Consider the following 124,415-nt stretch of genomic DNA (forward strand, 5'->3'; position numbering starts at 1 on the left):
ACCATAGTGTCTTTATACCTGTATCACTGTACATATTAATACTACAACTCTGTACATACATCAGATTAGTACTATTACTCAGTAGTACTCATTTATATAGTTTATACCCAGTTTAATCACCTGTACATTGTATATTACTATTGCACTTTACTGTTACATTTGCACTCTGGTTAGATGCCAAACTTCCTTTCGTTGTACTGTACTTGTGCTGTGATGACAATACATTTTAATCTAATCTAGCCTTAACACTTTCAGAGCCCAAGCTTAACCTTGATTTACCGGTTGAATGTCCACCATCCACTTCAATGTTAGCGTTAAAAACGCCTAATCTATGTTTTAAATTATGGCTATGTGTCTAATCTGCCCGTCGCTTATCAATGACTCGTTTTCCAGTCAACATTGTCGAAGCGGATTGTTTTTTTATCGGTTCATTTTCGTTTTATAGCATTTTGAAAAGCCCTCGTTTTCAAGGAAATATATAAAGATTCCATGATAAAAGACGTTTACTGGAATATTCTAGAATACACAAAAACGTTGTCCGGTCTATTTATGAATCGTTTTCAAATAAACACTAGATTATAGATAGTATATGTGTACGTATGCACGCTAGAGACGCGATCTGAAAAATCTATTCTCTTAGTTCCTCATCAGCGATCGCGCACACAGAGACACATCACACATAGGGCAAACGCTGAGATCTCAGCGAATACAACTCTGATTATCCCAAGACTGGTAAAATAGATTCCTTACCTCAGATCAGATGTTCTCCAAAAAGATCATTCCAATTCCTGATCGCCATTCCAAAAATCGATCACGCTTATTTTTTTTTTAACAAATGTTTTTATTTTTCCTTTTTTAACACAAAACTAGACAAACAATACATTAATAGTAGAAATCTATGATAAATCACAGGACAATGACCGACATAATAATAACAATAATGACAGTCCAGTAATTAAATCAAAATAAATGTAGATTGAAAGACATAAAAATAATAAATACAATACATGTGCTCTTGCTCGCTCTTCATCACTTTCCTTCCCCTTCCCTCCCCCTCCACCCCCCCCCTTTTGGACTATACATCCACTATTCCGATTAATATCAGGGATTACAAGTTCATATGCTACCCTTCATCTTCTCCACCACATCTAACCAGATTGCTATGCTGGCTTCATTAACACCTAAAATTCGTGCGGTAGATATCTCTAGATAAATCACATCGAGATAGGTAAGAACCCATACCTTCTGGCACATTTTATCCGGTTGAATCCAGCGTGATGCCATCAACTTTTTGGCAGCCGTAAGACCGGACAAAATTAGTCTCTTTACATGTACAGAGGTTGATAACTGAGAAACATCATTCAACAACAATACAGAAGGCAGTACAGGTATGGTCAGAGATACAAATTCTGATAATTGAGTGGTTACTTCTTCCCAGAATATCTTAACAGGAGGGCATTCCCAATACATATGCATAAATGTACCAATATGACCGATCACGCTTATTGATTGAGTATTGGCTACTGTGAATATATATTCCAGGCTGATTCCCGTCCCGCGATGACTTCCATGTTGAGCAGACAGCTTGCCAGCTCAAGGAGCTAGATTATCGATAGTATACGTGTACGTATGCACGCTATAGAGGCGATCTGAAAAATCGATTATCTTATTTCCTCATCAGCGATCACAGCCAAACAGCCACATTACACATAGGGCAAACGCTGAGATCTCAGCAAATACAACTCTGATTATCCCAAGACTGGTAAAATAGATTCCTTACCTCAGATCAGATGTTCTCCAAAAAGATCATTCCAATTCCTGATCGCCATTCCAAATATCGATCACGCTTATTGATTGAGTATTGGCTGCTGTAAATATATATTCCAGGCTGATTCCCGTCCCGCGATGACTTCCATGTTGATCAGACTGCTCGCCAGCACAAGGAACCAGCTGGCTCCGCCCCTACATATATACAGATTCCAAGTCAGTCTAAGCGACTGACCTGCAGTTACACAGGGATAGACGATAGGGGGCGCTTTTTTCCATTCTGAGCTGCTGGAGGAGCTGCTGTACCCAACGGGAGACTCGGTTGATGAAATATGAAATCAGATTGCTAATAAAAAAAATAAAACGCTAATAAACGTCGTGGGCATTCAGGCATTGGGCTGATTAAAAACGAGATATGACGTCATGGGCACTGTTAAGGGGGCGACAGCGGCTCGGGAGATAGAGCAGCCATCTGGTAATCTGGAGATTCCCGGTTTACATGAATGGGTAAAATGTGAGGAACAAATTGTAAAGCGCCTTGGATAAAAACGCTATTATAAATGCACCATTTACCATTCATATTGAACTTTAGAAATAGTCTCTTATACTTTGATTATTGTACTTTGACAGCAATCAAATATTCCTTTTTTAATATCAATTAATAAGTCGGGATATCAAATATTCATCATTACAGTCTACATACCAGAATAAGGTGCGCTAGAAAAAATAACTTTATAGAAAAAGAAAAAGATAATTTAATGAAACAAGCCACAAAACATTGCTACAGTAGTTACAGCATACAACTTAAAACAGCAAAGTCGATATCTAAAATCATACAAGATCATACTCGTTGTATAAACACGCACCAGTGTAAGAAATATAAATAACAAAAAAATCCTAACATATAAAATCGCTACAATGAAATCTTTTTTTCTCTAAGAACCAATACAGAACATTGACGTCCAGGTGCTGGAACAGAGGGCTTGTGCCCAAGACTAGGCTTGCTGTGGTAGTCAGTGATACCGGTGTTACTCTGTGTTCAGGCTCCACCGAGTACATAACGTGCCCACCGCCCCCACCAGTTAAAAAAAATTAAAAATAAAACCCATTTAGTAAATCTTCGTATATCAGTGCCCATGTTCAAATAAAGAAAACCTGTTATCAAGCATGTAAGTCAGACAACAATATAAACCGAATCTGTCAGCGCGACAGCAGCTATTTTCAGGTTCTACTTTCACTTACAGAGTAGTTTTAACAACGCGTGAAGGAAGCGCCCGGGTGGCGCAGCGGAGATTGCGCTCGTCACCAATGCAAGAGACTCCGGTCTCGAATCCGGGTGTCAGCATTGCCTCCGGCTTGGGCCGGCCGTCATACTGGCTCAATTGGCAGAGTCAGCGGGTGGAAGTCGATGGATGGTAATCTGGACGTTGTGGACAGCGACTCCTACAGGTCGGTTGGGGGACGCCTGCACAGCAGACAGGAAATGGCGGGGGTAGTGTGAGCCTCCCACACGTTACACCTCGCCAATGAGAGTCCATGCTGGCAGGTGAAAAGATGTGACAGGCTGCCTCCTCGTGTACCGGAGGGAACACGTGATGCAAGGCTTCTATCCTCCCTACAACCGGCCAGTGGGGGGCATATGCGAGCAACGTTCAAGACAGGGGAGGGGAGAATTGGAAACACGAAATTGGGATGGGAGAAAAAAAAATACAAATAAGGAGAAAAAGTGGATAAAAAAAAAAAAAAAACACGTGAAGGAGAGAAAGAAGAATCTAGAGATGCGACGTGTTACACAGTGAAAGCAGAGGTTTCAGAAATATTTTGGATTCAATCCTGCAGCAGCGAAAGCTCGACTCGACCAGTCCAGACCAGCAACATTATGTAATGCGCTACATTCATCCGTCCGTCAATAAACAAAAAAGTGACAGAAGGTATTACTGTCCTTTGGTTTATTTTTTACTTAGTACCTAACGTCAAGTCTGTCTGTCCAACAAATGGATACTAGTCATTAAAAATGTATTAAAGTCAGACGCAGACGGACAGACACAGTGGATCAATGTAGCCGCATGATGTTTAAAGATCAAAGTGAGTGTCATTCTTTAAAATGTCAGGTGTCACCGGTAATGTCATGAGTTTATTAATCATGGGAAATTCCACATCACCGCGGCAACCCTACCGAGGACCAGGTTACATCTTAGAATCATAGTGCATCTCTGCATGTATGCTATGATGCTATCACAAACCCTTCCAGCTATCCAAATCTGTCTAAACAGCAAACAAAAGGTCCCAAAACGAAGGCTACCTGAGGTTGTCTGGAGCAGGGGTTCCAAAATGTCATTAGACCACGACCCACAATTTGATAGGATTTTGTCCCCCAACTGAAAATCATGGTTAGATATGATTTAGTAAAGAATCCCACATCTATCTATACTGCAAGTGGTGAGACCACAGCGAATGGAGTGGAAACTTTTATCCAAATGCACTTTTAGTGAATGAAATACGAGTGGAATTAAACTATTCCTAATTTTTACCAGTCCTTTAGACACCAGGGGGTCACGGATCAGTCCTTTAGATGCCAGGGGGTCAGGGGGGGCACGGATCGGTCCTTTAGATGCCAGGGGGTCAGGGGGGGCACGGATCGGTCCTTTAGATGCCAGGGGGTCACGGGGGGGGGGGGGGGGTCACGGATCTGTCCTTTAGATGCCAGGGGGTCACGGGGGGGGGGGGGGGGGGGCACGGATCGGTCCTGGTCACCGGGGGGGGTTCACGGATTGATCCTTTAGATGCCAGGGGGTCAAGGGGGGGGGGTCACAGATCTGTCCTTTAGATGCCAGGGGGTCACGGGGGGGGTCACGGATCTGTCCTTTAGATGTCAGGGGGTCAAAGGGGGGGTGGGTTTCGGATCTGTCCTTTAGATGCTGGGGGGTCACGGATCTGTCCTTTAGATGCCAGGGGGTCACGAGGGGGGGGGGTCAGGAACAGCCGCTCTAGAGTCCCTTCACCTCCCACAGCAGGATCTCGTTGTAGGCCAGGGTGAAGAGCAGCTTCCCGGAGGGGGAGAAGCGCGCGGCGTGCAGGGAGTCTCCGTGATGCAGGAGGTCCTGGAACCTGCCGCTGGAGGCCTGGATCAGCTTCAGTACGCGCCCTGGCGGGAGAACAGAACCGGGTCAGACGGCCCGTCTAGACCCCAGAGAGGACGGTACTGGAGGCGCATCTTTGGAAACACATTTAATAGGCTGCAAAATAATATTCAATAATGTTCCGAAGGAGACACCTTTCTGAAGAGGACATGTTTGTGGTGAAACGTTGGTGATTTTCTTTGCACCATATTAATTAAATAGTTTTCTAAAGATGATCCGCGTCTCCAGTACCTTCCTTTCTGACGACTATATGGTCCAACTTTGAGCTTGTTTAGACCAATTCAAGTGAACCCAAGGTATGGGTATAGTATATATAGTAGAGGTGGGCGAAATAAATCTATACAGCAATATATTGCATGTCGATATTATAAAACACTTTCAGTGCCACGGATGACATATCTCGTTTTATTAGCCCCCCCACTGAGTGCAGACGATGACAAATATAGTTTTATTGTTTTATTAGCGATCTGAAATCATATTTCATCAACCAAGTCTCCCGTTGGTACAGCAGCCCCTACAGGAGCTCAGAATGGAAAAAAGCGCCCCCTATCGTCTATCCCTGTGTAACTGCAGGTCAGTCACTTAGACTGACTTGGGATCTGTAGATATGTAGGGCGGAGCCAGCTGGTTCCTTGTGCTGGCGAGCAGTCTGATTAACATGGAAGTCATCGCGGGACGGGAATCAGCCTGGAATATATATTTACAGCAGCCAATACTCAATCAATAAGCGTGATCGATATTTGGAATGGCGATCAGGAATTGGAATGATCTTTTTGGAGAACATCTGATCTGAGGTAAGGAATCTATTTTACCAGTCTTGGGATAATCAGAGTTGTATTCGCTGAGATCTCAGCGTTTGCCCTATGTGTGATGTGGCTGTTTGGCTGTGATCGCTGATGAGGAAATAAGATAATCGATTTTTCAGATCGCCTCTATAGCGTGCATACGTACACATATACTATCGATAATCTAGCGTTTATTTGAAAACTATTCATAAATAGGCAGAAAAATGACCGTTTGTGTATTCTAGAATATTCCAGTAAATGTCTTTTATCATGGAATCTTTATATTTTCCTTAAACGAGGGCTTTTCAAAATGCTATAAAACGAAAATGAACCAATAAAAAAACAATTAGCTTAGACAATGTTGACTGGAAAACTAGTCATTGATAAGCGACGGGCAGATTAGACCCATAATTTAAAACATAGATTAGGCGTTTTTAATGTTAACATTGAAGTGGGTCGCGGCATTCAAGGAGGTTCCGGGGCACCGAGCTCCGGCACGGAAAGTGTTAATACAGTGACGCAAAGTATCAATATATTTAAAAAAGTGGTTGGTTTTTGCTTGACAATCACATTTTACTGCAATGAAACTGATTGGAATGTGGTGAACAGACTTATCTTATTAGATGAAACATGATGTAAATATATTTTATCTTATTAGATGAAACATGATGTAAATATATTTTACCTTATTAGATGAAACATGTAAATATATTTTATTGCAGATGTTGACTCAGTTTTCCACTTGGGACATAATTAGCAGTTGAAAAAAGGGAAATAAATAGCAATATATCCTAATATTGTGATATTACAATATCATGACTAGTATCAGGATAATATCATAATCCCACCCCTAGTATATAGAGTATAGTCCTCAGCATAAGGTTACAGCTGACAGTAAACTACCTGTAGATCCCACTGCTATGAGATGCCCCCTGGTGGAGATGCTCAGGCATGTCGCCCAGTGGGAGAGAGAGATCTTCTTTATCACCTGCAGTCATAGGAGGGTAATAATAATCAATAACAGCACTGTATAATAATCAATAATAACAATATTATTATTATTAATAACAACAATAGCAATAATACTAATAATAAATAATAACAGCAATAATACATTTTACTTGTATAATGCTTTCTAAGGTACTCAAAGACACTTTACATGATATAATTTTTTTGTGATCAAATTTTTTATTTTCAAACATGAAACAACACAACTCACAACATAATAATAATAATAATAATAATAATAATAATAATAATAATAATAATAATAATAATACATAAAAAGACAACCAAAAACATCAACTCAACACAACAATGACTAGACAATAAATTAGACAGATTGTACATTTAACACCCCAAGCCCCCTCCCTCACCACCCATCGCAGCCATGATCCCCAACCCTCGAGAGCCCCGAGTCCGGCACCCCAGCGAGTCAGAGCATCATACCTCTTTAACACCCCGACCCGCCGAGGGCCCGAACCAAGGGCCCCCCCCACCCCGAGCCTGTGACCCTCCGACACAATCAAAGGGGGCCCAGAACACATACATAATGGGCTTCCTGAGCCCCCTCCATCTACAGGCCCGGCAGCCGCGAACCCCAACCCCGGAGGACCCCCGCGAGCCAAAGCATCACGCCTCTTTAATGCCTCGACCCGCAGAGACCCCGAACCCACCCCAGTCCGAGCCCACAACCACCACAGCTAAAGGGGGCCCAGAATATATACATAATTAAAATGACAAGAAAAAACAAAAAGAAAAAACAAGTGGACAATGGCACTCGCTCGCTCCCCCCCCACACTCACCCCAGGACCTCAACGTGAGTTAAATACATAATATATAATAGATTATCTAGCAATTGAACGTTATATGCGCTCTTAAAATTTTGCAACTGCTGCCAACCAGATAGCAATATTCGCTTCGTTAACCCCTAAAACTCGTGCAGTGGATATCTCCAGGTAAGAATCCATACCTTTGGGCATAGCTTGTCTGGGTGTATCCATCGTGAGGCAATCAATTTCTTGGCGGCTGTGAGGCCGGCTAGAATGAGTCTCTTCACATGTGTAGAGGTCGGTAATTGAGAAACCTCATTCAATAATAATACAGAAGGCAGGACAGGTATAGTCAGAGAGAAAATATCTGATAGCTGGGTGGTAATCTCTTCCCAGAAAAGCTCAACAGGAGGACATTCCCATACATATGCATAAATGTTCCGATGGCCCCGTTTGGACATAAGGTACATCGAGAGTCAGGTCTGAGACCCATTCGATTCAATCGTCTAGGGGTCAAATAAGTCCTATGAATAACATTTAGATGAATCTGTTGGTGATCTGGGTTGCGTGAGGACAGCCGGACATTTTCCCAGACAAAATCTACATCCAACTCCGGGACATCCTTTCTCCAAATCGTATCCAGGGGGAGGTCCTTATACAAGGACGTAAGTAAATGGCGATAAAAGTCAGAAACTAAGCCTCTCGATGTCTCTTTGTCATACAATTATTTGTGAAAGCGGTGACGCTCTAGTGGAGCATCCCATGGAACGCCATGAGCCCTCAGGGCTGCTCTTATTTGTAAATAAAAGAAAAAGGAGGTTCCAGGGAGATCATATCCATTGGATAGATCTTGGAAAGATCGGAGACCAGAGTTCTCGAAGATGTCCCCCAGCGTATGGATGCCTTTCTTTTCCCATCTAGGGTACCTAATAGGTTGTTGTCCAATAAGGAGTAAATTGTTATTAAATAGAGGGGAATGTGTGTGCCATTTATGGCGGTTAGTACATGCTTTCTGGGTATCACGCCAGGTCTGGATCACATGTGTGATAAGCGGGCCAAATCGTAATTTGCATTGCTTAATTGAAATGTTGGTATACACAATATCTTGCAGTCTATGTGGGGACACCATCTTCTCCTCCAATGGTCGCCAGGACACAGCTGCTTGAGCGTCAAACCAAGTGATCAGAGGTCTCAGAGAGAAAGCTTGAAAATAATGGAAATGCTAAGCCTCCATCGAGTTTACTTCTTTGGGCAGTTGATCTCTTCAAGCGCGGGCGTTTATTATTCCAAACGAATTTATATGAGGCAGAATGCAACTTCTGCCAATAACCAACAGGAGGAGGCAACGGGAGCATTGAGCTGATAAAATGTATTCTGGGTAAAATATTCATTTTAATCATTGACGCACGGGCCTGTAATGATTTTTTTTATTTGGACCATCTGTTTTTTTTTTTTTTATTATTATCTTTCCCCCCCCTCCTTTTTCCGATTTTTCTCCCATCCCACTGTTAGTTGTTATGCCAATTCCCAACTCCCTTCCTGGTTGTTGCGCACTCCCCTCCACTGTTGGTCCGGGAGGCCGGAGACTGTCACATGCTTTCCTCCGACGCATGTGCAGCCAGCCGGAAGCCAGCCTGGCAGTGCAGATTCTCACCGGGAGAGTGTAACATGTGGAAGGTCACACTACCTCCCTCCAGATCTTACCCTCGCTGTGCAGGCGCCCCGACCGAACTGTAGGGGTCGCTGTCCACAACGTCCAGGACCCACCCATCAGCTTTCCCACCCCTAACACTACCAATTGTGTTAGTATGAACGACCAGCCAAGCTGATAGCAACGCCGAGAGCTGGATTCGAACCCAGCGTCTCCAGCGTTGATGGCGAGCGCCTTGCCCACTACACCACCTAGCCGCGGACCATCTGTTGAAGTAATTTGTAATCCTGTCACCCAAGCTGGAGTAGTTATACCGTATCGTCTGGCTAATAGTAGGGAATATTTCAATTCCGAGACATTTAAAGTGCTCCACCATAAGTATGTTTGCAGGCAGGATGGTAGCCTTTGCAGGCTCATTAAGTGGAAGAAAAGCTGATTTTAGCCAGTTGATCTTAAAGCCGGATAGGCTGCCAAACTCATCTATCACATTGAGAAGATGAGGTAGAGCGACGGAGGGATTCTGCATAAACAGGAGTACATCATCTGCGTATAAGCTGATATGGTGCAGTGTGCCCTGAATTGAAACAGGAGATATAATTTGGGATTGTCTTATGTATTGAGCTAAAGGTTCGAGAGATGAAGCAAAAAGACCGGGACTAAGAGGGCAACCACTTTACATGATATATGTAAGAAATTACAGAGATCAGTATAACATCATTAAATTCCAAGAATACAAAGGAGGGGCGGCTAAGTGGCGCAGTGGGCAAGGCGCTCGCCACTAACGCAGGAAATGCTGGGTTCGAGCCCAGCTCTCGGCGTTGCTTCCGGCTTGGCTGGTCGTTCATACTAATACAATTAGCAGTATTAGGGGGTGGGAAAGCCGGTGGGTGGGGATCGGACGTTGTGGACAGCGACTCCTACAGGTCGGTTGGTGCGCCTGTACAGCAGAATCAGGAAGCAACGGGGGCAGCGTGAGCCTCCCACGCATTACTCCTCGCCGCTGAGAGATCGCGCTGTACAGGTCAAAAGATGCGACAGCTGCCTCCTCGTGTACCGGAGGGGACACGTGATGCAAGGCTTGGTCCACATTGCAGCCGACCAGTGGGAGGCATGGTCTAACAACGTTCGAGACAGGGGTGGGTAGAATTGGATAATACGAAATTGGGATGGGAGAAAAATAGAAAATGGGGAGAAAAAGTAGATAAAAAAAATAATACAAAGGAGGATAAGGCAGCTGGGTGGCGCAGCGGACATTGCGCTCGTCACCAACGTAAGAAACACCGGGTTTGAATCCGGCTGTCGGCGTTGCCTCCGGCTTGGGCCGGCCGTCATACTAACTCAATTGGCAGAGTTAGCGGGTGGAAGTCGATGGGTGGTGATCTGGACGTTGTGGACAGCGACTCCTACAGGTCGGTTGGGGGGCGCCTGCACAGCAGAGACAGGAAATGGCGGGGGTAGTGTGAGCCTCCCACACGTTACACCTCGCCAATGAGAGTCCGCGCTGGCAGGTGAAAAGATGTGACAAGCTGCCTCATCGTGTATCGGAGGGGACACGTGATGCAAGGCTTCTATCCTCCCTACAACCGGCCAGTGGGTTCAAGACAACGTTCAAGACAGGGGAGGGGAGAATTGGCACAGCGAAATTGGGATGGGAGAAAAAGAAAAGTGGATAAAAAAAAAATAATAATACAAAGGAGGTTCAAGTTGTTTTATTTGTCACATAAGGTACATTACAGTGAAATGCCTGGTTCTGCTGCACAATCTAAGGAGGCTCATACAGAACCAAGCATTTCACTGTAATGAAACATGTACCTTATACGTGACAAATAAAACAAAACTTGAACTTGAACCATGGGATAAAATCAGAAGGTAAAGGTCTTCAAATGAAGTGATGCAACAACAAGAGAGAGAGTAGAAAGTCAGAAGGAAAGGAGAAGACATGCTACTAAACTAGCTTAACAATGCAGATCAATGTATGGCTGCTTTATGTAACACTGTTCTGCTACTAAACTAGCTTAACAATGCAGATCAATGTATGGCTGCTTTATGTAACACTGTTCTGCTACTAAACTAACTTAACAATGCAGATCAATGTATGGCTGCTTTATGTAACACTCTTCTACTAAACTAGCTTAACAATGCAGATCAATGTATAGCTGCTTTATGTATGTAACGCTTTATATCCACATCTGTATACATACCTGCATATAATCCTTTTTACATATCTATAGATACTATATCTATATATACCCACTCTTACTAGTTACTCTGCTGGCCAGTATGACTTACTTATCATACCTGTATCACAGTACATATTAATACTACAACTCTGTTAATAAATAATAATAAATACATAAAAATGCAAAAAATAGTTTTTCTTTTATAAATATCCTCAAACTAAATCCTCAATTTGAATAAAGTGATTAATCTGATTAAATGAGTCTTTATTTATTAAATCAACTTGAATATAACTCATCAGTTTTTTTAATACTATAATATTAGTGTAGCCTAATCTTTATCTGCAACTGTGAAGAAAAACCCCATTGGTTTAAACAGAATAAATAGACACAAAAAAAAGATATAAAAAAGATATATATATATATTTTCTTTTTTATAAATTTTTTTTAATTCAAAAGTTGATTTAGAATTTGAATGCCCTAACACACACACCCGTTTCTTGTCCAGGCTGTAGAAGGACAGCTCTTTCTCGACTCCGTAGCCAGTGTACACCACCAGACCTGGGTCTGCAGGACTGAAGGCAGCCAGACTGGGCGGTGGGTCGTCTCCGTCCTAGCAGGGCGACAGAGACAAGCGGCACACATGTGAGACGTGATTCTGGGATGCAAGCGCTCGATAAAGGTGTGATAAAAAACAAGACTAAAAACACACGTCTTCAATCAATATCTGGAAAAAAAACGGGAAAAAAAACGTATCGTCTTCTACTATCATGCACTCTTCCGCTAAATAATCTTCCTTGTCTATATTACTACCTACTATACTAATATGTCTCTACCACTATGCACTCAACACTGCAGCGCCCAAGTTTCAACACTGTTTGATGAACATTACACTACTCAGCTGAAAGAGTGGGACCCTTCGTGCTGACCTGTCGTACAGAACTCGTGAGTCACTTTGGATAAAAGCGTTCAGCTAAATGACTAACTGTAAAATGTAAGTGTAAACTTTGCACAGGGTGCAAAAAAATAAAGAAGCATAACGTCTTATCGGCGTTGGAAGTCTGGTCATTACTGAGAGGTGGACGGGGGCAGGAAAGGTCAGCCAGTCCAGCAGGTCACACTTGTCCTTGATCCAGTCGGCGGCCCAGACACTGACCCGCCTGTCGGCGCTGCAGGCCAGCCACAGCTCGCTCCCTTCCAGCCCGAACGCCTTGTACTGGTGGGGAGAGGAACACACTTCAGCCACAGCCATGGTAAATGGTGCATTTATATAGCAGCTTTTATTCAAAGTGCTTTACAATTTTGTTCCTCACATTCTTGATTTTTTTTTATAGAGCAGAATTTTTTTTTTTTATCCACTTTTTCTCCCATTTTCTATTTTTCTCCCATCCCAATTTCGTATCATCCAATTCAACTCTCCCCTGTCTCGAACGCTGTTTCTTGCCTCCCACAAGCCGGCTGCAATGTGGACTAAGTCATACATAGCACGAGTCCCCTCCGATACTCGAGGTAACAGCAGTCGCATCTTTTCACCTGCGCAGCATTTTATTTTTACATTTCTATAACCTTTATTTACCCAGGCAAGCAAGTAAGAACAAATTCTGATTTTATTAATAAGTCTCCTGAAATTGTCCACTGTATGTTTATGTGTAGTAACGTCTGTGTCTGCCTACATGTATTCTTGTCATACGTCTGTGTGGTTTTGGTTTATGTTCCTCCAGTTCAGTCCACTTATTAACATGGCAAATAAAGTCAACCTGAAACTTGTGTATTTGATGATTTATTTGTGCTATTTATGTTCCATCGCCATCCTCCAAACACACAAAACATGCCTCTCACTGTTTATCACTCATCAATGCGTCCTGTATGAAAAAGACATCTTCTCCATCTGAGAGACACGATAGACACATGTATTTGTTCATCTACGAGGCTCTTTTATTGAAAAGCTGCCGTCTTACATCACATCCCTGCTGGAGTGATCCTCTGGACTGTTTATTTATTTATCTTTAATATTGTTCAACGTCTGGGCGGCTAGGTGGTGTAGTGGGCAAGGCACTCGCCACCAGTGTGGAGACGCTAGGATTTGCGTGTTCGAATCCAGCTCTCCACATTGTTTTCAGTTTAGCTGGTCGTCCGCAGTAATACACATTGGCCGTATTACGGGGAGGGAAAACTGAAGGGTGGGGATCGAACGTTGTGAACAAGCGACTCCTACAAGTCGGTTGGTGCGCCTGCGCAGTAGAATCAGGAAGTGTCGGGGGCAGCGTGAGCCTCCCACGCGTTACTCCTCGACACTGAGAGATCGAGCTGCGCAGGTGAAAAGATGCGACTGCTGTTACCTCAAGTACCGGAGGGGACTTGTGCTATGTATGACTTAGTCCACATTGCAGCCGGCTTGTGGGAGGCAAGAAACAGCGTTCGTGACAGGGGAGGGTTGAATTGGATGATACAAAAATTGGGATGGGAGAAAATATAGAAAAAATGGGAGAAAAAGTGGATCAAAAAAATATTGTTCAACGTCTCACCCAATTGACCCATCTCAAACCAGACCTCTTTTCTCGATCCTCCAATCACAACTGTTGCTTCGCCTCGGACAAGGGCGGGGCTTGAGATGGGTCAATTGGGTGAGACGTTCAACAATATGAAAAAATTCATTTGTATATTTAATTTGTGTTTTGTTTTATATACTTGTTTTTATAGAATTTTATTGATAATAATTTTTTCATTTTACGTCTCGGCATAGTAAACGAGGTCTTGCTCTCTAAAATAAAGACCGTATATAATGTGAGATCCGCTCCGACGTCGCCGCCTGACCCCATGTGCTGCTGACCTGTTTCCTGGCACACTGGATGGCGGTGACGGGGGCTCCTCTGTGGTCGCTGATGACCCGGATGGTCAGTCCGTTCATGGGGCTACTGACCGCTATCACGCCGTCCTTCCCCGCTGAAAGGAGCACGTGACCTGATGGGATCCAAAGAAAAACAACCTCCACTTATTATGGTGACTTTATGCAGACAGTGTGAAGACTGAGAGGGGAGACTGTAAGTGGTATTTTTTTTTATTTGTTCAAATAACTGGTCTACATGTTAAAATAATAGCTCTGTATTCTGACAGCTGTCACTGATAGTGATATAGAGTGTCTGGTCAGTAACATGGGTCTCCCAGTCCCTCCGCTTTGCAGTAAACACAAAATACATTTCCTGGTATCCCTTCCCACTTTATCCAATATTGGTGTGAAATGAAATTGGAAACCCTCTCTAATCTGGTTTATATTGTTTCTTCTGTCTCGCATAATACCCTGCATCCTCGCTGCCTCCTCAGAAATCACTCTGCAGTAAACAGATTTATTTTTCTCGTATCCCAAAAATGGTCTGACAAAAATAAGAAATAAAAACTAGTTTTAAGCAAATGTGTCCTTGAAACAAGTCTACCAGTACAGTAAGAACATTTGGCTTGGAAAGATTTCTTGAAATAAGTACAAATATCTAGGGTTCTCTCTCCTGATTGGATAAAGTGGGAGCGGGATACCAGGTATTTTGTGTTTACTGCAGAGCAGGAGGGACTGGGAGACCCATGTTACTGACCAGACACTCTATATCAGTGATGGCAGTTGCCCGTCTGGGTATTCTGCTTCTTGGGTATTCAGCTTCTTGGGTTAGGGTTACAGGTACACAGAGAGAGGATCCACAGAAAGGACCTGAGAGCAACCTGATCTATTTGACTTTAATTCAACATCAAACAACACAACGCATATCCTGAAGGAATACAGGATAAGTAACATCACTTAAAAGTCAACGAAATCTAACACAATAACCCGACCCTCATCTGCACATTTGTTTACACTATTTACTTTCTCATATTTAATTATATTGTTTACACTGTTAGTTTTTCTCTCATATTCAGATCTAATTCTATTGCCTATATTCATGTATTTCTACTATTACCCTGCCCATGCCTGCACCTCACCTCCAGCCTCCCCCATGCTGCTATGATGCCAGAATTTCCCCCAAGGGCGTACTGGATGAAAGATGTGTTTTGTTGTTGAGTGAACCATAATCCCCTCTCTCACCACTAGAGGCGTACTGGATGAAAGATGTGTTTTCTGTTGTTGAGTGGACCGTAATCCCCCTCTCTCACCACTAGAGGCGTACTGGATGAAATATATGTGTTTTGCTGTTGAGTGGACCGTAACCCCCTCTCTCACCACTAGAGGCGTACTGGATGAAATATGTGTTTTGTTGTTGAGTGGACCGTAATCCCCCTCTCTCACCACTAGAGGCGTACTGGATGAAAGATATGTTTTCTGTTGTTGAGTGGACCGTAATCCCCCTCTCTCACCACTAGAGGCGTACTGGATGAAATATATGTGTTTTGCTGTTGAGTGGACCGTAACCCCCTCTCTCACCACTAGAGGCGTACTGGATGGCGGAGACGGCCACCAGGTGGGGCTGCAGCTTCAGCTCCATCTCCTTGGTGGAGAGACGGAAGATCCTCAGGGTGCCGTCGCTGTAGCCCGCCGCCACGCTGGCGCCCCCCGCTGGCGAGCCGAGGACGGGACTCCAGCACGCGCAGCCACAGCCCTGACCGCCAGAGGGAACAATAATAAGACAATAATTTAAGAACTAGGCTGTTATAAATCGTATAGCTTTACGCTCTGCTCTATTGGAACTATCCCTTTAATCATTCATCAATGAAAAAACTTTCTCCACATGTACACCCTCACTCACCTCTGCCTGGCCACACCCACATCCGCTCCTATATAAGCGGGGTCGTGGCCACACAATCAGCTCCTTCCCTACTTTCACCACCGTGAAGTTCGTGTATATCACCACTTTAGTTTAGTGCTAAAAGTAGTTAGTTGGTAAAGGAGCTGCGTTGACATTGTATCTTTGTTTTTTCTCTCACAAATTTTCGAGAAAATAAAGCGATAATGTCTTCACCACCGGAGAGTCTAGAAGATGATGATCATTCTGACCTCCACCGGCGCTTCGCATTGGGGCGCGCGTCGCTGAGCAATCCCCGCCGGCATTGTCCCCGGCTCTGCAGCTGGATACTATGCCTCGAGAGGCGGTCGGCTGTGTGAGAGCTGACTGTCTCTCTGGGCGGGTGGTGTTTTGCGACGCGGGCCTCAGGTGTGCAGTTGTGAGGGGGCAGCTGCACAGCTTGCGTAAGGTCGGCTCCAGGCTAGAATCCCTTCGTTGCCTCTCCATAGCGGCATGGAGGGGGTTCTAGTTTGATGCCCCGCGATAAAACAGTGCTCCTCCTCAGAGAGGTCGTAGCTTTGTTTTCCTGGGGCCATGATTCCGAGTCTGCGGTTCAAGTCCCTGGGTCTCTGAAAAACGGATACCCTCTGCCGCCGCGCTGGCCCGGCTTTCAAGACGAAAACACCCGGCACGGAGGATGCGAGCTCGGTGTTTCATTATGAGAATATCTCCGAGCTCAGGACGGCTGCAGCCCGCGTACAACGGGGCTTACTGCCGATGCCGCTGTGTCTGGTAAACACTGTTCTGTGAGAGGGACGTGTGTTGCCTTTCCCTTTTTCTTTAGGATAAAAGAAAGGGAGAGACAGCGGCTGTCTGAAGTGTTTGGCCTGTATCGCTATTCCTCACGTTACACAGCTTCAGTAGTAGCCGCTTTAGCTTGCTACTGCGTTAGCTGGTGGCTATCGATAGCCGGTAAAAGCTAACTGTTAGCCAGTTAGCTGTTAGGCTAAGTCGTTAGCTGGCTACTACGTTAGGCTAGAAACGTTAGCTTGATGCTATCAGTCAGCCTGGAGTTAGCTGTTAGGAAGTAGCGATGACTACGGCGTCATCTCTGGCAGAAGATGTCGTCGGGCCTGCACCATAACCGGCCGCAGGATGGGGGCGTCGCGCCAGAGCGAGGCTCCAGCCGTCGCCGCTTCTGGCCCCACCAGCGAGAGGCCTTGTCAATGTGGTAGACCAACCTATTGTTGCGGCCATTTCAGGTAGGTGTCCGGGGTTCAGGTAGGTGTCCGTAGGACATTATACTATGCCCCACTGTGATGTTTGTCTTGTGTTATGAAATAACTTGACAGGACGACCAGATTTAGTCTAACATCGACTCCCTCATTTAATGTCTCTTCTCCAGCTTCATGCATATACAGAATGCCGTCTCTCGTCCCACATCCGGGTTACTCCCAGTACGGGTACCCGCATAGCTCAATACATTACATCTCCCTTCTTAAGTTCCACATTCTTCAGACATTTTTTTATTTTTTTTTAACAAGTTGTCAACAACTGAATAATCACAGAACATAGTGAGAAATAGTTCTTGGAAAGAAAATAATAAACTAAGAACTGTGGGCCTATACGGCACATAAACAACCAAAGGTGCCTCCTGCATTTAAAACAAAACAAACTGTAGTTTTTGTAACCACAAAGTCATCCAGTGAACATTAAATGAATCAGTTACAGTGCAACATAAATGAGCAGAGTCCACTTTTTGTTTCCCTACTCTCTAAACCTCGTTGGAGTTTTGACCAGTCTCCCTGATCTAGTGCGAAAAGGTTGTGCGACAGAGTCAGTAGTGTCACTGCTTCCCTGTGGAGTGTGCGCTGGGGTCTGTGCGTGTGAACTGTCCTGATCAACAAACCTTGGGTTGTCACAGTTCATATCCCCATTCCCATCTTGCTCCTTAGCAGCAGATGGAAACTCTCTCTCAGCAGTCTCCCTGAGATGTCTCCTGTTCCTTCTGAACATCCTTCCTTCAGGTGTACGCACCACATAGGAACGTTGTTGTTCGTGCTCCCTCAGAACTACAGCTGGCCTCCAAGTGTCTCCAGACTGCATCCTCACATTCTCTCCAGCACGCAGCACAGGTAGGTGTTTAGCGTGGCGATCATAGTAGCTTTTTTGTTTAGCTTGCTTTTCTTTCAACTTGTTGTGAACATTAAGTACACCTTCAGGGGTGAGCAGTGAGGTGGACGCTGGCAGTTTTGACTTCAACCGACGCCCCATCAGCATCTGGGCAGGTGACAGGCCCACACCTTCCAGTGGTGTATTTCTGTATTCCAGAAGCGCTATGTAAGGGTCACCAGACTTTTTGAGCATCCTTTTAACAGTTTGCACAGCTTTTTCTGCCTGTCCATTTGACTGAGCATAGTGTGGACTTGAGGTGACATGACTGAACTCCCAGCTCTCTGCAAAGCTCTTGAATTCTGCACTGGCGTACTGAGGGGCATTGTCACTGACCAGAATATCTGGAATCCCGTGCCTGGCAAATATGGACTTCATGGCAGTTATAACACCCTTACTGGTGGTGTCGGTCAGCCTCATTATCTCTGTGTACTTTGAGAAGTAGTCGACACATAGCAGATATTCTGAGCCCTTGCTATAAAACATGTCGGTGCCAACCTTCTCCCATGGTCTATTTGGCAGTGGATGTGAGATCAGTGGCTCTTTTTGATTGCTGCTCCTGTGCTCATTGCAGACAGCACACTGTGCTACAACTAGTTCAATTTGTGCAGACATGCCTGGCCAATAAAGCACATCTCTGGCCCTTTCTTTACATTTGACCACTCCCAAGTGTGACTCGTGTATCTTGTCCAGCATCTGTGGTCTCAGTTGCTGTGGTACAATGAGTTTCTCTGATTTGAACAGTAGACCTGAGGCAAAACTGATCTCCTCTCTGAATGTCCAAAACGGCTGCACCTTATCTGACACAGCAGACCTGTCCTTAGGCCATCCGTGCATTGTCATGTTCTTTAGTTCCTGCAGTACTGGGTCTTGTGCAGTTGCATTCCTGAACATCTCCTGCTTTTCCTCTGATATGGGCAACTGTGGTGTGATCCAGTTCACATGCAGTTCCTCTTCCAGAAGATCCTCTTTCTGCTCACGTAGATAAGCACGGCTCAATGCATCTGCAATGTGAAGCTCCTTTCCTGGCTTGTATGATACTGCAATGTTGTACTTTTGAAGCCGCAGCAGCATTCTTTGCAGTCTCAGGGGAGCCTGATGCAGTGGCTTCTTGAAAATGCTTTCTAGAGGCTTGTGATCGCTTTCGACCTTGACCTCTCTGCCATATAGATATTGATGGAACTTCTCACATCCATACACTATGGCTAGCAGCTCCTTCTCGATCTGCGCGTACCTGCATTGACAATCTGTGAGCGCCCTTGAGCCGTATGCCACAGGTCGTTCATCCTGCAGTATCACACCCCCGATGCCCTCCGAGCTGGCATCCACAGACAGCGTCACAGCCTTGTTTACATCATAGTATTTCAGAGTGGGAGCTCCTGTGATCAGCTGCTTCAGCTTTTCAAAGCTCTGACGTTGAGGTTCCTCCCAGTGCCATTCTGTTTCTCCCTGCAACAGCGTCCTTAGAGGTGCAGAGATTTCAGACAGATTAGGAATGAATTTAGCTAGATATTGAATCATTCCCATGAACCTCATTAATGCTGGCTTGTCAGCAGGTGGAGGTATTTGTACAATGGCTCTTATCTTCTCATCATCAGGCTTTAGTCCATCTGCGCTGAGTGTATGGCCAATGTACTTGACCTCTGTCATCCTGAACTTGCACTTGCTTCTATTGAATCTCAGGCCGTTCTCATCTGCTCTCTGCAGCAGCTTCACCAGCCTCTGATCGTGTTGCTCTAAGGTGTCCCCCCACACCAGCAGATCATCAATGATGTTGACCACACCATCTAACCCCTCAATCATCTGGGCTACAGCTCTCTGGAACACCTCGCTCGCTGACGAGATGCCAAAGGGAAGCCTCTTGAAACGGTACCTCCCAATGGGTGTGTTAAACGTGCACAGTTTGGAGCTCTCTTCATCCAGTTTTATTTGATAAAATCCTTGGTTTGCATCTAACACAGAAAAATATTTTGCATTTGGCATGCGTGACACCACTTCCTCCACTGTGAGGAGTGGATAGTGTTCTCTTCGTATTGCTGTGTTCAGATCTTTAGGATCCATACAAATCCTTATCTTCTTGGGCGTGACTACTGTCACCATACTGTTGACCCACTGTGTTGGCTCAGATTGCCTTATGATTACATCTGACTGCTCCATTTTGTGAAGCTGTTCAATCACTCTGTCCCTCAGAGCAACTGGTATCCTCCTAGGTGCGTGTATCACTGGCTTTATGTCAGGGTCTATCTTGATGCTGTGTTCACCTGGTAAGCAGCCAAGTCCAGAGAAGAGATGCTCATAGTCTTTCTGCATTTTGTCTTCTTTCTCTCCTTTCTCCATGCTATATAGCCTTTTGACCATTTTCAGCTTTGTGCTGGTCTCTCTTCCTAGAATCGCTGGAGCATCTTTCTCTATAATTTCAAAGTCAATCCTGTGTGTTTTACCTTTATACAGACATGTGACTGATGTTTTGCCCAAGGGCTCCATCTTGTGGCCTGAATAAGTCACTAACTTGCACTTGGATGCATGCAACTTGTCGTGAACATGTAACGTGTGAAACGTTTTGGCTGACATGACGTTACAGTCAGCTCCTGTGTCAATTCGAAATGTGACTATTTTCTTGTTTATTAGCAGCTCTTCAGACCATCTGTCTTGGTCCCTTTTTTCCTTTTCAATTTCTTTAATGCTTCTCATTTCTACTGTTCCAACGAACATTTCCTCTGTCTCACTGTCACTGTCCTCATGATTCTGTTCCACAATATGCATTTTCTTATTTCTGAGTTGACTGTTTGCACGACACGTTTTTGCAAAGTGATTTTTCTTATCACATTTCCTGCATGTCTGTCCATAGGCTGGGCACTTCCCTTGTTCATGTTTGTATCCACATCGGTCACAGTCCACTTTCCTTTCACTACTCATTGGGCTTTCTTTTGTGAAGTTTCCTCCTTTTCTGTATGGCCTTGCTGTGCTAACTTTGTGCACTTCAACTTCCTCATGTAATGCTTTCATCTGGGTGAATGTTATTTCACTGGCACGGCACACATCAAGAGCTTTTTCTAACGTGAGATCCGCCTCTCTGAGCAATCTGGCTCTTACTTGATCGTCACGTATCCCACAGACAATTCTGTCACGTATCAATGAGTTGTATAGGTTGCCAAATTCACAGTCTCTTGCTTTATTTTTCAGGTCTGTGACATATGCATCTATAGTTTCTGACAGACTTTGTACACGGGTGAAAAACATATGCCTTATGTATGGCATATTCTTCCGAGGCTCACAGTATTCTTTGAACTTCCGTTTCAATATGGCAATCTGGTTCCTCTGCCCGTCCGCGAACACAAACGTGTTACTCACTTTTATGGCTTCGTCTCCCGCCACATGTAGGAATGTCGCGCACTGCACTGTTTCTGACTTCTCTGCTACTCCCGTAGCGACACAGAAAAGCTCATAACGCTGCAGCCACGTTCGCCAATTCTCCGCGAGATTCCCCGCCAGACTCAAATTCGGCGGTGGCTTAAAGTGTGCCATTCTTGCCGAGTTTCCCGAGTTTCTTCTGACACCATGTGATGTTTGTCTTGTGTTATGAAATAACTTGACAGGACGACCAGATTTAGTCTAACATCGACTCCCTCATTTAATGTCTCTTCTCCAGCTTCATGCATATACAGAATGCCGTCTCTCGTCCCACATCCGGGTTACTCCCAGTACGGGTACCCGCATAGCTCAATACATTACACCCACTCTTCCTTCCAGGTAGGGGAGGGGGGGAATTGGCATAACGACTAAATTGGGTGGAGAAGCACAGAAAATCAGGCGGAGAACAAGAGGATAAAAAAAATAAAAAATAAAAATAAAAATAATTACAAATAAATAAAGTGTGTATTGGGCCGTTGGTCACTTGGGTCCAATTATATATGTTTTTCAATTGTTTACTCATATAGAGGTCTCTCTGGGGGAACCTCTGTCTTCCCCTCTTACATAAAGAGCAGAATTGACGGTTGTTTACCCCCAGGCTCGTCATATGAGACCCGTATCTGTGTCTTATAGGCCGGCTTCCTGCTGCTCATCCCAGACAGCATGGAGGAAACGTTGTGTGGTGTTTCTTGTTAGAAATTCACCGTCGCTGTTTTCGGGTTCTCGACGAGCATATACGCTGGTTTATGAAATCAGCGTAGGGTCTTTCGAGACCGATTGCCGCTGGCCCTGGGTGCTTTCTATGTTGAAACCACCTTGTAGGCCGGCGCGCCTTGGTTGACCAAACATAAAAACTGCGTTTTTTATGCGGTTGGCTGGGAGGGAGACTTGTCTCTACCGAGCGCCAGTGCACTAGGTTACTCGATGGCTCACGTACATCTCCGGGGGGAGATGACGGAGTAGATCAAAACGTTGGCGGAGGGGTCTCACACCCTTTAGGTGGGCAGTGCGTTCACGTACTGACCGTCTTGGTGGCGCCCTCTGATGTTTTGGATCGACACGCGTACCTACCCCCCTCTTAGGACTGGGGATGGCGGTGTGACTAGGACACAGGACTAGTTCTGGTTGCGCCGGACCAGATCAGTTAACCCGTTGCCCACCGGGGCGCAGATCTGCAGTTCTGGTACCCCGAAGGACTTTGTGCTTTTCCGGGGGGAAAATGCCGGGTCGGGCCGGACGTCGCAGGGATTGATGTCATGAATGTGTGTGTCATATGGATGCCACCACGAGTTGCCCTTAACAGTGACGTGCTTGGTCCTTACTGTGTTGTACCTTGCATTATGTTAAGGGACTCGGTCCTTTCTCCATTTGTTTCACCCCTCCCTCCCTGCTAAGCCGGGGATGGGAGGGGGCTGTCGGGGAGGTTGCCTGTCAACTCTTCTATGCATCCCTGTGTAGGTCCCGGTCCGCCAGGCCCAGGTCGGGCCTCGTCCTCGATAACCTGTTGGCCTGGGTTAACCCTTTTGAAACCTGAAACGCTTGAACTGCTTGTATAGCCTGTGTATACGCGCAGTTATGTTTCTGGGGTTTCTTAGTGGGTTAAGGGAGCAACCGCCTCCTGTTAAACTAAACATAGGGGGGTGGTTGGCTCCCCGGTGTGTTGGTAGAGTCGACTCTCGGGTTGAGGCCGGGCCTGACCCCGTCTGCCCGAGAGTATGCCCCTGCATCTTTCATGACGTCTGCCAATTGTGTCGGCCTCTTCTCTGAACCTCGACCCCGCTGGATTAATAAATTGGTGGGGTCAGGTTTCGTGGAGATTGTGACATGGTGCACAGCATACCGAACACCCCTTCCGCCGGGGTACTGTTTTTACAGTAGACCCCTTAGGCGCCTGTCTAGTCCGCAGTGCTCCGGGCACAGGTCGAGTTCTGCTCTTGGGACCTGTTGCCTGGATTGAGGGATCAACCTCCTTGGAGGGTTGTCTCCCCGGCACGCCGGCTGGCCCCAGAGTATTGTGTGGGGGGGTAGCCTCTTTGAAAAAGAGCGCTTCAGAGCGGCGTGCCAAGGGGGGAAGGGCCTTCACTTGATTTAGGCCCTGTCCGATACGCTAGCGATGTGGGGGGGGGGTGGTGTCACCAGTGACCGTCTGGTGGGGTCTCGATGCCGCAGCCTCGTTGGCCTCACCAGGCCCCTTTTTCAGGGGGTCCTAGTCCTCGGGTTGTCCTAGGGCTGGGACCTCCTCCGCGCTCCGCTGCTACGGCCTTGCCACAGGGTTTGGTTTCTTGAACCCCAACCCAGTGATGTTGGGGGCTGTGACGTTTTTTTTTTGCTTCACGTCCGTTCCCTGGTGGCATGTGGGATGCGCGCTCGGGTGGTCGCGGGCCCTTTTTTTTTTTTTTTTTTTCCTCCATTTTTCCTCCGATTTTCTCCCATCCCAATGTTAGTCGTATGCCAATTCCCAGTCCCTTCCTGGTCGCTGCGCACTTACCCCCCACAGTCAGATCATCTGGGAGAGTGGAGGCTACCACGTGCTTCCTCCGACACACGTCCAGCCAATCACCGCTTCTTTTCACCTGGCAGCGCGGATTCTCATTGAGAGGGCGTAGCGTGTGGGAGGATCACACTATCCCCCTCAAGTCCTATCCGCGCTTAGCAGGCGCCCCGACCGAACTGTAGGAGTCGCTGTTTACAACGACCCGGACCCACCCCGCCAGCTTCTCCCACCCTCTAATACAGCCAATTGTATTAGTGCAGACGGCCAGCCAAGCTGGTGACAACCCCGGAGCTGTGAGCTGGATTCGAACAGGCGAATCCAGCTCACAGCTCCGGGGTTGGTGACGAACGCAATCTCCGCTCGGCCACCTACCCGCGGTCGCGGGCCCTTCTAAACAAAGGTAAGTCCCACGGTCTGCTCACCCTGTGCGTTTGAGGTGCTAAACCCTCTTCGCACAGTCGCGTCTGATCTCCCTCCCGTCCCCCGCTAGGGGGACGAGCAGAGCGTAAAGCTATACGATTTATAACAAAGATTATTCTATGACCCTAGTTATATGAGTATAGCGAGAGCTCTGCTCTGACTCACTGAGGACCCCACGGTCTTCACTTTTTGGTGGTGAAAGACTTGGGAAGGAGCTGATTGTGTGGCCACGACCCCGCTTATATAGGAGCGGATGTGGGTGTGGCCAGGCAGAGGTGAGTGGGGGTGTTTTGGAGAAAGTTTTTTCATTGATAGAATGATTAAAGGGATAGTTCCAATAGAGCAGAGCGCTCGCTATACTCATAACTAGGGTTATAGAATAACCTTTGTTATATATATATATAACGTTATATCTAACTAGGCTGCATATAACCAGACAAGACAAAAATATAAGAACTAGGCTGTTATATATATATATATAATATATATCTAACTAGGCTGCATACAACCAGACAAGACAATAATATAAGAACTAGGCTGTTATATATATCTAACTAGGCTGCATATAACCAGACAAGACAATAATATAAGAACTAGGCTGTTAGATATATAACTAGGCTGCATATAGGCTGTTAGATATATATATAATATATATATATAACTACAGTAGGCTGCATATAACAAGAAAATAATATAAGAACTAGGCTGTCTGTACATAGTTACCTGCACATAATCCTTATATATCTGTAGACTAGATACTATATCTGTACATATCCCTTACCTACTCTTACTAGTTAGCTGCTGGCCAGTATGACTTACTACCATAGTGTCTTTATACCTGTATCACTGTACATATTAATACAACAACTCTGTACATACATCTGATTAGTACTATTACTCAGTAGTACTAATTTATATATTTTATACCCAGTTTAATCACCTGTACATTGTATATTACTATTGCACTTTACTCTTACATTTGCACTCTGGTTGGATGTCAAACTTCTTTTCGTTGTACTGTACTTGTGCTGCATGATGACAATAAATATCCCTCTGAAATATGTAAGCATTTTACCAGGAGGGTCAGAGGGGTCAGCCAGTGGACCTATCTCAAGCTCTCTTAGTTTGTCCGAGGGAAGCGACAGTCGTGATTGGAGGATCAAGAAAAGAGGGCGGGATTTGAGAGCGGTCAGTCGAGGTGCCCTTTGAGCAGCTGACGTCGTGATCAAAGACACCTTAATGCGGATGGACACGCTGTGCTGTCAGGAGGAGGTTTGACCTATGACCATTCGAGGTCCCCCACCTGGTTGAGGACCTGGAACTGCACCACCAGCTCGTTGCCGGGCGCCGACCACACCCTCACACTGCCGTCCCCACCGCAGGTGGCCAGGTGGCGCTCGTCCGGACTGAACACCACGTCATTCACCTGGACCAGAGGACACACACACACACACAGGCACACGCACACACACAGACCAAATAGGGCTGGGGTTATTTCTGTTGTAAATAAACGTTCCCTAAACAATGGTATCGGGCCGCAGCGCCATTATGACAACGCACCAGCGCCACCATGTGGTTAAAAAATTAAGAAATTAATAAAAAACTACTTTTACAACTTTCACTATTACTCAGTAGTACTAATTCATATATTTTTTACCCAGTTTAATCACCTGTACATTGTATATCACTGTTGCACTTTACTGTTACATTTGCACTCTGGTTGGATGCCAAACTTCTTTACGTTGTACTGTACTTGTGCTGGTTAAACTGAGTACCTTGGTCCTGTAGCCGTCTGGTTAAACTGAGTACCTTGGTCCTGTAGCCGTCTGGTTAAACTGAGTACCGTGGTCCTGTAGCCGTCTGGTTAAACTGAGTACCTTGGTCCTGTAGCCGTCTGGTTAAACTGAGTACCGTGGTCCTGTAGTCGTCTGGTTAAACTGAGTACCTTAGTTCTGTAGCCGTCTGGTTAAACTGAGCACCTTGGTCCTGTAGCCGTCTGGTTAAACGGAGTACCTTGGTCCTGTAGCCGTCTGGTTAAACCGAGTACCTTGGTCCTGTAGCCGTCTGGTTAAACCGAGTACCTTGGTCCTGTAGCCGTCTGGTTAAACCGAGTACCTTGGTCCTGTAGCCGTCTGGTTAAACAGAGTACCTTGGTCCTGTAGCCGTCTGGTTAAACTGAGCAGCTTGGTCCTGTAGTCGTCTGGTTAAACTGAGTACCTTAGTTCTGTAGCCGTCTGGTTAAACTGAGTACCTTGGTCCTGTAGCCGTCTGGTTAAACTGAGCACCTTGTAGGGCTGCACGATTCTTGCTAAAATGTGAATCACGATTTCTCTAAAAAAATTTAGATCACAATTCTCTCACATGATTCTTATTTTTTCAATAAAATCATTTATTGCACTCTTTCTTAAACAGACAACATAACATATATATAAAAGTGCTTGACTTAAACTTAAAAGTCTCTTGTAACATACAAAATAACTCAAGTCAGAATCGTCATCATTTAAAAAAGTTAAGTAAAAAGTTAAAGAAAAAGAAAAAAATTGTCGTCTATGAATCAAGATTGCGATTTTTTTTCCGATTAATCGTGCAGCCCTAGTAACGTGGTCCTGTAGCTGTCTGGTTAAACCGAGTACCTTGGTCCTGTACCCGCTGATGAGGCGGATGCTGCTGTTGTCCAGCCAGTTGATGTACCAGAGGGTGCCGGCTGTCGTGCCCACGATGCCCATGTCCATGGCCTCGTCGAACGCCGCGCTCACCACCGTCCCGTCCAGGAGGATCTCCTGCTCCAGTAGGACCCGGGCTCCACTGACGGACAGACACGGGCGACCAATGAGAATGAGGCCACACGTTAAATGGAGAAAGAATGAGGATATCTTTTTTGCCTTTCTCTCTCTTTCCTCCCATCCCCAAATTTTGTCGTTATGCCAATTCCCTTCCTGGTCGCACATTGCCCTACTGTCGGTCTGGGGAGGGTGTAGACTACCACATCCTGCCCTACTGTCGGTCTGGGGAGGGTGTAGACTACCACATCCTGCCCTACTGTCTGTCTGGGGAGGGTGTAGACTACCACATGCTGCCCTACTGTCAGTCTGGGAAGGGTGTAGACTATCACATGCTGCCCCACTGTCGGTCTGGGGAGGGTGTAGACTACCACATCCTGCCCTACTGTCAGTCTGGGGAGGGTGTAGACTACCACATCCTGCCCTACTGTCAGTCTGGGGAGGGTGTAGACTACTACATGCTGCCCTACTGTCAGTCTGGGGAGGGTGTAGACTACCACATGCTGCCCTACTGTCGGTCTGGGGAGGGTGTAGACTACCACATCCTGCCCTACTGTCAGTCTGGGGAGGGTGTAGACTACTACATGCTGCCCTACTGTCAGTCTGGGGAGGGTGTAGACTACCACATGCTGCCCTACTGTCGGTCTGGGGAGGGTGTAGACTACCACATCCTGCCCTACTGTCAGTCTGGGGAGGGTGTAGACTACCACATCCTGCCCTGTCGGTCTGGGGAGGGTGTAGACTACCACATCCTGCCCTACTGTCGGTCTGGGGAGGGTGTAGACTACCACATCCTGCCCTACTGTCAGTCTGGGGAGGGTGTAGACTACCACATCCTGCCCTACTGTCGGTCTGGGGAGGGTGTAGACTAGGGCTGGGCGATATAACGATAACGATAAATATCGCGATCAGGCCATGTGAGCGGCGCGGGGCGCGGAGCGGGCGGTTTTGACGTGAGCGAGGAGTGGGTTTTAAAATGAGTCGGTGCGACGTCCGGAGCGTTCTCCTCCGCTCCAATCCACTCCAGGCCGCTCACAGTGGTTTAACACTGTTGATGTAATATATACATGCAGTACAATGCCAAAGCAACAGATGGCGATGTACAAACATGAAGGCCATTTTCAACCAATGAGAAGGGTGAACCTGTGATATCCTGTTCAGGCTTTGTCACTCACTCCTGTTAGAAAAAGTATCGACGCCATTGTTGTTGTCGTTAGCTTACATGCTAACGTTAATGGCAGCGACCATAGCATTGTGGCTCGGCTAGCCTATCATCGCTTAATAGAGCTAGTGAATGGATAAACAACGTTATTTAACATTGCAGAATGGGTACAATTACAATGCGGCTCAATACAAACAATTGTTAAGGGGCCCAGGGGGTGTAGACTGTTGTAGTTTGAGCTAATTTACACCATGCTCAAAAAAAAGAAAAAATCTGCCGAGCGATCTGGCGCGGGGAGCACTCGATTCAAGGTGAGCGGGGAGCGAGCGGAGAGAGACTTGGGGGCGGGGTCAACATGAGCGATTAGCGGAGCGGACCAAGCTTTAAGAGCGAAGAGCGGATTTCTCGGCCGCGCCGATCCGCTCACGTGGCCTGATCGCGATATATTTTAATCGATATCGAATATCGAAATTAAAAAATAATCTAAAAATAGTTTTTTTTTTTTTTTTTTATATATATAATTTTTTTTTGTGACCTGCAACAGGGCAGTTTTAAAACCAGAGACAGTGGACAGACTTGTCTTTCTTGCCTGCAACTTAAAGTAATGGCTTTGCTTGTCCAAATGACAATACTGACCAAATTGAGATTTATTTTTCTCTTGTCCATTTATTTTGTTTGCTTTCTAATTTAAAATACAGTTTGAAACCGTCTGTACACAGTAGGCTATGTGTGCTAGCAGAGCTAGACTCCAGTCACGATGCACATGTGCGGTGGTTTGTCCACCAAAAAAGCGCCAAAAGATCGAAAATAAACTAGCAGAGCCAGAACTGTTCAACTCCCCTGGAGCCACAGCCAGCAGAGAAGCCGGTTTACTTTCGCTTTTAAACCAGCTGCAGCCTGAGAACTGGAGTGTGAGGGGATGTAACACTAAAGATGGCGGCAACGACAAAGAATTGCTGCAAAATAAACATACATCTGTTGTTAAAAAAATAATTATCGATATCGAGAAATATGATAACATTATCATATCGTTATCGCAATATGATTTTTTTCCATATCGCCCAGCCCTAGTGTAGACTACCACATCCTGCCCTACTGTCAGTCTGGGGAGGGTGTGTAGACTACCACATCCTGCCCTACTGTCGGTCTGGGGAGGGTGTAGACCAGCGGTTCTCAATAGGGGTGCCAGGGGTGCCTTGAGATACAGCTTTTCTTTTTTGGATTACAGAAAATTATCACTGTTGCAGCTGCACTGTTTTCCATGAAAATACCATATTTGGTTTGACCATTTCTCAAAATCTGAAAATCATTATTTAATAAAACACAGAAGGATCACCAAGTTACTCATCGGATACCACCTGGAGAGCTAGTTTCAGAGTGTGGTGCTCAGTACCAAGTATCTCATGATGCAGCAGTTAAGGTGTTGATACCATTCAGCACCACATATCTGTGTGAAGCTGGCTTTTCATCCATGACAGCTCTGAAAACTAAATATAGGGCAAAGTTGAGCCTTGAGGATGACATGCGTGTTGCCTTGTCAAAGATCTCCCCACATATTGACCGTATTATTAGCCAGCAGCAGCAGACCTCGCATTGAGCTAGAAATGTCCACTGAGTGAACGAGTGCTTATTTTCTGTATTTATTTATATTTTTTGAGAAATGGTAACTTGGTGATCCTTTTCTGTATTTAAAAAAAATCCATGATTTTCTGTTTTTGAGAAATGGTCAAACTTATCCAAATATGCTATTTTTATGGAAAAGTGTGCAGCTGCAACAGATAGCACTTTAGTGATAATTTTCTGTAATTTTATTTAAAGAAATATGCTATTTGATTTACTACTACAAGCAGTGTAATGTCAACAGTACTAAGCAATTTAGACCTGAAACACCTGTTAATAATGCATTATATAGCCTATATATAGCATATACACACAAATGTGTTTCCCGTTTTTTTTTATCTACCTTTTCTCCCCATTTTCTATTTTTCTCCCTTCCCCAATTTCGTATTGTCCAATTCTACCCTCCCCTGTCTCGAATGTTGTTAGGCCATGCCTCCCACAAGCCGGCTGCAATGTGGACGAAGCCTTGCATCACGTGTCCCCTCCGGTACACGAGGAGGCAGCCGTCGCATCTTTTCACCTGCACAGCGCAATCTCTCGGCGAGACTATGACATGCTGCCCTACTGTCAGTCTGGGGAGGGTGTGTAGACTACCACATGCTGCCCTACTGTCAGTCTGGGGAGGGTGTGTAGACTACCACATGCTGCCCTACTGTCAGTCTGGGGAGGGTGTGTAGACTGACATGCTACCCTACTGTCGGTCTGGGGAGGGTGTAGACTACCACATGCTGCCCTACTGTCAGTCTGGGGAGGGTGTGTAGACTGACATGCTACCCTACTGTCGGTCTGGGGAGGGTGTAGACTACCACTACCCTACTGAACAGGTGCCCCGACCGACCAGTAGGAGTCGCTGTTTGCAACGACCAGGACTCATACCGGCTTCCCACCCAGGAACAATGAAAATTGTGTTCGTAGGGACGACTGACCAAGCCGGAGGTACCACTGACAGCTGGATTCAAACCCTTTTTTCTCTCTCGTTGCATGATGACAAATACATTTGAATCCATTTGAATTTAATTTGAGTCCCTTTTCATCTGAAGCTTAGATGCTGTGATGCTTTGAAGATGATGTATAATTGCTTTGTGGAGCCATGGTATAATTTCCAAACGGACACTATGGGATGATTGGTTATATCTGCACATGAAAAGAGGAGCTTGTGGGGTGCTCCAGTAGCACACCATGTTACCGCGCTGCGTCGCGGGACTCCGTGCTGCGTCACGGATCTGGTTGACTCCGAGTTCGATTCCCGGACTCGGCGTCATTTGCCGAATGTCTCCCCCTGCTCTCTCTCCCGTTTCACCCTACAACTGTCGGTCATGCTTGACCAGAAAAGCGATAAACGCTAAAAAATAAAGTAAAAAAAAAAAGAAAAGAGGAGCTTGGCTGTGAGAAGAGAGCGTCTAGCCGTCAGACAGCGGCTCGGTCTTCTGCAGACGAGAAGAAAACACGGAATACAGCCTTGTCTCTGCAGTGTCATGTTCTGCTGCTCTGGGCCTCCTTCTTGGTTCTCGAGGTTCAGACACAACTTTAACACTATGGGGACCAGCCACGAGTTAATACGTGTTTCGAATCCATGCGTTGTGGACCAGAGCCACGAGTTAACTCGTGGCAAGTTGTCATTGTTTTATTCCATATTAATCACCGTATCAACGTCCCCGATCGACTCTGCAGATCTACCCGCATATATGATTTCCGCAACATGCAATACCGGCCAGATCCTCTTAGGGGCGCCATCGCTCCACTGCAGTATCATTGAGAGCGAATGGGGGAAAAATTTATTTTACTGTCTAGGGGCGTTTCATATGAGCCTGGATCCCAAGTGAACATCCTCCACCGTTGATCACGGTTCGAAGCGCAGATCTCAGCCTGGAATAATGGGATTTATGATCAGCCAATGGACATATCGATCTACCAGATGCAGATGAATAATGGGGAAAGGCTGCCGGCGATCACATGGGCTGACGGTAGGACACTCTTCACCCAAATTACAGCCGGATCAGACATTGTTGTAAAACGCAAGCGATCGATCAGTGAATGTGGCTACTTGCACGGACACTGTATTGCTAATCAATAATACTAATCGGCGTCCCCCGCCACCCCCATTTCATCCATAGATGCTCTGTAATAGTCCAGATGATAAGCAGTTTGTTTTATTTCATTCGTATATATACAACAGAAATGCCGTTCAATATAACGTTACTAGCCTTTAGCCCTATAAATAGCTTTCCAGAAAAAATACGAGACGAAAACTGCGATAAAACTTATATTCACGGCGCTATAAAATGACAACCGATGGATTTTTATTTTCTTTAAGCCATTATGAAGGCACGGTTTATGCACTCAAGTGACAATGAGAATGGACAGATAGCAATACTATAAAGTATATATATAGCTATCCAAAAGTACATCGGTTTGTTTACAAAGCGGTGTCCTCCAGCCACATATTAGATGGCGAGGGCCGGTCGTCAAAGTGTTAAAGAGACGCAGGCAGAGGTCACGCATTCTCACTCCCCGCTGGCATCCTCTGTGTTCTGAGTGACAACGAGCGTCACAGTGAGAATGTACGACCGGCACGCATGGAGTTATGGGTCATCGGAGGCACATTAATGAGCAGCAACACAGTCTCATCAGCACAAAGCACTAAATCAACCACAGGGGAAAAGATTTACACGATTTACGTTGCGTTATAGCCATAAGTAATATATTTACGTTTCGTATCGGCAAAAGTCCAAAACAAACACAGCGACCGGAAGACGAAGTGATTGTGGTCGTGAGTGTTTTCAATAAGAAAACATACATATACTACGTACTGTTATGTATACAGTTTACTTTTACTCCTACTCATAGTATACATTGAGATTCAAATTCTTTATTACCTATATTTATTACAACGTATAATACAAACGATAGGGCATACAGAACCTCATCTGCACCTTTTTGTAAAAATTTTATATTCAGAGCTAATTTTATAGTTTACAGTATATTTCTTTCTCATATTTTTTATATTCAGATAAAATTGTATTGCCTATATATTTATTTAATAGTCTTTCTACTATTACCCTGCCCATACCTGTACTTCCCCTTCCCCCTCCTCCATGCTGCTATGATGCCCAACATGGCACTTTATTTGCACATTTGAAGGGAGATGGGTCTACAGTATGAACGACAGACAGAGAGACAACAGATGAGTAGGAGGGTAAAAGACCTGCTGTCCACGTTGGAGACGTCTCCCCCGGGCCGGGCGCCCTGGACAGCTGCCACGCCCCAGAGCCGCAGCCTGCGCGTGTTGCTGCCCGTCAGGAGTCTGTTCCCTCGACACAGCAGCACTCCTGCACAGAGAATGTCTGTTAGCCTGGTCTGCTAGCATTAGCCTGGTCCGCTAGCGAATGTCTGTTAGCCTGGTCCGCTAGCGAATGTCTGTTAGCCTGGTCGGCTAGCGTTAGCCTGGTTCGCTAGCGAATGTCTGTTAGCCTGGTCCGCTAGCGAATGTCTGTTAGCCTGGTCCGCTAGCGTTAGCCTGGTTCGCTAGCGAATGTCTGTTAGCCTGGTCCGCTAGCGAACGTCTGTTAGCCTGGTCCGCTAGCGTTAGCCTGGTCCGCTAGTGTTAGCTGTTAGCAATGACAGCAGCCAGCCTGCTCGCTTGTTTGATTATCTCACATTCGCTATCAAGTAAAAACAGAACCATACGTTAATGTGGAAGCTCAGACATTTCAAGCATCAACAAACTTTCGGAATGCATGCTTTTGTTCCTGGAAAAAACTTTAGCCTGCTACGACTAAATATCTAGTAGTTAGCAATGACAGCAGCCAGCTAGCTCGCTCGTTTGATTATGTCACATTTGCTATAGAGTAAAAAAAACAAAACAAAAAAAAACAGAACCATACGTTAACGTGGAAGCTCGGACATTTCAAGCATCAACGATGTAACTTTCGGGAATGAATGCTTTTGTTCCTGGAAAAAAAACTTTAGCCTGCTACGACAAAATATCTAGCAGTTAGCAATGACAGCAGCCAGCTAGCTCGCTCGTTTGATTATGTCACGTTCGCTGTTAAGTCAAAACAAAATCACATGTTTTCGATTAGTATTCAAATAGTTCCCAGTGACTATTGAATAGTAACGTCGTGAGTTTTGCCCGTCCCTAATGAGAAGGGACCGAGACCACTAGGTCGACTAAAGATATTGTTAGCGCGAAGCCGCCTGTACCGATCTCGCCCTGGTCGGCCTCCCAGGTCATGAAGCAGCCCTGCGTGTTGCAGTCCCAGACGCACACGTGTCCCCGGCTGGTGGCCGTGAACAGGAGGGAGTTGGTGTTGTAGCACAGAGCCGTCATCTCCGCGTCGCCCACCTCCTCCGGGGCACTCATCCTCTGGACCTGATGTAGAATAGAAGAAAAACAAACGACTAACCTTCGTCCATAACAAAATATGTAAACAAATTGCAGTACCAAGCGGACTATGCACTCGGAGTGTAACACTCAAGTTCAACACTGTTTGACAAACAATCTTACTGACCCTCAGCTGCCAGAGTTGTGCCCTTCCTGCTGACTTGTTGTACACAACTTGTCAGTTGCTTTGGATAAAAGCGTTCAGCTAAATGGCTAAATGTAAATGTACAAAAGAAATGTCTAACCACTGCTCCCCAGACCTGGAGTTTATCACGATAAAATGTCGACCCTTCTTCCTCCCAAGAGAGTTAACGTCCATCATCCTCATCGGAGTGTACATTCCACCACACGCGAACACTGAGGTCGCACTTTCAAAACTTCACGACGAGGTAAACAAACTCCAGGCAGCTAACGTTGACGCGGCCATTTTGGTCTTGGGGGATTTCAACAGCGCGCGTCTTAAAAAGGTGCTGCCGAATTTCTATCAGCATGTGACCTGTCCCACCAGAGGCGAGAACATATTAGACCATGTATACTCGCAATTTAAGAATGGGTACAAGTCACAGGCTCTTAGTCCATTCGGTAAAAGCGATCACGCAGCAATTTTTCTTTTGCCTAAGTACAAACAGTGTCTCAAGCGAACGCCGGTGGTCTCGCGAGAGGTTAAGCGTTGGACCGTGACGTCAGTAGAGTCACTCCAAGCAGTGCTGGGAAGCACAGAATGGAGTGTACTCCGTGATAACACAGCCAATATTAACGAATACACCGAAACGGTGATTGACTATGTCTGTACTCAGGTAGAAGTAATAATCCCCACCACCAAAATTAATATCTACCCAAACCAAAAGCCCTGGGTAGACAAATCCGTCCGTGAGGCTCTGAAAGTGCGCACATCAGCATACAACACCGGGCTGGTGACAGGCAACATGGAAGAACACAAGATGGCAAGATACAACGTCAGGAGAGCAGTAATAGAGGCAAAACGGCGTTACAAGGATAAAGTTGAACTTCAGTTTGAACAGGCTGACTCTAGAGGCATGTGGCAGGGCCTCAGAACAATGACAGACTACAAAGGAACCCCCCTCAAACTGAACAGTGACATCTCCTTAGCAAATGATCTCAACTCCTTCTATGCGAGGTTTGAGGCTGTGAATAACAACACCAGCCTACAAACCACGGCAATGGGGGGGGGGGGTCTGCTGATGGAGACTCAGTGTTCAGGGTAACAGAGCATGAGGTGAGACGGATCTTTAAAAAAGTGGATATCAGGAAGGCAGCAGGACCGGACGGCATCCCCGGCCGCGTCCTAAAAGTCTGTGCCGACCAACTGGCCCCGGTATTCACTGACATCTTCAACCTGTCCTTGGAACAGGCCGTCATCCCCACCTGTCTGAAGAAGTCCACCATCATCCCTGTACCCAAAAAATCTACGCCCGCTTGCCTCAACGACTACCGCCCTGTAGCCCTCACCTCCATAGCCATGAAGTGCTTTGAGAAGCTAGTGAAGGGCTACATCTGTTCCTCCCTCCCAATCAACCTGGACCCTCTGCAATTTGCATATCGCCCCAACAGGTCCACGGAGGACGCCATAGCCCATGTGCTGCACACAGCAGCATCACATCTGGACAAGAGGAAGGGGAACTATGTGAGAATGCTGTTCATCGACTACAGCTCAGCATTCAATACCATAGTCCCCTCCAAACTCATAGCCAAGCTCAGGGACCTGGGCTTGAACTATGACCTGTGCCAGTGGGTCCTGGACTTCCTGACGGGCAGACCCCAGGTGGTAAGAGCCGGCAACTGCACCTCCTCATCCATCACGCTCAACATAGGGGCCCCCCAGGGCTGTGTTCTGAGCCCCCTCCTCTACTCCCTGTACACACATGACTGCGTAGCACAGCGGAACAACAACACCATCATCAAATTTGCTGATGACACAGTAGTGGTGGGCCTGATCTCTGCCAACGACGAAAGGGCCTACCTGGAAGAGGTAGAGAACCTGTCACAGTGGTGTCAGGAGAACTGCCTCTCCCTGAACGTCAGCAAAACAAAAGAGATGATTGTGGACTTCAGGAGGTCGGGGGTCAAGGACTACAGCCCCCTCAGCATCGACGGGGCACCAGTTGAGAGAGTGAACAGTTTCAAGTACCTCGGAGCCCACATATCCGAGGACTTGACATGGACCACACACATTGACAGTGTTGTGAAGAAGGCACGACAACGCCTCTACTTCCTCAGGCGCCTAAGGAAGTTCCAAGTCAGTCAGAAGATCCTTAGGAACTTCTACTCATGTACAATAGAGAGCATCCTGACCGGCAACATCACCTCCTGGTTTGGGAATAGCACTGCACAAGACCGTAGCAGACTACAAAGAGTGACACGTTCAGCCGAACGCACAATTAGAGGGGGGCTTCCCACCCTCCAGAACATTTACAACAAGCGGTGCAAGGGGAAGGCTAAGAGAATTATTAAGGACTCGAGCCACCCGAACAACTGCCTCTTTGAACTGCTGCCGTCAGGCAAGCGATACCGGAGTCTTATGGCGAGCACAGAAAGACTCAGAAGGAGCTTCTATCCCCAGGCCATCAGGCTGCTAAACGAACAATAATCGCTAAACGAACAATAATCACTATGCAACAACCATCAAATGCACACAGCACACACACCCACACGCACACACACACTCACTCAAACAAACAACACACTGCAGCACCCACTCTCCACACTTTAGATCACACAAACACACTTACACTTTATATTTATTGATAAAGGATTTGCACTACAACTCGTACACCTACTGTGAATTGTACCTAAACTGCACCTCGTCCATTTATGCCTTGCACTATACACTATATAGTATTGTATATTAGTACACTGCACAGTATTGTATATTGTATGGTAACTACGTCTACGAACATTGTACATATGTCTAAACTGAACACTGTGACCTCTTTTTTTTCTTCTAATTTTTACTATGTTTTTATTTCATACTTATCTTGTCATGCACAGTCTCTGGAGCGCAACAGTAAGAAGCATTTTGTACAAAAGTATTCTGTACTTCTGTATGACAACTATTAAAGAAACTTGAAACTACTAGTGCTGTACCATGTATCCAATAAGACTAGGGAATATTGACCGACAATACAGCTACTGGGGATGGGTATTCACTAAGGCTGTCAAAGTTAACGCCATATTAACGCACAATTCTTTTAACACACGATTAACGTTTTTATAAAATTAAATAAAAAATCTTATGGGGGGGGGGGTGAGTCTTCAGCCCTTGTGTGGGTGAATGTAACAAGTTCCTAACGTTTTCTTTCCCCCATTATTTCATGCACACTTTATTCATCGTTTTAAATTATAATTTTCTTATAAGTTATTTTTGATGCAAGGGTATTAGGGAATTAATTATTAGGGAATTTAAAGCAAATTTGCAATGCATGAGGGTCATCCTTTCGTGTTAAATGGCTGCATAAAGCAAGCATTTGTTGACTCATGTTGATAAGAAGAGTATTAAAACTTGAAAAAGATCTGTTTAAAGTAGATTTAGAACAGATACAAAATATGCGATTAATCGCGAGTTAACTATGGACAATCGTGCGATTAATCAGATTAAATATTTTAATCGATTGACAGCCTTAGTATTCACTGGTTGTGCAGCGGTACCGTGAGCTCTGGGTCCGGGCCGCGGGAGCCGATGAGGCAGAAGAAGGCTCCCTGACTGCCCACACAGGCCAGCTGGCTGAACGCCGAGGGGCTGAAGGCCACGTCGTGCACCGAGCCCGACACGCTCACCCTGGAGAGCAGCTGGAAGGTGCTGCCGCTCCACAGCGCCACCTCGGGGTCAGAGAAGTCTCCTGCAGGGGCGGTCGGTCAATTATTCAATGGTGAATATAATAAAAATCAGAAGCCAGAATTCAGTTCCAAGTGTGGCTAACGGAGTGTAACTCATAGGAATTCAGTTCTAAGTGTGGCTAACGGAGTCTAACTCATAGGAATTCAGTTCTAAGTAGGGATGCTCGATATTGGCTTTTATTTTTTTTTTATTGCAAAACAAAATTATTAAAAGTCAGTACTCAACACACAATGCATAATGAAACTAACAATTAAGGTGGCTAAAATGACATGCAAGTACAGAAACAGAAAAAAAAAAAAAAAAAAAGTATATAATAATATTTTACCGTATACAGTGTATATCCAACGAAATTACCAATTATACCAATGTCTTATACAGGATATGCCCCTAATACCTATTATCTAAAACCCTACACACATATGCTCCAGCTCGAACCCCCCCCTCCCGGACCCCTCCTTGGATAGTACCTCCATTATCCCTCACTCCTAACCAGACACTACCATTATAAGCTAGCTTTTATTCTCTCCACCACTTCTAACCACATTGACATTTTGGATTCGTTGAGACCCAGAATTCTTGCTGTAGATATTTCTTGATAAATCACATCGAGATATGTAAGAAACCAAACCTTCCGGCAGATTTTTTCCGGTTGAAACCAGCGTGATGCATATGCGATATTGGCTTTTTTACCGATACCGATATACCGATATTGTCCAACAATTAATTTCCGATACCGATATCAACCGATATCAACCGATACCGATATATGCAGGGTTTCCCCCCCCAAAAAATGGAATAATTTCAGGTAATTAACATTACATATCTCTTGTTGTGGAATTAACACAACATTATGCATACTTTTGACAATAAATAAAATCAGAATTTGTTCTTACTTGCTTGCCTGGGTAAATAAAGGTTATATAAATGAAAAATAATAATAATAATAATAATTAATTTTTTTTGAAAACCGATACCGATATTTTCCGATATCACATTTTAATGCCGATATCGGCCGATAATATCGGTAGGCCGATAATATCGGACATCCCTAGTTATAAGTGTGGCTAACGGAATCTAACTCATAGGAATTCCGTCATAAGTGTGGCTAACGGAGTCTAACTCATAGGAATTCAGTTCTAAGTGTGGCTAACGGAGTCTAACTCATAGGAATTCAGTTCTAAGTGTGGCTAACGGAGTCTAACTCATAGGAATTCAGTTCTAAGTGTGGCTAACGGAGTCTAACTCATAGGAATTCAGTTCTAAGTGTGGCTAACAGAGTCTAACTCATAGGAATTCAGTTCCAAGTGTGGCTAACGGAGTCTAACTCATAGGAATTCAGTTCTAAGTGTGGCTAACAGAGTCTAACTCATAGGAATTCAGTTCTAAGTGTGGCTAACAGAGTCTAACTCATAGGAATTCAGTTCTAAGTGTGGCTAACAGAGTCTAACTCATAGGAATTCCGTCATAAGTGTGGCTAATGGAGTCTAACTCATAAGAATTCAGTTCTAAGTGTGGCTAACGGAGTCTAACTCATAGGAATTCAGTTCTAAGTGTGGCTAACAGAATCTAACTCATAGGAATTCAGTTCTAAGTGTGGCTAACGGAGTCTAACTCATAGGAATTCAGTTCTAAGTGTGGCTAACAGAGTCTAACTCATAGGAATTCCCCCCAAGTGCACATGAGACATGACAGCGTAATGCATTGGCAGTACTTAACCCTTTCACTGCCGCACTACAAAAACGGTTAACCATTTCACTGCGACAATACACAGATGGTTAACCCTTTCACTGCCACACAACAGCCTGTTAACCCTTTCACGGCGATCGTCGGTTGTGTGATAGTAAAGGGTTAACCTTCTGTCGTGTGGCAGTGAAGAAACACCCCGACATTATGAGAGATTTTACAGATTTGTTGACAGTCTTCTCCAGAGAGAGACAAGAAGAGAGATGCCGGTTTCCTCTCTGTGCGTTCAGTAGAAAGCTATCCAGGCTGCACGTTAGCCTAGCTTAGCACAATTTACAAAATGACCGGATGTGGATTTCCCATAAAGTCGGCGTGTTCCTTTAAAAAAAGAGATAGTTGAGAAGCCTACTGACCAACAGAGAGGAAGAAGAGGTCGTCCCTGGAGAAAGCTAAACTCTGCACCGCCCCCCTGTGGTAGGAGATGGTATTTCGGCACGCTCCGTCCTGGACGTTCCATATGCAAATGAGACTCCTGGAGCCAGCGCTGCCGCTAGCCGCTGATGCTACGGTCTGGAAGAGGGCACAGACACAGAGCAACAGACACCTTAACAGACACCGTAACACACAGTAACAGACACATTATAGTAACAGACAGAATAACAGACACAGCAACAGACAGAGTCACAGACACAGTGACAGCAATAGAGTAACAGAGTAAGAGACCCTAACAGACACAGTAAAAGACACAGAGTAACAGACACCAAGTAACACACAGTAACAGACACTGAGTAACAGTTACTGCTCTCTGGGTGTGTTTAGATCCTACATATATATATATATACATCATCATCATGGTTACTGAACTAGTGACACGGTACCTGTGCGTCGTTGCTGGCAGCCAGGACAGAGATCTCCTCGGTGTGGCCCAGCCAGTGTCTCTGAGATCCTGTGTGGAGGTTCTCTACCACCACGATGCAGCCACACGAGTAGGCGAACAAGCCTGCAGCGACGAGAACCAACAACTAGATCAGCCGACAGAGAGACTAACTCCTCCTCTAACACCCTGAGCTGAGAGACTAACTCCTCTAACACTCGGAGACTGGACTCCAACACTGAGAGACTGGGCTCTAACACTCAGAGACTGGACTCTAACACTCAGAGACTGGACTCTAACACTCAGAGACTGGACTCCAACACCCTGAGACTGGACTCTAACACTGGACACTAGCACCCTGAGACTGGACTCTAACACTCGGAGACTGGGCTCTAACACTCAGAGACTGGACTCTTAACACTGGACTCTAGCACCCTGAGACTGGACTCTAACACAGACTCACCTGTGTCTGGGCTCCACACCATGTTGCTGCGGCCGTTACCGTTGTAGCCAATCACTGCTTTCAGCCTCAAGCCCTCCTCTCCTATTGGCGGAGCCACAGCAGTCTGAGAGGGAGAGGACATATTCAGATAGCTCTCCCTAATGCATACTATATCATGCCGTCAGATGAACACCCCTTATCCATAAAACGCAGCGTTTCAGTAGTTAAAGGTACAGCCTGTAGTCCAAATCTGTTCGCTCACTGCACAAGCCAAACGATGGGATTGGAGAGTTCCTCAATCGAATGGAATGAGTGACCCTCTTGGTACATGTATAAACATGTGTCGATCCCACTGGAGGTTTTGATGCTGTCAAAGTTTTGCTTACATTTATAATGTTTGTAAATGTTGGCTGAAAATAGTTATTTTGAGTTATGATGACTAGATGAGACATTTTTTATATTCATGACATGATCTAAGACCAAATGTATACGGTCAAATAAATTACAGACTGGATCTTTAAGAAGTACAACAAGCTGATTTTCAAATGGACAGAGATTAAGAAAACTCCCCAGTGGGATTTTAATTGAGTTTCACAGGCCTGAGTGTCACAACAATCAAGTTAGAAAAGAATAAGATGAGATAAGATATTCCTTTATTGATCCCCTTGGGGAAATTCAGGCATCATAGCAGCATGGGGGAGGGGAGGTACAGGTAGGGGAAGGGTAATAGTAGAAAGACATAAATATAGGCAATAAAAGGATATCTGAATCTAAAAATAAGATACAAAATAAACAGTGTAAAACAATATAATTAACTCTGAATATAAAAATATGACAAAAATAAACAGTATACACAAGGTGTAAGTGAGGGTCTGTATGCCCCATCTGTTATATTATACGTTAACTTACAATAAATAGAGGCAATAAAGAATTTAAATCTGAATATACTATGAGTAAGAGTAAAAGTAAACAGTATACACAAGGTGCAGTATACACAAGGTACCCTAATTGGCACGATATACGTCATACTGTATATAATACCGTTTATGTCACAAATGTATCAGTACTAAATACCTATATGTCCCTATGCCATAAATGTCATGTATGTTGTGTATGTCATAAATGTCTATATGAATTGAAAATGGGGGACCCTGATGTAAACAAGACAAACGTCTTTTTCAGGTCTGCATCCCCTTAACAATTGTGTGTATTGAGCCGTACTGTATTGTACCCATTCTGCAATTCATTCATTCATTCATTCATTCATTCATACGTTGTAGTCTGGTTAAGAGTCAGACACAATTAGTGGTTGAGTTCTGGAGATAATGTCACAAGGATTTGATGCAAGAGCAGAGCTATATATACCGGTATATATATATATATATATATATTTTTTTTTTTATTGATCCACTTTTTCTCCCATTTTCTATATTTTCTCCCATCCCAATTTCGTATCATCCAATTCAACCCTCCCCTGTCACGGACGCTGTTTCTTGCCTCCCACAAGCCGGCTGCAATGTGGACTAAGTCATACATAGCACAAGTCCCCTCCGGTACTTGAGGTAACAGCAGTCGCATCTTTTCACCTGCGCAGCTCGATCTCTCAGTGGCGAGGAGTAACGCGTGGGAGGCTCACGCTGCCCCCGACACTTCCTGATTCTACTGCGCAGGTGAACCAACCGACCTGTAGGAGTCGCTGTCCACAACGCCCGATCCCCACCCATCAGTTTCCCTCCCCGTAATACGGCCAATGTGTATTAGTATGAATGACCAGCTAAACTGAAAGCAATGTCGAGCCCAGCGTCTCCGCATTCGTGGCGAGCGCCTTGCCCACTACGCCACGTAGCCGCCCCATATATATATATATATATATATATATATATATATATATATATATTCTTTCTAATCAGTAAAACAGCAGCAAAGAATGAAGCCGTGCACCTGGTCTGGGGCGGACGTGTTGAAGCGGGCAGTGAAGTGTCTGTAGCAGTCAGGATGAACTGGCCTCTCCCTCGGCACGTCCCCTAGAGACACAGACGAGGCGTGACGGGGAAATATCAAGCAAATAAGTACAGATAAGATAATCTTTTATTGATCCCTAGGGGAAATTCAGGTGTCAGAGCAGCATGGGGGGGGGGGGGGGGGGGGTGTACAGGGGTGAACAAAGTGATCGGCTGTCAAGCATGTCAGACATCTCTCAGGGTTCCTACACATTACACAAGGTACTACACACAAGGTAATGTCAAATATATATATTTTAGTGCTGTCAGGCGATTAAAAAAAAATTAATCTAATTAATTACAGGATTTGTAATTAATTAATCTAATTAATCGCATTTTAATCGCATAACCATTTTATGCCTGATATTCTATATTCTATAATCATATTTCAAATTGCATGTGTCCGGATGGCAGAATTCAGTACTGTATCTACAAAACCTTCTGTTTAATCATCTTCCATCTATTAATTTGCTTAGATTTTTCAGGTCTGGTCAATTTGAGCATAGTGTTATTCACAGTCAAAGATAAAAAAAAAAGAATTGTATTGATATTCTCATTTGGTTCATTACAATTTACTCAAGCCTAGTAACAGACACAGTATTTCTGACACTGGGAATACATTCCCTGAGATCCATAGATGTCCCTAGAATCAGATACCAAGAACATGCAAATGGACCATATAAAAAAAAGTCTGTAATGTGTATTCTACGTTCTTATGGAATGAATGAGATAAAAAAAAATTATAAAAAAAAAAAAAAAAAAAAATTGAGTTAATTTTCATAATGCGATAATTTGCTGTGTAATTAATTAATCTAATTAACGCGATAAACTGACAGCCCTAATATATATTTTTTTTATTTCCCGCATTTCACTGTATGCCGTGACCAAAAAAAACTCTTGACATTACCTTCTCAAGACCGTCCTTTGACTGGATTTGAAGAGTTTGGTTGGTATATCCAGTAGGGCAGCACGATTCTTGCTAAAATGTGAATCACGATTCTCTCACACGATTCTTATTTTTTCAATAAAATCACTTATTGCACTCTTTCTTAAACAGACAACATAACATGAAAGGGCTTGACTTAAACTTAAACATAACATATATGAAAGTGCTTGACTTAAACTTAAGTCTCTTGTAACATACAAAATAACTTTTTCGATTAATCGTGCAGCCCTAATATCCAGTGCAAGTCTTGCTGACTGTGGCAAAGTAACATGACGTTTCGCTCTGGACTCCACTAACAATTATATAGTACATACCAGAAAACGTACAATAAAAGTCCCAAATAGACGCCTGTTCCAAATAAAGGCAGGGTGTCTTTACGCGTTTTGACAAATAAAGGCAAGACTCAATTAGAAGCCCGGTCTACATATTTTCTTTTTATCTAGTTGCCATTTTCTTACATTTTTTACGGTACTTTTAATGAACATGTTCTGTGGCTTCACCTTCTGAGCCACTCTGTCACTTTTAATGTAATGTTGTGTGGCTTCACCTCCTGATCCACTCTGTCACCAATATCTTTATTTAATCACATGTTCCTCATTTAGCAGGTTACCATCATACTCTATCCAAGCTGATATAACCCCTGCTTAATGGAAAGAGCAGGAGCTCAGTCTGATCAGACATCTTCTCCTGAGCACCACTGGGGATCTGGTGCAGTGAAGTGTGAATTAAATACCGTAATCCATAGGATTAGTACAGTTCCGTACGACAGGTCAGCAGGAAGGGTACAACTCTTACAGCTGAGTAACAATGTTCACCAAACAGTGCTGAAACTTGTAGTAGTAGATGATTACCCAGTTCTGTTTCATTTTTATTTTGATGTGTACATGCTGGTACATCAAGTAATATTCATACTGGTTTAAATAAACAATTGGATATTTCCCATCTTTGCTCTTTTGTGCAAAAGGAATTAGAGGCCCGTCCCCTATAGAGGCCTGGCCCAAATAAAGACGAGGTGAGTTCAGTGATTGAAGCAAATAAAAGCCTGGGCTACTAATAGAAGTTTTACGGTAATAAAGGCAGGGTGAGTTCAGTGATTGAAGCAACTAAAAGCCTGGGCTACTAATAGAAGTTTTACGGTATATCCCAAAGTATGAATTGACTGTGGTTCTACGACTACATGAAATGTGTAGTTATTTGTGTATCCATACATTTCCAGACTCTTTTTTTGCAACCAACAAAATTCGGAACCCTGTTCTCTATGAAAGAGGGCGCTTCACGCGAGCAGCACTGTTATTGACAAAGCACCGTAATGCGCAGGTATCTACCGCCATCTGCTCCAGAGTTATGGCTGGCGCCGAGAGGGGAGGGGTCGCCCAACTCTGTGACCTTCAGGAAGGAGAGGGCGGGCGTGGCCCCAGGGGGAGGAGCTGGAGGAGGGGCCTCTTCAGGGTCATCGCAGAGAGAGAGCGAGCCCAGAGCTGCAGGAGAGACGACGACATGACAGTTCTGATTCAAGATTCAATAGTTTGTCACCATTTCAATGAAACATTGATTGTACTTTGTCTTGGTGAGTACACAGGCCAACAACAATCATACACATAACCAGGGCCGCCTGGGAGAAATGCGAGGCCCTGTGCGAGATTTAAACGCGAGGCCCCCCCCCCCCCCCCCCTAAAAGGTTAAAAAAAATAATAATATAATATATATATATTTTTTTCATACAGTCAACATATTCTTAAATAATAGCGCTGCCCGAGGCTGGGCATGATACAGTCAACATATAGCAAGAGAGAGAGCTCCCGTTCTACAGTCAATATACAGTGTTATCGCTGCACAGACCCGGCAATGCCCCTGCAGAGAGAGAGAGAACAAAACAATAAACAAAACAATAACTCAAAACAATAACTCAAAACTCCCATACCTACTGGGAGAAATACAAGAATGTGAAATAAAGCCCATTTGAATTGAAGAGAGAGAGATAGATAGAGCATGTCTGTTTGTGTGTGTGTGTTAGAGAGAGAGCATGTATATGTGTGTGTGTGTTAGAAAGAGAGGGAAAGATAGAGAGAGAGAGCATGTCATTTTGTGTGTTAGAGAGAGATATAGAGCATGTCTGTGTGTGTTAGAAAGAGAGAGAGAGAGAGAGAGAGAGAGAGAGAGAGAGAGAGAGAGAGAGAGAGAGAGAGACACACATTGGAAAGAAACAACCCAAAACCAGAGCAAATTGAAATGCTATTTGGCCCTAAACAGAGAGTACACAGTGGCAGAATACCGGAGCACTGTGACTGACCCAATACTAAGAAGATCCTTGACTAGGTACAGACTCAGCGAGCACAGCCTAGCCATCGAGAAAGGCCGCCATAGGCAGACCTGGCTCCCAAGCGAAGACAGACTATGCACCCACTGCACACAAGATGAGGTGGAAACCGAGCTCCACTTCTTAACAACCTGCCCACTATACCAAGACATATACTTCCCACAAATTGCAAACACCCAAAGAGACTTTGAAAACATGGACAATAACTCAAAACTCCCATACCTACTGGGAGAAATACAAGAATGTGAAATAAAGCCCATTTGAATTGAAGAGAGAGAGATAGATAGAGCATGTCTGTGTGTGTTAGAAAGAGAGAGATAGAGAGAGAGCATGTCTGTTTGTGTGTGTGTGTTAGAGAGAGAGCATGTATATGTGTGTGTGTGTTAGAAAGAGAGGGAAAGATAGAGAGAGAGAGAGCATGTCATTTTGTGTGTTAGAGAGAGATATAGAGCATGTCTGTGTGTGTTAGAAAGAGAGAGAGAGAGAGAAAGAGAGAGAGCATGTGTGTTTGTGTGTTAGAGAGAGAGAGCATGGCTGTGTGTGTGTGTTAGAGAGAGAGCATGTATGTGTGTGTGTTAGAGCAGTGGTTCCCAAACCTCTCCTCGAGACACCCCAGCCGTTCCATGCATTTGTTAAATTCCACCACCAGCACACCTGATTCAACTAATAAAGGGCTTGTTAAGTTGAATCAGGTGTGCTGGTGGGCAGAATTTAACAAATACATGGAACGGCTGGGGTGCTTCGAGGAGAGGATTGGGAAGCACTGTGTTTTAGAGAGAGAGAGAGAGAGAGAGAGAGAGAGAGAGAGAGAGAGAGAGAGAGAGAGAGAGAGAGAGCTCAATGGCGGGAATAGAATAGGTTGCATGAAAAACTCACCATAACGCAGTATCAATGGCAAAGTTGGAGGGAGACGACATAGTTAGCTAACGCTAACTAGCTAGCGTTAGCTAACGCTAGTTACGCGTCCCTGCCTTTAGCTAATTGCTACTAGTACTAGCCGACATAGCTATAGCCTGACTGAAGGTTCTAACATGCAACAACTTTCATCTTCAGTCCATCTGCCGAACATCCTCTTCGTCTTGGCAAAGTTGGCATAACCATCATACTTGGTATTGATAACAAGCTTATGGCACACAGTGTTATTTCTTCTGCTCCATGCTGCTTTTCAAAAAACATCCACTCGCTCCTCTGGATAGCGCTGAATAGATCCTGTACGGTACAAACGTGTCTATCTGCAGAGCAGCAGAGCCTCAGAAACCGGAACACTATTCTACAAACATGTCTATCTGCAGAGCAGCAGAGCCGCAACACTATTTTACAAACGTATAATGTGAAATATATAAGCATGTAAGCAAAACTAGATTTTAGGTCTGTGATGAAAAAGGGCCTCGCAGGAAGGGGGGCCTCGAAAAAAAAGAATTAAAAAATAAAAATAAAATAAAAATTATAAATAAAATAATAATAATACTTTTTTATTTTTTATTTTTTGCGAGGCCCCCCTTCCCGCGAGGCCCTGTGCGACCGCACTGCTCGCACACCCCCTGAGGCGGCCCTGCACATAACTGTACAATAAATACTCATCAGCATAGACGTGGAAAGAATACACAAAGTAAGCTAATAAATTAAATACAGATACATAATAAAGAGTATGTTTTAGCATATTTTCTTTAAGAGGTCCCTAGGGAGGAAGCGAGTGGTTTTACATATTATACTCTTAAACATTCTTTTTCTTCTAGATCCATGTGTCTATATCTATTTATTTGGTAGATTCACATTTACATTGAATTATTTAGTTATCCAAAGCGACTTACAAGTTGTGTACAACAAGTCAGCAGGAAGGGTACAACTCTGGCAGTTAAGGGTCAGTAAGATTGTTCGTCGTGTTGAACTTGAGTGTTACACTCTGAGTGCATAGTAGTATAGACATAGACTACTTAGTAGCAAAGTAAATAATAGTAAAAGACAGTACGAAGGTTAGTCGTTTTTTATAATTTTGTATTATTATAATGATTTTTTATTTAAAATATTAATTGAAGAAGGTTTGAACCTATAAAACCATAAAAACAGAAGGAATATACACTAAGTGACATATATCATGCCCTGCCCTCTTTTTTTTATCCTCCAATCGCAACCAATGTTTCCCTCGGACGAAGCAACAGTTGTGTTTGTCCAGTTGCGATTGGAGGATCAAGAAAAGAGGGCGGGGCTTGAGATGAGTCAACTCTCACCCTCTGGCCCATTGGAGTTCATGGCGCCGACGTCCAGACGTGGCGGCGGTGAGGAGGGGAGGGGCGCCGTCTGTCGAGGCACCCCACTGGACAACAGCGTGCCATTCACGTGGGGTTCTGGGTGACCTTTTAAAGCTGTGCGCGGAAACAAACAAAACATTTGTGAGGAATCGGAGCGTGTTCCATCAAGTAAAACAAAATGTCGTTCTGGCTTTGGAATCGTCTTTTGAGAATTTGAAGTCATGTCAGTGTGCGTCTTCACCTGGTTTGGGAGGCGAGACGGAGATGACTTTGGGCGGAGAGCTGCGAGTGAAGACAGAACATGCCTCAGACGAGCAGCGTTGTGCAGAAACACGACTCATGAGGCAGGGCTGGGCCAGTTCACATTTCTATTATGGGGATGCTCGATATTGGCTTTTTTACCGATACCGATATACCGATATTGTCCAACTCTTAATTTCCGATACCGATATCAACCGATACCGATATACGCAGGGTTTCCCCCCCCAAAAAACTGAATAATTTCAGGTAATTAACATTACATATGTCTTGTTGTGGAATTAACATAACATTATGCATACTTTTGACAATAAATAAAATCAGAATTTGTTCTTACTTGCTTGCCTGGGTAAATAAAGGTTATAGAAATGTAAAAAAATAAAAATAAAAAATTGAAAACCGATACCGATATTTTCCGATATCACATTTTTATGCCAATATCGGCCGATAATATCGGTAGGCCGATAATATCGGACATCCCTATCTATTATGATTCCATTTCCCCCTCAATCATGAGCACAAGATAATCGAGATAAAGCGATTATTGTGCCGCATGCCGCGTTGCTCTCATTTTACTTGTGTAAATGCAGCGCACCCTTCCTTCACAGCGGCGATTTCAATATCAATCAAAAATAATCGTGATCAGATTTTCGGCCATAATCGAGCAGCCCCATTATGAGGTGGACCACCACAAGCGTCAATCACAAAAAGACAAAACTGTACCGGCTGTCGGTGGAGGAGTCCAGAGGGTGAGCCAGGAAGTCCCAGAAGAAGACAGCGTCTCCCACGGAGACGACTCCCAGCTGGTCAGGAGTGAAGCTCACCTGTTGGATGGGCTGGCTGTGGCCTATGAACATCTGGTTCAGACAGAGGACACCTTTATTAAAGCAGCTGTGAACATCTGGTTCAGACAGAGGACACCTTTATTAAAGCAGCTGTGAACATCTGGTTCAGACAGGACACCTTTATTAAAGCTGCTGTAAGCGGTATTTATTTATACATTAGTTAAAATAAGTGGTTTACATGTTAAAATAATAGCTCTACATTCTGACAGCCATCACCGATATAGAGTGTCTGGTCAGTAACATGGGTCTCCCAGTCCCTCCTGCTCTGCATTAAACACAAAATACATGTCCTGGTATCCCTTCCCACTTTATCCAATCAGGAGAGATAACTCCACAGTGCAAAAATGTAAGCAAATGTGCCCTTGAAACATGTAAACTAATCTACCAGAGCAGTAAGCTAATTTGCTTTGGCAAAACTTCTTGAAATAAGTAAAAATATATATATCTAGGGTTCTCTCTGCTGATTGGATAAAGTAGGAAGCGATACCAGGAAATGTATTTCCCGTTTACTGCAGAGCGGAGGGACTGGGAGACCCGTGTTACTTACCAAACACTATATCAGTGATGTCAGATTGTAGAGCTATTCAACACTTAATTTAACACAAAGATACCACTTACAGCACCTTTAACTTTATTATAAATATAAAGTCTTATTTATTACATGTATTATTAACTTTATTAATCCTTTATTAACACCTGCTGAGCACATTGGCTCTTTTCTTTTCCAGAAACACCCACTAATAGGTTCTACTGTCTAATTGTACAATGTTAACAATATTCTAAGGCTTGGACTGATAAACTAAAACCCAGATGTTGCTTTGAGTTAACAAGCTTGATGAGTTAATGAGCTTGATGAACAAGTTCACCGATTCATATCTCAGTTTGTATTTGTTCACAGTGTCATGGAGTAAAACTGTGACTGTGAAAAGAGTTTTTCAAAACAACGTGCGATTTTGAATCTGTACGTTTCTTCTGTACGTGCACAATTGTACAGCCCTGGCCTATTTTATTTTATAATTCTATTCTATTCTATTGTGCTTCTATTTTAATTTAGTTTATATTCCATTTTATTCTACCTTTTTATTGTATTCTACCGTAATTGTCTGTCCGTTAATGTCGCACCAAAAACGACCAAATCAAATTCCCTGTATGAACTACTTGGCAATAAAGACCTTTCTTTTTATTTTAATTGTTTTTTCGATTTTTCTCCCATCCCACTGTTAGTCGTTATGCCAATTCCCAACCCCCTTCCTGGTTGTTGCGCACTCCCCCCTACTGTTGGTCCGGGAGGCCGGAGACTGTCACATGCTTTCCTCCGACGCATGTGCAGCCAGCCGGCAGCCAGCCTGGCAGCGCAGATTCTCACCGGGAGAGTGTAACGTGTGGAAGGTCACACTACCTCCCTCCAGATCCTACCCTCGCTGTGCAGGTGCCCCGACCGAACTGTAGGGGTCGCTGTCCACAACGCCCAGGACCCACCCATCAGCTTTCCCACCCCTAACACTGCCAATTGTGTTAGTGTGAACGACCAGCCAAGCTGATAGCAACGCCGAGAGCTGGATTCGAACCCAGCGTCTCCAGCGTTGATGGCGAGCGCCTTGCCCACTACACCACCTAGCCGCCCAATAAAGACCTTTCTGATTCTGATTCTGATTAAAGGCTAAAGTCTAAAAACAGGGCAGTATACTTGTAATTAGGGATGTCCGATATTATCGGCCTACCGATATTATCGGCCGATATTGTCATTAAAATGTGACATCGGAAAATATCGGTATCGGTTTGCAAAAAAACTAAAACATTTTAAATAATTTTTTTTACATTTCTATAACTTTTATTTACCTAGGCAAGCAAGTTTTAGAACAAATTCTGATTTAATTTATTGTCAAAAATATGCATAATGTTGTGTTAATTCCACAACAAGAGATATGTAATGTTAATTACCTGAAATTATTCAGTTTTTTGGGGGGGGGGAACCCTGCATATATCGGTATAGGTAAAAAAGCCAATATCGAGCATCCCTACTTGTAATGTAACTCAATAAAACATATTCGACGGACGCTAAAACGCCTTTGTGTAGAGGACGGAGGCTTCTATTTTAATTTAATTTATATTCCATTTTATTTTATTCTACCTTTTTTATTTTTATTCTACCGTAATTGTTTTGTCCGTTAATGTCGCACCAAAAAAGACCAAATCAAATTCCATGTATGTGTAAACTACATGGCAATAAAGACCTTTCGGATTTGGATGAAAGGCAACGACAGACGCTAAAGCGTCCTTGTGTAGAGGACGGGGGCGAAGGACGGACATCCAGGCGCTGTGCCTCACCTGTGAGTTGACGTCCAGCTGCATGTTATAATCCCACACCTTGATGGCACTGTGCCCAGCGGTCAGCAGGAAGCGGCTGTCCTCGCTCACGGCCAGGCAGGAGCACCGCTGCTTGTGCACCTTGGACACCTGCAGATTCAAGAGGCAAGATACGTATTTGATCAATTTTTTGTTCCTCACATTCACCCGTTCACTCACACATTCACACACCGACGGCGGGGGGGGGGGGGGGCGACCATGCGAGGTGCCGACCATGCGAGGTGCCGACCATGCGAGGTGCCGACCTGCACATCGGGAGCAGTTAGGGGTCAAGTGTCTTGCTCAAGGACACTTCGACACGCTGCCCGGGAGGAGCGGGAATCGAACCGGGAACCTTCCGATTACCAGACAAGACGGCTCTCCCTCCTGAGCCACTGTCGCCCCATATGGACAGTTAAACAGACAGTTCCACCGTACAATGGAAATCTTACTTTGCTAGTCCACCCTTCACACAAAACCCACAAAATATACTAAAATGTTAATATTAAGAAAATCTTAAATTAAAGATTTGTAAAAGTTATATTATTATTATTATTATATTATTATCATTATACATTATATCATCTCATCTCATGTTATCTCATCTCATGTAATCTTATCTCATGTTATTTCATCTCATCTCATTCTGTTATTGATCCCCTTGTGCAAATTCAGGCGTCATAGCAGCATTGGGGGGGGGGGGGGTACAGGTATGGGCAGGGTAATAGTAGAAAGACATACATTTAGGCAATACAATTTAATCTGCATATAGAAATATGAGAAAAACAGTGTAAACAATAGAATTAACTCCGAATATAAAATATGAGAACGATAAACAGTGTAAACAAGGTGCAGATGAGGGTCTGTATATTATATGTTACATGTTATTATATGTTGAAGGTCTGTATTATATGTTACTTATAATAAATATAGGCAATAAAGAATTAGAATCTGAATATATACTACGAGTAAGAGTAAAACTAAACAGTATACACAAGGTGCAGTATACACAAGGTATCCTAACTGGCACAGGTTTTGGTGGTTAAGTCAGATAGACTTAGACACATCTATGGTGTTACCTCTCTGAGCAGACGGCCCGTCGTGGTGCTGACCCAGAGGAGCTTGTTGGCGGAGGTGGTCACCAGCAGGTGAGCGGTGGAGGCTGGAGAGAAGCAGACCTTCAGGGCAGAGTCCAGACTGGTGCTCCCCAGGTCCAGGATGCTGACGTCCACACGCAGCAGCTAGAGGGGGCGACAGCAAGGGACACAGCAAATGGTAAATAGTAAAATAGTGCATTTATATAGAGCTACAAGCTTCTGTGTGGGTAAGCTATGAGCTTCTGTGTGGGTAAGCTATGAGCTTCTGTGTGGGTAAGCTACGAGCTTCTGTGTGGGTAAGCTATGAGCTTCTGTGTGGGTAAGCTATGAGCTTCTGTGTGTGTAAGCTATGAGCTTCTGTGTGGGTAAGCTACGAGCTTCTGTGTGGGTAAGCTACGAGCTTCTGTGTGGGTAAGCTATGAGCTTCTGTGTGGGTAAGCTACGAACTTCTGTGTGGGTAAGCTACGAGCTTCTGTGTGGGTAAGCTATGAGCTTCTGTGTGGGTAAGCTACAAGCTTCTGTGTGGGTAAGCTACGAGCTTCTGTGTGGGTAAGCTACGAGCTTCTGTGTGGGTAAGCTATGAGCTTCTGTGTGGGTAAGCTATGAGCTTCTGTGTGGGTAAGCTATGAGCTTCTGTGTGGGTAAGCTATGAGCTTCTGTGTGGGTAAGCTATGAGCTTCTATGTGGGTAAGCTACGAGCTTCTGTGTGGGTAAGCTACGAGCTTCTGTGTGGGTAAGCTATGAGCTTCTGTGTGGGTAAGCTATGAGCTTCTGTGTGGGTAAACAGAAAATACATGTTCTGGTATCCTGTTCTCACTTTATCTTTTTTCTTTTATCCACTTTTTCTCCCATTTTCTATTTTTCTCCCATCCCAATTTCGTATCGTCCAATTCAACCCTCGCCTGTCTCGAACTATGTTTCTTGCCTCCCACAAGCCGGCTGCAGTGTGGACTAAGTCATACATAGCACGAGTCCCCTCCTATACTCGAGGTAGCAGCCGTTGCATCTTTTCACCTGCGCGGCACGATATTTCAGCGTCAGGGGTCTGCGCTTTGGAGGGGCGCCGCCCCCATCGCTTCTTGATTCTACTGCGCGGGCGCACCAACCGACCTGTAGGAGTCGCTGTCCACAACGTCCGATCCCCACCCCTCAGTTTTCCCTCCCCCTAATACTGCCAATTGTATTAGTACGGACGACCAGCTAAACTGAAAACAATGTAGAGAGCTGGGCTCGAACCCAGCGTCTCCAGCATTGGTGGTGAGTGCCTTGCCCACTGCACCACCTAGCCGCCCGCCTGTTCTCACTCTGTATCGGTGATGGCTGTCAGAATGTAGAGCTATTTAACACTTATTTTAACAAAGAAATACCACTGAAGGACACACAGGTGGCAATTACCAAAACACACTAAACGAGCCTCGTCTCATTCCGCGTTGGAGCCAAAACCCTGCTTTGTTAACGGCTCACTAATTGGCCATTACTGTAAGTGTCGTCTGAGGGGAAGCAACAGTCGCGATTGGAGGATCAAGAAAAGCGGGCGAGGCTTGAGGTCAATTAAAAGTGACTGCACTAACTGCGGTGGATACTGCGACAGTGGCTCAGGAGGTAGAGCAGTCGCCTGGTAGTCGGAAGGATCCGAGTTTGATTCCCGCTCCTCCCGGGCCCTTGAGCAAGACACTTAACCCTTAATTGCTCCTGATGAGCAAGTTGGCACCTTGCATGGTTGCCTCCGCCATCGGTGTGTGAATGTGTGAGTGAATGGGTGAATGTGAGGAACAAAATTGTAAAGAGCTTTGGATAAAAGCTTTTATATAAATGCACCATTTATTTACACAGTCTAGGCTCTCTAGGGCAGGGGTGGCCAACCCGCGGCTCGCGAGCCGCATGTGGCTCTTTGCCTGTCAATGTGTGGCTCTTTCATCCATAAAAAAAAATTATAATAAAAAAAAATATATATATTATAATATATTTTGTTTTATAAATTTTTTTTTTGTATGTCACTCATTCCATAAGGACGTCAAATAAACATTTACAGATTTTTTTTTAAATGGTCCATTTGCATGTTCTTGGTATCTGAATCTAGGGACATCTATGGATCTCAGGGAATGTATTCCCTGAAATAGTGTGTCTGTTACTAGGCTTGAGTAAATTGTAATGAACCAAAGGAGAATATCAATTATATACATTTTTTTTTTTATCTTTGACTGTGAATAACACCATGCAAAAATATACCAGACCTGAAAAATCTAAGCAAATGAATAAAGGGAAGATGATTAAACAGGTTTTGTAGATACAGTACTGAATTCTGCCATCTTTTTTATAATGTAAATTTCTCCAAAATGTTTCATCATATTGCAACACCGTTTTTGCTAGACGTTCACAGAAAGGTAGATAAACTAACTGCGTTCTGTTTTATGGCAATAACGTTCAGGTTTGTGGGAGATAATCCCAAAAAATAAGAGAAATTAAAAAGTAAATCCAGAAGTCAGATGATTGACAGGGGCTGGCGTGAGCTGGGTAGGGTCGTTTTTCGAAATTCTAAAGCCCTGAGTCTCTTCCTTCAAAAGACTACACTCACTTTTGGCTGTGCCACTTCCTCCTGTCAATATGCGCCAGTTTCCGACTCAATGCCCTGAGATTTCTATAATCTTATATTTCACTAATAACAGTTAAAATCATTGGTAAACAAACGTAATGCTGAAAATATACACTTTTACTGTATATTTCGGGCATAAGAGGTTAACCCTGTGAGGCCCAAATTAAAAAGACATTAGCAACTTCAGAGGGTGGGACATATAAACACATTTACTATCAAATAACATTGTGAGGCTGAACAACAGGACCAATGACTATACATGTGCTTAAAAATGTTTAAATAAACATTTACAGACTTTTTTTTTTAATGGCTAAAAGTGATTTTGTAATTTTGCAACCGTGGGTCTCACAGGGTACTTTAGTCAACTTCAGAGGCCAGAGGGTGAGACCTATAAACACATGAAGGGTGCCGTGACTGAAAAAAAAGGTTGAGAAACGCTGGTATATGGTGTGGCTCTTTGTGGTACCACAGTCATTTTTGTGGCTCTTAATCTCTGACTGGTTGGCCACCCCTGCTCTAGGGCATCAGTCATCACGGTGTCCTTCATGAGAAGGTTGGTTGGTCCTCTCTGATGGAGAGGTGCAACAAACACTGGTATTTGTAAATTTTTAAGGCCCTTACGGATAAGCTACTTCCTTATACTACATCATTATTGGTAAGCTACATCCTTATACTACATCATTATTGGTAAGCTACCTCCTTATACTACATCATTATTGGAATGGAATTATGGAACCTATGGAATCCGCTCTAATGAGTGGATTAAAGGTCCCATGAGTTTGCTCTGAACAGGGTAAATCTGCATGTTGCTATGATGCCCCTCTAGCTCATGGAATGAACTCCAACAGTCCTTAAAGCTTGAGATTCTCCCCTCTGTTGCAGAGTTTAAAACATTGATCTCCAACCTTTGTCAATCAAGTTGTACGTGTTTTAATTGATTTGTTATCCTTGCCTCGCCTTGTTGTCTTATTGTTATTATTGTATATGCTGTGTGATTTTATATGCTTTTTTTGCTTTTTTCTGTATGTACACTCGACGTGATTGTAAATGAGGGAAACCTCAGCAGGGAATCTGCAGATTTCAACAAGTTAAATTTAAGACTTTTTAATACCACAAAATCGAATGCCAATTTCACGACCATACTAGCAAAAAAACTAAAAACAAACACATACTGGCGGCTAATTTGAATTCTCACGCGTTCCATACAAGCTCTTGCCAGACGCACCAAGCTCCCGGCAGCTCTGCAAAAAACAACAACTTGAATACAAAAACATTTCATATATTTAATATTATTATCTCCCAACAGCCGGGGTTGCCCCACCAAACATTTTATACAATATGTAATAACTGTGCAAATTAAATGTAAGACTTTTAAGTAAGAATTTTATATTTTTTAAGTTATAAATGAGGGAAACCTCCGTTGCCTTTCGAGTTTAAATTAAGGATTTAAAAATAAATTAAATACAGATACCTATTATGGAAAAATCATATGTTCACCCTCTTACAGTCATTGTGCAATATTTAGTGTAATATTCCTTAACTCCATTTACAATAAACCAGCTTACTGGCATAAATTCTCTAGCGTACAGAGAGCATGTTTTGTCTGGAACAACTCTAACGACTCTAACTCTCTCGTAACAAAACATTAGGGCCTCGGGTCCTGCTGGCCAGGTGCAGCTTATCAGTATTCATCCCACACTGTTGTCTTATGAGAACTGCCTGGCTTTTCTTCCTGTATGCAAAACCTTGATTTATTTTACTATAAGGCTGAAAGTATCCTTGGCCTCGTGGCTCACTTCACAGATTATCTTCTGCTCTCTGTATCGAACGGAGACGAACTGTGCACAGAATGAACTCTCCATCTTCTCAATGTCTCTTACAAGTTCACCAGACTTGGTAAAATAATTTCCCACAACAAACCTCGTCCAGTGACCGCGCGTCGGTGACGGTGACGACGTGCTCCGACGGCCCGACGAAGGCCAGTCTGTGGCCGTCGCTGCTCACCGCCAGGGCGTCCGGGGCTCGCTGGGGGCCTCTCGCCACCACGTTACCTGAACCAATCAGGAGAGAGACAGGTCTGAAACCACGTTACCTGAACCAACCAGGAGAGAGACAGGTCTGAAACCACGTTACCTGAACCAACCAGGAGAGAGACAGGTCTGAAACCACGTTACCTGAACCAATCAGGAGAGAGACAGGTCTGAAACCACGTTACCTGAACCAACCAGGAGAGAGACAGGTCTGAAACCACGTTACCTGAACCAATCAGGAGAGAGACAGGTCTGAAACCACGTTACCTGAACCAATCAGGAGAGAGTCAGGTCTGAAATAATTCTAAATACAGTAAGGACTCGGGACAAAATATTCCATATCTGAAAGATTCTTTTTTATAAATAAATAAAATAGGTTGACAGGTCACTTGGTGTATATTCCATCTTCATTAGATATTCCAGTCCGCCCTGTTTTTATAGGTTCAATAATCTTTTTTTTATCCACTTTTTCTCCTTATTTTTCTATTTCTCTCCCTTCCCAATTTCGTATTGCCAATTCTCCCCTCCCCTGTCTTGATTGAACGTTGCTAGACTATGCCTCCCACTGGTCGGCTGTAGTGAGGATAGAAGCCTTGCATCACGTGTCCCCTCCGGTACACGAGGAGGCAGCATGTCGCATCTTTTCACCTGCACAGTGCGATCTCTCAGTGGCGAGGAGTAACGCATGGGAGGCTCAAGCTGCACCCGATACTTCCCGTCTCTGCTGTGCAGGCGTCACCCAACCAACCTGTAGGAGTCGCTGTCCACAACGTCCAATCCCCACCCATCGACTTCCACCCTCTAAATTTTTTTTTTCAAATTAAGAAATAATTATCTTTCTCAAAAACATGCAGTGCATGAATATACGCACCCCAAGAAATTCTTGTGAACAAAATCGAATGGACGTATATGAGGAATTCTTAACTCAATGGACGCCATACCCGAATAAAGTCGGGTTAACTCGCCGACGCTTGAGCGCCAAACCCGAGAAAAGTCAGGTTTTCATTGTTATTTCTTTTATTCGATATTTCCATTCATTATCCATCCAGGGAGCCTGGTGTTATCATAGAGAATGAGTCTGAGATCGCAAAAGTGCAATACCGGCCGCATCCTACCAGGCAGCGGTATCGAGCACCCTTTGAAACCTTGTGTCTTGGGCTGTGCGTTGATTATATGGGTCCGGGTCGGCTATTTTTCTCCGCGTAAGGGAAGCGGTTATAACGCTTGGATTGAGAAGAATCGACTACTCCCGATCCATGTTCTGTGGTGGATTATGTTGGCGACACGATGGACATCAATACTTGGAATGGCGATCAGATAATTGGAATATTCTTTTTGGGGTACATCCTAGTCAAGGTAAGGGTTATATGATATCAATCTTGCGTTGATCCAAGCATGCCTTCATTGCGATCCGAAAGTGTTACTGTAACGTTACTCCACAACGTATGCCGTTGGTGGCGATCAAAGCATCAAAAAACTACCCCCCCCCCCCCCCCACCCTTTCATGCATTCATCTTTCGTGTAACGAAAACAGACAGTATGCATAGGGAATTCTGCATATGGTTATGGGTAGATAAAAGGCTTGTCTTAAATACAGTCACATTCTTCAATAACAGCATCCACACCTCCAAGCCTGAGTTTTTATATAGTCAAATGAGCAGATGCAGTCACTTACACAATCATTTAACTAGAATGGCAGGAGAAGGTAAAATCATGTTACCTCGCCCCAAAATCTAATGCCTTACGAAAATGTCATTTATCGAGCCATTACTTATTGGAATAGCTGCCCAGAACACATACGTCCATTAAATATCAAATCATCATTTAAACATAAATTACAAATGTATTACTTAGCTAGTGAGCAGTGGTTATTTATTTTAGTTTTTAATTATTTGTTCTTATTATTTTCTCAACTGTGACAAGCTGAGGATGGTAATGCTGCCCTTTACAGGCAAGCATTAGCTCTTCATCTTTCATGTGCAATATTGTTTTTTTCTTTCTTTTGTATGTCTTTTTTTGGATGATTGTAATAGGTTATATTGTGTTGTATTGTGTATACTGAATGTGTGTGTGTGTGTGTGTGTGTGTGTGCGTGTGTATACAATACATGTATATACGGTGCACGTGCGTGTGTATGTATATTTGTATGTGCATATATTGATAAGTGGGACTTCGGACCCCAGGAAGACTAGCTGGTGCTAATGGGGATCCTTTTTAATAAACAAACCTACTCTTAATGGACTATCGCCCAGTAGCACTCACACCTGTCATCACTAAGTGCTTCGAGAGGCTGTTCTTAGACCACCATCAAAGCCCCGACCTTTGACCCACGCTTGGTAACAGAGCCACGGAAGAAGCCATAGCCCCAGCTCTCCACTCCGCTCTGAGCCACCTGGGACACCGGGGGGAGCCATGTAGGAGTGAGTGCCTTTCACGCTTTACAGCTCAGCCTTCTATACAATCATCCTGGACATTATGGCTATTATTACACTCAGGCAGGGTTCGAAATTAACGGGGGCTTGGGGCATAATGCCCTTGAAAATGGACAAAATGCCCTCGAAAATCAGTTAAGGGGGGCACTTAATGCCCCCGACAGTTTACTAATTATATATATATATTTATCCGGTAATGGAGCGTCTGTGTATCGTACGGTTCAGATGACGCGCAAATAAAAAAAATAATTTGGCGGAGCCGGTGTTCTGCACTGGCTGCAGGCAGCAGCAGCAGCAGCACTGCAGCCAGGTGCTAGTCAGTTTGTGTAAAAATAGGCCTACACACATCTTGCCATAGCGTTAGCAGTTTGTAAACACAACGCACGTTTTAACTATGGTAGCCCGACGCAGCCCGCAAGCTAATACTGTACAGTCAATGAAATGTCACCATAGCTACTAGCTACTGTAGCAGAGGAGGAAATGGGAGTCTGAGAGCCGGGGTGTAAGACAATGATAGGCGTTTATTCAACATCCAAGAAGGCTAACATACAACTGTGTTTTACTAACTCCAACCGGGACTATTGCCGCTGTCCCACTGCATGTTGATGTTATGAACTCCTCCTAACGTTACCGGAGATGATAACGTTGGCTGAGCTGAAGGTCCATGACGCTAAAATGTCCGTGGGGACCCGGCGCCAACCCATAGATAGTTCCAACTCACCAAATTACGTAATCCACCACAGTTTCACTCAATATTTAAATAATGTGAGTCTAAATAAATGTAGACAGAAACATAATAATTTCAAGCCGAAAACGAATCTTTCCATTAAGAACTGACAATCAGGGAATTTAAACCTGGTTGACATTGTTTTTGTGTGTTTATATTAAAGAAAGGAAAGTCTAGTGCTGGCTGAGCATATTGTTTGTTTGCACTAAGTTAATACTTTGACAAATGTAGCCTATATTTTTCAGTCAGTTCGGTCTTTGTGTGCCAAACATTATTTAAGGCTGTAAACACTGTAAACCTTTTATTTAATTTTTAATAAATGAGAAGCATGTTTAGATTTGAGTGTTACATTTTTTTTAATAAAAATTATCGTATATCGAACTGAAAACCGTGACTCCAAAATCGTGATACGAACCAAACCGTCCATTTTGTGAACCGTCCCACCCCTACCGTTTATCATAAAAATTCAGTGCCCCCGAAATACAAAAAAAGCCCCCGAAAATCAATTAAGGGGGGCAAAAAAAGCACTTGAAATTTTTTTTAAATTTCTAACCCTGCACTCAGGTTTCGGCTCCTCCCCCCACACACACCTGCTCTTGGACTGTGAAATTCGGCCCCCAGCTCTCCTCCACCCACACACTCCGCAGAGAACTGCATAACAGTGTGGTACGTTAGCTGCACCGAGGCGGACAGGAATGGGCTTCAGAGGGTAATAAATACAGCGCAAAAGACCATCGGCTGCCCTCTCCCCTCCCTGAAGTTGTACTGTACTTGTGCTGCATGATGACAATACATTTTAATCTAATCTAAAGTGTGTGTGTGTGGCGGCAGGGTGGCGCAGCAGACTAAGCGCTCGTCACCAACGCAAGAGACACTGGTATCGAAACACAGCTGTCAGCGTTGCCTCCAGCTTGGCCGGCCGTCATACTGGCTCGATTGGCAGGGAAGCCGGTGGGTGGGTCCGGGTCGTTGTAAACAGCGACTCCTACAGTTCGGTCGGGGCGCCTGCACAGCGAGGGAAGGATCTAAGAGAGGCAGTGTGACCTTCCACACGTTACACTCTCCCAGTGAGAGTCCGCACTGCCAGGTGAAAAGAAGCGGTGGGCTGGGTACACATGTGTCGGAGGAAGCATGCGATAGTCTCCGCCCTCCCAGACCGACGGTAGGGGGTAGAGTGCGCAACGACCAGGAAGGGGATTGGGAATTGGCATAACGACTAACATTGGGAGGGGAGAAAAACGGAAAAAAGAAGGGGGGAAAAGATCATTCAAAAAAATTAAATAAAAAAATGGTGTGTGTGTGTTTACATACCCAGCACTCTGATGACATCATAGTCCTCGTGAGAAGAGTTGTAAAGAGCCAGAGCGCCTGCAGAGCCAGCGCTGTACATGAACTCCCCGTCAGGAGAGAAGGCAAGGCCCACCACCTCACCTCTGTGCTGTCTGCAGGACACACACACACACACACACACACACACACACACACACACACACACACACACACACACACACACACACACACACACACACACACACACACACACACACACACACACACACACACACACACACACACACACACACACACACACACACACACACACACACACACACACACACACACACACACACACACAGTAAAATGCATACAAATTTGTTTTTGAGAAAACTACCTCAAAGTTTTGTATTGTAATTGTGATCTATGGACACAATCAGACAAAATGAAGTAAAAATAAACAACTAATTGTGTGTTTTCGATATTTTATTGCCACTATTTTTAAATAAGGTCCCCTAATGTAAAAATGGCCTTTTCCAGTGTTTTGCATTGTTTTCAAGCAATGTGGGGTTGTACCAACACTGACTAAATGTGAAATCTCTACCAAGTCCCGTTTCTGCAGTTCAGCTTAGACAAGAACGCCCCCCACTGAAACAAGCCATTCTGAATTTACTCGGATCTGTGACGTGTAAGAATTCTGATCTGCCACCGCCCGCCCACAATCAACTGTGATGGGAGGAGTTAGCGTAACGTTGAAAGTATGAGCAATACCAAGCAGCGAGTGGAAATAATGCGGAAGCGGTTGCGACAGCAGAGTTGCCACCTTCAGCTGTTCCACTGTCAGCACTTCCTCAAAAGTGTTCGACAGTGTTCCTAATCGTTTCCTAATGATATCGTGCTCCACAAGCAATGAGCCAGGGCAGTGGCAGTTTTTGGGCTAGACGCAGCGCTTCATTCCCCTCGTCTCTCCCTCTCACAGACACACACACTCGTCCAACTTACGTCACGTACACGCACATACACTCACGCATGCACACACACACACACACACCCAGAGACAGAGCGGGTGTGTGTCCGCTTTGAAAAGGTTCCTCCATCCTAGCGTATCTGCCAGTGCAGGTGGGTGACTGTCAATCAAAGCGCATTGCGAGTATGGGCGGAGCCCAGCCAAAAACAGCTTGTACTTTGGAAGGGGAGAAAGTGGTGCACCAAAGTACTTGATTAAAAATACAAAACAATGAATTTGATTGAAAAAAACCATACAGATGTGTTCCATAGACTCACAGGAATTGTGTAAAATTGCCCAAATTGTGAACAATAGGGGACCTTTAACACATTGGACGCCAGACCCGAGATAAGTCGCCATCGCTTGGGCGCCAAACCCGAGAAAAGTTTTCTATCGTTATTTCTTTTATTCGATATTCCCATTCATAATCCATCGAGGGAGCCTGTGTTATCATTGGGAATGAGTCTGAGATCGCAAACGTCCGGTATTGCACATTCTTGGAAACTCTCTGGCTTGGGCTGTACGTCGCTCTAAAAAGTCCGGTCCGGATTTTCCTAGTCGGGCATGGCGAGCGGTTATAACACATGGATTGAGGATAATCAAGCACTCCCGGTTCATGTTCTTTGGTGGATTATGTTGGCAACACGAATATTCGTTTTGGAGCTCAACCTAGTCAAGGTAAGGGCTATATGGTATCAATCCATATCAAATCACGTTGATCGAAGAATCCCTTCCCCACGATCCGGACGTATGTGTGTAATGTGTGTGTAACGTATTCCGTTGGTGACGATCAAAGCATAGAAACCCCCCCCCCCCCACCATTTCATGCATGCATGATGAAACATAATACCGATAATATAGCATTGATTTCAGATTGATTGTTGATCCAGGCGAGGAACGCCACGGTTTCTAGTGAAATGCACTAAACGCTGCATAGCGGCGTTTCCTGGGATTAGACAGAATTACTCTAAAACTATACTCATATTCACCACGGTATAAAACGGGAATGTATGGATGAAAAAATTCTTTCTTTCTCACAAATTGAACGATAGATACTCAATGTCAAATGGGCAATAGTTTTATATCCATAGCTATGATATTTAATATAGTTTTAGCCCTGCAAACACCGCCATGTATCCCTATTCTTTAAAGCGCTGGCATTCTTACCACACGGCCCACAGCGACCTCCGACACTGAATGTGTTAAGGAAGCAAAATATAACAAAATCTCAAAAAAGCAAAAAGGCGATTTCAGGGGTACTGTCTCGCCTTAATTCAAAACTCCAAGTTCACCCCTTCCCAATATAACTTGTGCAAAGGGCCGTATGTTGTTCGTTCAGCCCGCGCACACCACTGAGAGATTACCTGTAATTTAGCATAGCCTCATATTTGCGTATGGCGAACGCAAACGACAAGCCAGAGATAGAAGACCTACCCACTAGGGGTGTAACGGTACACAGAAGCCACGGTTCGGTACGTACCTCGGTATTGGGGTCACGGTTCGGTACGAGTTCGGTACAACAGAAAAAAAATATTTATAATAATTATTATTAACACTTTGACTGCCATGAAACGTCTTTTGACGTCATTGCGGGCCATGCTCAAGTTGCCGGAGGACGCTGTACAGCGTCCTTATATCAATATTTCAAAAATCTGCGATCTGATTCATATGTCCCCTCCGCTGGCCTGAGATCCACCAGCAGGACCCACTGAGCTCTCTGGCGGTTCAGGAGCGCCATCTGGTGGCCGATCGGCGCAATCGCCAAACAGGATGTGCCATAGAGGTTGTGCTAGACGTCCGTAGTACTTCCGGGCGCTCGCTATAGGTCATGGGACTCGTCACGCTACACAGTGATCGATTGGCAATAACTCGATAAACAACATGATTTGGACGTATATACCATTATACAAGCTGGAGATGGACCGGGTAAAAATATATCCCATAATGATAAGATTTCTACTCTACGATGATCGCCCAACGGCGCGCGGAGACTGGGGTGAGTTTCAGCGTGTAACGTTACCGTCTTCGATACTAACTGCTATTATCAACATTTGACCCACATTAGATGATTGGTATAACGCTGCCCACGGAATTATAAACGCCCCCTCGCCCATCCGGTCAACATCAGATGACGTGTAGTAACTTCTAGAAGTACGTCTAGTTGGAATTTTTTATATCGCGCTGATTGCCATCAAACTGTATTTCATCATCAATATAATGCATTTGGGGCTATATATCACGTTCTGGAGAAAGCTGCAGAAAGAGATGAAAACATACTTATACATTAGACCATACTTTACTATGAATATGTGAATGAAAAAGTGTAACGTTGCTACACAATGAACAATACATATAGGACTTTGAATGGGCCCTAATAATGGCAATGTAGCAATAGAATTTAAAAAGTTATAGCCCTGCAAAGAAGGGGACTTTCTCCATAGACAAATAGAGCTGGCAATCTATGGTATATCATGAATTTAACCTTAGGCAGCCAAAGTGTTAATATAATTTTTTTGTAATTTTTTATTATTAATTTTTTAACTTTTTTTTTAAATTGATATATTATATTTATGATAATTATTATAATTATAATTATTAAATAGAATAATTTTCTATAGGCTTGCCGTGGTAATTAGTGATACTGTCATTCTGTGTTCAGGCATCCACTTGCTTACTGCCCCTTTAAATTTATCCTTGCTAAGTTTCAGTTTCACTTCCAGAGAGAATTTAACTTCACGACCAGACTGAATACTAGAGAACAGATGACATATTACAACAATGGCAGAGGATTATTTGGATTTAAACACAGTGGAGCTCAGATGATCTGTCCGGAAAAGTAGGTTCTTCTTTTTATTTGATTGTGCCTGTGAGTCCGGCACAGAGAATGTTGATGTGTTTGTTGGCACGCGTGTGTGTGTCGGCGACGCGCGTGTGTTTCTTTCCCTTGGTTTCATTTGGTTAACGTTATTGGGCGAACAAGAAAATGAAAGAAAACTGTAATGACCCTGCAGCTGTTTGTAAATGTGCCTCTCCTCCGTGCACTTTCGCCGCTCTGAAGTCTGACTCTGTGTGCCCGGCCACGCGCGCTGTTCTCGCACGGACCTCGCGAGTGCCTGCATGTGGGTGTGTTTGCGCTGTGGGGCGTATTCGCACCGTGACGGCCGTACCGTAAATTCGCGGGACGAATACCCTAACCCTAACCCTACTACCCACCCCCTCTCATGTGTTACTACTGGCACGTTCTTCAGCTCACCGACGTCGCGTGTCTCCTATCCGTCATGCAGCGCATTCAGTCGATTATTCATTTTAATATAGAATATTCATCGACAGCCCGACTTAACAGTAGCTGCACACTACATCACCCCTGAGTGGAAACATGGAAAGCCAAACTTTCCCCCACTGTACCGGAAAAACCCCTGTACGTACCGAACTGTGTTTGTGTACCGTTACACCCCTACTACTTACACTTTGTTCTATGTTATTATAATGCTGCTATCACACTTGAATTTCCCCAAGGGGTTAATAAAAGAACACTTGACTTGAACTTTTGTCAATTGACAGGTTTTTTTCCACAGTTGATGAGTGGTAATAGGATGGCCTCAGAATAAACCTGCCCACGCAGACCCCCGCTGAGCAAGAAAACAGCTGGAAACAGAAGAGATGCTTTGCTCCCAGCAGGTGCCACAGCAGGCGGGTGGAAGAACAGGACGGTTGTTACCGGGCAGAGCAGGGAAGGGCTTTCATTGGCTGAGAAGAACACAACACGCTCACTGCAACACCATAGCTGCTCACCACATCTCGCTAGATGTTCCCCGTGTTAACACTTCCTTTGGTCACATCCTCCGTCCAATTTGCTGCTCCCAGCAGTTGGAACGAGATGCAAAAATGGACAAATTGACTCCCCCTCACTACTTTTAAGGACTCTTATCGCAGCGTTGTTTACATACACCTGCAGCTGTCACTCAGCCTTTTAACTGTAATCTGTTCTGCTTCATGTGTTACATACCTTGTAATCTTGTTTGGTTGTTTGTTTGATGTATTTATCATCCGTCTCTTTTCTATTTAAAATGTTTCTGCCCCCTTTTCCTGTTATCCTTCGAGAGGTCCTTTTGTCCTCTCGCCAGGCCATCATTGTAAATAATAATTTGTTCTTAACTCTTTCAGCGCTACGGGTCTAGCCCATCTTTGTTCCTACTGCGCCACAGCTCTAAGAGATAGGGATGCATGGCGGTGTTTGCAGGGCTATATCTATATTCTATATTATAGCTATGGAGACAATACTATGGCTCATTTGACATCAACTATCCATCGTTCAACATGTGAAAAAGAATACATTTTCATGTATACGTTCGCGTGTTATACCTTGGTGAATATTGTATAGTTTCAGAGTGATCCTGGCTAATTCCTGAAAACGGCGCTATGGAACAATACGTGAATTTTGCTAAAAGCGTTGGCGTTGCTCGCCTGGACACGCTATTATTTCCAATTCAAAGGTATATAATAGGTATTATGTTTCATCATGAACACGCTATTATTTCCAATTCAAAGGTATATAATAGGTATTATGTTTCATCATGAATGCATGAAAGGGGGGGGGGGTAGTTTTTTGATGCTTTGATCGTCACCAACGGCATACGTTTTGGAGTATGTATGATCGTTGCGATCGATGTGAAATCATGGTTGGATCAAAGTAGGATTGATGTCATATAGTCCTTACCTTTACTAGGAGGTATCCCAAAAAGTATATTCCATAAATAATATGGTCTGTCAACATGGTTTGTGGTCTGTCAACGTGGTTTCATTGCTGGGTTGAGTTAAGTAATTTCACAATATTTTGCTGTAAAAGGTACAGAATGATGAGACAATAAAATAATCTGAACTTACTTGTGTTCAGCCAACAGCTTGTCGCTGGAGATGTCAAAGACCCTGACGACGCCGGAGCTGAAGCCACAGGAGAAGACCTGCAGGCTGGGGTGGAAGGCCACCGAGCACGGCTTGTCATCCGACACAAAATCATACAGCTGTGAACAGGAGACGAGACGCTGGTTTGATATACTGTAGGTGTGCCCCTCAATCCACAGGCACACTGGCTGGCAGAAAGTATGCAGAGTCGTAACGGTAATTACTTCATTTCAATGGACTGAATATAGCTCAATGAAGCTTCCTTTCCCCCCCCACATAACCAACATATTGTATTCTTTATGAGAACAGTGTCTCGGGAGGTAGAGCAGTCGATTCCCGCTCCTCCCGGGCAGCGTGTCGATGTGTCCGAGAGGGCGGCCTAAAAACACCTGGAGGCGGGACACTGAGGCGGAGCTCAAGAGACAAGGAACTACCTGGGGGGAGGCAGAAAGGACAGCCCAAAGCTGTGTTGGATGGAGAAAAGTCGTAGATGGCCTATGCTCCATTGGGAGCGATGGGCCTAAGTAACTAAGTAAGTAAGTAAGTAAGTAAGTAAGTAAGTAAGTAAGTAAGTATAATATAACCGATCTGAATCACTGTTTATTTTTCTCATTTTTATATTCAGAGTTAATTATATAGTTTACACTGTTTATTTCATCTCATATTTTTATGTTCAGACCTAATTTGATTGCCTATATTCATGTCTTTCTACTATTACCCTGCCCATACCTGTACCTCCCCTCCCCCATGCTGCTATGACGCCCCAATAAATTATTTAGTTAATTATATTGTTTACACCGTTTATTTTTATCACATTTTCATATTCAGATATAATCATATTGCCTATATTTATGTCTTTCTACCATCACCCTGCCCACACCTCCCCTCCCCCCTCCACTCCTCTCGTCTGACCTGCTGCATGGAGTCCATGTGCCAGACGCGCACCGTGCCGTCGGCGGAGGCCGTGGCGAGGTGCCGGCGCACGCCGTCCACGCTGAAGCCCAGCACGGTGTCGGTGTGGGACCTCATCAGGGTGCTGTAGCCGCGGCTGCTCACGTCCAGGTAGCCCAGGTTACCGCCGGGGGTGGCGGCCAGCACGCGGAGGCCGTCTGCCGAGACCGACACCAGGCTCACCGGGCCCTCGTGTTCTGGGGGGAGGGGGTGGGCAGAGGTCGGAGTCACGCGGAGACATGGGTGTCTTAGTTCAAGTTTCAAGTTTCTTTATTAGTTTTGTCATACAGAAGTACAGAACACTTTTATACAAAATGCTTCTTTCTGTTATGCTCCAGAGACTGTGCTAGACAAAAATAGATAAGTATAATAAATAAAATAAGTATAGCAAGTATAAAATAGAAGTCTGTATTGTAACTGAGTTACAATACAATATACTATATACTATACAGTACAAAGCAGAAATGGGATGAGGTACAATTTAGGTACAATTTACAGTAAGGTGTAATGAGGTATGGGTTGTAGTGCAAATACTTTACCAATAACTATAAAGTGTGTTTAGGTGTTCTAAAGTGGGTAAAGTGGGTGCTGCAGTGAGTTGTTTGTTTAGTGCGGACCTGGAGCACGAGTCTAGGTTAATAATAATAATAATAATAATAATAATAATAAGTTGCATTTATATAGCGCTTTTCTAGACACTCAAAGCGCTTTACAATGTAATAATAATAATAATAATAATAGATCAAATTTCTATAGCGCCTTTCATAGAACCCAAGGGTGGACATTGCCTCCTTCACCACCACTGTGTAGCACCCAACCTTGGGCTACGCAGGCTCAATGGCTGCCATACACTGGCACCCGGCACACATCACACTACACAATGGCTGAACAGCTCAGGAGACAGGGATTGATATGAGCCAATTAAGAGGAAGGGATGATTAGGTGGCCTTGATGTCAGAGACCTGATTGGGAATTTGACCAGGAACGTCGGGGGAACCCCCTACTCTTTACGATAGGCGCCCTGGGTTCTTTAACGACCGAATTCAGTCAGGACCTCGGTTTAGCGTCTCATCCAAAGGATGGCACTCGCAGCTGTACGGTGTCCCTATCACCGTAACAGGGGCATTGTTACTGACAAGTCCAGAGGACAGAGTGCCCCCTGCTGGACAACAATACCACTTTCCGACAGTAGCCTTGACCGGGGCTCGAATCGGTGATCTTCCGATCATGAGTCCGGAGCTCTACCCATGTAGCCACGCTGCCGGACAATCATGTTGTGATGTTGTCCTGGAGCCGTCCGAACGTGGCTTCCCCTTTACCGCTGGGAGACATATATTACGTTGTAAGAAGTAGCATCATCTCCCATAAATGCATTTAGGATCCTCCTTAAGCTCCCAAGATGGACTAGTGCAAGCTATATATTCGTGACAAAACATGTCCCCACCACCTTCCATGCTCTGCTGAGGAACTTGATGTTTAAATGTATGTGTCGACTATTAGAGTAAAAAAAACAGGATAATAGGTGCCATTACTGATGTCAAACAAAGCGATATAAGGTAATCCTCTGGTTTGTGGAAACATTGGAATCAATGTCTTATGTATTGTAATCTACGTTGTCCTTGTTTTTGTATTGTTTTTATATTTGAAATACGGACCTTGAGTCCGGAATAAAGTTCATCATCATCCCAGTAGAGAGGTCAAACGTTTTTCTGCAGTCATAATTTTTTATATATATTTTTTGGCTCTACCAGATTTAGTGGCTCAGCGTATCGATGTGTCCTTGAGCAAGACACTTACCCCCTAATTTCTCCTGATGACCAGGTTGGCACCTTGCCTCCGCCGTCGGTGTGTGAAGCTAACTGATGCCCGACAGGCGGAGTTAGCGGTGGTGGTGCTAAGCTAACTGATGATCGACAGGCGGCGTTAGCGGTGGTGGTGCTAAGCTAACTGATGCCCGACAGGCGGGGTTAGCGGTGGTGGAGCTAAGCTAACTGATGATCGACAGGCGGCGTTAGCGGTGGTGGTGCTAAGCTAACTGATGCCCGACAGGCGGCGTTAGCGGTGGTGGAGCTAAGCTAACTGATGATCGACAGGCGGCGTTAGCGGTGGTGGTGCTAAGCTAACTGGTGGAGCTAAGCTAACTGATGGGGTTAGTGGTGGTGGAGCTAAGCACCAGGCCAGCCCTGCGGTTCCTACCGGCCTCCAGGAAGACGGCAGAGAAGTCCAGGGGCCAGAGCCGCAGGAAGCCGTCCTCGGAGCCCGTGGCGCAGAACATCGACGACACGCTGATGCTGTTGACGGCGATGCCTGGACCTGAGAGGGAGAGAGACACGAGTTTCAGATCCTGCCTCTAGGATCCATCTGCCTTTCAGATCCTGCCTCTGTATATGCAGGTCTATAAGTAGGTATATAGAAGGATTATATGCAGGTATATTCAGACAGATATGGATATATGCTATATATGCTGTAAATATAAATGTATATATACAGTATATACAGCACTATTGTACATGCTATCATAGTTATATGGGTTATATGCAGGTGTATAAGTATGTATATAGAATGATTATATGCAGGTATATTAAGACAGATATGGATATATACTATGCTGTAAATATAAATATATAAACGTATATATACAGTATATGTACAGCACTATTGTACATGCTTATCATACAGAGTATGTACAGAGTCCCTTCCGCCTGCCCCATTAGTGCTAGAGGGAAATTTCATCATCCCAGGGAGGAAAAGCGCATTCAAATCAGCCTTCTCGATAAGAGCTGCAGAGTTCTGGAACACCATCCCATCACACATCCGCAGTACTTAAAAAAATAAAAATATTATGTTTTTGGTAGATTTTTATTGTTTTTACTACCGGGCAGTCCGGTAGAGAGAGAGAGAGAGAGAGGAAGAACGGGAGACAGAGCGGGGGGGGGAAGACATTCGGCAAAGGACGCCGGGTCCGGGAATCGCGTTACATGGTTCGCCACTTGGGCGCCGCACATTTGCAGTACTAATACACTCAGGTCCTTCACACACACACACACACACACACACACACACACACACACACACACACACACACACACACACACACACACACACACACTTATGCTGTGAAGCAATCTGTGCACTCGTGCCGAGAAGGGCGCTATACAAATAAAGTTTTACTTACTTACTTACTTACTTACTCATTTAATCAGATTAATCACTTTATTCAAATTGAGGATTTAGTTTGAGGATATTTATATACATTTTTCTTTTTTATTATTATTATAATTATTTTTTAATTAATTAAAAACGAAGGTTCGAACGTGAGTTCGAAAAACCCTGACGAAGTTCGAATGCCAAAAACAGGCTTCTGGGACAGCCTTACTCCACACCCACCCGTGCTGACGGTCTGCTTCTCCCTGCGCTGGCCGTCGGCCTGCTGGGAGGGGAGCAGCCTCCTGACGTTCCGGATCACCACCCTGCTGTAGTCGATCTCCAGGATGTGGCCACTGCGGCTGCTGGCGAAGCTGTGGGCGGAGCCAAGAGGCAGGAAGATAATGACTAGAATAACACAGAAAGCCTCTTAGAGAGAAGCACAGCAGTTTAAATAAAGTACAGCAGTTTAAATGAGAGGAGAGTGCTCGTGCTTTTCTACTGCTTACAATAGAGACAAGAGGAGTTAGTGCACCACAGTTCCTGGCAAGTGGCATGTGGTCAAGGTGCCTAGTTGACTCACAGCGCTCTGAGTTTGACTGAGTGGCAGGTGGCGTGTGACTCAGCGCTCTGAGTTTGACTGAGCGGCAGGTGGCGTGTGACTCAGCGTTCTGAGTTTGACTGAGCGGCAGGTGGCGTGTGACTCAGCGTTCTGAGTTTGACTGAGCGGCAGGTGGCGTGTGACTCAGCGTTCTGAGTTTGACTGAGCGGCAGGTGGCGTGTGACTCAGCGTTCTGAGTTTGACTGAGTGGCAGGTGGCGTGTGACTCAGCGTTCTGAGTTTGACTGAGCGGCAGGTGGCGTGTGACTCTGCGTTCTGAGTTTGACTGAACGGCAGGTGGCATGTGACTCAGCGTTCTGAGTTTGACTGAACGGCAGGTGGCATGTGACTCACAGCGTTCTGAGTTTGACTGAACGGCAGGTGGCGTGTGACTCACAGCGTTCTGAGTTTGATACCGAGTTTGATACTTGTACTATAAGTAAAAGTATATTATATAATGTATTATACTAATTTATGTTATATCAAGTCAAATTAATGGAAGAAAAAATTAAATGTAAGGGGGTAGGGATCAATAAGCTTAGCTTCACTCTACTCCTTTTTTGAACATGACAACTAACTACATTGCTTTTTTTTTTTATAATTTTTTTTTCATTATGATTGTTCTGTTTGACGGAGCTTTATATTGTGATTTGTTTGGAGGAACGTGGAGAATACATGTTAAAAAATAAACTCATTCATTCATTCATTCATTCATTGAACGTCAGGTGGCATGTGGCTCACAGTGTTCGGTCGTCAGGCTGCCCCCCAGCAGAGTGTCCCTCCTCGAAGGCCACGTCGGTGAAGTCCAGTGAGTGGTACTCCCCCAGGTCCACGGGACAGGAGCGCAGAGAGCCGCCCCGCACGCGCCACAGACGCACGTTCTCACGCCCGCACGACACCATCCTGGAAGAGCACAGACACACAGACGCTATCGTTTTGGAATACAGACAGGAATACATGATGCACCCATATTGTATGTTTTGGACTCAGATATATTGATATTGAATTAATTTGTTCGTTATCCTCTTAACATGCAACGACCCGTATTCGGGCCGACTTGCCCGCAGGCGGAACCGCACAAAGTCACGGCACTTTGCGAGCGTCTAGCGCCTCGGGCTGCTTTTTTTTTATGACAGAATTAAAGATATTTGTTGCCGTTCGAATGCCACCTCACTCGACCAAATCCGTGCCTCGGTTCTCGAGTTACATGACAATATGTCAGGCGAGCGTCTTTTCACGTGCGTGGTGTCAAATGACCACCCCGGACTCCCGAGGCTCCAGAACTGCCAATCATCCGCTGATGGCGAAAATGATTGGTCAGCGTTGTAGCCATTGAGTGTAGCTTTCCAATGATAGCCCACGTGGGGGGTGCAAATAAGGGATCTAGGTGATAGTTGACGAGCGAAAACCAGAAGTCAATCACACTTGAGAATGAATGGCCGTGGACGAGGAAATGGAATTCTGGAGAGCTTTTTTTTTGGCACACGTTTACCCGGATCTCTCCCAAAGACCCATTTCTGAACGGATTTTTATCAAATTTTGACCTGTACTACATAAGACTTCAGGCTATGGATCCGCTGTGTTTTCCAGCTTATAAAGTTCAGACCTCTGTTACTCCATTTCATTAGCACAAAAAGTGATTTTACTTTATTGCATTAGTAACTACATTAGCAAAAAAAACGTATGCAGTCCTCAAGTTCAAGTAAAAAAGAAATTGCCACTTTACTGGGTGCCTGTTAAGAGGTTAAACAAAAGTCCTTGTTAGTGTTGTTGACTCTGCACTTGCATTAAATACCCAATACGTGATCCAAATGTAAATGTATAGCCCCACCGTGAATAAAACATTTGTTTTAACAAATCGGCCTTTAAAGTTCTACAAATGTCTGTCTGTTGTCTGTCTGCCAACACTTGCCTAATTCACAACCGCTGCTCGTGAGTCACCACTGCAGGAAAGGCTTGAACGTAAACAACTATACTGTGTAATCACACAGAAGGTGTGTGTTACCTTGTGTCGTCAAAGAATGCAATCTTCATGGTCTGGATGTCGACGTCCGTGTGTGCTTTGGCCAACACCGTCACCTCCCCCCCTTTCACACGCGAGGTGTTCCACACCACCACCATCTGACACGAGAGAGAGAGAGAAGAGAGAGAGAGAGAGAGAGAGAGAGAGAGGGTCAGCAGGGCTGGGACATTTACATGTACGTAGTCATTTAGTGGACACCTTTATCCAAAGCCACAAATTGTGAACGAGTCAGCTTCTTCACTGAAGTCCCCCTTAACACTTTGGCTGCCATGGGTTAAATTCATAATCAACCGTAGGTTGCCGGCTCTATTCGTCTATAGAGAAAGTCCCCTTCTTTGCAGGGCTATAACTTTTTAAATTCTATTGCTACATTGCCATTATTAGGGCCCATTCAAAGTCCTATATGTATTGTTCATTGTGTAGCAACGTTAAACTTTTTCATTCACATATTCATAGTAAAGTATGGTCTAATGTATAAGTATGTTTTCATCTCTTTCTGCAGCTTTCTCCAGAACGTGATCTATAGCCCCAAATACATTATATTGATGATGCAATACAGTTTTATGGCAATCAGCGCGATATAAAAAATTCCAACTAGACGTACTTCTAGAAGTTACTACACGTCATCTGATGTTGACCGGATGGGTTAGGGGGCGTTTATAATTCCGTGGGCAGCGTTATACCAATCATCTAATGTGGGTCAAATGTTGATAATAGCAGTTAGTATCGAAGACGGTAACTTTACACGCTAAAACTCACCCCAGTCTCCGCGCGCCGTTGGGCGATCATCGTAGAGTAGAAATTTTACCATTATGGGATGTCGATTTACCCGGTCCATCTCCAGCTTGTATAATTCAGATTCAGATTCAGATTCCTTTATTGAGCCATTTGTGTAAAACACATTGGTAATTGTTGCAGCAATACAGTGTATGCATTCTTTCTTTTTTCACAGTAAACAAACACCAACACAGACAAGAAACGAAAACAGTGCAGTGGGGGATTAATCAATAAATAAAATACATATATATATATATAAAGTGAAGTGTGCAGAGATCCAGTACGGACTAGTGCATAATGGATAATGGTATATACGTCCAAATCATGTTGTTTATCGAGTTATTGGCAATCGATCGCTATGTAGTGTGTCGAGATCGAGTCCCGGAACCTATAGCTAGTGCCCGGAAGTAATACGACCGACCAGCACAATCTCCATAGCACTTCCTGTTAAGCGATTGCGCCGATCGGCCACCAGATGGCGCTCCTGAACCGCCAGAGAGCTCAGTGGGTCCTCCTGGTGGATCTCAGGCCAGCGGAGGGGAAATATGAATCCGATCCCAGATTTTTGAAATATTGATATTAAAGACGCTGTAAAGCGTCTTCGGCAACTTGAGCATGGCCGGGAATGACGTGTTTAGGCGTTTTCCGGCAGCCAAAGTGTTAATAAACTCCTCACCCCCCAATCCTCCTTTTTTTCCTTTGCTTTTTTAACCTGTAGCACGCTGAGATTTCATTGTGAAATGTAAAGTGCACTATAAGTAAAATGTATTATTATTATTATTATTATTATTATAAGAGAGGTGCCTCTCCAGCAGGGTCAGTGGCATTGTTCGTCAAATAGTAACACGCTTGAGTGTTACACTCGGAGTGCATAGTATTATGATAATAATAATAATAAATAATAATAATAATAATAATAATAATAATAATAATAATAATAATAAAAATAATAATAATAATAATAATAATACACTTTCATACAGGAATTGCAGCTCAAAGTGCTTCACAGCATTAAAAAAAAAAGACAGGCATAAAATTAGCACAAAATCGGCAGACATAAAGTGCAGACATAAAACGAGCATAAAATCAGCTAAATAGACAGAGTCAAAGTAAGGCACAGAACATTAAATCACATTAGGGTCTAACATCCTAATAGGCCTCTTTTTTACGGTTTGATTATCACTGATACACATCTTTTTAGCTTTTATGATCACAGGGACTTGAACCCACGATGGTGTAGTAATTTCTACCTGAAAATGACTTTATTGTTGCATAACAAAATATTTGTATGTAAGTCATTTCTCTTTTCACCTGTGTTTTTGTCCTATTTATGCAAATGCCCCTTATGAAGTGCCCCTTTAAGTGTTACGATTTGATATTACGTATTTTTGTTCCCTTATTTTAACACTGGACCATGCTAAATTCTTGTTATGTTGACTTTATGTACAAAACATAGCTGTTTATATATATCTAACCAAAACAAACCGGCACTCAAATGATATACATTTTGGAAGGCAGCGTGGCGATACCAAAATCGCCACAAAAAGAATTGTGATTCGCCTAAAAACGCACTCTTGTCCGTGTTGGAATATTCTCAGACGGTGCAGTTTCACCCTCCCATCTCAACTGGCGACACAGACTTTACTCACTTAGGTGAAACGATTTCTTCCCCCCACCGCTAATGACACAGCCCCAACGATAATACAGACCCCTGTGGATGCGAGTGCCTATCGAGAATGTGTGATTACGTCAAAGAATGGAATCGACTGCATTGCAAACAACCAGGAGTGGCAATTCCGCCGCTAGACGTTGATCACACTCATTAAAACCAGCAGGTGAGAGAGTGACTCATTGTTTCCGCAAGAGCATTTTTCATCAACTCCAGCGCGGCTCCAGTCCCTGATTGCAGCCTGAATGCGTTGCCCAGATCCACAGGGTGTGACGAGCAGGGTTAAGGGTAGGTCGGCTGTCCCTGCCTGCCCATAGGCTTCATCATTGGTACAGCTTCCTCTATAAAGCATTACTTGGACTGTTACCTCTATATACAATGGGGGAAATAAGTATTGAACACATCAACATTCTGTTCAGTAAATGTATTTCCAATGAGCGTATTCAAGCGAAATTTGCACCAGACGTTTGTATTAACTCGAGAAATCCAGACAAGTCCAAATCTAAACATTAAAGTCCATATGTAAATAAAGTTATGTGTAATAAAGTGGAATGAAACAGGAAAAAAGTATTGGACACACTAAGAAAAAGCAGTACACCACAGCAAGGAAAGGCAAGGAACTAGCTGAAAACCAAAACTAATTAGGAGGCAACTCTACCTCCTATCTATGCTAATAATGTCAACTGGGTTAGAATATATTGATGGGCTATAAAATGTTTTTTTTTGTTACCAAGGTGCCACACAAGAAACATCAAATGATGGGTAAAAGCAAAGAGCTCTCAAGACCTTCACAAACAGATTGTTGCAAATCATGAAAATAGAATTGGCTAAAGACGTATTTCACAACTTCAGAATCTTCCAGTAAGCACCATTGGGGGCATTATCCATAAGTGGAAGCAACATCACTCCATCATCAACCGGCCATGCACAGGTGCTCCTCGCAACATTTCTGATCAGGGAGTCAGAAGGATACTTAGAAGAGTAGCCAGAGAGCCATGGACCACTAGGAAAGAGCTCCAGAAAGACTTGGAGGCAGCAGGTACAACTGTGACAGAAAGGACCATAGGCAATGCACTCCACCGCCATGGCCTCTGTGTATGCTCAGCCCGCAAGACTCCACTACTGAAAAAAAGACATGTTGAAGCTTGTTTAAAGTTTGCCTAACAACATTTGGACAAGCCAGTGAATTACCGGGAGCATGTACTCTGGTCAGATGAGACCAAAATGTTACTTTCTGGCTGTCACACAACACACCATGTTTGGAGGAGAAATGGCAGTGCACATTACCCGAATAACACTACCAACAGTGAAGTTTGGAGGTGGAAGTATCATGGTGTGGGGCTGCTTCTCCTCTCCTGGTACTGGCAGACTTCATATCATTGAAGGAACAATGAATGGAGCCATGTACAGAGAGATTCTTGAGAGGAACCTGCTGCCATCCACCAGGATGCTGAGGATGACACGTGGGTGGACCTTCCACCATGACAACAATCCAAAGCATACAGCAAAGGAAACTTGCAGTTGATTTCAGAGAAAGAAAATCAACTTGTTGGAATGGCCCAGTCAATCACCTGACTTAAACCCAATTGAACATTTGTGGAAGCATCTGAAGATCCAGATTCACAAGAGGCCCCTCCGCAATCTTCAAGATTTAAAGACAATCTGTGTAGAGGAATGGGCCAAAATCACACCCGAATACTGCGGGTGATTAGTTACATCATACAGAAAGCATCCTTGGAGCTGTCATTACAAACAAAGGCTTCTCCACTAAGTATTGAAATAATTTCAGTTAGTGTGTTCAATACTTTTTTCCTATGTCATTCCACTTTATTACACATAACTTTATTTATGTATGGACTTTAATGTTTAGATTTTTTTGGATTCCCTGAGTTAATACCAAAGTCTGGTGAAAATTTCACTTGATTGGCCACATTGGAAATATATTTACGGGACAAAATGCTGATGTGTTCAATACTTATTTCCCCCATTGTATCTGTACTGACCTTACCGTTACGTCAAAATCTTCCTACAGCGGGGGCGCCAGGGTGGCACACCACGTACAGCGCTGTGGTGCAACATGGCCGTCCCGGGTTTGACTCCCGGACCCGGCGACCTTTGCCGAATGTCTTCCCCCATCCATCTCCCATTCTTCCTCTCTCTCTCTCCCTCTCTCTACCTTGACTGCCCGGTAGCAAAAACCAATAAAAGATCTACCAAAAAATAAAAAAAAATTAAAATAAATCTTCCTACAGCTTGTGTTCTCAGGACTTTCTATCCACCTCAGTCCCATGAGTTTGCACTGAGTTTGGGAAGAGGGCTTTTGTGTACTCTGCTCCGTTTACCTGGAATAGACTTCTTGCTTGTCGTTGTTTTATGTCTGGTGTTGCTTGAGAAAAAAAAGCTCTTTGAGCTCAAGCTTCTTGCCTAGTGAAATAAAGGTTAAATAAAATAAAAAGGGGAAGGTGATTTTTGCACCGTGGAACATCTGCCGTGCTTACCGCTTTACTGTACCGTGCTTAGTGCTTTACTGTGCCGTGCTTACCGCTTTACTGTGCCGTGCTTACCGCTTTACTGTGCCATGCTTACGGCTTTACTGTGCCGTGCTTACCGCTTTACTCTGCCGTGCTTACCGTCTTACTGTGCCGTGCTTACCGCTTTACTGTGCCGTGCTTACCGCTTTACTCTGCCGTGCTTACCGCTTTACTGTGCCGTGCTTACCGTCTTACTGTGCCGTGCTTACCGCTTTACTGTGCCGCGCTTACCGCTTTACTGTGCCGTGCTTACCGCTTTACTGTGCAGTGCTTACCGTCTTACTGTGCAGTGCTTACCGTCTTACTGTGCCGGTCTTTGCCCACGCCACAGAGAACACCGCCGTTGTTTGAGAAGCTGCCAGAGAGACACACAAACAAGACCCACATGAACAAAATACAGCTGTTTCCATGTGTGTGATCGAAATGGAAACAGGAGAGTATTAGATTCAAATGTATTGTCATCATACAGCACAAGTACAGTACAACGAAAATAAGTTTGACATCCAACCAGAGTGCAAATGTAACAGTAAAGTACAACAGACAGTATTATAAACAATGTGCTGGTGATTAAACTGGGTACATTGCCAGAACCAATCAGGCTACGTTTTAGAGACATATGGCAGAACCCAGTATTGTGCACTGGGGGGGAAATTATCTGATACAATTTAATTAAATTGCGCAGCCAAACGTTTCGACTTCTGCCTTCCTCAGTAGCTGCTATTTCTTCAATCTTCAATTAAATGTCTCAAACCAAGCTCAAAATCCACCTCCCAAAATAGAAGAAATGTTTCTTTGTCAAAGGTTGGGCTTGTAGCTTGCTAGCTTGAATACTTGTTGTGTGTGTATGTGTCAAGTCAAGTCAAGTCAAGTCAAGAGTTTTATTTGTCACGGCATACGAGTATACAATGAAATGCGGGTGGTCTTGCCCGCAACGATGTGCAATACAGTGGGTACAACATATAATATAATCCAATAATTATTTTTTTTGAAATAACAGGTAACAGGTAACATGGTGTGACATCAAAATCGGTATCTGTACATAGTTATTTACAGAGCATATAGGACATGCTAGGTAGATGTGAGTGTATATGTGTGTGTGTGTGTGTACATTATGTGTGTGTGTGTGTGTGTGTGGTCACCTCAGCGAGGACAGGGAGTGGGCGTGGGTCTTGAACATGGCCAGGCAGGTTCCTCTGTGGTAGTTCCACACTCTGACCACACTGTGGGGGCCGGTCTGCGCAGAGGCCAGAACTGAGCTGCTGTTGTCATTGAACGCCAGCGCAGACACCTAGTGATGAAGACACAAGACACCTAGTGATGAAGACACAAGACACCTAGTGATGAAGACACAAGACACCTAGTGATGAAGACACAAGACACCTAGTGATGAAGACACAAGACACCTAGTGATGAAGACACAAGACACCTAGTGATGAAGACACAAGACACCTAGTGATGAAGACACAAGACATCTAGTGATGAAGACACAAGACACCTAGTGATGAAGACACAAGACATCTAGTGATGAAGACACAAGACACCTAGTGATGAAGACACAAGACACCTAGTGATGAAGACACAAGACATCTAGTGATGAAGACACAAGACATCTAGTGATGAAGACACAAGACACCTAGTGATGAAGACACAAGACACCTAGTGATGAAGACACAAGACATCTAGTGATGAAGACACAAGACATCTAGTGATGAAGACACAAGACACCTAGTGATGAAGACACAAGACACCTAGTGATGAAGACACAAGACACCTAGTGATGAAGACACAAGACACCTAGTGATGAAGAGACAAGACATCTAGTGATGAAGACACAAGACACCTAGTGATGAAGACGCAAGACACCTAGTGGTGAAGACACAAGACACCTAGTGGTGAAGACACAAGACACCTAGTGATGAAGACACAAGACACCTAGTGATGAAGACAAGACATTTAGTGATGAAGACACAAGACACCTAGTGATGAAGACACAAGACACCTAGTGATGAAGACACAAGACACCTAGTGATGAAGACACAAGACATCTAGTGATGAAGACACAAGACCCCTAGTGACGAAGACACAAGACACCTAGTGATGAAGACACAAGATACCTAGTGATGAAGACACAAGACACCTAGTGATGAAGACACAAGACATCTATAGTGATGAAGACACAAGACACCTAGTGATGAAGACACAAGACATCTATAGTGATGAAGACACACAAGACACTCAAACAAGACAACACTGAATTCGGGGCCCCACAGTGGTGTAGTGGTTAACGCTGTCGCCTCACAGCAAGAAGATCCTGGGTTCGATTCCCGCTTAAGGACCAGGTTGCCGGGTACCCAGGTGGGGTATCTCCTGGGCCTTTCTGTGTGGAGTTGGCATGTTCTCCCCCTGTGCTCGCAAGGGTTTCCCCTCCAGAAAGAGAAAAACCCAATGGAAAAACATGCAGGACAGATCGCAAACGCTGTCGCATCCCTGAGGAAGACGGACAGGAGCACTTGGATTGGTCCCCGGCTGCCCTTGGGGGGAAGGACGACGGGATGGGTCAAGTGCGGAGAGGACATTTTAACGGCGACCAAAACAACTTGCGTGTGTGTGTGTAGGCTGCATGACGATGTAGCAATGTGCTACAAATAAAGACTTCTTCAAAGTCCAGGTTCATCCCGCTACCTAGGTAGATCAACTGAACCAGCAGCACAGACGTCACAGATGTCACATGAGATTCTAGGCAGGAGTGTGCATTTTCACCTGGTTGGTTCTTAGAGTTCCTGGAGTTTGCTCTGAACTAGGAAAACTGCTTTTTCCTTTGATGCTTCCAACACCTGGAATGCCCTCTGACTGACTCTGAAGCTTCCTTCTCTTGCTGCATTTAAAAGTATGATCTCCGAGGCGGTCAGGTGGCGTAGCGGAGATTGCGCTTGTCACCAACGCAGGAGATGCTGGGTTCGAGCCCAGCTCTCGGCGTTGCTACCAGCTTGGCTGGTCGTTCATACTAATACAATTGGCAGTATTAGGGGGTGGGAAGCTGGTGGGTGGGAATCTGGCGTTGTGGACAGCGACGCTTACAGGTCAGGTCTCGGCGCTTGCTCAGCGGGGGCAGGACTTGGTGGAGATAGCGTGCCCTCCCACGCTAAGTGTCTTATGAGTTGAAATAAAAGTTTGAAATGAAATAAGAGCATACAGTAATGACAAAGTAAGTGGGAGGAGGTGATTTTATTGGAACTGTGCATTACCATGAACGGAACAAATAAGAATCAAATGAAAATTAAATTAAATTAAATATATCCGAGGGCATGTTAAGACTTCTTTGATTTTGATTTTGATTTGATTCAAAATCAAAGCATGTTACGACTTCTGTAGGTTACATTTACATTTAGTCATTTAGCTGACAATTCTATCCAAAGCGACTTACAAGTTCTATACAACAGCAGGAAGGGTACAACTCTGGCACTCTTGAGTGCATAGTAGTATAGACATATTAACATAGTAGGTAGTAATATAGGCACAATAGATTACTTAGTAGGAAAGTGCATAATAGTAAAAGACTAATTAATTAATTAATTTCAGATATTGATTGAAGAATATTGCGCAGATAAGGTTAACACCTGGGTATCAGCAGGTTTCAACAAGTTCAATTTAAAGGGGAACTATCTTATAAATGGCCTTTTTGAGTGTTTAGCATTGTTTCCTAGCTATGTGAACTTATATTAATATGATCTATGTCTCAAAATTCTCATATTGGCGCATTCTTCCAATTCTCCTCTCACAATATTCACCCTCACTGAACTGAGTCGTTTGAAAATGTGCCTATATGTGATGTCATAAAGACACCGCTGCATGATAATGTTCAGGCGAACCAGAACGCGCGCAGTGGTTTAGGAGCCCAGGCTCAAAACAGCTCGAGATCTTGAGGTAGAAAAATGCTGTTTTTGAGGACTTGATTAGAAATACAAAACAATGAATAAAAAAAATATATATATTACAGAGGTGTTCCATAGACTCACAGGAATTGTGTAAAAGTGCCCAAATAGTGAAAGAAATAGTAAAATAGTTCCCCTTTAAGACTTTTTAAGACATTTTAAGACCACTTAGAGCTAAATTGAATACCAATTTCATGACCATACTAATTTTTTTTTAAGAAACATATAGCGACACCGGCGGCTGCATTTGCGCAGCAATTCAAATCCTCACACTTACAAGCTCTCGCCAGACGCACCAAGCTCCCGGTAGCTCCGCAAAAAACAACGACTTGAATAAAAAAACATTTCATATATTTAATATGATTTAATCTCCCAACAGCCGGGCTCACCTTTTAATACCTTTAATTGAAAATTATGAATTTAATACTTTTTAAGAATTTTTTAATACCTTGCAGATACTCTGAATCACATTATAGGTACCTTATCAGTGTGACCGATGAAGAACCTCTGCTGGCCAGAAGAGATCTCCATAGAGACAATGATGGCATGGCACGGATACACCACACATTCACCCGACCTGGTCCACAAGGCCTGCAGGGGGAGCACAGAGTGATTGCTGCGTCACGTTTTATTATGTCGTTATTATTATAATACATCTTTTAATTTAATTTAATTTCAAACCTTTATTCAAACTCGAAAGGCGACTGAGGTTTCCCTCATTTACAGTAACATCAAGTGTATACAGAAATTAGCAACATTTACAAAATAAAAACAGCATATAAAATCACACAGCATATACAATCATAACAAAGAGACAACAAGACGAGGCAAAGCGCAAGGATAACAAATCAATTAGAACACGTACAACAACTTGATTGACAAAGGTTGGAGATCAAGGTTTTAAACTCTGCTTTAAGGACTGTTGGAGTTCATTCCATAGCAAAATGCAGATTTACCCAATAAGGGCCTTAAAAATGTACAAATACCAGTGTTTGTTGCGCCTCTCCGCCAGAGAGCTAACCAACCTTCTCATAAAGGACACAGTGATGAGTAGGGCTGTCTTAAATACTTCGAAGCTTCATTCGATGGGCATGAGATTCGAATGGGAAAATAAAATGTGAATATATAAAATAAAAATAAAAAAATTATTATTTTATTTTTTACCTGCAAAATATTGCGCCTCCAATGCAACGGACGTCATACGCCTCATTAATTACGCCTCTCTTTGTTAACTACAACAAGCACATTCCTCATTAACTCCTCTCTGTGTTGAATACAACTTGCTGCTTTTATAAAGCCTCAAATGACGGCTTACAATATTTCATAAAAACAAAGTGTTTAGTTTGTCTAAGATTTTAAAAGGTTTCAACTTTACAGCACTGACAATAGTATTTTTAGTTTTACCTGTGTTTGATAAGACACAGAGTCAGCAGCAGTGTCCCGACCCATATATGGGTCATGTCTTAATAAAACGTGCTTAATTAAGTCGAATTCTGCCTTTGTCTCTATTAATTACATATAAATATTTATATAATTGTTTGCTTTATAGACGAAGGTTGCAACATAATTATGTAATGTAATGTCATTGGCTGTGTAACGGAGAGTTATGTAATCTAATGTCGTTGGCTGTGTAACGAAGAGCAGATAGAGAGATAGAGAGATAGAGAGATAGAGAGATAGAGAGATAGAGAGATAGAGAGATAGAGAGATAGATAGATAGATAGATAGATAGATAGATAGATAGATAGATAGATAGATAGATAGATAGATAGATAGATAGATAGATAGATAGATCTGCCCCTTGCTGTTCATACAGCTGTCATTTTCTCTGCTGCGTATGACAACATTAAGTCCTCTGAATTTTCTCAGGATCCATTCTTCTCCTCAATGGGTTGGCCAATCAATCTGCAATTGCACATGGGCATTGGACTTTGGCGTAGGCAGGGGCTGACAAAGCTGATTGGACCATTTTCCCCAATTGAAGCTGTTTATGAGCAATTTGGCCAAAATGAGGAAACTGCTGTCTGTCTGCATCCATTTTTTCTCCTCAATGGGTTGGCCAATCAATCTGAAATTACACATGGGCATTGAGCATTGGCGTAGGCAGGGACTGACAAATAATCGTCCCATTTTCCTAAATGTAAGCTGTTTATGAGCATGTTGGGGTAAATTAGTTGAGAATCGCACCCCATTGTATTGATATGAAACCCCTCACATCACCCCAGTGGTGTCTGTGGTAGCCAGTAGTTTGGTGTCTCTGGTAGCCGATAGTTTAGTGTCTGTGGTAGCTGGTTGGCTGTGTAACGGAGAGTTATGTAATCTAATGTCGTTGGCTGTGTAACGAAGAGCAGCCGCCCAGGCAGTGCAGCTCCGACTCATTATTAATTTAATTAATTAATCCAATCCAATCCACTTTATTTATAGAGCACATTTAAAAACAACAAAGTTGACCAAAGTGCTGTACAAGTCCCACAACATAAGATAAACGTTTTAACATTTTCTTCTTATTATTCTTTTTAATTATTCGTTAGAGAAAACTAATTTCAATAATCTAACAGTAATGCCGTTATTATATGCCTTATTCTATGCGCACTGCCAGCCAGTCTTTATGTTGATAGAGAGAAGATAATCTCCAGATTCAGATACAATTTAACACAAACGAACCATATATATTTAATGTTTCTCTGCATATTTTATTTCAACAAAGTACTGGGTGTCCGTTGTCTCTTCTTCAGATTTCTGCCCGTCTGAGACCGAAAGTACTTAGCCACTCCCCTCCGATAAAACTGTTGTTTTTTCACACAGCGTGGGAAATAATAATTAACATATTTACAAGTTGTATTAAGTTTTGCAAATAAGGACAGATAGAGAACATTTCAAAGCACTCAAAATTGCCAATATCTCCATTTCGACCTATTTCTGAATTGCGCACCATTTCGGCATTTTCTGAAGACTCGTGAGCGCTCTTGTGTTGAGCTCTCGCTCTCTCTCTCTCTGTTCACCTAGAGACATTGCCACGGCAACCCCCTCTCTTCACAGGCACAGGCCTGAGCTCTCAACCTTTTTACACTATACACTAAAAGGTGTTATAGTACTATAGTTATATAGTATTTATTCTGTTATATCTTTCACTGGGCTAGACCGCGCAGACTCACATAGTGACCGAGCCCAGCAGTTCGTGGCACAAGTCTCCCTCTGTCGTTTTTCAGATTTCTACAGATTATGAAAGTACAGAATGTAAGCTTTCAAATGATGCGTCATACACTGAAAATATTTGAAGAAGATGTGCTTATTTGAATCTAGTTAAACCTCAAGTCTCTGAGCAGAGAAAAACTGAGAAAATCCAATCTAAAGTTTGGCTGCATTTTTAAATTAGTTAGTCAGTTAATACTTACTAGGTGACACAAACTGACTTTTTTTAAACAATTTTTTTTTTTTACTATTTAGAGATACTATAACTGTTAGCTGTTACAGTAAATATGTTCTTAAACATTCAAACAAAATTAAAACATCTTAAACATATCTTATCCACTTACACGTGAAACACATTCACTTACACATTTGCTGGTGGCTCCTCCAAAGCCGATGATTCGTCTGAGCCTGAGGATGGGGTCTGGATGCAGCGTCTGACGAGGACAGACCTAAAACATGAGCACATCAGATTTTAAGACTACAGGTGTCTTAGGGACGGTTTAATCTTCATCCGTTGTATAGATGATGAGATCTTCTTACCCGTCGTTTGCTCTCTCTGGTTGAGGTGAGGTGGACAGGTTCTGAAACTGCAGTGAAGACGATCTGGGAATATTCCAACATGGAGTGTGTTTTAATAATCACCACATATGGCATTTACATTAGGGGTGTCCGATATTATCGGCCTACAGATATTATCGGTCGATATTGGCATTAAAATGTAATATCGGTATATTATTATTATAATTTTTTTACATTTATTTAACCTTTATTTACCCAGGCAACAAATTCTTATTTAATTTATTGTCAAAAGTATGCATAATGTTGTGTTAATTCCACGACAAGAGATATGTAATGTTAATTACCTGAAATTATTACGTTTTTTGGGGGGGGAAACCCAGCATATATCGGTATCGGTTGATATCGGTATCGGAAATTAAGAGTTGGACAATATCGGTATATCGGATATCGGTAAAAAAGGCAATATCGAACATCCCTAATTTACATATACCAGTCTATATAGACCTCTCCTCCTGTAGAACCCTGCATTACAGACAGTGTAACCACACAGTCTATATTAATAGTTTTTATTGGGTTTTTTAAAAGGTTCAACAATTACATTACCGTATATACATACAAACATACATACAATACATATAACCACACAATACCTAAAATAAATGAAAAATACAGTAAACAAAAAGAGAAAAAGAAAAGGATTAATAATAATAATAATAAAAGAAAATGGCATCATTCTTATACAGGTTGTCACTTGCCATACAGACATTGCCTATCTAATAAATCACTGTCTTATGCCTAAACATCCTCAGCCCGGCATTTTAGATTAAAACAAACTTGGAAAAATGTCTGGGTAGAGTCCCTGGTGGAGTATTTAAGTCTCTCAAGTTCTAGGTGTGCCATCACATCTTCGACCCAGCGTCGATGTGATGGAGGAATGGCTGACTTCCAGTTAAGCAAAATAAGGCGCCTAGCCAACAAAGAGGACAAGGCCACAGCATCTGATTGAGCGACAGATACCGTAATTTCAGCAGGGAGCACTCCAAAGACTGCAACCAAGTGGTTAGGGCTGATCTCCCTGTCACAGATGAAGGAAAAGGTTTCAAAAACAGAAGGCCAGAATCGGGATAGTGATGGGCATGACCAGAACATATGGCAGAGAGTGGCTGGAGCCTGATGGCACCTGGGACAGGTCAGATCGACATCCGGGTAGATCTCGGCAAGTCTGCTCTTAGAGAGGTGTAGTCTTAAAGATTAATTTTTTTTGCGTTTTATCGCTTTATTTCTACTGGGCAGTCCAGTAGGGAGAGACAGAGGAGGAATGGGAGACAGAGTGGGGGGAAGACATTCGGCAAATAACGACGGGTTCGGGAGTCGAACCCGGGTCGGCCGTGTCGCGGCTGAGCGCGCTATGTGGTTCGCCACTGGGGCGCCCCTGAGAGAGAGGTGTAGTCTATGAAATACCTTGAATTGGAGTAATCCATGTCTGATGCAGACAGATGAGTGTATTCTTTTAATTGCCAATTGCCAAGAATCGTCAAGGATTTCAAGTCCCATATCATTACCCCATGACTCCCTGATACGGTCCAGTGATGGGGATGCCATCTCTTGGATATCACTGTATAGTGAACTCACTATCCTCTTCTGTTTTGGGTCTCCCTCCAGCCACTTATCAAGCCACCTATCCGGTTGAAGTACAGGAAAAGAAGCAAAATATTTCTTAACAAAACCCTGCACCTGTAAATATCTGAAAAGATGTGAGCGGGGAATGTCATACCCGCCTACCAACTGTTCAAAGGACATAAACAGCCCTTCTTTAAACAGGTCCTTCACATTCTTTAGCCCCTTTCCGGCCCATGTTTTGAATGCTGCATCCATGAGTGAGGGCGTAAAAAGTGCATTAGATGCAATTGGGAGACAGGGTGAGGCTTGTTTATATTTGAAGTGAGTCCTAAACTGTGCCCATATACGGAGTGAGCCAATCACCATGGGGTTATTTGTGAGGCGCTTTTTACTGAGTGGCAGTAGTGAGGATAGTGATACCGGGTGAGCGGAGTGTTGTTATAATATAATAATAATTTAGGACCTGCTCAGAGGTCATCAATCGGCACACATGCGATGCATGCATGCAATTCGTATCTGCGATTAACCCATCCCGTCGTCCTTCCCCCCCAAGGGCAGCCGGGAGCAGACAGGCGTCAACGTGAGCCGCGCCAGGGGACCAATCCAAGTGCTCCTGTCCGTCTTCGTCAAGGACGCCACAGCGTTAGCGATCTGTTGTTGTGCATGTTTTTCCATTGGGTTTATCTTATCAGGGGGGGAAACCCTTGCGAGCACAGGGAGAACATGCAAACTCCACACAGAAAGGCCTGGGAGATACCCCACCCGGGTAACTGGCATCATGGAAACCTGGTCCCCAAGCGGGAATCGAACCCTGGACCTTCTTGCTGTGAGGCGACAGTGTTAACCACTACACCACCGTTGTTCCAGGTCAACCCACACCATTCCACCTCCCCCGTGTGATGCAGCCGCCATCCAATATGTCAGTTTATGGATGTTTGCCGCCCCTTAGTATTGCAAACAATTTGGGAGTGCTAATCCTCCATCCTCTTTCGCTCTTTCCAAGAATGCCCTTCTAATACACAGGGTGGTCTTATTCCAGATAAAGGTTGAGATGAATTTGTCTAATTCTTTGAAAAAGGATTTGGGGATAAAAACGGGCACCGTTTGAAACAAAAATAGGAACCTGGGCATAATTGACATCTTGATTGAGTTAATCCTGCCAGCTAGTGATAGGGGAAGTGTTGACCAGCGAGCAAGATCTTGTTTAGCCTTATCCAGGGCTGGATTAAGGATTTGCTTAAATAGGTCACTATACTTGCATGTCACAGTCACTCCCAGGTATGTGAAAGACTCAGAGATTATCTTCAGTGGATACGCCCCGAACAACGTCCTTCGAGCTAAATCATTAACCGGAAACAACAAGCTCTTAGAGAGGTTAATTTTGTATCCTGAGAACTTGCCAACATTTGAGATAATATCCAGTGCATTCGGGATGGAAACATGGGGATCGGACAGGTACAGGATCAGGTCATCCGCATAAAGTGATAGTGTATGTGTTTGGTCGCCCCTAGCAATACCTGCGAGGCCCGCATCGCTCCTCAGAGCGACCGTCAGTGGTTCAATGGCGAGATCGAACAATAAGGGACTCAATCTGCAACCCTGTCTAGTGCCCCTCCCTATCTGAAAGTATTTGGAAATAGTCCTATTGGTTCGGACCTAGGCCTGTGGTGAAACAAACAAGACCCTAATCCAAGTGCGGAAAGTGGGCCCGAACCCAAACCTCTGTAAAGTTGTGAAACGATATTCATAATCGATGCGATCAAACGGAGAGATAATAGAACCTCTGCTGTGGGCGGGGCTTCAGGAGAGTATATGATATTGAACAGGCTACGTATGTTAGTGTGAACACAGTCTATATAGACCTCTCCTCCTGTAGAACCCTGCATTACAGACAGTGTATCCAGTCTATATAGACCTCACCTCCTCTTCCTCTGTGTCGTCCCGGTGGTGGGTGAGGTCATCCACAGGGTGCGCATACACGTGTACGCTCCCATCCTCGTCAGCGCACGATAGCCTGGAGGTGGACTGGTGCAAGCCCGATGCCCACGACCCCTGCTGACCCCGGTCATCGCCGTGGCCACCGCCCCAGTCCTCCTGGGAGTGGTCTCCTCCGCCGCACCAGTCCTCCTGGGAGTGGTCTCCTCCGCCGCCCCCGTCCTCCTGGGAGTGGTCTCCTCCGCCGCCCCAGTCCTCCTGGGAGTGGTCTCCTCCGCCGCCCCCGTCCCCCTGTGAGTGGTCTCCGCCAACCCCGTCCCCCTGGGAGTGGTCTCTGTTGCGGCCGGTGGCGACGACTCCTCCCAGCTCGGGCACAGAGGCCACGACGGGGGGTCCACTCCGCGGGAGCTATCGACAACAATTATGTTACGGAGGATCGACATCAAATTCCAAGTGCGGCACTCCGTGTATGAAATGTTGTGCCTCTGAAATGGGCTTGTTGTGGTAATGTTGTGCCTCTGAAATGGGCTTGCTGTGGTAATGTTGTCCCTCTGAAATGGGCTTGTTGTGGTAATGTTGTGCCTCTGAAATGGGCTTGTTGTGGTAATGTTGTGCCTCTGAAATGGGCTTGCTGTGGTAATGTTGTGCCTCTGAAATGGGCTTGTTGTGGTAATGTTGTGCCTCTGAAATGGGCTTGCTGTGGTAATGTTGTGCCTCTGAAATGGGCTTGTTGTGGTAATGTTGTGCCTCTGAAATGGGCTTGCTGTGGTAATGTTGTGCCTCTGAAATGGGCTTGTTGTGGTAATGTTGTGCCTCTGAAATGGGCTTGCTGTGGTAATGTTGTGCCTCTGAAATGGGCTTGTTGTGGTAATGTTGTGCCTCTGAAATGGGCTTGCTGTGGTAATGTTGTGCCTCTGAAATGGGCTTGTTGTGGTAATGTTGTGCCTCTGAAATGGGCTTGTTGTGGTAATGTTGTGCCTCTGAAATGGGCTTGCTGTGGTAATGTTGTGCCTCTGAAATGGGCTTGTTGTGGTAATGTTGTGCCTCTGAAATGGGCTTGCTGTGGTAATGTTGTGCCTCTGAAATGGGCTTGTTGTGGTAATGTTGTGCCTCTGAAATGGGCTTGTTGTGGTAATGTTGTGCCTCTGAAATGGGCTTGCTGTGGTAATGTTGTGCCTCTGAAATGGGCTTGCTGTGGTAATGTTGTGCCTCTGAAATGGGCTTGTTGTGGTAATGTTGTGCCTCTGAAATGGGCTTGTTGTGGTAATGTTGTGCCTCTGAAATGGGCTTGCTGTGGTAATGTTGTGCCTCTGAAATGGGCTTGCTGTGGTAATGTTGTGCCTCTGAAATGGGCTTGCTGTGGTAATGTTGTGCCTCTGAAATGGGCTTGTTGTGGTAATGTTGTGCCTCTGAAATGGGCTTGCTGTGGTAATGTTGTGCCTCTGAAATGGGCTTGTTGTGGTAATGTTGTGCCTCTGAAATGGGCTTGCTGTGGTAATGTTGTGCCTCTGAAATGGGCTTGTTGTGGTAATGTTGTGCCTCTGAAATGGGCTTGTTGTGGTAATGTTGTGCCTCTGAAATGGGCTTGCTGTGGTAATGTTGTGCCTCTGAAATGGGCTTGTTGTGGTAATGTTGTGCCTCTGAAATGGGCTTGTTGTGGTAATGTTGTGCCTCTGAAATGGGCTTGCTGTGGTAATGTTGTGCCTCTGAAATGGGCTTGCTGTGGTAATGTTGTCCCTCTGAAATGGGCTTGTTGTGGTAATGTTGTGCCTCTGAAATGGGCTTGCTGTGGTAATGTTGTGCCTCTGAAATGGGCTTGCTGTGGTAATGTTGTGCCTCTGAAATGGGCTTGCTGTGGTAATGTTGTGCCTCTGAAATGGGCTTGCTGTGGTAATGTTGTGCCTCTGAAATGGGCTTGCTGTGGTAATGTTGTGCCTCTGAAATGGGCTTGCTGTGGTAATGTTGTGCCTCTGAAATGGGCTTGCTGTGGTAATGTTGTGCCTCTGAAATGGGCTTGCTGTGGTAATGTTGTGCCTCTGAAATGGGCTTGCTGTGGTAATGTTGTGCCTCTGAAATGGGCTTGCTGTGGTAATGTTGTGCCTCTGAAATGGGCTTGCTGTGGTAATGTTGTGCCTCTGAAATGGGCTTGCTGTGGTAATGTTGTGCCTCTGAAATGGGCTTGCTGTGGTAATGTTGTGCCTCTGAAATGGGCTTGCTGTGGTAATGTTGTGCCTCTGAAATGGGCTTGCTGTGGTAATGTTGTGCCTCTGAAATGGGCTTGCTGTGGTAATGTTGTGCCTCTGAAATGGGCTTGCTGTGGTAATGTTGTGCCTCTGAAATGGGCTTGCTGTGGTAGTCGGTGATGCCGGTGTTCAGCCGCAGCCCACTGTCTTTTTTTCTTTTTTATAATCTAATAAAAACCCATTTAGTTAACTTTCACATATCAGTGTCCACATTCATCAAATAAAAAATAAAAAAACTATTTTAAATAAGCGTGTTATCAAATGTTCTATAAGGTCATTTAGAACTGTACTTTGTAAAGAAACTCAGTGTTAAGAGCGATGCACTGCTCTGTTATATTTTTAGCCTATTTTTAAACTGAATCAAACCGCACTTTTTCTATTCTATTTTATAATTTGTATTACTGAAAAACTGTGATTTACCATACCTTGCTACCTCTCTATGTTTTTTTATTGAATTTTTATGCTCGCTTATGCCTGTATGTTTTACTGTTGTGAAGCACTTTGAACTGCAATTTATGTATGAAAAGTGCTATACAAGGCGGCTGGGTGGCGCAGCGGATGTTGCGCTCGTCACCAACGCAAGAGACACCGGGTTCAAATCCGGCTGTCGGCGTTGCCTCCGGCTTGGGACGGCCGTCATACTGGCTCAATTGGCAGAATCAGCGGGTGGAAGTCGATGGGTGGTAATCTGGACGTTGTGGACAGCGACTCCTACAGGTCGGTTGGGGGACGCCTGCACAGCAGACAGGAAATAGCGGGGGTAGTGTGAGCCTCCCACACGTTACACCTCGCCAATGAGAGTCCGCGCTGGCAGGTGAAAAGATACGACAGGCTGCCTCCTCATGTACCGGAGGGGACACGTGATGCAAGGCTTCTATCCTCCCTACGAGTCCGACACACGTGTGTGTGTGTATAGGTGTCTGTGCAGCAGAGTTGCAGTGCAGAGTAGCTCAAGTTTCACTTTCACTGAGAGTAGATTTTACTTTGCGTGGAGGAGAGAAAGGAGGCTCTAGGAGACGACAGGACGACAGGTTACACAACAACAGCAGAGGATTTGGAAATATTTGGTAGAATGTTTTGTAGAATGTAGGAAATATACACATTAAAAGAGACCGGGTTTGTTGACATTAAGTGGAATACTTAAGAGTAGAGTAATGGAGCAAATGCAACATTCTGAATGTTCAAATGCAAAATTGTTTGGAACTCAAACACTCTCCCTATTGAGGTTTTTGACTAATTGGACCATTTCGACCAATTTGGGGTGAGAGTTTGACAAATAAGTGGCGTGAATTTCATGTTTGGGTACTGTAGAATGCATCAGACTAAAGGAATTTATGAATAAATAAATAAATGTACTGTCACTACTAGATAGTGTAGTGGCACATATTACAACCAGCAAGTAAGGCTACGTTCACACTGCAGACGAAAGTGGCCCAAGTCTGATTTCTTTGCTCATATCTGATCTGGTATCAGATCAGAGCAGAGCAGATTTTTCCACGACAGTGTGAACAGCACAAATCACATGGAATCTGATTTTTGCAATGCGACCTCAGTCTGAACAGTCATGTGACCTCAGTGAACAGTCATGTGACCTGTCTGAACAGTCACGTGACCTCAGTCTGAACAGTCACGTGACCTCAGTCTGAAAAGTCACGTGACCTCAGTCTGAACAGTCACGTGACCTCAGTCTGAACAGTCACGTGACTTTCATGCAACTTTTATGTCACTCTAGATTGACATTTGTCACCATTTTTATGTCCATCTTCTTAATTGTTCTTTTGCGCATGCAGGTCAGTTCAAGAGCGTGATTGGGCACATACAAAAAAATAATAATAATGTGAACATCGAAAAAAAATAATTATCTGGGCAATAAATGAAGGGCTGAGGCTTGCAGTGTGGACGCAGCCACTGTGTGAACACCCCCCCCCCCCCCCGGGCTTCTTACGGGTCTCGGGGTGGTGATCTGCTGGATGAGGGACACGCGGTCCTGCACTGGTCTGCTGAGGTGAAGGGTGCAAGACGCCTCTCTCACGGGGCTGCGGGCCGCGCCGCACGCTGGAGCACACGGTGACAATGTTACATGACGACGTGGTTAGAACATGCCGTGATCTCTGTGGCTAAACAGACATACTAGTATTGTCTAGCCCCCCGAAAATAAGACAACACATTTTTCAGTCTCATCAATACCCAGTCTTAAATTCAGGACAATACGGTAATAGTGAGTGGAGATGGTGAGGTGTGGTGAGCAATGCATCATGGGACGACTTACCGAACACAGGGTTGGGACCACCTTTCTGAATGGAGTCAAAGGGCAGCTTGGCTCCTTCAGAGGGAAACCTGTTGGGACAGAGCCAAGAGGAAGCATTAGTTATTATGTCTCTCTGATAGAGGAAGCATTAGTTATTAGGTCTCTCTGATAGAGGCAGCATTAGAGTATTTCAATGTTTTGAGTCGACGGTTGAAAATTGGGCAGGTTATGGCTGTCCTAACTGTGGTGGGAAGTTTGTTCCACCGTTGTGGAGCGAGGACAGAGAATAGGCGGCTTCTCTTTGATGACCCCCCAGGAGCTCGGATAGGAGTGGGTCTGAGGCGGCCAGAAGGTACAGAGTGCAGGGGTCTTGAGGGTGTGTAGTTAGAAGATGCAGAGCGTAGGAGTCCTGAGGGTGTGTAGTTAGAAGATCTAGAGCGGAGGGGTCTTGAGGGTGTGTAGTTAGAAGATGTAGAGCGTAGGGGTCTTGAGTGTGTGTAGTTAGAAGATGCAGAGCGGAGGGGTCTTGAGGGTGTGTAGTTAGAAGATGCAGAGCGTAGGGGTCTTGAGGTGTGTAGTTAGAAGATGCAGAGCGTAGGGTTCTTGAGGATGTGTAGTTAGAAGATGCAGATTGTAGGGGTCTTGAGGTGTGTAGTTAGAAGATGCAGATTTTAGGGGTCTTGAGGATGTGTAGTTAGAAGATGCAGAGTGGAGGGGTCTTGAGGGTGTGTAGTTAGAAGGTGCAGAGCGTATGAGTCTTGAGGGTGTGTAGTTAGAAGATGCAGAGCGTAGGGGTCTTGAGGGTGTGTAAGGTGATGGATGCCTCGGGGTCTTGGCCAAGATTGTAGTGACTGCTCTACATGCACCTCCGAGGCCTTGGATCAGTTATTCACCGCTGTCTGTCCGTGGTCCTGTCAACTGATTAACAGTATTAACAGACTGTTAACAGATTAACAGTCAATGCGGTTTCATTGCTGGGTTAAGTACTTCCATTTCTATTCACATAATACGCCTACTTCATATATCTACTCCATTCACATATATGCCTACCACTTGTATCTATTGCTATGTCCGCCTACTACAATCTCATGAGCTGTCTAACGCCTGTCCCGTCTCCCTGTCTCCCTATGACTTGCTGTCCTGGAGTGTTGACCGGAGTGTTGGACGTCCCGTGACGAAGGCCGGGAGGTTGCGACCCCCTCTGCGTGCCCCCCTGTCTCCGGAGGTCTCGTAGTGGTGACCGGAGTGCCGGATGTCCCGCGATGATGTCGGGGAGTTCGTGACCCTCTCTGCGCCGCCCCCTATCTCCCTGTCTCCGGCTGTCCCTGAGCAACGACCGGAGTGTTAAATGTCCCTTGACTAAGACGGGGAGGACGTGACCCTCCTTGCGCCGCCCCTGTGCCTCAAATAGATTGCTATCAGCTCTATCTTTAATCTTTCAAAATGTTCAGTTGCTATCGCTATTAGCTCTATCTTTAATTTTTCAAAATGTACAGTTGCTATTGCATGCACTCATCTGTGTTCCACTACACACATGAGTGCATGCTTACCAACTGTCCGTCTGCAACACTACTATCACCAACATCTAAGAAGGGAGATCCCCCCTTGAATGGCCCTTCTAAGGTTTCTCTCCTCCACACTGCCTGTGGAGCTTTTTTCCCTATTGTTAGGTTTTAGTGAGTTTTTCCTTACCTTCGCGTGGGGTATGTCTGGGAGTGCTTGCATTCTTTCATTTATTTGCATCCATCTAAAAATTTTTGCACCTTATGGTGTTCTTGTTCTGTTCTTGACTTATTGTTATGTTTTCTTCTTGACTTGTTTAAAGAAGATCTGTACGGCCCATGGGGACATTAACGTGTGTTGTCGGGCCCTATAAATAAATTTGATTTGATTTGATTTGTGTAGTTAGAAGATGCAGAGCGGAGGGATCTTGAGGTGTGTAGTTAGAAGGTGCAGAGTGGAGGGATCTTGAGGGTGTGTAGTTAGAAGATCTAGAGCGGAGGGGTCTTGAGGGTGTGTAGTTAGAAGATGCAGAGTGGAGGGGTCTTGAGGGTGTGTAGTTAGAAGATGCAGAGTGGAGGGGTCTTGAGGGTGTGTAGTTAGAAGATCTAGAGCGGAGGGGTCTTGATGGTGTGTAGTTAGAAGATGCAGAGCGTAGGGGTCTTGAGGTGTGTAGTTAGAAGATGCAGAGCGGAGGGGTCTTGAGGGTGTGTAGTTAGAAGATGCAGATTGTAGGGGTCTTGAGGATGTGTGTGTAGTCAGAATAGGTGGAGGATCCCAGCCATTAATCTGCACCACGCCACCGAGCTGCAATCTGTATTCTGTCAACAAGTGAGGTCACTGACCTGATGTAGTCGTAGAGGTGGTGCAACAAGTGAGGTCACGGACCTGATGTAGTCGTAGAGGTGGTGCGACAAGTGAGGTCACTGACCTGATGTAGTCGTAGAGGTGGTGCGACAAGTGAGGTCACTGACCTGATGTAGTCGTAGAGGTGGTGCAACAAGTGAGGTCACGGACCTGATGTAGTCGTAGAGGTGGTGCGACAAGTGAGGTCACTGACCTGATGTAGTCGTAGAGGTGGTGCGACAAGTGAGGTCACTGACCTGATGTAGTCGTAGAGGTGGTGCGACAAGTGAGGTCACTGACCTGATGTAGTCGTAGAGGTCGTGCCAGCTGCCCCCCTTGGGCACCGGGAAGGCCATGTCTCTGGGCATGGGGCCAGTGCCCTGAGGGGACGTCAGGCCCATCAGCTTGGCCTCGCTGAAGGACAATCCTGTTGAAAAGGACAAAGGACACATCTGGGAGATACTCGAATACTCGGTACAGCTCCCTTCTTTAGTAACATCCTGGAAATCATCCCAGCATTATAAAGTCCTTGATTCTCAATGTCCTCCTTGCAAAAATGTGCGGTACACTACACACCCGACTCCGAGCAGTTTGGGACAGCATTCGGCGGGTCTCCAAAAACAAACTTGGCCCATTGCTGGCGGATCACGACATCATCAGGACGTATTCGCTGCTTGGCAGTCAGGAACAGCACAACTGAACATATCTTGCCCGTTTTGCTCATAACGTTTTTAAATGCTAACCCAATGCTAACTCACTGTTAAACTTCAATTCCAGGGCAGCCGGGTAGCGCAGCGGACTAAGCGTCTGTCTACCACCACCGAGCCAGTGGGATCGAATCCGGCTGTGGTGCCTCCGGCTTGGCCGACCGTCCATACTAACACAATCGGCAGTGTCAGCGGGTGGGAAGCCGGCGTGGGTGGGTCCTAGTCGCGTCTATTCGAATCCTAACGCATTTATGCTTCCGCGTTCGCGTTTTGCGCTCTCATTGGCCACTGATGTTTCTGGTCGCACCAATCGTGTGACGGCAAGTTCTTTCGCCGGTTAAGCTTAGGCACTCTTTCGAAGTTGGTTAAGGTTAGAGTTTGTCTTAGAGCAGGGCGATAGAACACCAGCCCTGATTCCAAACTCTAACCTTAACCAACTTCGAAAGAGTCGCCTAAACTTAACCAGTGATAAACTAGGCGTTAGGTAGTTTGCTGCTGGTCGAGGCGGAAATGGGCGCGTCACGCGATTGGGCGCACATGTCACATGACCAGAAACGTCAGTGGCCAATCAGATCGCACCAGAAACGGCAGTGGCCAATCAGATTTGCAAACCGCGAACGCGGAAGCATAAATGCGTTAGGATTCGAATAGACTCATCCTGGTCATTGTAAACAGCGACTCCTACAGTTCAGTTGGGGCGCCTGCACAGGAGAGGTAGTGTGACCTTCCACACGTTACACTCTCCCAGTGAGAGTCCGCTCTGCCAGGTGAAAAGAAGCGGTGGGCTGGGTACACATGTGTCGGAGGAAGCATGAGATAGTCTCCGCCCTCCCAGACCGACGGTAGGGGGTAGAGTGCGCAACGACCAGGAAGGGGATTGGGAATTGGCATAACGACTAACATTGGGATGGGAGAAAAACAGAAAAAGGGGAAAAAGATAATAAAAAAAAAATATATATATATAAAAAAAATACTTCAATTCCACGCATTTGCTTGCGTACTGCAATCAATAATGGTTGAGTGTGGGCTACAACCATAGAGGGGGCGTTAGGTATGCAGTAGGGATGGGCATTTTAAAGAAAAATCCTGATCGCATGCTATACTCGAGTGATCATGTATTACTCGAAAAGGGAAAAAAAACTTTAAAACTATGTATGTATGTAAATGTGAAAAAAAAGAAAGCCCTTTTCGGACAATTGGACAATGCTGCAATAGCAGCTGGTAAAACTTTTATTTTTATTTATGGAATGACTGAATTGTTATGTGTCCAAAACTTGAAATAAAAAATTACTGGACTGGACCGGTGCAATACACTAGGGAGGACAGCGCAAGATAAATACACTCTGATCTAACGGATGCCTCTAGCGCAGTGGTTCTCAAACTTTTTATACCAAGTACCACCTGAGAACGTAGCTGGCTCTCCAAGTACCACCATATGGCCGACGTTAAAATACAGTCTATTCAGCTATGCACAGTTCACGCAGGAGGCAAATGTATTCCTAATACCATTATTTATTGTTAACTTTTGTCAGACACAGCCACAATGTACAAAGGGGCAGCACGAGAACTAGCAAACTCTTCCACACAACTCATACAATGCAAGGGGCATTGAGAACATAATAACTAACATTCCCACATAGCAAGTGAGAAAATTGTATTTCAGCAACAACTGTATTTCAGCAAATGTACTTAATTCTCTCTCTCTCACACAGCAAGCAATTGTCCTTCATACACACACACACACACACACACACACACAATGTTGTTGTCATTGACAACTCACATAAGCAGGGCCGGACTGGGGAAATAATTCAGGCTGGGAAATAGTGTGAAATATAGCCCCAGTCAGGCCACTTTCTAAGTGGGGGTCCCCCACCAGGAATTATTTTGTTACAAAGACTGGTGCAGGATTCTTTTTTTTTTTAATTTTTACCCTTTAAATTCCAGTGTTTGTGATGGGCATCACAAATTATTGTAAAAACAAAAAAACAAAAAAAAACACATTAATACATTTTCGAATTGTAACACTTTAAATGCCAGTTTGTGTGATGGCATCACAAATTATTGTAAAAACAAAACAAAAAGTTAAATATTTTCAATATATCAAATGCAAAGTAAATTTTTCTGGGGGGGATATTATGTCTAATATCAAAATCTTTGTCAGTAATTTTACCTTTTTATTAATAGTTGTAAGGTTGTACACAATTGTGTTATTTAATATTTTGTATGCTGTTATTTAATATTTTATATTTAATACTATGGTAACGGTGGTAAATAAGCCCCTCCCTCCGCATAAGCCACTCCCTCCGCATAAGCCCCTCCCTCAGCATAAGCCCCTCCCTCAGCATAAGCCCCTCCCTCAGAATAAGGCCCTCCGTCAGAATAAACCCCTCCTTACAGAATAAACCCCTCCCTCCGAATAAGCCCCTCCCTCAGAATAAGCCCCTCCTTGCAGAATAAGCCCCTCCCTCAGAATAAGGCCCTCCCCCAGAATAAGCCCCTTCCTCAGAATAACCCCTCCCCCAGAATAAGCCCCTCCCTCAGAATAAACCAATCCCTCAGAATAAGCCCCTCCCTCAGAATAAGCCCCTCCTTCAGAATAAACCACTCCCTCAGAATAAGCCCCTCCCTCAGAATAAGGCCCTCCCCCAGAATAAGAGCCTCCCTCAGAATAAGCCCCTCCCTCAGAATAAGCCCCTCCCTCAGAATAAGCCCCTCCCTGCTCAGAGCCTCACCAGGGTCGAGCAGCAGGTCGCTGGTGAACATGTTCTTCACAGTCATGTTGGAGCACAGCCGGACGCTCTTCAGGTGGCCGTGGTGACGGCTGAGGTAGACGGACAGGATGTACTGCAGGTCCAGCATCAGACAGGTCCAGCGCACCGTGGAGGGGGCCCGGCCCACCAGATCTACACAATAACATGCACGGTTTAGGTATCCATTCGGGCTGGAAGGTATAACATACGTTAAGATGTACCAGGATTAGTGTGGTCAAAAATATAGATTTTTCGATATATATCGATTCTGAATATTTAAAACAGTTTCAATACTCATTTCCCGCAATATCGATATTTAATTATTCATAAAAAATATATAATTTTTTTGTATAAGGAAGTTGCATTGTTTATTTCAATACCTGTAATAGTACAGTAGTCCACACACACACATGTGCATTCAGTTAAGTTGGAATATGACTGTAATACAAACAGTTCAGTTTGTCAGGTACATGCAACACAGATTACAGTGTTTACTTAATTTCTAAGATTATATCATTTAGTTATTTTTAAATGTGTGATCTAAAGATAAACAAATGGTTTTAAAAGTGTTATATTTATCTTCTCTTATAGTACCAGAGAGAAGCTGAGGAGAATCAACCAGCAACAAAAGCAAAATTTATTAAAAGAAATTATATATTTATCTTTTTTTTCTTCTTTTTTTTTACATTTTAAGATTGAACCTTTTCCCCTGTGATATCGAGAATGGTATCGAATATCGATACTTTTCAAGGTATCGTATCGAAGTTCGAAATTCCAGTATCGTGACAACACTAACCAGGATGCTTCGTCTCTTATAATATATAGTGTATATAGTACAGTATATATAATTGAAAATATATACTGTAGACTGATGACAGTATTTTAAATAGATAATGAAGAAAATTGGGACAGAATGTCAATGAAAAAAGGAAGAAAAGTTACTCATCAACTGTAAGATCTGTGTCAATGTCCCGAGTGCATGAGCCTGAGGGTGAATTATTTAGCCCCCTCAAGTTTTAATTTTTTTATTTTCTTAATATGAATATATGATTTATTTTGCATTTTTCTCCACACTTTAGTCGTTATGTCAATTCCCTGTGTGTGTGCCACAGTCCTGGCAGTTGCGCTGTCGATCTAGGGAGGGCGAGAGTCGCCAGCCGTTTGTTTGTGCCAAGTGTGGCATTGTAAGTAAAAAAAGAAAATGTAGATAAAAAAAAAAGTAAATTATAATAATTGGTTGCCTAATTCATCTCATGCTTAGACACAAGTGAAGCCCTGTTTCTTCCAGTTGCAAAGGAGACAGTGTCCTGTTCCGTCCCCTGGCAGCTCACTGCGTGGGGTTAACTCACTGGAGGCCAAACCCGAGATAGTCCGTGTTAACTCGCCATGCTCTGGGCGCCAAACCCGAGAAAATCCGGGTTTTAATCCATATTTATTTTATTAGCGATATCCATAAAAAAAATTCCATCCAGCCTGACGTTATCATTGGAAATGGGTCTGAGCTCGAAAAGGGCTAATACCGCCCCCTATAGTCTCCCGGATGGTATTGCACATTATTGGATTGGATTGGTTGGGACTGTGCAGCAAAAAAATTTGTCCGGTCCAGGTTTTACTTCTCGGGGATGCAGCTGGATACCATTGCATTGACTGTGGGGACTGGGAGCAGCGTGGATCTATGCGTTTTTGGATATAACGATCAGGAATTGGATTCATCTTTTTGTATGACATCAGATGTGAGGTAAGGCCTTTATGTTACGAGTATTGGGGTAATCAGATGTTCCTATCACCGCCATCGGAGTGTGTATGTGTGTGTGTGTCGCGCCGACCAAAGTACGGAGAACCGATTTTTCAGACCCCGCTGCTCTTTGTGCATAAGTACACATATAATAGCGACAATCTAGCGTTTATTTGAAAATGATCAAGGGACAAATGGCACGATTTCTAAGGAAATACATTTAAGCTCGATTTTCTGGGGTTTATTGTGATGAGACAGAACGCTCTAGAAATAGATTGATATTCATCACGGTATCAAATGGAAATGTATGTATGAAAAAATTATCTGTTTCGTGCATGTTGACTGGAAGCAACTCATTGACGACCACTGTGTTATTTAGATCTATTGCTATTATATTTTATATGTTGTATGCACTCGCAAATAAGTCCTTTCCTCCATTGGATACAGCGTTGGCCCAGAAGGGCATCAGCAGAGGGTGCTGTTGGCCCTGAAAGAATTAAGAAGGAGAGGATGTTGTTTGTGTTGGTAAAGCAAAGAGAAGTTCTGTTTTGAAAAGGTCTTCCTTTATACCGTAAGGCGGCTCAGTTGAACCCCTGTGGATCTGATGCAGCGACAATGCAATATAAACACAAGACAGACTCATCCATCCATCCTCATGGGACTCAACATGTAATTATTATGTTCTTCTGCCAGGATAATGTTGTTATTATGTTCTTCTGCCAGGGTAGCAGACAATGAACCGACAATCGTGCGTCGAAATCCTATGTGTATTAAAAACGACTGCAGTATCACAAAGAACCTGGGATGGAAACTGGACAAGGACAGATTTGTTTGGAGTGGAAGCCACACAATGACAGGAATCCTGTTGTGTGTGTGTAAACAAAGGCATTACAGCACAGAGCAGAGCAGGACACGGTACATTTGCCCTCGTCTGTCGGCTTCAGGCTGCGTTATTGCCGATCAACCAACACATTGTTTGAAAGCTAAAATAGTAGGCATTGTCCAACTAACACCTCTCCCGAAGGCTAACCTGGTAACTGGTATCTATCTTCTTGTCTCTCTCTGGAGAAGACGGTAAGCTAATTTCACAAAATGTTGGCGTGTTCCTTTAAGTTGCATTTTTGAATCACCAGAAAAGGTGTTTTATTTTGTTTTAGAGAAGGAGAACGAAACCCGCAGTGGACTGAGAGTCGCGGTTGTATTCTTTTTTGTGCACGTTTTCTTTTTCTTTATTATTATTTCCATTGAACGAGAGAGGACAGCCAGGACCAGGGGTGAGACTTATGGCGCTTTCACATATAGTTTTGGCGGACTCGGTGCGGTTCGGGGGGGTGAAGTTGCAACATTGTTGCATTCTTCATTTGGTTCGTCTGCGTTCACATTGCAATTTGTCAAGCGCACCAAACTTTCTGAACAATGTCACGCGGTCGAAAAGGGCGCTCGTCTATTGGACACAATAGAGTGGAAATGTGTGTGTGCGTGACTACGAGCCCTAACGTGTGTGCGCACCTGTGTGTGTGTGTGTGTGTGTTGAAATGAAGGTTGAAAGTCTGTCTCCGTCACAAGCGTAATGTAGGATAGACCTGTCTATCCTATATACGCTCAACCAATGAGTCTATCGAGAGAGAGATAGACCGGTCTATAGAGGGAGAGAGCACAACTCATTGACTGCCTTAGCCCATTTCGTGACTGTGATGCAAGGCTTGCATCACAGTCACGAAAGGGGCTATGACTGCCTTAAATTAGCACACACAAATCATCTCCAACTAACGTTATTTATTTAAATTGTTCCTGTTAATTAATTATTTTTAATAGACCGGTCTATCTCTCTCTTGATGGACCGGTCTATCCCACATTACGAGCAACCAATGAGTCTATCTGACGGCCACGGATAATAAACTTTAGATTCAATGTCAACGCCTTTTAAATATAATCAAAACGTTCCCGTATTTCTGTCCGCTTTATCGTTCTATGACAGACATCTGATAGAGTATGCGCCAATAATAACGATAATAATGTGTTTAGCCTATATTAAATAGTCTAATTGTTTTTTCAGCCTGTTATTAGTTTTAACTTTCAGCCTGTTAATAAATATGTCGTTAATTCAGTATTTAACTTCTTGAATTCATATTTATTTAGGCTATGCTAATTAAAAACACAAATGTTATGGACATCTAATTTAATTCTCTGCTTATTTATTAATATATTGCTGACACAGTTTGTGACATTGATCCATTGTTCTATTGAAGCCCATTACCACCATCCTCTCGCTAAACAACTTGTACACCGCATAGTCTTTATGAGTGCCCACACGTAGCTGTTTAATTTTGTCTTCTGCCCATATTTCCATCAGGGCTTTCACCTCGTCATTCGCCCACGTCTGTCCACAAGACATGTTTACCGCAGTGTTTGTTTTGTTTCCGTCTACCCAAGATGCACAGTTTATCAGTCATTAGGATGGTCCTCTCTGTACCAAAGAAGACAATCACACATGTTGATTTTTATCCTTAAGTCATTGCTAGGTAAGCTGCCCTTATTATATCTCCAGACTTCTGTCCTTTTATACTTGCTTTTTTAATACCAGACGAGCAGCAAATGGGATGCTTTTAAATGTTCCTTTGATGCAGTCAGAGCTTGGTAAAGCTGCATTCTCCCACTATGCTCCCTTTTTATGGAATACGCTGCAAGTAAAACTTTGTCTAGAGGCACTTCCTACTGTGAATGCTTTTAAAGGTATGCTACGATTAGCCCTTTATGAAACATGTAACTGTTTTACCCGATGCTATTGCTGATCCAATTATGCTCCTTGCCACTGCACAAATGGCCTTCTGTATTTATATTTGAATTGTATGTTTTTTGTTTAATGCCCTGTTTTATGTTGAAACTTGTTGTGTGCCGTGTTGGTCAGGACTCCCTGGAAGAAGAGATCTTGTATCTCAATGGGACATTCCTGGATAAATAAAAATAAATAAAAAATGTTTGGTCCGCGTTTTGGTCCGATGAAGCGAACCGAGACCTACGTTTTCAGGCGGACCAGAGTTTGCGTGTTTGGTCCGCACCAGAGTTCGACTGTCCAGACCAAACAGCTCTGGTGTGAAAGCACCCTTATTTGAGAGTTGTTATTGTTTATCTGCGTTGTTGTTCCAGGGTCGGTGAAGGGCAATTGTTGTAGCTACCATATTGTGATGATATTTTGTCCATTATCATCTCGCCATTGTCTATTCAAACCTCCACAGAACTGAGTTCACCATTCTTGACATTTACATATATATATATATATATAAAAGAAAGCAATCATTTGTTCATGAATACATAAGCCTCTGTGTGTATGCGTGTGTCCTTCCTTCTTTTGCTGCATTGAAAAGTACGATCTCCGACCACGGTGTATCGACTTGTAGTCTTTTCCATTGTTTATTCTCATCTATTGTGCCTATATGTATGAAATTGCTTGTTTTGTGAGATTGTTGTCGCTGTAAATGAGGGTAACCTCCAGTGTATCACGAGTGAAATAAAGGTTTAAAATGAAATAAAGGTTTGAATGAGTGTGTGTGTGTGTGTGTTTGTACATAATAATAATAATAATAATAATAATAATAATAATAATAATAATAATAATAATAATAATAATAATAATAATAATAATAATAATAATAATAATAATAATAATACATTTAATTTATATAGCACACTTTAAACTCAGTGAGATCTCAAGGTGCTTCACAACAAAAAATAAAGGTTAAAAACATTCAAATGAACACAATTAAAACATAAGAATAAAAAGGTTTAAAACATAACATTAAAATTAATAAAATAAAATACATAAAACATAAAAACATAGGAGCAGTAATAATAATATAAAAAAAAAACAGGCCCTAGTGGAAGGCAGAGTCAAATAAATGAGTTTTAAGGCTGGCCTTGAAGGCAGCAAGGGAGTCTGAGGCCTTGACGGATCCTGGCAGCTGATTCCACATGTGTGTTGGTACATGTGTGTTGTGTGTGTGTGTGTGTGTGTGTGTGTGTGTGTGTGTGTGTGTGTGTGTGTGTGTGTGTGTGTGTTGGTGCATGCACACACTTTACCGTGTCTGGCTGACTTGGCTGTGCTTTCATAGACCGAGTCCTTCGCCGCCCCGCAGAGGAAGGGAAACTGCAGCCAGGTGGCCGTGGACTTGAACTCTTTGAACATGTTGGAGAAGGAGACGCGGACCACATGGTTCTCCTACAAAACACAACAAAGAGGGACAAGAGATGACACACCTGGACCCAGGGAAGACTGACACCTGTAACACACACCTGGACCCAGGGAAGACTGACACCTGTAACACACACCTGGACCCAGGGAAGACTGACACCTGTAACACACACCTGGACCCAGGGAAGACTGACACCTGTAACACACACCTGGACCCAGGGAAGACTGACACCTGTAACACACACCTGGACCCAGGGAAGACTGACACCTGTAACACACACCTGGACCCAGGGAAGACTAACACCTGTAACACACACCTGGACCCAGGGAAGACTAACACCTGTAACACACACCTGGACCCAGGGAAGACTGACACCTGTAACACACACCTGGACCCAGGGAAGACTGACACCTGTAACACACACCTGGACCCAGGGAAGACTAACACCTGTAACACACACCTGGACCCAGGGAAGACTATCACCTACTGGTGTAACACACACAGATTCCGGTACTTTTAAGGGTATCAACCGAATCACGTCGGTACTACCGAGTACTGATTCACGTGAGATCCACCGGTGGCACATTTCGGTAATACAAAAAAAAAAAAAAAAAAAATTAAACATATACATATACATAAAGTATATAAAGGCAGCAGTATATAGCAGTTAATAAAGGATCATCTTATACTTATACTCTTCTCTTCTCCCTCTATACCAACAGCTGCACCTCCAGTCACCAGTCCGTCAAGCTCCTGAAGTTTGAGGACGACACCACCCTCATTGGACTCATCTCTGGTGGCCAGAGCTGCTAGGTATCCAGAGCTGCTAGGTATCCAGAGCTGCTAGGTATCCAGAGCTGCTAGGTATCCAGAGCTGCTAGGTATCCAGAGCTGCTAGGTATCCAGAGCACCCAGGAGCCACCGGCACATCACAATGCAACTCAACTGTCTTTCCAATCAACGTGCAGAGGATTTATTTCACTGAACCATTGTATCAGTGATATATATTATGGGGCGACAGTGGCTCAGGAGGTAGAGCAGTCGTCTGGTAATCCAGGAGGTTCCCAGTTCGATTCCCGCTCCTCCCGGGCAGCGTGTCGAAGTGTCCTTGAGCAAGACACTTAACCCCTAATTGCTACCAATGTGCAGGTTGGCACCTTGCATGGTTTCCTCCGCCGTCGGTGTGTGAATGTGTGAGTGAATGGGTAAAATGTGAGGAACAAATTGTCAAGCGCTTTGGATAAAAGCTGTTATATAAATGCAGCCATTTACACTCGACGCGCCTGTAAATGAGGAAAAACCTCATTAAATAAAGGTTTGAAATGAAATGGGGTTCGTCCACGTTGGTACCGAGGGTTAAGGATTCTAAATATTCTTTCCAAATCTTTACCTCTGCGGCGATGTCCAAATGGACCACAAAGTACTTGTCAGGCATGGGTCTGAAGAGGAGGTAGACGTAGCGCCCGGTGAGGCCCAGGGACTGAGCGCCGCTCCTGGGGATGAGGATGTAGTTGTTGGCCGGAGTGGATCCTCTGATGCGGAACACGGAGCATTTCAACCTTTTGTCCTGGTGGCGCACAACAACAATATACAATGTTACTCTCAGATAACATACTCTGTAAACATAGTAATCATAACTACCCACCTCATACTGTAGTCTACCCAATAGGGCTGGGCGATATAACGATAATTATCGCGATATATTTTAATAATCGATATCGGGGGAAAAAAATTATCGAAACAAGTTTTTTTCTTTTTTCTTTTTTGTGACCTGCAACAGGGCAGTTTTAAAACCAGAGACAGGGACAGACTTGTCTTTCTTGCCTGCAACTTAAAGTAATGGCTTTGCTTGTCCAAATGACAATACTGACCAAATTGAGATTTATTTTCCATTTATTTTGTTTGCTTTCTAATTTAAAATACAGTTTGAAACAGTCTGTATGTGTGCTAGGCTAGCAGAGCTAGTCTCCAGTCACGAGTCATGGTGCATGTGTGCAGTGGTTTATCCACCAAAAAAGCGCCAAAAGATAGAAAAGAAACTAGCAGAGCCAGAACTGTTCAACTCCCCTGGAGCCACAGCCAGCAGAGAAGCCGGTTTACTTTCGCTTTAGAAACCAGCTGCAGCCTGAGAACTGGAGTGTGAGGGGCTGTAACGCTAAAGATGGTGGCAACGACAAATAATTGCTGCAAAATAAACATACATAAACATTGTTTAAATTATTATTATTCTTTTTTAATTATACTTATAACAATATCGATAATATCGAATATCGAGTGATATGATATTGTTATCGATATAGTTATCGCAATATCATTTTTGGCCATATCGCCCAGCCCTACTACCCATATAACTGTATGATAGCATGTACAATAGTGCTGTATATACACATTTATATATTTACTGCATATATATATATATATTAGGACTGTCCCCGACTAAGGATTTGGATGGTCGACTATGATTGGCCAGAATTTGCCGTTAGTCGACTATTGGTCGACAAAAAAAAATAAAAAAAAAGTATAATATTTTTAAAGATTTTACATTTTTTATTTTTTTTTTACTTTATTTTTTAGCGTTTATCGCTTTTCTGGTCAAGCATGACCGACAGAAACAGGTTGAAAATGGGATGTAGAGCAGGGGAAGACATTCTGAGAAATGACGGCGGGTCCGGGAATCGAACTCGTGTCCCCCAGATCCGTGACGAGCACGGTTTTCCCCGACGCAGAAATAGCGCCGAGATATGCGGTGAGCTACGGGAGCTCCCCCATTTTTTTTTTTTTTTTTTTTAAATCATTCCATTTGGGCTGTGGGGGGTGCTTAATGTCTGAAGGAGTCAACTGAAGGCTTCTTGTCCTCTGCAAAAGCATGCAATTGGTCCACTGATGGATACATCTTGATATTTGTCTAGTCTAGTGTGTTCATTAGATGGGTGAAATCCTCTTTCAGTGCCTCTGTGCCTGTTTTCGTAGGCAGTTAGCCTCACTGGTATGCGTGCCATTAGCGTTAGCCACACGTCTAGGCCTCTTTTCTTTTGGAAAGAATGATAAAAAAAATAAAAATAAAAGATATTACATTTTCTTTTTTTATATATATATATATATATATATATACATACCGGTATATATATTCGACTAAGAGGTTGGCCAGTCGACTACGGCTCCTTTCGACCGATTAGTCGACTAATAGGAGTCAGCCCTAATATATATATATATATATATATATATATATATATATATATATATATCCATATAAGGCTGTCAAAGTTAAGGCGTTATTAACTTCAGCTATAGTAAAACATGTACCATGTAATAATCAGCTACAGTACAACATGTAACAAGCAGCTACAGTCCAACATGTAACAAGCAGCTACAGTCCAACATGTAACAAGCAGCTACAGTCCACACAACAGTATGAATGAATGAATGAATGAATGAATGAATGAATGAAAACTTTATTTAACAGATTGCAGAATGGGTACAATACAGTACGGCTCAATACATACAATTGTTAAGGGGATGCAGACCTGAGAAAGACGTTTGTCTTGTTTCCATCAGGGTCCCCCATTTTCAATTAATAGTGACATTTATGACATACACAACATACATGACATTTACATAAACGGTTGACATTTACATAAACGGTATGACATTTACCATGTATGTTGACACGTCTCCTTCCTTTGACGACTTCTTCCATTCTCCGACCCTCGTGTGTTTGAAGACGTTGACGTAGGGATGCTGCCAAACTGCAAAGACACAGACTGTTACATTCAGCTAAAGAGCCAACAACTAGTTGTCATTACTACTACTAGTTGGAATCTTTGAAAACGTGGCTACATCCCCCTCCCGAGTTTCCTCAGAACAGGGTAAATCTGCATTTTGCTATGATGCCCCTCTAGCTCATGGACTGTATAATTTGCATATCTTGTATGTCACAAATGTAACAGTACCGTATACCTGCATGTCATGTATGTCATAAATGTCAAGATATATATCTGTATGTTGTTGCGTATGCCATTATGAATTGAAAATGGGGGACCCTGATGTAAACAAGACGAAAGTCTTTCTCTGGTCCCCTTAACAATTGTGTGTATTGGCGGCTACGTGGCGTAGTGGGCAAGGCGCTCGCCACGAATGACGGAGACGCTGGGCTCGCCTGTTCGAGCCCAGCGCTCCACATTTGCTTTCAGTTTAGCTGGTCGTTCATACTAATACACATTGGCCGTATTAGGGGGTGGGAAACTGATGGGTGGGGATCGGGCGTTGTGGACAGCGACTCCTACAGGTCGGTTGGTGCGCCTGCGCAGTAGAATCAGGAAGTGTCGGGGGCAGCGTGAGCCTCCCACGCGTTACTCCTCGCCACTGAGAGATCGAGCTGCGCAGGTGAAAAGATGCGACTGCTGTTACCTCAAGTACCGGAGGGGACTTGTGCTATGTATGACTTAGTCCACATTGCAGCCGGCTTGTGGGAGGCAAGAAACAGCGTCCGTGACAGGGGAGGGTTGAATTGGATGATACGAAATTGGGATGGGAGAAAATATAGAAAATGGGAGAAAAAGTGGATAAAAAAAAAATTGTGTGTATTGAGCTGTACTGTACTGTACCCATTCTGCAATCTGTTAATAAAGTAAGTTTTCAATCAATCGATCAATCAATGAATTCCAACAGTCCTTAAAGCTTGAGATGTCAACCTCTGTTGCAGAGTCTAAAACCTTGATCTCCAACCTTTGTCAATCATGTTGTTGTACATGTTTTTAATTGATTTGTTATCCTTGCTTTGCCTCGTCTTGTTGCCTCTCCTTGTTATGATTTTATATGCCGTGTGGTTTAATATGCTTTTATGCTTATTTTTGTATGTACACTCGACATGACTAATGTAAATGAGGGAAGTCTCAGTTGCATGTACAGTTTTGCTTGTACAGTTGTACAGTGTCGTCGTCCCCACCCCACCTCCAATGTACAGTCCCCCCCCCCCACCCAACCCCACCTACCCAACCTCCTCCAATGTACAGTTTCTATGTCAAATGGATATACTCTCTTTTCTAGACTCTTTTTGTATCACAAACAGTACTGTATTTGCTAATCTGGTATGTCATCATAAATGCATAGATGTAGCAGTACTGTCTATCTGTATGTTATAATGAATTGAAAATGGGGGACCCTGATGTAAACAAGACGAAAGTCTTTCTCTGGTCTGCATCCCCTTAACAATTGTGTGTATTGTTATTGAGCTGTACTGTACCCATTCTGCAATCTGTTCATAAAGTTTTCAATCAATCAATCAATCAATCAACCAATCAATCAATCAATCGTACCTTTGGAGGCCATCGCGTGTGAATGTCACTCCACCTGTGCGGGTACCAGGGTGGCAGCACCGGCGGCTAGCTGGCTAGCTTAGCAGCTGCCTGCTTGATGCCACCTGGGGATACACAAGTTAGATAAACAACACCGTAGAGTAAACACGTGTAGGGACGTACACAGAAGAAAGCTCCCTATATTATCACCGGAAATGAATTCCAGTGGTAAACGCGTATTGTTATCACATTATTCTACGTGTCTCTGGGGCTTCTCCAATCTTCATGGATACCAGAAGTAAACAGAAGCTTCTTGGGAGTCAAATATTTTCACTTGTTGCAACTCCCGCTCCGTCGTCCGCGTCTTCCAACGACACAGTACGTCCACCGTGACGTCACCGCGTTGCAGCTTCGAGAATATGTCCAAGGCGGAAGAGATCCTTCGGCGCTAAACCAATCAGAGAGGGCCTTCGCTGTACGCGGCTAGCCAATCAGAGAGCGTCTTCGCAAACATAGGCTACGGGAAAGAATCACGCTGTCAAAGAAGCATGTCTGTTTGTTGACAATAATATCACACGACAACCTTAGTATGTGAACGCCATGGATTTTGTATCCTCCTACCACACTTTGATTGATTCATGTAGTTTTTAAATTACATGCAGGACAGTTTTTTATAGAACTGTTTTTTTTATCTACCGCTCTATGGAATAAATTACCTAATCTGTTGATTGATTGATTGATTGATTGATTGATTGATTGATTGATTGATTGATTGATTGATTGAAAACTTTATTAACATATTGCAGAATGGGTACAGTACAGTACAGCTCAATATACACAATTGTTAAGGGGATGCAGACCAGAGAAAGACTTTCGTCTTGTTTACATCAGGGTCCCCTATTTTCAATTCATCATAACATAATGTCCTTGAGTGCCATCATCCACTTCAATGATAGCGTTAAAAACGCATAATCTATGTTTTAAATTATGGCTATGTGTCTAATCTGCCCGTCGCTTATCAATGACTTGTTTGCAGTCAACATTGTCGAAACGGATTGTTTTTTTAATCGGTTCATATCCTTTTTATAGCATTTCGAAAAGCGATCGTTTTCTCGAAAATATCCGGAAAATAGAAAGATTCCGTCATAAACGGCATTTATTGGAATATTCTCGAATACACTATACACGTTGTCATTTGTCTGCCTATTTATGAATCGTTTTCAAATAAACGCTAGATTATTGATAGTATATGTGTACTTATGCACGCTATAGAAGCGAGCTGAGAAATCGATTATCTTATTTCCTCAACATCACACACACACACACACACATATACACATACGGGACACGCTGTTATCTCAGTGAAGACAGCTGTGATTATCCTAAAACTGGTAACATAGACTCCTTACCTTAGATCAGATGTTCTCCAAAAAGATTATTCCAATTTCTGATCGCCATTCCAAATATCGATCGCGTTTATTGATTGATTATTGGCTGCTGTAAATATATATTCCAGGCTGCTTTCCATCTCGCGATCACTTCCCTCGTCATCAGATCCCTCGCCAGCATAGTGGAGCCGGTAGGCTCCCCCCCCACAGATCCACCAGTCTAATCGAATGGCCTGCAGTTACACAGGGATAGACGATAGGGGGCGGTATTTTCCCATCGGAGCTCCTAGAGGGGCTGTGTACCAACGGGAGACTCGGTTGATGAAATATGAATTCAGATCGCTAATAAAAAAATCAAGACAATTTGCGTCGTCGGCACTCAACGGGGGGCATGAAATGATGCCATAACACGTCGCTGGCACTCAAAGTGTTGGGAGTGGATAATTAAGGAATAGTCTGGCTCTTGTTTTACAGTCCCTCTGTATTATAGAGTCCATTATTTTCTTTTTCTTTATTATTTGTTTGATTCTTGAGTTTTGATTTTAAGTTGTTTGTTATTCTCTTCTTCTTTTCTATTGTTGATTGATTGATTGAAAACTTTATTAACAGATTGCAGAATGGGTACAATACAGTACGGCTCAATACTTTTGTACAGATTGTATTATCCTTATTCCAATGCGACAACTATTTGTGTGTGTGTGTGTGTGTATTTCTTCTTTTTTTAATCTACTTTTTCTCCCCATTTTCTATTTTTATCCCATCCCAATTTCGTATGATCCAATTCTACCCTCCCCTGTCTCGAACGTTGTTAGACCATGCCTCCCACTGGTCGGCTGCAATGTGAACGAAGCCTTGCATCACGTGTCCCCTCCGGTACACAAGGAGGCAGCTGTCGCATCTTTTCACCTGCACAGCGCGATCTCTCAGTGGCGAGGAGTAACGCGTGGGAGGCTCACGCTGCCCCCGATACTTCCTGATTCTGCTGTACAGGCGCACCAACCGACCTGTAGGAGTCGCTGTCCACAACGTCCGATCCCCACCCACCGGCTCTCCCACCCCCTAATACTGCCAATTGTATTAGTATGAACGACCAGCCAAGCCGGAAGCAACGCCGAGAGCTGGGCTCGAACCCAGCATCTCCAGCATTAGTGGCGAGCGCCTTGCCCACTGCACCACTTAGCCGCTGTGTGTGTATTTCTTAACGTCACTTTTAATTTGAAAGTGTCCATTATTCTCTCATGGCGGTTTGACAAATTTAGAATTTTTTTTTGTCCACTTTTTCTCCCATTTTCTATTTTTCTCCCATCCCAATTTCGTATCATCCAATTCAACCCTCCCCTGTCTCGAACGCTGTTTCTTGCCTCCCACAAGCCGGCTGCAATGTGGACTAAGTCATACATAGCACGAGTCCCCTCCGATACTCGAGGTAACAGCAGTCGCATCTTTTCACCTGCGCGGCGCGATCTTTCAGCGTCAGGGGTCTGCGCTTTGGAGGGGCGCCGCCCCCATCGCTTCCTGATTCTACTGCGCAGGCGCACCAACCGACCTGTAGGAGTCGCTGTCCACAACGCCCGATCCCCACCCATCAGTTTCCCACCCCCTAATACTGCCAATGTGTATTAGTACGGACGACCAGCTAAACTGAAAGCAATGTGGAGCGCTCCAGTATTCGTGGTGAGCGCCGTGCCCACTGCACCACGTAGCCGCCCACACATTTTGGATTTTTAAAGTGTTTGTTACTTAATTCTCTTCTCTTCTTTTTTAAAATCTTTGGAAATATAAGTATATGTATGCGTGTTTCTGTTTGGTTCCATGTGGACCCCAGGAAGAATAGCTGTTGCCTAGGTGACAGCAAATGGGGATCCGAACAACCAATAAATAGATTAGTTGCATGGACTGGAGACAACATACTGTAGGCTACTGTGTCTGTCATTGTCATTTTTGAAAAAGCACCACAATGCTTTCTTTCATGAGCCTGGACCCCAAGGTGACATGGCTTCTGTGTCCAAGCAGAAAGGGGGCGACAGTGGCTCAGGAGGTAGAGCAGTCGTCTGGCAATCCGGAGGTTCCCGGTTCGATTGAGCAAGACACTTAACCCCTAATTGCTCTCGATGAGCAGGTTGGCACCTTGCATGGTCGCCTCCGCCGTCGGTGTGTGAATGTGTGAGTGAATGGGTAAAATGTGAGTAACAAATTGTAAAGCGCTTAGGATAAAAGAGCTATATAAAAAAGCAGCCATTTACAATTTACCAAGGATTACAACAAAACACTGTAGCCTCCCTCATGCATTACAACAAAACACTGTAGCTCCCCTCATGCATTACAACCAGTGTTGGGCAAGTTACTTTTAAAAACTAACTAGTTACAGTTACTAGTTACTTCTTCCAAAAAGTAACTAAATTACTTACTCAGTTACAAATTATGAAAGTAACTAGTTACTTCAGAAAGTAACGATTGCGTTACTTTCAAGTAAATTCTTTACATAAACAACATACACAAATCTAAACTATTTTAATGTTGCTGTGGGACAAAGTGAGACTAGCCTCCAATCAAATGCCATGGATGTAGATATTATAATTACTATGTTTATATAGTGGATCATACAAATACAAACACAATAGATGTTTTGGAACTTTTGATATGTATTGCCCCTCAACAGGCCACAACTGGGCAACATTAAATTATGCTTGTTAAGCGCTATACCAAAAATAAATAACAAATATATACTGATTGATTGAACATTTTTATTAACAGATTGCAGAATGGGTACAGTACAGTACAGCTCAATACACACAATTGTTAAGGGGATGCAGACCAGAGAAATACTTTCGTCTTGTTTACATCAGGGTCCCCCATTTTCAATTCATGACATTTATGACATACACAACATACAGATATAAGAATCTAATCTAATCATCTAAACTAATCTAATCATGACATTTAAGACATGCATGACATACAGATATATATATCTCTGAGCACCTGAAGACTGTGCTATTAAACCAGGAAGGGCAGCACTATCTTGATAAGGCTGTCAGCACTGGCAGTAGAGTGAACAAAAAACGCTCATGGACCTGTCTGTCGTTGTCGCTGTGTGTCAGACTCTGCCTGCTTCCGAACACCCGCCCACCTCTACCTCTGATTGGCTTACCATGACATTTTACTCAACCTCAGCCAATCGTCAGCATGTATGCGCTGGTCTCGTGCACTGCCCACTAACCAAGGAAGGACAGAATGCCTCTCGGCGCAGAGATCTGTCTGATGGGGGAAAAAACAGCTTCAATCATAGTAACGCGCCGCATTTTTTGGCAGTAACGGTAACGGCGTTATTAAGATTGGAAGAGTAATCTCGTTACTGAAAAAACTAACGCCGTTAGTAACGCCGTTATTTATAACACCGTTATTCCCATCACTGATTACAACAAAACACTGTAGCCTCCCTCATGCATTACAACAAAACACTGTAGCCTCCCTCATGCATTACAACAAAACACTGTAGCCCAGGCACGTGCACACATAGAGGCCAAGGGGTGCCTGAGCACCTGCCTTTTTGAGCCTCATCAAAAAAGTGCCCTTTAAAAAAAAAAAAAAAAAAAAAAAAAAAAAATCTTCTTTTTTTTACCGTTACGCATATAGACTGCCCTTCCAACTGAAAAATGTCAGGATAGAATAAAAATATTAGGTAAAGAGAGAGAGATGCCCCATATTCCATTGCAGTTTGCACGGCCTCCTCAGCGTGCCTCTCCGCGGACCTATATATTTTATGCATAGCGTGGGTGGTGATGATGATGATGATAGAAACCGCTGTTGAATGCTGGTATTACACTCACTGAGGGACACGAAGAAGTCAAGTCTGATGGGATTTGGGAATCTCAAATACAAATCGGGATTGGAATAAAAAAATGCATTTATATTAAACAATACAGAATATACAGCACTTCTTGGGGTCTGTAGGGTAAGCACTTATTCCCTCCCCCCTGAACATTTGTGGAGATGTATGGGCCTTTTAAGTCAGTGATAAAAGTGTCTTTCAAGGATAAGTGAGCTCCTGCACTGATTATTATAGTTCAATATTCAATATTTGATCACCAAAACCCCCCAAAAAGCATAAAAAGGGGGCCCCCCGCCCGTAAAGGGCCCTTAAAAATTGCGCCTGCGCGCTGCGCACGCTTGGTTAATATATACACACAAGTGTAGTGCCCTTTTCAGCCTTTGAGCACCTGCCCCTCTAAAGTCCTGTGCACGTCCCTGCTGTAGCCTCCCTCATGCATTACAACAAAACACTGTAGCCTCCCTCATGCATTACAACAAAACACTGTAGCTCCCCTCATGCATTACAACAAAACACTGTAGCCTCCCTCATGCATTACAACAAAACACTGTAGCCTCCCTCATGCATTACAACAAAACACTGTAGCCTCCCTCATGCATTACAACAAAACACTGTAGCCTCCCTCATGCATTACAACAAAACACTGTAGCCTCCCTCATGCATTACAACAAAACACTGTAGCCTCCCTCATGCATTACAATTATTGCACATTGCTGTGAGGAATGAATACCACAGTATTGCACATTGCTGTAAGTACAGGGGCATCGTTTTGGCAAATTAATATATATAAAAAAAAGAATAATAATAAAAGAAAATGTTTCTTTATTAAAAATTTAAAATGTGAATGTTGATTTAGAATTCGAATGTCAACATTATGAACGAAGCTTCGAAGCTTCAAACTATTCGGTACAGCCCTAGCATGGCTTGATATTGTCAATTATCTCACTTTTACTAGGTGACTAACTGAAATATGCTGCCAGGAAAAAAAGGAAAATGGACATACAGGCGTTTTTTAGTCAAAGGGCAGTTATGATATTACATTCTGCTCAGCATAATTTGTATGCAAAATATTGTGGTTCCCTGCTTTAGTCTGTTGACACATTTCTATACTAAATGCTTTTGTAGTCCTGTGTCATACCTAAATGTCATACAAGTGAATTGTATAGAAACACAACTGATTTGACAAAAATAACCCTTCACCCCCCCACCCTCCCTCCTTGCCATACCTTGGCCAATGTATTCATGTAATTTTTTTTATTTTTATTTTTTTTAAATCTTTTTCCCCCTCCTTTTTCCTCCGATTTTCTCCCATCCCAATGTTAGTCGTTATGCCAATCCCCAATCCCCTTCCTGGTCGCTGCGCACTTACCCCCCACAGTCGGTCTGGGAGAGTGGAGGCTACCATGTGCTTCCTCCGACACACGTCCAGCCAATCAACCGCTTCTTTTCACCTGGCAGCGCGGATTCTCACTGAGAGGGCGTAGTGTGTGGAAGGATCACACTATCCCACTTAGATCCTATCCGCGCTTAGCAGGCGCCCCGACCGAACTGTAGGAGTCGCTGTTTACAACGACCCGGACCCACCCCGCCAGCTTCTCCCACCCTCTAATACTGCCAATTGTATTAGTGTGAACGGCCAGCCAAGCTCCCATTTTCTATTTTTCTCCCATCCCAATTTCGTATCATCCAATTCAACCCTCCCCTGTCTCGAACGCTGTTTCTTGCCTCCCACAAGCCGGCTGCAATGTGGACTAAGTCATACATAGCACGAGTCCCCTCCGATACTCGAGGTAACAGCAGTCGCATCTTTTCACCTGCGCGGCGCGATCTTTCAGCGTCAGGGGTCTGCGCTTTGGAGGGGCGCCGCCCCCATCGCTTCCTGATTCTACTGCGCAGGCGCACCAACCGACCTGTAGGAGTCGCTGTCCACAACGCCCGATCCCCACCCATCAGTTTCCCACCCCCTAATACTGCCAATGTGTATTAGTACGGACGACCAGCTAAACTGAAAGCAATGTGGAGCGCTCCAGTATTCGTGGTGAGCGCCGTGCCCACTGCACCACGTAGCCGCCCACACATTTTGGATTTTTAAAGTGTTTGTTACTTAATTCTCTTCTCTTCTTTTTTAAAATCTTTGGAAATATAAGTATATGTATGCGTGTTTCTGTTTGGTTCCATGTGGACCCCAGGAAGAATAGCTGTTGCCTAGGTGACAGCAAATGGGGATCCGAACAACCAATAAATAGATTAGTTGCATGGACTGGAGACAACATACTGTAGGCTACTGTGTCTGTCATTGTCATTTTTGAAAAAGCACCACAATGCTTTCTTTCATGAGCCTGGACCCCAAGGTGACATGGCTTCTGTGTCCAAGCAGAAAGGGGGCGACAGTGGCTCAGGAGGTAGAGCAGTCGTCTGGCAATCCGGAGGTTCCCGGTTCGATTGAGCAAGACACTTAACCCCTAATTGCTCTCGATGAGCAGGTTGGCACCTTGCATGGTCGCCTCCGCCGTCGGTGTGTGAATGTGTGAGTGAATGGGTAAAATGTGAGTAACAAATTGTAAAGCGCTTAGGATAAAAGAGCTATATAAAAAAGCAGCCATTTACAATTTACCAAGGATTACAACAAAACACTGTAGCCTCCCTCATGCATTACAACAAAACACTGTAGCTCCCCTCATGCATTACAACCAGTGTTGGGCAAGTTACTTTTAAAAACTAACTAGTTACAGTTACTAGTTACTTCTTCCAAAAAGTAACTAAATTACTTACTCAGTTACAAATTATGAAAGTAACTAGTTACTTCAGAAAGTAACGATTGCGTTACTTTCAAGTAAATTCTTTACATAAACAACATACACAAATCTAAACTATTTTAATGTTGCTGTGGGACAAAGTGAGACTAGCCTCCAATCAAATGCCATGGATGTAGATATTATAATTACTATGTTTATATAGTGGATCATACAAATACAAACACAATAGATGTTTTGGAACTTTTGATATGTATTGCCCCTCAACAGGCCACAACTGGGCAACATTAAATTATGCTTGTTAAGCGCTATACCAAAAATAAATAACAAATATATACTGATTGATTGAACATTTTTATTAACAGATTGCAGAATGGGTACAGTACAGTACAGCTCAATACACACAATTGTTAAGGGGATGCAGACCAGAGAAATACTTTCGTCTTGTTTACATCAGGGTCCCCCATTTTCAATTCATGACATTTATGACATACACAACATACAGATATAAGAATCTAATCTAATCATCTAAACTAATCTAATCATGACATTTAAGACATGCATGACATACAGATATATATATCTCTGAGCACCTGAAGACTGTGCTATTAAACCAGGAAGGGCAGCACTATCTTGATAAGGCTGTCAGCACTGGCAGTAGAGTGAACAAAAAACGCTCATGGACCTGTCTGTCGTTGTCGCTGTGTGTCAGACTCTGCCTGCTTCCGAACACCCGCCCACCTCTACCTCTGATTGGCTTACCATGACATTTTACTCAACCTCAGCCAATCGTCAGCATGTATGCGCTGGTCTCGTGCACTGCCCACTAACCAAGGAAGGACAGAATGCCTCTCGGCGCAGAGATCTGTCTGATGGGGGAAAAAACAGCTTCAATCATAGTAACGCGCCGCATTTTTTGGCAGTAACGGTAACAGCGTTATTAAGATTGGAAGAGTAATCTCGTTACTGAAAAAACTAACGCCGTTAGTAACGCCGTTATTTATAACACCGTTATTCCCATCACTGATTACAACAAAACACTGTAGCCTCCCTCATGCATTACAACAAAACACTGTAGCCTCCCTCATGCATTACAACAAAACACTGTAGCCTCCCTCATGCATTACAACAAAACACTGTAGCCTCCCTCATGCATTACAACAAAACACTGTAGCCTCCCTCATGCATTACAACAAAACACTGTAGCTCCCCTCATGCATTACAACAAAACACTGTAGCCTCCCTCATGCATTACAACAAAACACTGTAGCCTCCCTCATGCATTACAACAAAACACTGTAGCCTCCCTCATGCATTACAACAAAACACTGTAGCCTCCCTCATGCATTACAACAAAACACTGTAGCCTCCCTCATGCATTACAACAAAACACTGTAGCCTCCCTCATGCATTACAATTATTGCACATTGCTGTGAGGAATGAATACCACAGTATTGCACATTGCTGTAAGTACAGGGGCATCGTTTTGGCAAATTAATATATATAAAAAAAAAGAATAATAATAAAAGAAAATGTTTCTTTATTAAAAATTTAAAATGTGAATGTTGATTTAGAATTCGAATGTCAACATTATGAACGAAGCTTCGAAGCTTCAAACTATTCGGTACAGCCCTAGCATGGCTTGATATTGTCAATTATCTCACTTTTACTAGGTGACTAACTGAAATATGCTGCCAGGAAAAAAAGGAAAATGGACATACAGGCGTTTTTTAGTCAAAGGGCAGTTATGATATTACATTCTGCTCAGCATAATTTGTATGCAAAATATTGTGGTTCCCTGCTTTAGTCTGTTGACACATTTCTATACTAAATGCTTTTGTAGTCCTGTGTCATACCTAAATGTCATACAAGTGAATTGTATAGAAACACAACTGATTTGACAAAAATAACCCTTCACCCCCCCACCCTCCCTCCTTGCCATACCTTGGCCAATGTATTCATGTAATTTTTTTTATTTTTATTTTTTTTAAATCTTTTTCCCCCTCCTTTTTCCTCCGATTTTCTCCCATCCCAATGTTAGTCGTTATGCCAATCCCCAATCCCCTTCCTGGTCGCTGCGCACTTACCCCCCACAGTCGGTCTGGGAGAGTGGAGGCTACCATGTGCTTCCTCCGACACACGTCCAGCCAATCAACCGCTTCTTTTCACCTGGCAGCGCGGATTCTCACTGAGAGGGCGTAGTGTGTGGAAGGATCACACTATCCCACTTAGATCCTATCCGCGCTTAGCAGGCGCCCCGACCGAACTGTAGGAGTCGCTGTTTACAACGACCCGGACCCACCCCGCCAGCTTCTCCCACCCTCTAATACTGCCAATTGTATTAGTGTGAACGGCCAGCCAAGCTGGTGACAACCCCGGAGCTGTGAGCTGGATTCGAACAGGCGAATCCAGCCGCTCCGGGGTTGGTGACGAACGCAATCTCCGTTACGCCACCTGACTCATGTAAACATTGTAAACATTCAGTTTTATGAGCTGAGAAGCTACCTGATGGCCTGGTGGTAAAAAGTCAATGGTGCGTCAATTACACGATTTAAAGGATTTATACAAAGTCAATTACTTACTCACAATTTTACAAACAAACTCACATTCAAATTGTAAAATGTACAGTCAGTGCAATAACATACTGTTTTGTACTTTTTAAAAAGTCATTGTACATCATTAATGATGCAGCCTCCTCTGCCGTGAGGCGCCAGCCCTCGTGCGAGGTGGAGAACCGAGGGTGGATCTAATTAATCTAATCGAATCTAATACAAAAGGATTTGTGTGTGGAACAATATATGGGAGAAAGGAATGAAATACGATATAAGAGAGAATGGAATGAGATGAATAACTATAACACTAACTACTAGAGGTGGGAATCATGCACCAGAGGCCCCACAATATGATATTATTAAGAGAGAGTCACGATATTGTAATATCACGATACTCCGAGATGGAGCGTAGCTAGACGGAGCGTAGCTAGACGGAGCGTAGCTAGAAGGAGCTAGCTAGACGGAGTGTAGGTAGACGGAGCGGAGGTAGAAGGAACCTAGCTAGACGGAGCGGAGGTAGAAGGCGCGTAGCTAGACGGAGCGTAGCTAGAAGGAGCAGAGGTAGAAGGAGCCTAGCTCGACACTGTTTATGAACAATGTTACTGACCCTTAGATGCCAGAGTTGTACCCTTCCTGCTGACTTGTTGTAGAGAACTTGTAAGTCGCTTTGGATAAAAGCCTTCAGCTAAATGACTAAATGAAAGAAATATTAATAATTTTTTTTTATATATAGATAGTTATTCATATTTATTATTATTATATTGTAAAACATTTATGCATTGAAATGTCTGTAAGTCTTGACGACATTGAAAATGAGGGTGACCTAAATTGTCCTTTTGAGAATAAATAAAGGTTTGAATTGGATTCAGACCTTATTTCATCCCTAAAAGATATATGTACAGTATCATTCCCGCATTCAAATGTCTCAAAACGACCTATGTTTTGTTGAGTTGTGTTCTTACATTATCCCAAACATTCCCAACAATGTTCAAATCCTGAGAAATCTGTAAGTTCAACCAAGAACACAGAGCGTGTCTATGGTTTTCTTCTTCTCCTTCTCCTTTCCACCATGTCCTTTGGTCACCTGTTGATGATGTCATATCCCCTCTACCCCCTTCCTAACCCGCGTGACCAACATCGAGCCGCAACTGGCCGATCGGTGATC

General features: G+C 43.9%; 1 protein-coding gene across 1 annotated transcript; it reads right to left on the minus strand.

Moving 5' to 3' along the window:
- Positions 1-4,744: 4,744 nt before the first annotated feature.
- On the minus strand, positions 4,745-107,424 carry wdr90 (WD repeat domain 90; the record flags this gene model as incomplete). The annotated part of the gene is made up of 40 exons (XM_084322911.1): positions 4,745-4,912; positions 6,596-6,680; positions 11,786-11,905; positions 12,365-12,508; positions 14,123-14,253; positions 15,698-15,872; positions 25,796-25,918; positions 27,126-27,297; positions 33,260-33,383; positions 34,258-34,426; positions 38,105-38,295; positions 40,391-40,547; positions 40,856-40,977; positions 41,315-41,417; positions 43,235-43,378; positions 45,545-45,717; positions 48,785-48,919; positions 49,047-49,087; positions 49,787-49,920; positions 52,237-52,365; positions 53,334-53,495; positions 57,865-57,995; positions 62,445-62,575; positions 68,299-68,435; positions 69,229-69,464; positions 71,464-71,580; positions 72,655-72,785; positions 73,753-73,914; positions 75,017-75,132; positions 80,309-80,366; positions 81,151-81,299; positions 84,424-84,534; positions 87,501-87,584; positions 87,676-87,738; positions 91,195-91,617; positions 95,398-95,507; positions 95,722-95,789; positions 98,347-98,473; positions 101,489-101,659; positions 107,319-107,424. 40 exons carry the CDS (start codon positions 107,422-107,424, stop codon positions 4,755-4,757), a joined length of 5,523 nt encoding a protein of 1,840 aa, XP_084179037.1. The 3' UTR covers positions 4,745-4,754.
- Positions 107,425-124,415: the final 16,991 nt, after the last annotated feature.

Source organism: Notolepis coatsorum (assembly GCF_963971535.1).
Source record: "Notolepis coatsorum genome assembly, chromosome: 10".
In the NCBI taxonomy this organism is placed as follows: Eukaryota; Metazoa; Chordata; class Actinopteri; order Aulopiformes; family Paralepididae; genus Notolepis; species Notolepis coatsorum.